General features: G+C 50.8%; 2 protein-coding genes and 1 non-coding gene across 4 annotated transcripts in view; all 3 read right to left on the bottom strand.

Moving 5' to 3' along the window:
* The window catches only part of AP5Z1 (adaptor related protein complex 5 subunit zeta 1), a 15,775-nt gene extending 2,638 nt beyond the window's left edge, over positions 1-13,137 (bottom strand). For both annotated transcript variants that reach the window (XM_003277932.4, XM_030796694.1), the window contains exons 1-13: positions 13,012-13,137; positions 7,726-7,863; positions 7,284-7,470; positions 5,619-5,763; positions 5,281-5,390; positions 4,669-4,837; positions 4,017-4,160; positions 3,612-3,649; positions 3,380-3,542; positions 2,626-2,804; positions 1,289-1,431; positions 775-915; positions 104-215 (exon numbers count right to left, since the gene is read on the bottom strand). In XM_003277932.4, coding sequence (XP_003277980.1) covers positions 104-215; positions 775-915; positions 1,289-1,431; positions 2,626-2,804; positions 3,380-3,542; positions 3,612-3,649; positions 4,017-4,160; positions 4,669-4,837; positions 5,281-5,390; positions 5,619-5,763; positions 7,284-7,470; positions 7,726-7,863; positions 13,012-13,052 — 1,710 coding nt within the window. In that variant the 5' untranslated portion in view covers positions 13,053-13,137. The remainder of the gene's footprint in view (positions 1-103; positions 216-774; positions 916-1,288; positions 1,432-2,625; positions 2,805-3,379; positions 3,543-3,611; positions 3,650-4,016; positions 4,161-4,668; positions 4,838-5,280; positions 5,391-5,618; positions 5,764-7,283; positions 7,471-7,725; positions 7,864-13,011) is intronic.
* Positions 13,138-20,954: 7,817 nt separating this feature from the next.
* FOXK1 (forkhead box K1) lies at positions 20,955-103,309 on the bottom strand. Its single transcript, XM_030796130.1, has 9 exons — positions 102,765-103,309; positions 47,477-47,662; positions 33,859-34,015; positions 33,089-33,235; positions 31,299-31,492; positions 29,267-29,433; positions 28,894-29,178; positions 27,211-27,435; positions 20,955-26,334 (listed from the first exon to the last, which is right to left on the bottom strand). Exons 1-9 carry the CDS (start codon positions 103,307-103,309, stop codon positions 26,054-26,056), a joined length of 2,187 nt encoding a protein of 728 aa, XP_030651990.1. The 3' UTR covers positions 20,955-26,053.
* Positions 96,068-96,171, bottom strand: LOC115831072. The gene has a single exon (XR_004026619.1). It is a non-coding gene; the product is annotated as a small nucleolar RNA U13 (small nucleolar RNA).
* Positions 103,310-142,588: the final 39,279 nt, after the last annotated feature.

Below are 142,588 nucleotides of genomic sequence, written 5' to 3'. Positions count from 1 at the left end.
ACGAGCGTTCTGCAGAGCTTGGGGGGACCCCACAGTGCTGGCTCTGGCCTGCCCCTTGGTTGTGAGGCCCGTGGGAATCGGGGGGCCCAGGCGGCGAGCTCACCTGGGTCACTGCTGAGAAAAATGCCTGCAGCAGCGTGGGCACGGCCTCGGCACACTGGGCCACGCGGGCACAGCTGGCCATGGGCTGCAGCAGCTGGTGGAGCAGCGCCAACCTGAGGACACAGCATGGCTGTAAGTGCCGCCCACTCCCCTACCTATTGACTGCAGGCCAGGGCCAGACACTAGGGCCACTGCTCCCTCCTGCACAGCTGAGCCCACTCCCATCCTCGTTCATCGCCTCTCAGGACCTCCTGCTCCCTTGGGTTTGGGGAGACCCCTGGCGTCAGCGCACCTGGGACAGTAGAGCCGTCGGGACAAAGGCTGGCATGGGCCGAGGGCAGGAGGCCTGTGGGCCGGTCCCAGGCCTCCTGCTTCCTGGGCTCAGGCTCAGTTTGTCCATCTGCAAAATGGAGCACCCCCAGGGCCGACCCCCAGGCTTATCAGGGTTGATGTGGGCAGCAGAGAGAGCTGAGACCAGGCCCTGCACCCGGCAGACCCATGTTGCAGAAGCAGGGCCTCTATAATGGTGATGACGGTTGCCCCCCAGGGTGGGGATGCAGCCTTGTCTGGGGCACAAAGCCTCAGTCCAGGGCCCAGCAGCGAGCCCCATCCCAGTGGCTGTGGCCTGGCTCTCTCAGCCCCTGGTGGCCCCCTGGCCCGAGGGCCCCCTACCTCTCAGTGGCGCCGCTGGCCTTGGGGCGCAGCAGGTATTGGAAAAGACCCTGGAACTGCGGGTCCCGGAAGGCCTCCAGGCAGCTGGGGGCCCTGAGAGAGGTGTCCCAGAGCGGCCTCTCGGATGGAGCTGGTGATGACCTGCGTGGACAGACGCCCAAGGCCGGGTTGGGATGCGGCCCATGCCCTCAAGGGCACCCCCGTCAGGGAGACACATGGCAGATGTCCCTAACATCACAGCACCTCGGGTGCCGGGAAGGGCTTGGCATGGGAGGCTCCAGGCCTGGGCGTGAAGGCAGGTGAGGAACTCCAGGGCGCACGGGCTGCCCTTGGCGAGTGGCCAAGGGTGACAGACACGCCCTGTCCCAGAAGTGGCTTTACAGGGGAGGACTGGTCAGGTGTTGGGGAGGAAGGAGGGTCCCCAGTGTAGGGGTCAGGAGAAGTGAGGAGGGGGCCCAGTGTGTGGAACCAGCTGGCTGGGAGAGGCAGCGCCGGCAGAGGGTGAGGGGCCCACCTGAGCTGCAGGTCCAGCACTGCCGTCAAGCAGGGCAGGTCCAGCAGCGCATGCAGCATCTCCAGGGCTGTGCCAGCGTCCACCAGGGCCGGGAGGAGCGCCACAAACTCGGAGGTGAGGGGTGGGCTGTTCCAGGCCAGGAACTGTGGGCACAGCACAGCGGTTCAGACAGGGCTCAGAACTGTGGAGCAGGCGGCAGAGGGAGCAGCCGGCTAGGGCCCTACAGCTGTCCCAGACCTGCAGTCCCCAGGAGGGCTTCTACATTTGCCTCCTCCTGCTTTTTGTTTTTTTTTGAGACAGGATCTTGCTCTGTTGCCCAGGCTGGAGTGCAGTGGTGCAATCATAGCTCACTGCAGCCACAACCTCCCAGGCTCAAGTGATCCTCCCACCTCAGCCTCCTGAGCAGCTGAGACTACAGGCACACACCACCATGTGAGGCTGTTTATTTTTTGTAGAGAAGAGGTCTCCCTGTGTTGCCCAGGCTGATCTTGAACTCCTGGCCTCAAGATCCTCCTGCCTTGGCCTCCCAAGGTGCTGGGATTACAGGCGTGAGCCACCGCCCCCAGCCTTTATCTACTTTCGTACCAACAGGTCAATAATTTTCCACTGTCCTGGTTTTTCTCTAGGAAGAGGATTCCCCACCTCGGTTGAAAAGACCTTACAGCGAGGCGAGGCTGCAAAAGACACTTCAAAAGCAAATGACACCAGGCCGGGTACGGTGGCTCATGCCTGTAATCCTGGCACTTTGGGAGGCCAAGGCGGGAGGATCATCTGAGGTCAGGAGTTCGAGACCAGCCTGGCCAACATGGTGAAACCCCATCTCTACTAAAAATACCAAAAATTAGCTGGACGTGGTGATGGACACCTGTAATCTCAACTACTCAGGAGGCTGAGGCAGGAGAATCGCTTGAACCCAGGAGGCGGGAGTTGCAGTGAGCTGAGACTGCGCCACTGCACTCCAGCCTAGGTGACGGGAGACTCCATCTCGAAAAAAAAAGGCAAATGGCACCCAAGTGCCCAAGGCACCAGGCAGGGCTCCTGGGGGAGGGATCCTACCAGCTGGCAGTCCTGCCCCAGTGCTGTGAAAACAAACTCGCCACCTTGTGTCACTCCCCCCTCCCCAAAACACCCACAAGGGAGTTCGTGGATGGCACCGTTGATCACGTGACGCTGCAGGGGCACCCCGGATCCCCACCTCACCCTGCACCCCGCATTCTAGGCCTGAGACTCTCAGGGCTCTATGCTCAGCCAGGACTCGCCCTGAACCTGCTGGAAAGAGGGGAGGAGCCCCAGGGATTTATGCCCCTACCCTGGCACCCAGGGATGCCCAAATATACCTTAAAGAGGTTGGGGAAGCACAATCTGAGAGTGCCGAGGTGCCTGCCGAACAGGTGGAGGTTGTCCCTGCAGAATTGGATGAACTCAAAGGCCAGCATGGGGCTGTGGAACTGCTCCGACGGGATCCTAGTGAACAGGTGCTGGTAGACGGCTTCTGAGTCCACTGCAGCCGCCTCCCCTGCAAGACCAGGGCCCGTCAGGGCACACGTCCGCCGGACGCACGCGTCTTGACCTCGTCCTGGCTGTGCTTCTGTGGCTGGTTAGGGGCCCTGAGTCTCAGGCCTGCTCTCCAGGACACCAAGGGCTCCGAGGCGTCCTACACTGGGACGCTGGGGAAGCGGCACTCAGTCTCCCTCGCCCGGGGACACGGCCAGCTTGTGAGTCACACAAACTATGGCACATTCTTTGGAAGGTGCTGGTTCCTAGACTTTCAGGTTTCCTGGGCTAGGGACACAGCAAAAAGAGTTTCTATTTCTCCATTTAAAAGTTTAAAAATTACCAACATCTAGCACAGCGATCCATCAAAAAGAAATATCAGCTGGGCACGGTGGCTCATGCCCGTAATCCCAGCACTTTGGGAGGCCAAGGCAGGAGGATCGCTTGAGGCCACGAGTTCCAGACCAGCCTGGGCAACACAGCAAGACCCCTGTCTCTATTCAATCAAAAAAAAAAAAGGGGGGAAGAAGAAATTCCATCCTAAAACTAAAGGCAGGGGCAGAGCCCCGAGTCAGCGTCACCCCACCCTGGGCTCACCGTGGCTCAGGAAGAAGTGGGCGAGGGGCAGCAGCACCCTCACAGAGGTCGGGTCCCCACACACCCGCCCGTGCAGGGCCTTCAGGCAGGAGAGACTTCGGTACAGGAAGGACGGGTCCTGCCGGCACAGCACATCCAGCACCAGCACAGCCTCCACCAGGCACTGTGGGACACGGACCACGTCAAATGGGCCGAGTCACCGCCTCCCGTCCCCAGGTTCCCAGCCACTTACAGCTTTCTGCAGGTCGGAGTCCCCCTTCCTCAGGGCTCCTGGAAGGAGGGGAAAAAGTCAGCCGGCTCTGTCTCAGCCTCCGAGCGGCCCAATGAGGGTGCAGCTTGTGCTCTGGAAGCTCCAGGCCAGGACCGGGAGCAGGGGAGTGGGACAGGCCCCCAGGAGGACATGAGTGGGACTGAGGTGAGGGGCCCATGCGGGACAGGGCCGGGCTGGGGGCTGGGGTGGAGCCTGAAGAACACTTGGGGCTGACCCCAGAAGCAAAAATGCCCCTGCTCCAAACCGGCTACCCAGGGACCCCCTCTGTAGAGCAGCAGCTCAGGGAAGCTGTGCTGGCCTCAGGTCGCCTTTCGGAGCAGGTGGGTCGAGCCCAGGGGAGGCCAGTGCCCTGGGTGGGGGGCTCACGTCGGTTACTCTGCTCAATGAGACGCTGGCAGTACTCGAAGGCCACCTCCCGAAGCCGCTCCCGGGGCGGCAGCAGGCGGCCGGCAGAGGAGGAGGTGGCAGAGATCACCGACAGCGTGGAGCCCTCCTGCTCTGACCTGTCATCTGCGGGAGGTGGGAACGCTCAGCAGGCTGACGTGTGGCTCCCGGGCTGGGACATGCCCGCTGCCCTGCTTGGAAGGGCAGGAGGAGAGCACAGGCTGCAGCCCCTCCCAGGGGGCGTGAGACGTCACTGTCTCGGGACATGCACCCACCCGGCAGCTGCCCCATCACGGCCGCCCTTCAGGGTGGCTGAGACTTCTTCCCCAACAAGTCCACAGAGCAGCTGGGAGGAGCTCAGTGGCGTCACTCCAACAACCTGAAGGGCGCCTGCCTTAAATGGCAACTGTCACTTCTGCACAGTGCGTGAGGGTCACGAGGTGTCCAGAGGATCCCTGGTGCTGACCCTGGACCTCGATACTGGCTGGGGGTGCTCTCAGCCTAGCTCCAGGTCAGCAGCGTCTTGCCCAGCCCCGACCTCTGCTGCGTCCTGGGCACACCTGAGTCCCCCCTGCGACCAACCCATAGTGCGCCCACCTCCCACCCGTCTGACATCGTCCCATCCCCTGCACACCTGTGTCCAGGGTGCCTGGGCCCTCGGGGCCGCTGTGCAGCAGCCACGCCCGCAGCATGGAGAAGGCCTGCACGTTCAGCCACTGGTCTTCTGTGAAGCGGTGGCCGGTGGAGAGCACCGTGAAGAAGTCTGTGGCTACCGCCCCGTCCACCTCGGTGATGGGGCCCGGCTGTGGGAAGGACAGGCAGGAGTGGACGGAGGGGGCCAGGGCTGGGAAAAACGCCAACCTTTAGCACAAGCTCCTCAGGAGGTGGAGGGGAAGCTGCCCGAACATGAGCCTGGGCAGCGGCCCGCCCTGTGTGATGCAAAAACACCATCCCCACCGGACCCCCAGGCAGACGCGCATCGCACATCCTGCTCCGCAGGTCCCGGGAGTGAACCCACGCACAGACCCCCTACACACAGACCCCCAGAGCCACACGGGTCAGGGGGCTGTGGCCTGCCTGACCCAAGCCCCGCAGCAGAGGCAGGCTCATCCTGGACCCCGCGGAATGACAGCAGGCGCCAACGGGGACCTGTTAGGCAGGGCTGGCCGCTGTGGGCACAGGAGCTCCCGGGGAGGGGTTGTCTGTGACTCTGTTCCCCACAATTCCAGAACAGTCCCAGCCTCACCTGCCGGGCCCTGGGCGTGGAGAAGAAGCTGCCGGAGTGCGGGAGCCCTTGCTGGAGGCTGGCGTAGCGTAGCCAGTCGACCAGCCGCTTGCTGAGCAGGGTGGCCTGGTCTGCAGCGGGTGGGGTGGCATGGGGAGGTGAGGTTAAATCCTACGGATGCCCGGGTCGTTGGGATGCTGGCTGGTTTTTCTCAGAAAACAGAATCCTGCAGCGTCCCAAGCCCTCGGGCCTCCCCATGCCCCCCACCCCCCCCCACACTCCCAACCCACCATGGGCCCTCAGGGAAGGACCTGGGAAGGCAGACCCCCCAAGAGCCTCTTGGGAGGGGCCCCACGTACCCTCCTGGAGGGTGCCCGGGCTGAGGACCACGACCTTGGCCATGACGGGGAGCAGGTGTCTGAGGCTGGGTCCCTCAGGCTGCCGGCTCTCCAGCGCTCGCAGCACGCCCTGACCCACGGCTCTGACCTCCTCGTTTCTGTCACCCTTCAAATCAAACAGGGCAAACGCTGGGGTACTGGCCTGTGCCAGAGACCAGCTCCCCCATTTTGGAAGTCCGTGTGACACTCCTGAGAAGCGTCAGTCTCTGAGACCCCAGCCCAGCAGGTGGCAGGGAAGATGTCGCGCCCAGGCCCACCCCGGGCCACAAGGTGCCTGCTCCGCCTCCAGCCTCTTTCCCTGGGAGCTGCATTGCTGAGGCTGGAGGGGGCCTGGGTGGGGGCCTGGCTGATTCAATGCTAAAAACACTGGCGGCCACCATGGGCCTGGTCGCAGCCACAGGACACCCCGTCCTGTCTGGCCTCCAGTGCGGATCCCAGTCTTTAAACCACACACCTCACTCCGCACACCCAGCACAGGGGCAGGGCCGTCAGGGGAGGGAGGAGGGCGGCTGGGTGGCTGGGAGGCCACGTGCCTGGCGGGGGGTGCACCGCTGGCACCTGGCAGCAGTTCTCCAAGATCATCTTCCACTGAAAAAAAAAATGAGTTGCTTGAGGAAAAGGGCTGGTGAAATGGACAAGAAGAGCCGGAGTCATCTTGTTCCAAAGACGAGGAGCCGCCACAGGATTACCGGGGTCATCTCGGAGGCCTGGAGGTGGCCTACAGGGGGTCTGTGAGGTGAGGGGGCTGGGCACCAACCAGGATGACCCCAGTGATGAAGTACAACGCCCTGAGTATGCCAGGGCCCACAAGCTCTCGCCCACACAGAACTAAAGCAACCGCAGGCTGCACCCCAGCGCAGGAGGCAGCTCATGACATGGCAGGCTGGGAACGGAGGGAAAACCCCAGCTCCATCGCAACCTTCCTGCAGACTCTGCACCCCTGGGCAACCCATGAGCAGAGACAGCAGCTTCTCTCAAAGGCAGCCTGTGAACCCCCAGATCCCCACACTGAGCGCCCAGGCCTGCTCCCGACACACAGGGAGGGAGGACATGGACTTAGCAGAAACTCCTGGCCAAGGAGGGTGGATTGCTTGAGCCCAGAAGTTTGAGACCAGCCTGGGCAACATAGTGAGACCCCAGGTCCCTACAAAAAAATACAAACATTAACTGGGTGTGGTGATGCATGCCTGTAATCCCAGCTACTCAGAAGGCTGAGGCAGGAGGACTGCTTGAACCAGGGAGGTTGAGGCTGCAGTGAGCTTTGATCACTCTATGGCACCCTAGACTGGGCAGCAGAGTGAGACCCTGTTTCTAAAAAACAAAACAAAAACCCCAAAAAGAAGGTCTGGAGGCCCAGCCTCCACTGACCCGCTGTCTCAAGGCTGCGTCTGAGAAACCGAACTCCACCACCTCCTGAGCACCAACACGCCACGTGGGCCTGCTGGCCATGGGACCCCGTTCCAGTCAACAGGGCATGCCCCAGCCTCAACTGTGCCAGGCACTCAGCACCAAGATTCATCTAGAACAAGCAGCCACCTGCCGGCTCCAGTGCCCCTGCTTCCTGTCTCCCCTGTTCCTTGGGAAGCAGCCATCCGGTGCCAACTGGGGCGGTGACTGCTGCGCTACCTGGGCCAAGAGCACGGAGGCCACCAGGCTCAGCTGCCGGCTGTTCTGCGTGTGGTCCCAGGCCAGGCTGAGGCTGTCAGAGGGGGACATCTCTCGCAGGATGGCAGCGCAAAGCACCTGGAGCTGCTCAGGGCAGGCAGGCAGGCCGAGGGTAGCCTGCAGCAGGTCTACGCATGTCTTCTCCAGCCTGGAAGGTGAGATGCCCGTCGGGGGCGGTGACATGTCACGACCATGGCAGGAGCACCCGGTGCCCCAGAGCACCTGGCCAGGCACCCTTGGGCCAGTGGACAGAGCGTTTTACGTGAGGACGGACCTTCAGCACTGGTTTAAGTGGACAAATGACTCAGCCCCCAAGGGGCATCTGCAGTGATCTGCTGGGCATGGGCTGGGTTCTCCTGGGGCCGCTGTGTGAGGAGTCAGCCTGAGCCGTGGCCACACTCACCTCCGGCTGTACTTCGTGGCTGAGATGATGAGGAAGAGCCTCTGCAGGGAGTCGAGGGTGTCCGGCCCCAAGTCCTCCGCCTGCAGCAGTTTACTGATCCGGGAACAGAACTTCTTCAGCTCCTCGTCTTGGATCTCCCTAAACAAAGAAGACATCAGGACCCAGAAGCACTCGCTGCTCAGAACCAAAAAAAGGGTAACTCTTGGAGGAGGGAAAATCCCTCTTCAGAAAAGAGAAGCCGAGTGGGTGGGAGGAACACGGTTCCACCGCTCATGGCTTTCGAGATAAATTCGCTGATTCCGAGCTGGTTCCTCTCACCCTGGGATTTTGCGATCCATCGCTGCAGTGCACTGTGACGAATCTCACTCACAGAGGCCCACACACTTAGATTTTGTTATTCCCGGAGCAGAAGGACTAAAATTGATTCTTTTTAGGGGTCTCATTCAAGAGTAAGAAATTTACTCTAGAATAAGGTGCTTTTTAAAAGACGTCTTCAATGAGCCTTTCACTTATGGGAACAAGAATAATTTTTTTTTCCCCCCGAGATGGAGTCTTGCTCTGTCACCCAGGCTGGAGTATAATGTCATGATCTCGGCTCACTGCAACCTTCGCCTCTGGGGTTCAAGCAATTCTCCGGCCTCAGTCTTCCAAGTAGCTGGGATTACAGGCACCCACCACCACGCCCGGCTAATTTTTTGCATTTTTAGTAAAGACAGGGTTTCACCATGTTAGCCAGGATGGTCTTGACCACCTGACCTTGTGATCCGCCCACCTTGGCCTCCCAGAGTGCTGGGATTACAGGCATGAGCCACTGCGCCTGGCCTACACCCCACTAATTTTTGCATTTTTAGTAGAGATGGGGTTTCACCATGTTGGCCAGGCTGGTCTCAAACTCCTGACCTCATGATCCGCCCACCTCGGCCTCCCAAAGATTACAGGCGTGAGCCACCGCACCTGACCTGAGAATAAAATCTTATATATTAAAGAACAAATGTCATGACATATTGTAAGGTAAGCCCATTATATATTTTTTACTCGAATAACTAATTGGCTTAATTTTAATATCTCCCTAGTAAGCCACAGGTAAGATACTGAATAAAGTCTCAAATGGAAGCCTGTTTTTAGGTTTCTATCCCAGTCTAAAAGAAACCAATAATGCCAAAGGGGCTGCTGTGCCAGGGGACTCTGGGGACTCCCTGAGAAGGGCCCCCTACGTGGCTGTGCCCTCTCCAAGCCACCTGTAATCCCAGCACTTTGGGATGCTGAGGTGGGAAGATCACTTGAGCCCAGATGTCTGAGACCATCCTGGGCAAAACAGTGAGACCCCATCTCTACAAAAGAATAAAAAAAATTCGGCCATGCACGGTGGCTCACACCTGTAATCCTAGCATTTTGGGAGGCCAAGGCAGGCGGATCACCTGAGGTCAGGAGTTCAAGACCAGCTGGCTAACATGGAGAAACCCCGTTTCTACTAAAAATACAAAAAAATAGCTGGGCATGGTGGCACAAGCCTGTAATCCCAGCTACTCAGGAGGCTGAGGCAGGAGAATTGCTTGAACTCGGGAGGTAGAGGTTGCAGTGAGCTGAGATCACGCCATTGTACCTCAGCTTGGGCAACAAGAGCAAAACTCCATCTCAAAAACAAACAAACAAAAAAGAATAAAAAAAATTCACTGGGCATGGTGTAGTCCCAGCTACTTGAAAGGCTGAGGTGGGAGAACCGCTTGAGCTAGAAGATCAGGCTGCAGTGAGCTGAGATTGTGCCACTGCACTCCAGGCTGGGTGACAGAGTAAGACTCTATCTAAAAAAAAAAAAAAAAAAAATATATATATATATATATATATATATACACACACACACAAACAAAATATAATATATTATATATAAAACATATATTATATATAATATACTCTATCTCAAAAATGTGTACATTATATTTTATATATTATGTATTATATATATGTTATATATTACATATAAAAATATATATTTTATATATATATATATTTTTTTTTGTTTTTTGAGATAGAGTCTTACTCTGTCACCCAGCCTGGAGTGCAGTGGCACAATCTCAGCTCACTGCAGCCTGATCTTCTAGCTCAAGCGGTTCTCCCACCTCAGCCTTTCAAGTAGCTGGAACTACACCATGCCCAGTGAATTTTTTTAATTTTTTTTGTTTATTATTATATATAGTAATATATATAATATATATAATGTATGTAATAAATATATATGTAATATATAAAATATGTTATATATAATATATAAATTATATACACACACATATACATATATACACACAACAGAAAATCTTTTCAGAAAGGTGGAACCCCTCATCCCGATTTAATTCCCTTCAGCATATTCTCCAAGTCTCAAGCTTCTATCTAAAATCCAACCCACCCAAACCCTTCAATAGCTCCCCACTGCTTTCAAATCCAAACTCCTACGGACCCTAACGCTGCCTACAAGACCCCGGCCCTGCCTTCCTTCTCCAGCCTCTACGTCCTGTTTCTCTTGCTTCTGTCCCTTCGCACAGACCCTCTGCCTGAAACATGCCCCACTAGCTCCCGAGCTAGTGGGCTGAGGCTCTTCCTCCTGGAAATCCCCGACCTTGCTGGGCACCCCTCCATGCCCCCATCCTTTACTCGCTTCCCGCTCTCTCCATTTATCTTTCAGCTTACGGAGCTATCTTTGATCACTTTTTCCACTCTTGCTTTCCATATCTCTGACACGTTTAGAGAGAAACTAAAGTTCACTCCAAATCTTTTTGGCTTTCTTTGGAGACAGGGTCTCCCTCTGTCACCCGAGCTGGAGTTGCAGCGGCACGATCATAGCTCACTGCAGCCTCAACCTCCTTGGCTCAAGTGATCCTCCTGCCTCAGCCTCCTGAGTAGCTGTGACTACGGGTGTGTGCCACTACACCTGGCTAAGTTTTTAAAAAATTCTGTTTTGTAGAGATGGGTCTCACTATGTTGTCCAGGCTGGTCTCGAAGTCCTAGCCTCAAGCGATCCTCCTAACTCAGCCTCCCAAAGTGTTCGGATTACAGGCGTGGGCCAGTCACTGCGCCTGGACCACTCCAAACCTTAACCCTCAAACTATAGTCATTTATTTTAAAACATCACCAGAAATCACAGGCTTAAGTATATTGTGAAAACTGGTAAGCCCTGACAGATCATTAGCCTTCTTGAAACCCTAACAGAGGGCAACTGTAGAACTCACGTATGTTACATAGGGAAATCCAACCACACTCTATCCTCAAAAATGCCTGCCTACCCAAGCCAAGGAGGCAGAGAAACAGGTATTTAAATAGTGAAGGCTCAGCCGGGTATGGTGGCTCATGCCTGTAATCCCAACACTTTGAGAGGCCGAGTCGGGCGGATCACCTACGGTCAGGAATTCGAGACCAGCCTGGACAATGTGGTGAAACCCCATCTCTACTAAAAATACAAAAAATCAGCCGGGTGTGGTGGCGGGCGCCTGTAATCCCAGCTACTTGGGAGGCTGAGGCAGGACAATTGCTTGAACCCGGGAGGCGGAGGTTGCAGTGAACTGAGATTGCGCCACTGCACTCCAGCCTGGGTGACAGAGGGAGACTCTGTCTCAAAAAATAAAAATAAATAAATAAATAGTGAGGGCTATTCCTTTTGTCTTTCATGTCACAAGTATATGACCTTGAGCAGAATGTGACTGGGAATGAAGTTCTCAGTGGGTGTTTTTCCTTGTTTCTTGGCAAGGACCTTGGGATTAACGTTACATGCTGAGATGCCAGTATTTTTTCATTTTCACACAGTCCCCACATTCGCATAAATGACATAACTGTCCAGGATTGAAGGGAAGGTTGCCTATTTTGAGCTGCCAGGAGATGGTGCTGCATATTCACCAAGCCTCTTCCTAATGAGTGGAATCTTAAGGGTTATTTTAATCACAGATTTTTGTCCTGTTTGGACTTTAGAACTTAACCTGCCTTCAAGACCTCACTCACTATAATCACAGCAATTTCAACCATCCGAATCTTTCCCACCAATTGGTCTAGCTCTGAATCCAGGTTTGCTTGTTTGTTTTGACATGGAGTCTTGCTCTGTCACCCAGACTGGAGTGCAGTGGCGCGATCTTGGCTCACTGCAGCCTCCGCCTCCGGGGTTCATGCACTTCTCCTGCTTCGGCCTCCCACCTCACCAAGTTTGTTTACGTTTACCAAAGGGCTGTAGTTCTGGCTGTATTTTCTTCTTTTTTTTTTTCTTTTTGAGACGGGGTTTCGCTCTGTCCCCCAGGCTGGAGTGCAGTGGCGCCATCTCAGCCCACTGTAACCTCCACCTCCCAGGTTCAAGCAATCCTCCTGCCTCAGCCTCCCAAGTAGCTGGGATTACAGGCACCCACCACCACGCCAGCCTAATTTTTTTTTTTTTTTTTTTGTATTTTCAGTAGAGACGTGGTTTCCTCATGTTGGACAGGCTGGTCTCGAACTCCTGACCTCAGGTGATCCGCCTGCCTTGGCCTCCCAAAGTGCTGGGATTACAGGCGTGAGCCACCGCGCGCGGTCAGCATTTTCTTCTTTTAAACATGTAGCATGAAGTCTTTGCCTGTTTGGTGGACCGTGAGTCTGTTCAGTCCTGGCTTACACTGTTTTCCCCCATGACTGGTTTGTTGGTGAGGAAGGGGCTACCCACTCGTTAATGGGAGTCCAGACACAGCCTGGAACCAGCCTGGTGGGTGATTTCTCAGCCTAGCTAATACATCCGCGCAAGGGCAATCTTTTTAAGTCACAAAACCCTCCCACGGTTCCCCCAAAGATGGCCTACAGCGATCTTTCTAAGTCACAAAACCCTCCCACGGTCCCCAAAGCCCCCGGATGGCCTCCAGCTCCCCAGCCTGGCACACAGCCTTACTCCTAAGCAGCCCTCCGGGCTCTCTGTGACTATGCGTTCTTGACTGTGAGGCAATGAAAGCTCCTGGATGCCCGATTTCCTGCCAGACGCGGAGTTCTCACCGCCAAGCCTTTGACTAAACTGTCGACTGGGTCCCACCCCACTTGCTTTCACTCAGCTTTCACTCACGAAGACTCTGCTCAGGTGTCACCTCCTCCGGGGACCCACCGTGACCCTCCCCGACCTCCTCACCCCACGTCTGGCCGCCGTGTTGCCTTCCCCGATCCCCAAGTCTCGAGGGCGGGTCCAGTCGGGTTCCTGCAAGGCTGGCGTCCGAGCCCCTGCCCTGTGAGACCCACGCCCGTGTGCCCCTAGGGAGAAGTGCAGGAAGGAGGGCCGGGGCCGCAGCTGCCCTGTACCTGGCCTGGTGGAGCAAACTCTCCGCTCCTGCCGAGAACATAGCGCCGCCGCCGCCGTCGCCGCCACCAGACGTGCACGAACCACGGAAACTCCCGCAGCTCCGCAGCCCAGCAGGCAACTTCCGGGACCGCATCACGTGAGCGCAACAGTCTTATGGGGCTGCATCACGTGCCACATCACGTGTGCAGGAGGGACAGGTTGCCAACCAATGGGCTTTGGCGTGGAGCGACTGGGGCGGGGCGTAGGTGCCCCGGCCGGGGGTCCGGGTCGGCGCCTAGGAGCTGCGGAATCGCGCGACCCCGGAACCTCGGCACTCTGGATGCCCGGCGCCCTTCGACCCCGGAAAAGCATTCCGGCGGAAATTGGGTGCCTGGGGCCATGGGAGAGGGCATCGCTGGCCCCAAAGTGTCACTGCCACAGTTCTGGTTTCTGTTTCGTAAACAGCTTTGTCGTGCGGGAGTCCCTATGCTAAGTACGACCTGAAAATCTGATACGAACTCCGCCGCTTGGGGGCTGAGCCCAGGTGAGCCCAGCAGCGTCCAGCAGTTTGCAAGGAATAGCCACGGCCCTGGGCAGTTTTGGGGATTTTTTGAGCTCCCATTTATTGCGCACCCATCCCGCGCTGTTCCTGCTGCTTAAAACAAAAAAATCCCTTATTCAATCCCCACGGTATTCATGGGATCTCGCGATCTGTTTTACAGATGAGGCCACGGGCTCAGAGAGGGGAAGTTTCTGTTCATTCTTTTTTTTTTTTTTTTTTTTTTTGGAGACGGAGTCTCGCTCTGTCGCCCAGGCTGGAGTGCAGTGGCGCGATCTCGGCTCACTGCAAACTACGCCTCCTCCCGGGTTCACGCCATTCTCCTGCCTCAGCCTCCCGAGTAGCTGGGACTACAGGCGCCGGCCACCACGCCCGGCTAACTTTTGTATTTTTAGTAGAGACGGGGTTTCACTATGTTGGCCAGGCTGGTCTTGAACTCCCGACCTCGTAATCCGCCCTCCTCGGCCTCCCAAAGTGCTGGGATTACAGGCGTGAGCCACTACACCCGGCAGTTTCTGTTCATTCTAATGGATGTGTTGGGTGCCCAGGGTGTGCTGGGCCCTGGCGATAAGTCTGCCATCCTGCAGACGGCAGAGGGACACAGGGCGACATGCCAGCGTCATGATAAACGCTGTCACAGCCTGACCTGGGCGGGGGTCCAACCGGAGGAGGAAGGCTTTGGGGACTGCGGCCTAAGATGAGCCCAGAGGGTGTCCAGACCAAGGGGTGGGGAGGGGCGGGCCTAGGACAGTGATCTGCTTCCTGTGGCTTAAATGCACCCCAGGGGGAAACTGACCTCTGGCCACAGGGGAGAGAATGGATTGGGAAGCTCCCGAGGGAGAAAGGAGGTTGGTGCAGTTGTGGTCCAGGGAAGCGAGGTTGCACTGAAAGTAGGCAGATTCAGTAACCATTTAGAGGTAGGATTTGCAAGACCTGTGATTGATGAATTTGCAGGCAGGAGAAAGAAAGTGGAAAAATCAAGGGTAACTTCATGTTTGTGGGGTGTCTGTCTGGGGCAGAAAAGGACGAGGAAATTTGTGCCAAGAGTCATTCATTCAGTGGACAAGCGATGACTGAGTCGTAGCTGCGCTAGGCACTGCTGAAGGTTCTGGGGAATAGGGTAGGGGGTGGGAATCAATGTTGCGTAGATAGGGTGGGTCAAGGTTAGGCCTTGAAGGGATAAGCCCCGAGAAGACCCCTGGATGGATGGAAGGAAGGAGGAGGGAGGGCGGGCTTCCTGCAGGAGTTCCAAACATGGCTTTGAGATGCCCTAGGGCGCCCAGTGGTCTGAGGGCACCTGGTGCAGAGGATGAAGAGATGGGAATCGGTGGATGGTGAGCGGTGGATGGGAGTCGGTGGAGTGCGGTGGGTGCCCCTGGAGCCGCAGGTTGAAGACTGGCAAAGGAAAGCTGGTGACAGGTAGTCTATAGAAAGCCTACTGCCAGTGTGTAACGTTTACTAGGGTAAAACGTCCACACCAAAGCGCACAAATTTTCAATGAACTCGACTTTTTACATTCCTAGAAATCAGTGGTAAATTGGCAAATGTCTTAAGCCTCGGCTCCATTGGCAGCGGTGGGAAGTCGGGGGGTGATTCGTGTTTGACAATTTCTGTGGTGTAAATGTTCCTGCCATGGTTTGAGTTCAAGACCTAGACCATTTCCAGCTCCCCAGAGGTTCCTCGCTGTGGCCCCCTCCCAGTCAACGCCCACTCCCCTCCCCCAGAAGTAACTGCTAGTCTCTCTTCTCACCAGAGATTAGTTTTGCCTGTTTTTATACTTCATGCAAATGGAATCATACCGTACTTAGCTTTTCTTGTTCGTCCATGAATATTTGGTTGGTTTCCAGATTTTGACAATAACAAATAGAGCTGCAGTGCACAATTGTATGTCTTCTGGGGTTCTGAGAGATGCACCCCTCTTTGTTGTATAGATACCCAGGTTCACAGGGCAGATAACTTTAACTGAGATTCCAACTGTGCCAGGAATCTCAATCTCTCTCTCTCTCTCTCCACGCAGACACGACCTTAAGCAATTTTACCAGGGGTAATATTTGACTTGTTTCTTACAAAATATTTACATTAGTGTAAAATATTATTTTAAGGTCTCACTAGTGAAAAATGGTTGTCCTAATCAAAAGCAAAAAAGGCCAGGCACGGTGGCTCACGCCTGTAATCCAAACACTGGGAGGTCGAGGCAGGAGGATCGCTTGAACCCAGTTCAAGACCAGCCTGGGCAACATGGCAAGACCCTGTCTCTAAACAAGCAAGCAAACAAACACAGCGACAACACCTTAAAAAGGAAAGATGCGATTAATAATTAGTCAACGCAGCTCCCTGGAGGAAGCTTGCGTACGCTTCTCACCCGTGCTTGCTATTCGGCTGAAATGTTTTTCTTTTTCTTTTTTTTTTTTTTTGAGACTGAGTCTTGCTCTGTCCCCCAGGCTGGAGTGCAGTGGCGTGATCTCAGCTAACTGCAACGTCCACCTCCTGGGTTCAAGCGATTCTCCTGCCTCAGCCTCCCAGGTAACTGGGATTACAGGTGCACGCCACCATGCCTGGTTAATTTTTTGTATTTTTTTTTTAGTAGAGACGGGGTTTTACCATGTTGTCCAGGCTGGTCTTGAACTGCTGACCTCAAATGATCCACCTGCCTTGGCCTCCCAAAGTGCTGGGATTACAGGCGTGAGCCAACGCGCCCAGCCTGGGCTGACATCTTAAACTAGAACTAATCTGTTAAAGTTATGTTAGACTCTTACAATGGAAATGGAGTAACTTGAAGGAAAACAGAGAAGCAGTCAAACTTTAGCTGCAACTGTGGGCAACTGTGCAATCGGAAAAATGCAGGTTATTGAGCTGAGTGAGTCACATGCAAACACTACAGAACCTTGACAGAAGATAGACATGTGACAAGCATGCACCGCCATCAAGTCTCCTGTCGGAGGTAGTCACACAGACACACCCAAGGGTCTCATAAGTCTGGGGGATTCTCAGAAGAGACAGTGGCTGATTGCATCGCAACTGAGCTTCGGGGTGCCAGGCCTGTGGGGTGGGGGTGCCTGTGCTGCACATGAAGAAGTGGAGCGCATTGCAAGCTGAAGTCCCACAGCTGGTAAGGACACAGTGGGAACTTGAACCCAGGTCTGTGTAGTTCCAAAGTCAATGTCATCCCCACCCCCCAGGCCCCACACCTACAATAAGCAAGGCCTGAGAATTTCTACCCACGTACATTTCTACCCATCTTGGACATGGGTAGAAATTCTCATCTAGCCAAGGGCCAGCAGGAAGGACCCACAGTTGCCCAGGAGCCACTGGGGCAGCAACGAGTACCTGCAAGTACCCCCCAGCCAGGCTGTGGGCGTGTACCAGGAGCAGGGGGTTGGCTCGGCTGGTTTCTGCCTTTGCCATGTCTGAGGGGAGACACATGTTGTCTTCACATTTCTGGAGCTGCAAACATCCTCGCTCAGAGCACTCTCAGTGGGTGGGGGGTCACTGAGTCCAGGAGCCACAGGCACCTGCAGAAGCGTCTCTTGTGTGAGCCAGGAACGGGATCCCCAGGACCTATGGGCGATTTCCCTTAGCAGCAGCCACCCTTCAGCCTCCAGAGCAGGGGGCCAGGTGCCTGTGTGTCCAGGGGGCCAGAAGCCTGTATGTCTGGGGGGTCAGGAGCCTGTATGTCTAGGGGGCCAGGAGCCTGTATGTCTAGGGGCCAGGTGTTTGTGTATCCAGGGGCCAGGTGTTTGTGTGTCCAGGGGCCAGGTGTTTGTGTGTCCAGGGGGCCTGGTGTCTGTGTGTTCAGGGGGCCTGGTGTCTGTGTGTCCACGGGGTCCGGTGCCTGTGTGTCCAGGGGACCAGGAGCCTGTGTGTCCAGGCCGTCTGTCCGTCCGCCGCCTTCAGCAGCCGCCTGCGAGCAAGGACCACGCCGGAGCCTCAGGGTCATTTCTTTAATATAGAATTTTATTTCTGGTTATAGAAACAAATGCTAAGAGGAGAAACAAAACTTCCCCATCCACATACAACAATTTAATAGATAAAAGAACAGTTAAAATAAATGAAAAACAAAAAGTAGAAATTTTAAACTTTGTTATAGCTTTAAAACATTAACGTCTGATACAATTAGAAATCACATTCAGATCTCAAACTCTTAAAAAAACGTATGGCTCCTTATTAAAAAAATACTGTATCCCATTTGAAATGAAAACACAGGCCGCTTGCTGTTGACATGGGTGGGGCTGTCCCTTCCTCTGCTGTCATGCGTGCCCCCTCCCGGTGCTGGGGTGCAGCCACACTCCCCACCCCGGGCGCCCACCTTCACTCCTCCAGGGTGAGACACGCAAGGTGACGTGACCAGAACTTCACATCCAATGCTCTAGAACTGACATTTCTACTTTATAGGATACTGCTGCTTTTTAAAGCACTGATTATCAAACATGTTGTGAAAAATACTTTAGACAGGCAGCCACTGTAAAAAAAAAAAAACAAAACACTCACATACACACACACACACACACACACACACACACCGAACAACACCCGCCCCTCCCAAATTATTTTTACAGGAGAATAATCGTTCAGATTAAAACAACAAGAACAAAAACTCAGTATTGGCTTTAACCCCTCCCGCACGTGTGCTGAGCTGCTGGCCTTTGTCATCTGCAGGGCACATGCAGCCCAAGTGTCTAGACTCAGCGACATCTCAGGACAGACTGTGGAACACGGCTGTTGTCTCTCCTCCTGCCCCCCTTTTCCTGAAACAGAAATCAAGCCGCATACATGAAGGTATTCTAGGTATCCAAAAAGCCTTTCTTGAAAGAAAGAAGGGCCAAACTTAAAATACTTCATTTGATTTTTATTTTTGAGGCAGAGTCTCCCTCTCTTGCCCAGGCTGCAGTGCAGTGGCGTGATCTCCGCTCACTGCAACCTCCATCTCCCAGGTTCAAGCGATTCTCGTGCCTCAGCCTCCCTGGTAGCTGGGATTACAGGCACACGCCACCATGCCCGGCTAATTTTTTTTATTTTTAGTAGAGACAGGATTTCACCATGTTGGTCAGGCTGGTCTCAAACTCCTCAGGTGATGCGCCCGCCTCGGCCTCCCAAAGTGCTGGGATTACAGGCATGAGCCACTGCACCTGGCCAAATATTTGATTTTAAATCCCCATTGTTACTGATTAAAAAAAAAATCTGGACCAGTTAACCTGGAGATTGAGAGGCTACAGACACAATTTAACATCCATACAGGCCTGTGAACTTCATGCAGAGAAAAAACAAACAAACAAAACCTCTAATTCAGAGTCACAGATCTCATTTCAGCTTAGCCAACACATTTGGAAACTTAGGGGCCAGTTCTAGAAGCTGCTTTTAACTCTGGACTCGGAGGGGCAGGTCCTGTCACCGAAGGGAGGAAAACGCTTCTTGGCTGTCAGCCCGGATTGAAGCCGCTTCACTTCCCCTGGCCCCAGCCGTCCTGCACTCTTTTTGCCGTGTCTGACACAGGGCAAACCACCAAATGAGCAAACGATTCCAGAAAAAAGAATCCAAGATAAGGAATAACCAACTAGAAGTCTTCCCACTGTAGTCTCACTCTCAAAAAAAAAAAAAAAAAAAAACCGGGTAAGGAACAAAAAAAGTGACAGAGGCCAGGCGCGGTGGCTCACGCCTATAATCCCAGCACTTTGGGAGGTTGAGGTGGGCAGATCACCTGAGGTCAGGAGTTCGAGACCAGCCTGGCCAACGTGGTGAAACTCTCATCTCTATTAGAAATACAAAAATTAGCCGGGTGTGGTGGCAGGTGCCTGTAATCCCAGCTACTTGGGAGGCTGAAGCAGGAGAATCGCTTGAACCTGGGAGGCAGAGGCTGCAGTGAGCCGAGATTGGGCCACTGCACTCCAGCCTGGGCGATACAGCAAGACTCCATCTCAAAAAAAAAAAAGGTGACAGAGTGACTTGGAGACCTCTTTAGTTACTTTTGGCAGCCTCTGGTTGACTGAAATCTGGAGGATGGAACCTAAGACGCAACTGGGTCACTGGGGCCTGGAGCGGGATGGGGGTGGGGGGTCCTCTGCAGCCAGTGTTCAGCAGCTTCACCAAAGCAAATAAATACATTCACGGCTTCTCCCTGGCCCCGGTATTTTTCTTTTCAACGCATTTTCCCCATGGCAAGAATGACAAGGTGCAAAGAGTGACTAAGATTCTTCTTAGGGGTTTCTCCCTGGACAGAAAGAAAGATGCCTAAAAATAAACTGACTGCCCTCTTAGTAATATTCTCTGATACTCTGAGCAGCCCAAACCAGCCATTAGGATGAGTAAAAGAAACAAAAAAATCCCAAAGGCTCACCAATTCAGAGGAGGAATGCTCACTTCAGCCCTGCACAAAAATACAAAGAAAATGCCAGTCTTGGTGACCCGCAGAGCTTCCGGGTCACACTCAGGCCTCCCGGGAATGGCTGGCCCCGAGGGAAGGCCTCCACTCGCTGACCCTCAGGGTTTCATTCTCCAAGGACTGGGCTGTTTCTCAGGGCAGGAGTCCGACCTCCCAGCAGCTGGCACAGACTTGGATGTGACAGACAGGCATGGAGAGGTTCATCAGTCAGAGACGAATCCTCCTCACCACTCTCCCCGCTCCCCTCTCTCTCGTGGCCTTCTGATTCTGTTTTGCCCAGACAGCCTTCTCACCCACCTCCAGGAAAAGCCAGCCCAGCTTCACACCCCCAGGTAGCACCCCTGGTCATGGCGCATGGCAGGCCTAGCCCTGGGCCCTCCACCCTGTCTACCTTCCAGGAGGGGGCTGAAATGTTCCATCCAGCAGCAGAGCTGAGGGCTGCAGCCTCTGCCTGAGGAGGAGCTGGGACGGGGCTGGAAAAGCCCAGCAGAGACAGGGTCCCATGCCCATGGGCTCACAAGACAACCCAAGACTGAAACGATTTTCCCTAAAGGAAGTGAGTGAAATGGGTCTATTTTTAAAATTTCAGTTCAGAGGGAAATGTGTGTGGTTGTATCCCCAATATCCCACTCTTCCAAGCAGCTGTGACTTCGGGGTTTGGGTGACAGGGAGGACAGAGGAAAGGACGCAGCAACTCTAATGGGACAATCCTTTCCACAGATTCAACTCCGACAGAATTTAAGCCGCACGGTGTGGGAAAGGACCCCTTCTCGAGGCAAGGACCCAGCTCGCCACCCTGCAAGGGGCCGCGTTATCCACCGAGATCCCCTCCAAAGCACAGATTCCAAACCCTTCCTCTGGTCACTAAATGTAGCAGCTTTTCGTATCAAAACCCAACAGAAAAACAGTAAGTATGTGATGAAAACCGTGTCCTGAGCACTGAAAAACAGGCCTGGAGAAAGGAACTTTGAAAAGAAAAGGAAATTGTAACATGCAGGAAAACAATCTAAAAATAAGGGACAGAACCGGGCGAGAGACTATTTGTTATATTCTAAATTCTACCCTTATTTCCAAGAGCCAAAATACATTACCCAGGAACCTCCGGAGCTGAGTCCCGTCTACAGATTAATCCTGTCTTCATAGCAGCACATGTGAGCAATGTAAAGTATTCTCGTTAAATAATATTGCTTCGAGGCAGCGGTATTGTCAAGGAGGCTCGAGGCGAGGCTGTGGGTAAACACGTTTTCATCAGGAGTGTGATGCAGTCCCCGGGGTCACCCCTTACAGCAGACCTACTGCAGCCAGGCCACCCGCAGGGCCGAGGAGGCCTCCATCCAGCATTCTGGGGCTCTGCACTTGCAAAGAACCTTACAATCATGTTTTGTAACTTATTCCAGCGTGAGGAGCACGCGATTCCGTCCTGAAACATGAGGCGGCACGCTGGTGATTCTAAAGCCTTTTTTAGGGGGACTCTCTCAGAGGGGTGAGGAGGAGCCCAGGATGGACTTGGGGTGTCCTCTCTAGAGAGGTCAACAGTTCCTCATCCCGCATGAAGTCACTCAAGGGCAAAGCAGAATGTGAGGCTTCTGAAGCAAAACAGCCTGCACTCCCGCCAGCTCTGAAAGCGAAGGGGAAAATTCTTTCTTCTCCGACGCCTCCCCGTGTTCCATGACGTTTTCATTTTTCCCAATGAGGTCTGTTCTTTGTCTCTATAAAAACACTGATTTCAAAGCCAAGGAAAAGCTTCCTCCGCCTCCTGAACTCGCCCAAGGAAGGGCTTTCTCTCTCTCAAGATGGAGCCCTCACCCGGGGCTTTCTGGAGCGTCCCAGCTCCCTGGAGGTGTTCCAGGGAAGGCCCTCTTTATGTAGAGGACATAAGAGCATTAGCTGAATGATGCCTGTGATCTCAAACCAGTACAGAAAACGGACCCAGGAGTTGGGGAGGCGAGGCCCAGCTGGGCTCAAAACTTCTTGGGGCTCCGGCAGTCTGGAGGGGGCAGGGTGAAGACCCCGTCCTGGCCCAGCTCCACCAAATCCATCTCCTCCCTGATCGAGAAGCACAGAGCATGGTACCTAGGAGCAGGGAACACTCAGCAACTCAGAAATTCATTCCCACCTTTTTCACTTAGCATGATTCTTAAAGAAAAGGGAAATACAAATAAACAGCAAATCCCAAAGAGGACCCAGCAGACCTTGGGAAGGAAACTGAGGGGCGGCAGGTGTGAGACACACATGGGTGTCTTCCCAGCACTGCCTCGAGGGTCTCTGGATAGGGACCCGAGGGTATCTGCATGGGGACCCCACACCAGGGTCTCATTTCACCCAGAGTACATGGCGCCCCCTAGCGTGAAGCCAGTAGGAGAAGACCAGGGCGCTGCAGAACCATGAGGCCGTATTCGGTCCGATTGGTGAGGGATTAACGTTGAGGTTTTTAGGAATGTAGAAAGAAAGCAGAAGAGGGATGGTCCATCTGGGTCCCTCAAAGGCATAAGTGACAGATTCCACCCTCAACGGAGGGCAGGTGTCACCGGGAGAACTTCCACATGGAAAGAAAGACACAAGTGGCTGAGGATGGGCACACACCGGGATGCCGGGCACCATGCCCTAGACAGCCAGGTCTCCCTGAGCTCCTCTGGCCCCGCTGCTCCATGGACACTGGGCTGGTGGCAGAAGCTGGCACGAGAGAGTGTGCCTGAGCCAGCTGCTGCCCTAGCAGCCTGGGGACGCTCAAGCCCTGCTTCCCCACTTCCCAAGGGCCACCAAATGGCCTCGGTGGATGCCTGTGCTCTACTTAAGACATTCTTTTTGGGACTTACCTCCTAGCCAAAGCGGGTGTTTTCTTGTATTTGATAAACCTGGCAATTTGTCCACCAGGCATCAGGAGAGAGAAGCGGGTTACTGGGCCCAGGGGCTCTGAGGGAGCCCCTTTCCGAACAGGGCAAAGCAGGAGGGGCCCTTCCCAAAACCACCACTGTGACCTGCTGTTCTCTCCGCTGTGGACCGTGCCCCCAGCCCCTGGTGACCTGCCTCTGCAGTGACCCCAGAATGGGGCTGGAATCAAGCTACTTTTGCTCTCCACATTCCTGCACATTGCTCAGGTCAGCTCACCCTTGAGAACCTAGAGAAGATTCTTGGGTCCTGGCTCCACACGGCTCAGGGTCACAGGCCGCCCAGGCTGGGGGCTGAGGCTCTCCCGGTCCCCCTGGCCTGTGCTCTTCTGCGAAAGCGCCTGGCTGGGAGGCGCTTGCTGGGCTGGCTCAGGGCACACCGGGAGGGCTTTGTGGCCAGGACATGCAACCCTTTTGGGCCCTGTCCCTTCCTGGGCCTCTGGCTACCGGTTCCAAGACAAGTTCCGGCATGAGCCAGGCATGGTACCTGCTCAGATGACCAAAAACTCTTTCAAAATCTCATGGTTATGAGCCCAGAGCAGTGGATCCAGGACCCAGGCCTCCTCTCCTTGCCCTCCTCTGCCTGCCCTGCTCCGAGTCTGAGCCGACCCCTAGGACCACGTCCCTCCGTCCCTCTTTGCAGTCCCCACAGAAGCTAGACAGTGCGGAACCCCACGTGGCAGAATGCAGCCCAAGGGTCCTGTGCTCACCCCCCCCCCCCCCGGCTCCATCCACCACCCCCTTTCCACGCCCTTGGCAATGAAGCAGTGAAATCAGAGAACACTACCGCTAAGAAGAATGTGCTCCGTCTCAAAATCTAGGAAAGCAAGTGGGTCAGGGCCAGCCTGAGCAGACCAGGCCAAAAGGTGACCTCGCTTTGTGACCAACACGTGGTGCAATCCCAGCACGCGGCGCTCCCTGCAGACATCATCTTGTATGAGAAGGCCAACCTGCAGTGGCCCAGAAGCAAACAGAGGTCCCCCATCAGGGTGGCCGCAGGCAGCCGTGGGGACATACAGTCACCACGGGGGAGAGAGTAGCAGCAGGTAATCACAGAGGCCCCCCGTGACGGGCGCTCCTGGGAGGGTGCCGGCTCAGGCCACACAGGCACCGGTGTCAGGGAGCCATCTCCAACCACCACACCCCATTCTCTCGTGCCATGCACGCACACACCAGGCACCATGGAAAGAAAAGGCCCACAGACAACAGCAGGCGCCACAAGTGTGGAACGGGGCGCAATCTCTCACCCTCCACGGACGGAACTGCACCCAGGACGGCCGGCTGTGTTCAACCTGCCCCCATTTCTCTGAAACCTCACCCAGGGCAACAGGTACGGACTTCCACAAAGAGCTTATTTCCCACGGAAAGGTTAGTGCCATAGAAACGACTCAATGTGGGGGGCTTACAAAAACAACGGAACAGGGGAAGGAAACCAAACGGGTTTTCTCTATCTAGGTGGAATGAGGGGGCCCACAGAGATTCTGCACTTGTCCTGGGGGACGGGGACTCTGATGGCGGCCACGGGCGACCCCACTCCACTGCACAGCACGTGTGTCCTCCCGCACTGCCTCGGAATCACTTTGAAAAGTGTTCTCCCTTCTTCTTCAGGGAGACACCTGCCCAGCCACCTCCCTCAAATGCCTTCCAGGCACCTGGGTCCCTCTGCGGCTGTCCCGCCAGGGCCCGGGCGGAGGCTGCTTTGCTGGTGAGAGGCTGTGACGCAGAGGACGGGCGATTTCCAAGAACCACTGCTCCTCAGGCACTTCCGGAGCTCTGCGTCGAAGCTGTCGCTGTTTCTCGTTGTGGTCCTGGACAGGAGAGCCAGCGCCGGAGCGGCCAGCAAAACTGACAGCTGACCTTTACGAGGACGCACTGCGCATCTCCAAGACACACTGAAGGACTCCTCTCTCCTTCCTGAGCTGGGCTTAGCATTAGACAGCTCTGGCTCAACGCTGCTCGTTGACAAAGATCCAGGCACCACTGGCCATCTTAATGGAAGTGCAGGAGGGGCTTCCTCAGGGACCCCAGAGCCACCCAACTGGCTGGAGCATCCCGTCCTCCGGTTCTCACCGTGTGGCAAACAAAACCAGTCGCATTGGCGGGGGCTGGGCGTGGAGGCACAGGCCTGCTCGCCACTGCTGCTGGGGTGGGGTCTCCTTCTGCTCATGGAAGGCCCAGGGAGGGGCCCTGGAGTTTCAGGCAGAAGAAATGGTTCCAATTTAAAACAGCAGATCAATGTGGGAGTGGTGAGGACTCTGTAACTGGGTGAAAAAGCAGCTGGAGCAGATGTCGTTTGGCACTGTTAGGTCCCCGTGTGGCCGTCAGCACCGGGACATTGGAGCCACGGGAGAATTCGGAAAGGTCTGGTCTGCAGAGCAGCGGCCCCGACTGTCCCCGGGAGTGCGATGTCTGCGGCCGGCGGATCCAGGGCCATCTTTCATCCTAGGAACCTTCCACCGCGAACGCCAACCCAGGAAGCCGCTGCTGTTACTTGAAGTTATCAGACAGAGCGGCAGGTTTACTCTTCGAGGGGATTAAACCCAGCGGGAACCCCAGACCTACGGCCAGTCATCAGACCGTCAACAGGTGAAATCCTCAAAAATACATGATCCCTTTTGTGTTTGCCTCAGGTGTACAATGAAGTCTGAACTTCATGTTTAAACAAAGAAAAACTTGGGGTCTGAAGTGAAATCGGACACCCCCCGCGTTAATGCCAACACTCTCTATGTCACATTCTGGGCGGAGAGGCTGTTAGGCAGTCCGTGGCTCGGCAGTTCCTGGCTTCCCCAACAGGCATCCGTCAGGTGCCCGGGCTTCCCCGGCAGCCTTGGTGTGTGCCTTGCTGCGTTTCTGTCTGTCCTCCCAAAGGCAGCTGGCCGTGCAGCGCGGAGCGGAGGGGCTGTCTTGACACATTCCTCGAGATGCTGAGCTCCAACCTCCTACCCATGCCCGACAGGGAGGCCTGGGGAGAGGAGGTGGTGCCGAGGGAGAAGGAAATGAAAGCAAAGAATTCCCAGAATCATACAATCAGTTGTCTGAACTTGTTTATGTGTTTTTGTTTTAAACCACGGGAAGGCAGGCGATAAAATAGAAAGGGCTGGGTGTGTCCAGGTGCCGCTGATGCCCGCAAGCCGCCGCGGGCTGTTCTCCTCCGTCTGTGGGTGTGGCCGCCTGAGCTGCCGGGTCCAGCTTCGGGGTCGCCGCTGGGTGAGTCCCACTCCCCCGCGTTGCAGGTGATCTCACTCCCCGGTGCCTGGCCCCTGGGGGCCGGTGGCTGCGATCACTCCGGCTGGTGTGGTCACAGCCCCACTGGGCTCCTCCACCCGGGACCTTTTGACCTCGGGCTCTCCAGTGGAAGAGGCGGAGGCAGAGGCGGTGGTGGCAGTGGCTGGGGTGGTGGTGGCTGTGGCCGCGACGGCCGCTGCTGGCTCCTTGGGCCCCACCTCGCACACCCGGGTGACCACCACTGGCGCGGACGAACTCGCTTGGGTTGCAAGGAGCTGCAAAGGGCTGGTGAGGGCTGGAATGGAGGAAGAAGAGGGTTACTCTGGGGTCTGGTTAGGACCCAGCTGTTTTTTTCAAGTCCCCTACACAGGGGCTAAGCTGCCAAGCAGGAACCGGAGGTCAGTGCACCCCTGCCAGGCAGGCCGGCTCCCCTCACTCTGCTCCATGCGGGCCTCCCCTCCCCACCTCATCTGCCCTGTCTCTGCTGGCTCCAGCCTGTCGGGTGGAGGCCCCTCTCGTTGCTGTCTGGATCCTGCTGGACATCAATGGCTTGCCCCACTCCTTTACACAGATGCACCGCCCTGAGCCACCCAACTGACACCCCGCCCGGTGCCCTGGCACCCCAGCACCCCAACTGTCCTCCTTCCTTCGACCTCCTGCCTCACCCCATGGAATGTGAGCTCCAGACAGTGGGCAGATCTGGGTTTTCCTTCCACCCTCTTTTATTTCCCACCCCCTTTTTTTTTAAGGGATAGAGTCTCGCTCAGTCACCCAGGCTGGCAGGTAGCAGAGCAATCACAGCTGACTACAGCCTCACTCTCCCGAGCAGCTGGGACCACGAGCGTGCAACACCACACCTGGCTAAGTTTTTGAATCTTATGTAGAGATGGGGTCTTGCTATGTTGCCCGGGCTGGTCTCAAACTCCTGAGCTCAAGCTATCTGCCTGCCTTGGCCTCCCAAGGTGCTGGGATGATAAGTGTGAGCCACAGAGCCCGGCCCCTTCCAGCCTCTTTTCTTAGCATTATCCCAGTGCCTGGAGTATAGCAGGTGCTCAATAAATTGAACAGAGTGGAGGATCGGGTGATACCGGGAGAACATTCTCGTGCTGCACTGACTCCCGGGAGCCACAGAGCTTAGGATGTGGCATGGAGAACAGAGCCAGGGCCTCACCGTAAGCGCTGCCGGCTAAACTGTTCGTGGGAACCGCATGCTTTCCGTTCTGAGTCACGGCCCGGACTGGAAGGTGGTGCTGCCCGAGGGTCACGGGTGTGGCGGGCTGCAGGATGGTGACCGTGTGTCCGGGGACCCCGGGGGCCATCTGGCTGGCCACCGTCTGGATGACTCCGCCAGCTGCGGGGATTGTGGCAAATGCAATGGTGGGTTTCTCCTCCAGGCCTGTGGGACAGGAACCAAGTCAGCACCACACTTGGCCAACGAGACAATCGATTTCCTCGACGCCTGGGCAGCAGGTTGGCCAAGTGGGGAAAGTGAGGTCGGCACTGGGAAAAAATTGGTTTGCTAGAGAAAAATCCCATGGGTGAAATAGGTTTGGGAAGAAAATTGTTAGGGTTTTAGAACAGTATTTTACTTACTTATTTTTTGAGACAGGGTTTTGTTGCTCTGTCACCCAGGCTGGAGTGCAGTGGTACGATCTCAGCTCACTGCAACCTCGCCTCCCGGGTTCAAGCGATTCTTCTGCCTCAGCCTCCTGAGTAGCTGGGACTAGAGGCGCCTGCCACCATACCCGGCTAATTTTTGTATTTTCAGTAGAGATAGGGTTTCACCATGTTGGCCAGGCTGGTCTCGAACTCCTGACCTCAAGTGATCTGCCTGCCTCAGCCTCCCAAAGTGCTAGGATTACAGGTGTGAGCCACCACGCCCAGCCTAGAACAGTATTTTAAATACCTTAGCTTTAACCAACCCAAATTTAGTCTGAGAAAGAAAATGTATTACTTGGAATGAAATGATCCTGATTAGAGCTGTAACTTGGCCTTCCCTCACCAAACTGCAGTTTCATTATGGCAGCATTGAAATAAACACCACCGCGGAGACGAAGTCGAGGGTGGAGAGTGGCGTAGGAGGGCGCTGCCTAACAGAAGGGGTTCCGGAGAGGAGCTTCTGGGGTCAGCTGCGTGTTCAGTGTCTACCCCGTCAAGCCCTAGGATCTGATTCCTTTTAGCAATTCAGAACTACTTTTTCCCTAAGTGACTTCTAAAGTCTCCGTATGAGGGAGTCGAAAAGAACAGCCTTCCCAGGCTCATTCTTTTTCTTGCAGAAAATACTAAATTCCAAATGCATGCAAGGCCGCAACACAACTGAATTTAACGTTACCTTAGGGCAAGGATGCAGCTATGTGCATCCAAGGGCCCTATTCAGCAAGGAAGGACGCATCTGCGGAGATTCATGGTTTTTTTTTTTTTGAGACGGGTTTTGGTCTATCGCCCAGGCTGGAGTGCAGTGGCGCAATCTAGCTCACTGCAACCTCCGCCTCCAGGCTTCAAGCGATTCTCCTCCCTCAGCCTCCTGACTAGCTGGGACTACAGGGGTGCACCATCATGCCTGGCTAATTTTTGTATTTTCAGTAGAGATGAGATTTCAGTATGTTGGCCAGGGTGACCTCGAACTCCAGACCTCAAGTAACCCACCCGCTTTGGCCTCCCAAAGCACTGGGATTATAAGCATGAGCCACCTGCCCAGCTCATGCTGATTTAAAAGGACAAGGCAGTGAGAGACAGAAGCAGAGAATCATCCTCCTCAAGCCCCAGGCCCAGGCTGATTGCGCTGCCTTGGGGACTTGCCGGCCGGGACCACCACGACGGGTCCTGCGAAGGCTGCCAGCCGCGGCTGCATTACCTCTGGCCTCGCTGCCCAGGTCCAGCACAGCTGCGCCTGCCGCATCATGGGAGCCCCCCGCCGAGCCCTGGCTGGTGAGGATGTATCCGTTGGCTGAGTTGGCAGATGTGGTGACCACCCTGACCATGGTGACGGTGGGGGCCTGCTGCACGACGTGGATGGCGTGGCCCGCGGGCTGCTGTGAAGTTACGATGGAGGCGGGCATGTAGGCCACGGGCTTGGCCACGAGGCTGGACGGTCGGGGAGGCACGGCCATGATCACTGGCTGGGCGCTGACGGGGGAGCCTGCACGGAGGGCGGAGAGCAGACAGTGACCCCTCCCGCACCTCCACGAGTCCCGCCCCACCCCGCAAGAGGGCCGCCCGCTCCTTACCGGGTGCGCTTTGGGAATACCGGTACTCTGGGACGGAAGCTAACTTGGACCCAAACTCAGGGTCGTGTGGAATGGGGGAGCCCTCCCGAGACAGGCACTCTGGGGTCTGCAGGCCGCTGGAGCGAGGGGACATCAGCCCGGGGTGTGTGGGTGAAGCTGGAGCGCTCCTGGAAGAGAGGGAAGGGCCGCGGCAGTCAGCGCCTGCGCTGAGGGATGGGAGGACGTTTCTGAGACATCACGCATCTCAGCGCCGTCACCCGCCCACGCTCCCTGGAGCTCGTCTCTGTCCTCCCCATTCAGACAGTGAGAAACGCCCCCGTAACCTGAACCCAGCCTTTAAAACTCCATTTGAGTGGGGGCTGCGTCGGGGGAGGCTCCGTTCCGTGGGAGGGGACGGTATCACGTGAGGTGTTGCAGTAAACGCAACAACCTACCGAGTTCACTTCCACCGAGGTCCAGCCAGGTGTCCATGAAAATGGCCCAGGCCTTCTGTGCCGAAAACATAAGCTTCTGTTTGGTGGGCGGAACCGTTCCACCATGAAAACTCTACCCCTGAGAGGGGTGTTTGAACATCATTTGGAGCTCAGTTGAAATGCTCCAAATGACGTTCGAACACTTTTTTGAAGTCCTACCTTAACCATACGCCCAGTTCACCTGAGAATCACAGTGCCAGACCCTATGCTCGAAATGAATTTTCAGATATTTCAATTTTTCATCAAATCGTGTTGGAAACAGAATTTTGAAATGGGAAGCACGCGAGGCTAACGTGTGCTTCCACGGGGAAGGATTTTCGAGAGTACCGCTCAGGAGATCTCCTGGGCACCTGGGACGGGCTCATCTGATGGGCAACCTGGGAAGAGCCGCCCAGGCCGCTCACAGGCGGTGCACGCTCCTCCAGACTGGGCGTGGCCGAGACCGAGCTGGGCAGGGGAGGCCCTGACCCAGCAGGTGGGCAGCGATGGCTGGGGGAGGGTCTGTCCACCCCACCTGCAGCAGAGCTGCGTTCCCAGCATCTGCGAAAACCAAAGGCGGTTGTGGGCTCCCTAAGTCATACCCCTCGTCTGTCCCTTCAAAGATCTGGCTCTCCCTAGGTCCTCTCACACACTGCAACAGAAAGCTCAGTGCTACCAAAAGCCCCGCAAGCCGCAATCCATTTATTCTTGGCCTTAGGAACCGTTCCCATTGCTACACACATTTCCACTTCTAAGAACTAAAATGTTATTTTTAATACAACAGTCAGTGGCTTACTTAGTAACCTTACTATTTTAGGAGTTCTTGGTCCTGAGATATTCTCCCAAAACAAAAACAAAAAAACAGAAAGTGGTGCAGTCTTTAAGTGCCGAAACCAGCAGTCACCCCTCAGTACTTGAGGGGAGGAGGTTGCAGGTACCAAATCTGCAGATGCTTACCCAAGTTCCTCATAGAAATGGTGTTGCATTTGCATACAACCTGTGCACATCCTCCTGTAAGCTTTAAATCATCGCCAGGTTACTTATAATCCCTAACACAATGTACGTGCTATATAAATAGCCGTTGTAGTGTGTATTGTTTCATTTGTATTACTTTTTGTTTTTTTTTGAGAAGGAGTTTTGCTCTTGTCGCCCAGGCTGGAGTGCAGTGATACATACAATCTCCGCATAATGCAACTTCCGCCTCCGAGGTTCAAGCGACTCTCCTACCTCAGCCTCCCGAGTAGCTGGAATTACAGGCACCTGCTACCATGCCTGGCTAATTTTGTATTTTTTTAGTAGAGGCAGGGGTTTCACCATGTTGGCTAGGCTGGTCTCAAACCCCTGACCTCAGGTGATCCACTTGCCTCGGCCTCCCAGAGTGCTGGGATTACAGGCACGAGCCACCGCGCCGGCCTTTTTTTTTGGAGTATTTTTGACCTGTGATCAGTTGCATGCCCGCACGCTGAGCCTGCAGCTATGGAGCCCATGGATCCAGAGGGCTGACTGCGCCACGTATCTCTAAACTCCAGGGCAGCTCAGCTTTCCTAACGGCTAGAGGACGGGCGTGCAGAGAGCTTTACCTTGAGGACAGAGGCCCGAAGGGGGTGCGGAAGCAGGAGACGCCCCTCTGCCTCCGTTTCCGGAATGCCTGTTCCACGAGCTTGGCTTCAGAAGCAGGGTCTATTCGCCAAAAAGACCCCTTCCCAGGCTCCTCCTGGGAACGTGGGACTTTAATAAAGTAACGGTTCAAAGAGAGGTTGTGCCGGATAGAATTCTGCAGGGAAGCAGAGATATTCACCCATCACTAGCAAATCAGAAAACGAGTCCCACCCGCCTCAAATCTGCAACAGATGCGGGGCCAGGGTGAGGCGAGGCCGTCCCGCTGTGCAGAGCCCTTGGTGCTGCGCTGGCTGGGCGACACGGGAGCAGCACCGAGGCACAGGGCAGGTCATTCCTATCAAAATTTGACACAGCATCATTACCATTCTACCTTTTTTTGTTTTTTGACAAGAGTCTCACTCTGTTGCCCAGACTGGAGTGCAGTGGCACGATCTCGGCTCACTGCAAGTTCTGCCTCCCGGGTTCCAGGGATTCTCCTGCCTCAGCATCCCGAGTAGCTGGGACTATGGGCGTGGGCCACCATGCTGGGTTGATTTTTTTGTATTTTTAGTTGAGATGGGGTCTCACACTCTTGGGCTTAAGCAATCCTCCCACCTCGGCCTCCCAAAGTGCTGGGATTATAGGCATGAGCTACTGTGCCTGGCTGCCATTACCATTCTTTACAGAAAAAGTGAAACAGAAAGACAGATCCTGATCTAGGAGCACGTCTAGGACAAAGAAAACACTGGGTCTTGGCCGGACACAGTGGCTCACGCCTGTAATCCCAGCACTTTGGGAGGCCGAGGCGGGCAAGATTACCTGAGGTCAGGAGTTTGAGACCAGCCTGGGCAACATGGTGAAACCCCATCTCTACTAAAAATACAAAAAATAGCCAGGCGTGGTGGTGGGCGCCTGTAGTCCCAGCTACTTGGGAGGCTGAGGCAGAAGAATCGCTTGAACCTGGGAGGCGAAGGTTGCAGTGAGCTGAGATTGCGCCACTGCACTCCAGCCGGGACAGCAGAGTGAGATCCTGTCTCAAAAAACAAACAAACAAAAAAACAAAGCTACTGGATGGGCTACACTGACTTTGGAGAAAATAAAGACAAATGCAACATGCATCAGTCATGGCTGGTGTGGACAAAGCTCTTACAATCCCATCCATAATTCAGACATGTGGATTGTTTTATTAACAGTATATGGTACATTTTTCCAACTTAACATGGGATTGTAAGGCACAGCAAGCACAAAATCTAACAAGGTATAGACCCATCTTCTCAGTTCTGGGACTCAGAAGAAGGAAACAAATAAAAAAGAATATTTAGACACAATGGTATCACAGTGCTAATGCCTTTCAGTTATACCATATGCCATCCATGAAAACATCCCTCTTTTATATTTATCTTCTCAGTTAAAAAAATATTTTTTTTTCTTTGTAGACACAGGGTCTTTCTCTGTCTCCCAGGCTGGAGTGCAGTAGTGTGATCATAGCTCACTGCAGCCTCCACCTCCTGGGCTCAAGTGATCCTCCCACCTCAGCCTCCGAGTAGCTGGGACCACAGGCATGCAGCACCACACTCAGCTAATTTTTAGTAAAAAAGAGGTTCTCTCTATGTTGCCCAGGCTGGTCTTGATCCTCCTCCTGCCTCGGCCTCGCAAAATGCTAGGGTTCCAGGCGTAAGCCCCTTTTCTGTTTTAAGGGAAGCGATGCGCCTGTTAGTTTCATATTCTAAGGGCCTTCAGAGGCGGTCTGGCCCCGGAGACTCGGCTTCACCTGCCAGCCTTTGTCCGCCGTCCGGTAGTAGGGGTAATGCTTGGTGATGTGGGCATAGATCCCGCTCAGGGTCAGCTGCCGGTCCTGGGCAGAGGAGATTGCCTGCACGATCAGCTGCGCGTAGGAGAACGGCGGCTTTGACTCATCCTGCGGAGAGACACAGCTCACGGGATGAGCTCCAGCAAGGTCCCCGAGTCCACCCCACCCACCCGTTACAGCTGATGGGGAGGAACCTTCACAGGAGAGCGTGCGCGTCTCGATGGCACCCATCCCAGTGCCCGCCAACTATCCCATTAATGTGCTTGCATTCAACTAGGAACAGCCGTTTTTGCCTCATGGGAAGGAAAACTTCGGTTTTATTATAATTTAATTCTGAAATTTCTCACCTCTTCCACAAATCAATTTGAAAACAGCTGTTGGACAGACACGAACTAAGACACAAAGTTATAAGGAGAACGCCATCCTTCTCAAGGGCTGTATGAAGGCTTTGACGCCGGGCTGCCAGCAGCAGATGAACAAGGAGTGTGGTGGGAGGGGCCCTCGGTGATGGCACCACCCCTGTCACCAGCAAATGACCAACGGGGATGATTTGGGCACGAAAAGGAGAAAGGGCCGATGGCTCTACCGCCAGCTGCGGCTCCATTCCCTGTGGGCTGAGACCACCTCAAGCACACGCCCATGGGCCCTGGGCTGTCTGTGCTGCCTGCACCGGGTCACTATGGCCCAATCCTGGGTCACCAGGTGCATCACGGCGCCGGGTGGGCTCAGACCTTGGGGCTGTCTCCTCCAGACGTGTCTGCCTGCTGCTCCGATGCGGCCTTTGCTGCAAACTCTGCTGCCAGCTGCAGGTCCGAGGTCACGTTCTGCACAAAGCGGTAACTGGAGGAGCCGGCACCACGTGGACTGGCTGGGCAGGAGTTTGGGACGCTGAGGAGAGAGGACACTGTCAGTTCATGGCTCTGAAAAGGGGGCCCCTGTGGGGCACAGGGCTTCAGGACCTACCCGGAGGGTGGGGCTGTGGGGAAGAAGCTCACACTTTCCAATTTTAAGTGCCATTGCGCTGCCCGGCCAAGGGACAAGACGCCGGAAACAGCAGGCAAGTTTCCTTCCAGTGGTGACTTCTGCTGGGGGTCTGAGAGCACCGCGGGCCCTCCTCCTGTCATTATGCAGGGCCCAGGGCAGCACCTGGTCAGGCAGCTGTGGGGCCCCTCCTCAGGTCCCCCCCCACCACACCCCTACAGGACATGCACCCTACAGGATGTGCACCCCGGGCAGGTAGCCTCCGTGGGCTGCTGGCTCCTGCACAGGTGTCCACAAGGCGGCGCTGTGGGAAAAGGCTCGGGCCCAAGACAACGCCGTGCGGTCACAGAGGCAGATGCTCGAAAGAGGCTGTGGAGGTGCCATAGCCCTGCAGGATGAAGGCGTGGCAGGTGGCTCTCCTGGAGACACTGCCCTCGGGAAGAGACGACCCCTGTGGTTTTGCCCTGAGCCGCTGAGATGCCCCTGCCCTCATCCCCTCTCCCTCCCAGGCTGGAGCAACCACAGATGGCTGGGAGTGACCGACACCCCCGGGCTGCAGGTGAGGCTCCAGGTTGAGGCCGGGACCATGGGCAGGAGGCTGAGTCCGTCCGGCTGAGGGGTGTGCCCTGGCCTGCTTCCCTAACTCACTCAGGCAGGCTTCAGTTAGCAAACCACGGCGATGTTTTGCTTCTGAAAATGATCTCTATTAGAGGTATTCAGAGAAAGCCAATGAGGACACGAAGAGTGGGTGCAGAACCTCCCGAGAGAAAGAGATCCCACTGTCCTGAGCTCATGGGCACCCACCTGGCCCCGTCCTGAGATGGACCCTGCCCACCTGTGATGCTGACATCCCCCCCTCAGCCGACTTAGAGCCCCCGTGGCGGGCAGGACGCTCCCTGCTGCACTGCCCTGCAGGCCACCCAGAATCATCCAGAAGGTCCATTCTCCTCCTCCCACCTTGCTGCCCCTTCCCCTGCCTGGAACATCCTTCCCCAACTGTCCAGGCACAAGACTCCCAGATCTCCAAAACTTAGGTTAAGTAGGAGCCCCCTTGGGTGCAGGTGGAGCTCAAGAAACATTTTTTGGATGGAGCAGGGGGATGAATGAAAAAAATCCTGTGGCTGAGAAAAACCTGACAGCTGACATTAATGATCAGTTCAGGTCTGAGACATTTTCAGGAAGGACTCAGTGTCACTCACACGGAACGTTAAGGACTCTGATGTGGAATTCCCGTTCTCTCTTCCAACAGACTCCCCAAATACGGCAGAGATAGGTAAGTTCCGCATGTGTCGAAACTTAAATGAACACCCACAAATGGCTCGATTGAGGTAGGAAACAGTCAAAAGGAAACTTTTTCTGAATTTAGTTCTGAATCCAAAAGACAAAACCCAAGCTTACAAGTAAGATGAGAAGGGGAGAGAAAGGTTTTGACTGATAAGAGCACACAGCCCCCAAAATCGGCTTTGTCAAAGGCCTCTGGGAACCAAACACCTCCCTGCTGAGGCAGGTTGGCCTCGTGGCCGGAGGGGCTGCAGACGACGGGGCCAGCATGCACCTGTGCACTGGGTCCCAGACCCAAAGCCACTGGACGTCCCCCTTGGGCTCAGCAGGAAGAACTGAAATGTCAGGACTTGCTGGGGACCACTGAGCCGAGGTGTCACTCAGATACACTCTGATCTCTGGCCACAGGCTGGAGAATGGCCACTCAGCTCGGAAAATCTTGTCTGAGGCCCATGAGGTGGCAAGCGGGCTCCTGGATCCTTCCTGAGGACCAGTGAGGGGCACCCCCGCCGCCCCGCACTCCACAACAAACAGTGATGGCCCAGCACGTGTGGAAGGGACCTGCTCCTGTTCCCAGCAGTTATTTTGCAAAAGAGCATAGAAAATTCATGTCTGCCAGGTGCAGTGGCTCATGCCTGTAGACCCAGCAATTAGGGAGGCCAAGGTGGGAGGATCGCTTGAGCCCAGATGGTTGAAACTAGCCTGGGCAACATAGTGACACCCCTATCTCTACAAAAAAATTAAAATTAGTCAGGTGTGGTGGTGTGCACCTGTAGTCTCAGCTACTCAGGAGGCTGAGGCAGGAGGATTGCTTGAGCCCAGGAGTTTGAGGCTACAGTGAGCTATAATTGTGCCACTGCACTCTGGCAGAGCAAGACCCTGTCTCTAAAAATAAATAAATAAACAAACAAACAAAGTTTTAACATTTTAAAAATTAGCTGGGCGTGGTAGTGCACACCTGCAGTTCCAGCTATTCAGGAGGCTGAGGCAGGAAGATGGCTTGAGCCTGGGAGGTCGAGGCTGCAGTGAGCTATGATCAAACCATTGCACTCTAGCCTGGGCAACAGAGTGAGACCTTATCTCAAAAAACAAACAAAAAACCTCATGGAGTAAAACCCACAGGAAAGGCTGTCATTCCCCAGAGAATGATTTCAAGTGGAAATAAAAAAGGTTGGCAAAGCCTGGCTCAAACACGGGGGACAGGGGAGGGTGGTTTCTCCACCACTTTCCCCAACACTGGACCTGGCCTGGGCTGCCAGATCCTGGTGTCACTCCAGCTGGGACAGGTACGACGCCACAGCTTCTGAGGTTTTCCAGCCATCTGGGCTGAGGGACCACATGTGTTTGTTCACATGGCTCCTCCAGCCCTTGGAGCAGCCTGTCTCTCAAAAAGCCCCATTCAGCTGTCCCCCGCAGGCGGGCCTCGGCCACGGGGCTGTGCCTGGTACCAGGCTCCTGATACCAAGGTCCCCGATACCAGGCCTACAGCTGAGGGAGGCGGGAAGCAGAGGCTGCAAGAGCCTCACAGCCGCTAAGGGCTGTAAAGTGCTCTGGGGGAAGACAGGTCCGAGGGTGCCTGGCCCAGGTGGGATGGGACACCCAGCTCCAAAGCCAGGGGCCTTGGAGCTGTCTGGAAAACTAATCAAGACATCCCGTGTCTGATGCCGGGAGTCCACGGAAACATTCCCTTAGCAATCTAAAGAAAATGCTGGGCCAGGCACGGTGGCTCACGCTTGTAATCCCAGCACTTTGGGAGGCCAATGAGGATGGATCACGAGGTCAGGAGAGCAAGACCATCCTGGCTAACACAGTGAAACCCCGTGTCTACTAAAATAAAAAATACAAAAAATTAGCCGGGCGTGGTGGCAGGTGCCTGTAGTCCCAGCTACTTGGGAAGCTGAGGCACGAGAATGGCGTGAACCTGGGAGGTGGAGTTTGCAGTGAGTCGTGATTGTGCCACTGCACTGCAGCATGGGTGACAGAGCAAGACTCCGTCTCAAAAAATAAATAAATAAATAAATGCTGAAGGCCAGGCACGGTGGCTCACACCTGTAATCCCAGCACTTTGGGGGCGCCAAGGCGGGCAGATCACCTAAGGTCAGGAGTTCGAGACCAGCCTGGCTGATTTAGAGAAATCCCGTCTCTACTAAAAATGCAAAATCAGCCGGACATGGTGGCGCATGCCTGTAATCCCAGCTACTCGGGAGGCTGAGGAAGGAGAATTGCTTGAACCTGGGAGGCAGAGGTTGCAATGAGCCGAGATTGTGCCATTATACTCCAGCCTGGGCAACAAAGTGAAACTCTGTCTCAAAAAAAAAAAAAAAAAAAAAAAAGATGGGAGGCTGGGGAGGGCGGATCGCGAGGTCAGGAGATTGAGACCATCCTGGCTAACACGGTGAAACCCCGTCTCTACTAAAAAATACAAAAAACAATTAGCTGGGCGTGGTGGCAGGTGCCTGTAGTCCCAGCTACTTGGGAGGCTGAAGCAGGAGAATGGCGTGAACCCAGGAGGCGGAGCTTGCAGTGAGCCGAGATCGTGCCACTGCACTCCAGCCTGGGTGACAGAGCGAGATTCTGTCTCAAAAAAAAAAAAAAAAAAAAATGCTGAAAACGACGGCATACACGTGCACACGTTTCCTCTTGCAGGAATGAGAGAGAGCAGGAAGCTGAGGGGACCCCACTGCTCCCCGACAGGGACCCCCCAGCTCAATTCCAGGAAACAGGGAATCACTCCTTCTGGGGTAAGTACTCCAGGCCTCGGTCAGGCCCCCCCAGTCCCTTGCTGCCTGGATGTGGGACGCAGAGGCTGGACAGCAACAGCCCACAGACGTCACTGGAATCAAACGCCTGTGCCCCCCAATTGGAGGCTGAGAGTGGGAAGAAGCACAGTAAGCAGCTCAATCCTAGGCCCCGATTTTGCTTCCTTTATATGGAGGACAATTCCCAAGTCACATTTCCGCCTCAGGCGAGAGAGATGGAGGATTCTGAGTGAGGGGCTCCCGGAGCTGTGCTCGCAGGGACAACCCCGTGCTGGCCCACCCCGGGCAGCCTCCACCACATCCAGGGTTTGGGCCTAGAAGGTGCCCCTGGGATCACCCAGGACATGCCAGTGCAGGGAGACTGGAGAGGGAAGGATGGGCTGTGGGACACACGGGTCGCTGGGTCGCGTTATGATGAGAAGTCACGCCGAGAAAGGCAAATACAACAACAGACCTAAAGCCACCTCTGGAGCTGCCAGCTGGGCTCTGTCCCCAGAGCCGAAGACGAGCCTTCCCCAGGGCACAGGGCTGCAGTCCTTCCAGTCCACACTCAACGCCCTTGGCTCTGTGCTGAGGCAAAGAAGGCCACCCTGAGAGGCCTGGGGTTGGGACGGTTATCACTTCCGGCAGGCCTAGAGAGGGCAGAGCTCTGTCAGAAGGGACCTGATCCCTCCTGAAGCCCTAGAGACACAGATGGGACCCGCCTGGAGGGGCTGGAGGAAGGGGCTGGGACGCAGCCTTGGGGGCAATGGAGGGGCGAGAAGGCTGTGGGGGTCTGCGATGTCCTTTGTGTCCCAAGGCAGCACCTGAAGCCTCCTGGGGGAACCTCCCTGCAGAGGAGGACACTTGGGGTCCCTGCCCCAGCCCCTCCTCCAACACCAGCTGCTCTAAGAGGGTTTTTAGGACCTTGCTGTTAAACACAACAGCCAAGGCACATCTGTGGTTTGAGTAAGCTTCTACCAGGTGGGACATGGTGCAAAACAGAAGAGAAGAGGGACCCAGGGAAGCCTATGGGAGCCCGGGAGGAGACGAGACATGGTTCCCGTCCCGAGGGAGGTAACGATGCCGTCTCCGTAAGACAGTAAAAACGGCATGCAAAGCACACCTGCCGAGCAAGAACATGCTCTTCAAATTAAAAAATGAGAATTCAAAAGAAGAGAAATACAAATCCAAGAAAGGGTGGAAGGAGAGACTGGAGAAAATCTCTCAGAAAGTAGAGAGAGAAAGGAAAGGAGAGGCATGACAGACTCAGCTCAGAGGCCCGCCAGGCACAGCCAGTCCCAGAAGCGTGGACAGTAACCTGGGGGTCCAGGCGAGGTGGCTCACACCTGTAATCCCAGCGCTTTGGGAGGCTGAGGTGGGCAGATAACTTGAGCACAGGAGTTCAAGACCAGCCTGGGCAACATGGGGAGACCTCACCTCTAAAAAAAATACAAAAATTAGCCGGGCATGGTGGTGCACACCTGTAGTCCCTACTACTCGGGAGGCTGAGGCAGGAGGCTCGCTTGAGCCCAGAAGTACCAGCCTGGGCAACAAAGTGAGACCCTGTCTCTTAAGTAAATAAATGAAAAGTCTCTCTTCTGTGCCCTTTCCCAGGAAGCAACTGGAGGATGGACTCTAGTAAAACAAAAGAACAAATCAGGAAAGAGGAAGACGTGGGAATCAGGAAACAGCCTTCTCTCCACCACCACCTCCTGAGGGAATTCCCAGGATGGTAGAGAAGATGATCCTGTGGTCAGAGGGGCCCCAGAGGAAGGCCTTCACAGTAAAGGGAGAAGAGGCCATTATTAACTCCAAGAGCAGGGGGAATGTGGCGGAAATAAGCCAAAAGTACAAGGAAGGAAATGGCTAAGCGTTACAATCACTACACAGTTCTAATACAGAAAACGCTAATGCAAGGTAAACCAAACATGATGATGTAACTTTACTGGGATGGGGAGGGGGGAAGCTAAATCCTTAATTTCCATATAGGAAGCTCATGTGTAATACCTAAAACGGAAAAACCAAGAGACGGTCACGTACGAATACAACTCAGAGACACAGAGGTGAGAAGGGCTCAGCTCTGGGGAGTGTCGTGTGGGGGGATTTTCACTTTCTGAAATGTTTGCATTTTGTAAGATGCATATAGATAGACAGTCTCTTTGTAATCTGAAAAAGAAAAAATAAACAAATAGGGAAAGAAAATTTTCAGAGGCAAATTTCTTAGAATGATCTTAAAGAATGTTTCCTTTAAGATAAATCCGACATTGTAAAATGCTGGGAAGCTATTTTTAAAAATTAACTAGTGGATCACTGCTGTAGTCACGGCTGAGGTGGGAAGATCACTTGAGTCCAGGTGGTCGAGGCTGCAGCGAGCCGTGACCGCACCACTGCACTCCAGCCTGGGTGTCAGAACAAGACCCTGCTTCAAAACAAAACAAAAACAACGAAGACAACAACAACAACAAAAACAGGCCCATGCTTGTAATCTTGGCACTTTGGGAGGTCAAGGTGGGAAGACTGCTTGAGGCCAAGAGTTCAAGACCAGCCTGGGCAAGACACCATCTCAACAAAAATAAAAAATGAGCTGGGTGTGTGTGGTGGTGGGTGCCTGTAGTCCTACCTACTCAGGAGGCTGAAGTGGGAGGATCGCTTGAGCCCGGGAGGTTGAGGTTGCAGTGAGCTGTGACTGTGCCACTGCACTCTAGCCTGGGCAATAGAGTGAGACCCTGTCTCAAAAAAACAAACAAACAAAAACAAAATCAACCCCCCAAACCCAAATTGGAACCACCATTAAAAATAATAATTTAAAAAATAAAATTAACTTGTTTCTGAAGTGCACTTTGCCCTGGTGAGAATAACCAGCACGGTGGCCTGAACAGGAGCTGCTCTCATGTGAGGCATAGACCTCACAGAGCTGAGTGGGTGCTGGAGCGGAGAAGCGGCCCCGCAGCTAGGCAGGTTCCGGGGTCAGCTCTGTGTCTGCAGGCGCCTCCTACTTCCCCTGAGGCTCGTGGAACCTGGGAAGGGCTGTCCTCGTGCGCCACGTGCCTGCACAGAAGCCGTGCAATAGGCCTACTCCACACAAGCCGCTCGTCACCGGAGGTCAGGTTGACCTGAGAAGTGGGGCGCTAGGGTCCTCCCTGAGATTACAGGAAAGGCAGGGGTGGGGACGTCCTTTCAACAGATTCAGACAAACACAAGGACTTCCCTACCAAGCTTCATTCCGAACTCCCAACACTTGAGCGCCAAAGTCGCCCCTCGAAGGGATCTAGGCAGGAGGGAAAAATAAAAGGAAGACAGAAAGTCCCAACCTTCCCATGTGGAGGAAGCAATAGTTACTTCCCCAGAGTTCTCAGCTGGGAAAAGATGTAAGAGGGTGTGGTGGGGTGGGGAGGGGCAGCAAGGCCTACAGGGACAGGGAGACAAGGGATGAGACACCCTCATTGGATTTGCAAATGCTGGCACAGCCAGCCCGGATCAGCCAGGCAGGATTCCCGCTAGGGGTGACTCGCACATTCGCGCCACAATCCTCCTGCAGCCCTGCTGAAAACACAGGGAAGGCTGCAGCCACAAACTTGTGTTTTTTAATTATTATTTTTCTGAGACAGGGTCTTGCTCTGTTGCCCAGGTTGGAGTGCAGTGGTGACATCATAGCTCGCTGCAGCCTCCAACTGCTGGGCTCAAGCGATCCTCCTGCCTCAGCCTCCTGAGTAGCTGGGCCTACAGGCGTGAGCCACTGCACCTGGCTAATTAAAAAAAAATTTTTTTTTTTAGAGATGGGGTCTCACTATGTTGCCCAGGCTTGTCTGGAACTCCTGGCCTCAAGCAATCCTCCTGCCTCAGCTTCCCAAAGTGCTGGGATTCCAGGCATGAGCCACCACGCCCAGCCAACCAGAAACTTTGAAACAGATGAATCACCCTATAGGAAGGAACCAAAGCTTGGCAGAAAAAGCAGAGTATTTCTAATGTAGATCCAATAACCTCCTAACTCAAAAGACCTCTAACTTTACAAAACAACATAAACCAAGTTAGGACTGAATGTTATCTAGCAATGAGACAGAACTGTGTTTAAAGATCATGATCACAAGGGAAAGATTTTGAAGTCAGTTGCTGCATTTTTACTGTATATTTACACACTGCTGACCTTCGCTGAATTGTACGAGTTACTTTCATTTTTGATCTCCACGTTGGAGAAATCAGGAGAAGCCTTAAGAGGAACAGCTCCTGAAGTCTTGCCCTCATGGGCAAAAACAGTCACTCTCTGTGCAATGCCCTTTCACTGAATTTCAGCAGTTTTCTTAAAACTCTACCTCTAAGGAACACTTTTTAGACTGGTGTCTGTTTGGTGGAACCTAGAAAATGATTAACTACTTTAATTTTCATTAAATACTTTAATTCCTTCCTAAAAACACCTTTTTTTTTTTTTGAGATGGAGTCTTGCTCTGCCGCCCAGTCTGGAGCGCAGTGGTGCAATCTTGGTTCACTGCAACCTCTGCCTCCTAGGTTCAAGCAATTCTCCTGCCTCAGCCTCCCAAGTAGCTTGGATTACACGCCTGGCTAATTTTTGTATTTTTAGTAGAGACGGGGTTTCACAATGTCGACCAGGCTGGTCTCAAACTCCTGACCTCAGGTGATCCTGCCTCAGCCTCCCAAAGTGCTGGGATTACAGGCCTGAGCCACCGCATGCCTGGCCTGTAAAAACCCTTTTTTGCAAAAAGGAGAGAAAAGGTCAAACTGCTGCTAAAGATAGCAGAATTTATTTCAAAGAGAGTTCATTCATTTTCTGGGTGGAGTACTTTAGGGCAGAAAAAAATAAATCAGAAAAACACACACACACACACACACACACACACACACACACACACACAAAACCACACACCCACACCCATACCCACCCACCCTGGGAAAAGGAGCGAGGGCCTGCGAGAGCAAAGCAAGAGAAACGGAAAGGAAGGACGGAGGGTGGGGCGGCGGGCGGGGGCAGGGGCAGCTGATCAGGGAGGCTCCCCCAGGAAAAAGCCGCTCCCAAGCCACTCCCGACTCCTGGGAATGAGGGGCTCTGGGCGAGCCCGGCCTACACCAAGGCAGCCACTCCACGGCCAATGAGGACTGGCGAGGCGAATGCACACCAAATTAGGAAGGCAGGCACCGCGGGGGCGGGGCGGCACCGGGAGGGGACAGCCTTGCAGGCAGCCAGCTCTTCTGGCCTGGCCCCGCTCCCACCTCCCGATCTGTTAGGGAGCACAGCCAGAGAGGAGGAGAGTGGGGAGGTGGCAGGGAAGGGCAGGGAGTGTTTGTAAACACGCCGGCTCCACCCTACAGCAGAAACTCAAACTGAGAAGTATCTTGGCAGGCAAAACCTCAAGGGCCTCTGAGGTTTCTAAACACTCAATTGAATTCCACGGTGCTAAGATAAACGGATGTAAACAGAGAGGCTTTTATTGTAACAATGGAAGGCCAAAAAGCCAGACAGCCAGTCCCTAACTTACTACTTTCTCCGCACAGAATTCTCCCTAACAAGAATCCGGTCTTTGCACAGGGCGGTTTCAAAGAACAGGATTGGGCGGAAGGAGGGGAACGGGGTGGCCCTCCACCTTCCCGGCTCCCGCAGCAACAGCAGCAACAGCAGGGCGGGTGCAGGCCCAGGGAGCTGCTCGCACCCTCTGACGGGGACTCGTGGTCACAGGAGGCTGCCACCCAGCTTCTCAGAACAGCTCCAGCCGCAAGAGCTTCAGGTGCTCAGTACACAATTTCTTTACTCCCAGCTATAAAAAAGAATGAAATCTTGGCCTGGGCAGCAACGCGATGGAGCTGGAGGCCCTTGTCCCAAGTGAACTAACTCAGAAACAATAGCGCACAGCACCTGCTCTTGCTTACGAGCAGTGGCTGAACTGTGGGTACCCAGAACAGGAAGATCGAAACAACAAGAAACTGGGACTCCAAAGCGGGGAGGCGGGAGAGGGCGAGGGGTGAAAGATGACCTACGGGGTACACGGTTCACCCTTTGGGTAATGGGAACCCTAGAAGCGCAATCCCCACCATTATGTAATATTCCTATGTCACAAACATGCACGTGTACCCCCGAAGCTAAGATAAAATAAAAATAAACAGTATTTTCCCTGCCGTAATTTAAAACACAGGTGTCACTTATCAACTCCTTCGCAAACCATGACCTCTCTTGTAATACAAAAGCGACTTTACTATGCAAATTTGGATTAACACTGGGAAATCGTTTTATTTTTTTAAGCTCCCTCCCGAAGCAAACCAAAACATTTTTCTTTCAATACGGTGAAACCCCATCTCTACTAAAAATACACAAAAATTAGCCAGGCGTGGTGGCGTGTGCCTGTAATCCCACCTCCTCTCGAGGCTGAGACGGGAATTGCTTGAACCAGGGAGGTGGAGGTTGTAGTGAGCCGAGATCACAAGATCACGCCACTGCACTCCAGCCTGGGCAACAGAGCGAGACTCTGTCTCAAAAAAAAAAAGCTTCTGTTTAGCTGGATTACAACCTGCTGATTAATAACCCACTGCCAGGCTAAGGTGGGGGCGCCGGCCTAACCTTTCCTCAGGAGCCCCGGATCGCTGCCTGGTCTGCTTCTCTCTGGACCTGAGGCCTTTGCTGCCCACTCCAAAAGCAGCAGGACCAGCCTCTTCTGGTGTGAGCTTCCACTAGCACGTGAGCTGGTCCTGGCCACCGTTTCTACAGCGCCTTTAAAGTGGTACTAGGTAAAGACTTAAATACATATACTGTGCTCCACTGCTGTCTTCAGATGCAATTCCCATAACATACAATTCACCATTTATTTATTTACTTAGAAATGGAGTCTCGCTCTGTCACCCAGGCTGGAGTGCAGTCACGTGATCTCAGCTCAATGCAACCTTCACCTCCTGGGTTCAAGCCAGTCTCCTGCCTCAGCCTCCTGAGTAGCTGGGATTACAGGCATGTGGCACCATGCCTGGCTGATTTTTGTATTTTTAGTAGAGATGGGGTTTCACCATGTTGCCTAGGCTGATCTCGAACTCCTGGCTTCAAGTGATCCACCTGCTTTGGCCTCCCACAGCGCTGGGATTACCGGTGTGAGTCACCATGCCCAGCCAGTTCACTCTTTAAAGTGACTTTTAGGATATTCACAAAATTGAATAACCATCACCACTATCTACTTCTAGAACATTCTCCATAAAGCTGTATGGACTAAATAAAATACTGCATGTGCACTGCTCAGCACAGGGCCAGGCCGGCACACACCAGGCTTTCAGTCACTTAGGATTCACCATCATCATCATCTCAGAGGGTCATGACGTCACAGCACTGGCTCCACAGGTGGGAACCGGGCCCGGGAAGGTGGGGGGCTGAAGTGACTGCACAGAGTCACACAAGCGACCATGCCATAGCCTGAGCCTGGGGCCTCGCCTTTCCGCAGCAACACTGTCCCTGAACTTCTCTTTCCACGAGAGACACTCCCACCCACTGGCTCTGGAAAAAGGAGGCCGACTCCAAGCAACTCAAATGGAGATGATTCCCACCTTGTAAATTGTGGGAGGCCACTGGTAACTTGTTGGCAAAGCAGGGTAGAGGAGCCGTGCCCCTGATGGCTGCGTTCCAAGAGAAGCCAGTGTGTAATTCTAACCGTGGACCCTGAAAAGGTGCAGGTCACGTACGGGCTGGATGTGTTGGCGCACACCTGTAACCCCAGCACTTTGGGAGGTGGAGGAGGGAGGATCTCTTGAGCCCAGGGGTTCCAGACCAGCCTGGGCAACATAGCAAGACCCTGTCTCTACAAAAGGTAAGAAAATTAACTGGGTGTGGTGGTGCATGCCTGTGGTCCCAGCAACTTGGGAGGCTGAGGTGGGGAGACCGCTTGAGCCCAGGAGTTGGAGGCTGCAGCAAGCTATGACTGCACCACTGCACTCTAGCCTGGACGACAGAGTGAGATGCTGTCTCTGAAAAACAAAAGCCCTTTTTACTCCTACAGCTGCAAGAGGAAAAAAAGAAAGAAGCAAGGCAAGGTGCAGCCGGGGTTCAGCAGAGTGCGCAGATCAGCAGGGAGGAACTGACGTGACCGGCCTGGGATTGCCACGGCGCTTGCTCCAACAGACCAGCGTGCCCAGAATGGGCTTCACAGATGTCCCCGAGGGCCCCTGAGCCCCTTTCAGGGTGTATGTGAGGTCAACACCATGTTCACAACAGCCCTAAGATGTGATCTGCTTTTTCCACTGGGGTGACCTTTGCTGGTGACGCACAAACGACGCAGAAACTGCTGGTGCGGAGGAGCCACAGCACCAGCACCAAACCACGCGCAGCCACGCATCTTCAGGGCCACAGACGCGCAGTTGGGAGAGAAAAGCCAGCCACGTTTAGAAATGTCCACAATGAAGAGGTAAATCATTAAAGAATGTATGAACCCTCCAGCCTCAAGTACACATCTGTTTTTGCATCCCTGTATGACAGGACCAGGGCCAGGGCTGTGTGCCATGCATCCAGGCTGTCGCCTGAGGTTCGTGTGTGACTCAGTCCAGGGCTCACCGGCACTCCCTACACAGAGCTCTGTTTATACTTTTCACTCTGCAACCCCTACTCAGGGGCTCATCATTGTATAACATGCCAGAGATGAAGAAGTTTGAGGACTTTCTTCAAAATCTAGATTAATTTCTAAAAGGTCATAGAGAATTTTCACAAATGAAGCTTAAAGAAACAAAGTTCACCAAATCCTGGTGGACAAATATTACTTTAAAACATTTTCAGCCGGGCGCAGTGGCTCATGCCTGTAATCCCAGCACTTTGGGAGGCTGAGGCGGGTGGATCATTTGAGGTTGGGAGTTCGAGACCAGCATGGCCAACATGGTGAAACCCCGTCTCTACTAAAAATACAAAAAAATTAGCCAGGCGTGGTAGCAGGCGTCTGTCATCTCAGCTACTCGGGAGGCTGAGGCAGAAGAATCGCTTTAACCCGGGAGGTGGAGGTTGCAGTGAGCCGAGATTGCACCACTGCACTCTAGCCTGGGTAACAGAGTGAAACTCCGTCTCAAAACAAACAAAACCATTTTCAGTATCCTTTAAAAAAACAAACAAATAAAAAACAACAAAAAAACCTGTGCTTACTTTAACAAGCCCTAATACGTAAAACTTCCAGTGGGAAAAGTGATGGTCAGGCAGTGATTCTTCCCTTTGTAAGAGAATTCACAGAGATTTCAGCCGGGTCCGGGATGCACGTACAACACTTTCTGTATTTCCATGCACGTGCAATTTTCCAGAGATTTGGAACCCGGTGCTGCGTACAGCAGGCACGCTCACATCATCTCCCTCTCTCCTGGGGGCCCAAGCGCAGGCTGAGGGGCTGCTCACCTGATGGTGCCAGTCGGGGAGGGGACGGGGCTGACCATGCTCCGGAGGTCCGGCTCCGGGATGTGGATCTTCAGAGGGGAGATCTGTGGGTACAGCGGCCGAAGCGGGGAGGCCGGGGCCTCTTCTTTGTGGTAGAGCGACGTGAACTGGATCTTGATGGCCGTGCTGGGAAACCGGAAGGTACACCTGCAACGGGAGGAGGAGCGGGTGTGAGGTGCAGGAGGAGACTCGAGAAGACGCCAACACCCAGGGAAGGTGCGTGTTCGTGTGTCTAAGTAACCGGACCGTAAACTCGCAAACCTGGGCCCCAGAGAGCAGTTTCGATGCTTTTATCAGGACACTTGGGAACCGAGACTTACGCTTATTTGGACGTCACTTGTCTTTCCATTTTTTTATTTTATTTTTTGAGAGGGAGTCTCGCTCTGTCACCCAGGCTGGAGTGCAATGGTGCAATCTCAGCTTCCTGGGTTCAAGCAATTCTCCTGTCTCAGCCGCCTGAGTAGCTGGGATTACGAGCGCCCGCCACCATGCCCGGCTAATTTTTTGCATTTTTTTTTTTTTTTTTTTTTTGAGACGGAGTCTCGCTCTGTCACCCAGGCTGCAGTGCAGTGGCGCAATCTCAGCTCACTGCAAGCTCCGCCTCCCGGGTTCACACCATTCTCCTGCCTCAGCCTCCGGAGTAGCTGGGACTACAGGCGCCTGCCACCACACCCGGCTAATTTTTTGTATGTTTAGTAGAGACGGGGTTTCACCGTGTTAGCCAGGATGGTCTCGATCTCCTGACCTCGTGATCTGCCCACCTCAGCCTCCCAAAGTGCTGGGATTACAGGCGTGAGCCACCGCGCCTGGCCATTTTTTTGCATTTTTAGTAGAGACGGGGTTTCACCACGTTGGCCAGCCTGGTCTCGAACTCCTGACCTCAGGTGATCCGCCTGCCTCAGCCTCCCAAAGTGCTGGGATGACAGGCGAGAGCCACTGTGCCCAGCCGTCAGTTGTCTTTCTACCGTGCGTGAGAACAGAAGAGATATAAATATCCCCAGACAAGTGCCGCTGATGCCATCTCCCACGCAGGCTCCAGACAGACACGGCTACTTCCTGTCTGCTAGGGCAACTGCTGTGGCACCCAAGTGGGATCTGCCGCCTCTCAAAGGACACACTGGAAGACTGAAATAGCACGGCAGCCACCTATGCGGACGTTTTCAAGATGATTCCCTGCCACTGCCTAGAAGATCTGACAGAAGGAGCAATTCCACCCCTGCTCGGGCAGGCGGCAGTCGCAGAGAACGTGCATTATCCACCCAGAGCTTAATGGACCGGCTTCACGATCACTTCTGGGCTTAAAACCATGAGCCTCAGTTTTTCTACTAGAGACGACCAAGTGCAAACAAGGCCAGCCGCAAGCGTCAGAGTCAACACCAGTGTGCTGTGAACAGTATCCAAGGTTCATCTGGCTTGAAGAAACTGCCACCTTTTACAAAGCTGAGCATTACTTAAACAGCTCACCTTTCAATTTCTAAACTGACGAGGCGGCAACTATCAAGTTGCTAACTGTAGGACTCAGTTAAAAACAAAACAAAACAAAACAAAACAAAAACAAAAACAAAAAACAATGTAAAGCAGCAGCCTGCCCACACGGAGATAAGCAACGCTGGCTGCCTTGCGCAGCTGTTTGGAAAAGGCTCTTGTTTAAAATTGTGGGAGGGGGGTAAGAAAGAATGTACATAAGCCACCGGTGGTAATGCGCTTTTCAGAGTTCCAGAAGGCATTCCGAACAGACAAGGTGACTCAACACTTGAGAGACGCTACGGTCTCTTGTAGTGGAACCTGCATGAAGCACCAGGCTGCTGGGTCTATGCCTGTGTTTTTAAATCTGCGGCAATGTTTAAATAGTAAATCTACCTAAAATCCTGCATGGACGTGCGCAAACACCCCTCTTTCATTTGAAAGCCCTTTTGCTCTTCGTCAAAGCGTTTTTGAAAGATGGGACTGAGGAGCAGGTCAGAGGGTGATGAAGGGTGCCTGGCTGTCGGCAGGGGGTCCTATTGCGTCTTCTTCCCAGGGACCCGCTTCAAAGGAAGTGACTCAGCATTACAAATGTGCGGCTCCTCCCATAGCTCCGCTAGCCAGGCTGCCACATGGAAGAGAGAAAACCAGGCACTTAAGCTGGCTCAACTGGGCCAGTCCTGATTCTCCCTGAGATACTGGGCAGAGGAGGCTGGGCCTCCCCAAGGAGGCCGGGCCGCATTGTTCAGCGCCAGGTGCTGTCCGGCCTGTGGGCACCAGGTGTCTATTTCCAAACACAAAAGGGACTCTGAGACTGTTTCCAGGATGAGAAGCTGTCTGCGAGGCACGGCCCAGCAAGTGAATCTTGGGAGATAAGGGTGGGTGGTCGGTCACCCCCGAGGTTCAGAAGGGCAGCCCAAGGCTATTTGAAAATACTCCACAATTTTGTCCTCTTAAGTCACATTGAGAGGAACGTCTGACGTCCTTTACACTTCCTTCAGTCCAGCCCAATGGAGATTTCCTGCATCGGTATTTTGACTAGAAAGCTCCATCACCCATTTTCTTTTTTCTTTTTTTTTTTTTTTTTTTTTTTTTTTTGAGATGGAGTTGGAGTCTTGCTGTATTCCAGCCGGGCTGGAATACAATGGCGCAATCTTGGCTCACTGCAACCTCCGCCTCCTGGGTTCAAGCGATTCTCCTGTCTCAGCCTCCCAAGTAGCTGGGATTACAGGCACGCGCCACCATGCCCGGCTAATTTTTGTATTTTTAGTAGAGATGGGGTTTCACCATGTTGGCCAGGCTGGTCTTGAACTCCTGACCTCAGGTGACCCAACAACCTCGGCTTCCCAAAGTGCTGGGTTTATAGGCATGAGCCACCGTGCCTGGCCACATCACCCATTTTTTTTTTTCTCTTTTTGAGGCAGAGTTTGGCTCTTATTGCCCAGGGTGGAGTACAATGGTGCAATCTTGGCTCACCGCAACCTCTGCCTCCTGGATTCAAGCAATTCTCCTGCCTCAGCCTCCCGAGTAGCTGGGACTACAGGCATGTGCCACCATGCCCGGCTGATTTTGTATTTTTAGTAGAGACAGGGTTTCTCCATGTTGGTCAGGCTGTTCTGGAACTCCCAACCTCAGGTGATCCTCCTGCCCTGGCCTCCTAAAGTGCTGGGACTCTACAGGCATGAGCCACCACACCCGGCCTTGCATCATCCATTTTCTAAGATGCTCTATGAAGCCCAAGGGCTCTTCAGTCCTGGGGGCTGTTAGCTTTCGTGGGTCCCAGAGCCGACATCCACCCAAGCTGGTGTCTGAGGATGGGCCTGGTGTCCCTGACCTAGGGAAGCAAGGAAAGAGGCTTGGGTCCAGCATCTGGCTGAGGGTCCAGGCAGGGGACCTAAGGTGAACTCCACCTCTGAACGATGGTACTGAATGAACACAGTGTCCATGTCTGTATCAACACATGCACGCACACGCACACACACGCATGCACGCACACACGCGCGCCATGTACACACACACGCCATGTACACACACACATGCACATGAACGCACACATGCATGCATGCACACACGCACATGCACGCACACCCACGCACGCACACGCACACCCACGCACGCACACGCACACACACACACACACACACACGTACCTGTTCCACCAGCGCTGGACACGATGGCAGTCATGATGACAAATGTTTAAAGATAGCTTCTATGGCCCTTGCCATTTGTCTCTTTTCTCCAGTTCCCTCAACCACTGCAAATCAACGAAACAAACCATGTTCTCCTATTTGTCAGAAGGGCACAGTTGAGACCTCTGACTTTCTGTGTCATGAAAGTCCCTATGTTAATGTGGGATTGGATCACGCTGGAGCCACCAAGGCCAAGTAGAAAGAAGATGTGGCTTCTGGCCCATGACTGAGGTGACAAGAAGAAGGGGATCCTGGAGATCGGGGTTTGGATATTAAGACATGAAGAGGTGCTTTTTGGTAAGACATTTGCACAGGCACATGCGCAAACGCACCATACAAGCACGCACGCACGCACAGAAGAGGAGCATGGTCCCCCTCTGGACTGGCATCTGAAAGCCAGGTACAAGCCAGAGCCCATTTGACCTTGGGCTAAATCACTCCCCAACTCCAGCGGGGTGGAAAGGCCTTTCCAGGCTTGACTTCTCCCCTTCAAAGAGCAAATTGTGACAGGAATGAGAGCTGTAAGGTGTGAGGATTTGCAACAAAGGTGAACATCACCAAAAGAGAAAATTGGTTTAGAACCACTCGACCTAACCTCTCTGCGCTTCCGTGATCTTTGCTAATAAAATAGAATGGTTGGAATAGAAGACACCATCTCAAAGGTGCTTTCCAGTTCAAAACCTGATTATAGGCTGGGCACGGAGGCTCATGCCTGTAATCCCAGCACTCTGAGTGGCCAACGTGGGCGGATCACCTGAGGTCAGGAGTTCGAGACCAGCCTGGCCAAAAGGTAAAATCCCCCTCTCTACTAAAAATACAAAAAATTAACCAGGCATGGTGGTACACACATGTAATCCCAGCTACTCAGGAGGCTGAGGCAGGAGAATTGCTTGAACCCAGGAGGCGGCCATGTCAGTGAGCTGAGAACGTGCCATTGCACTCCGGCCTGGGCAATAGAGCAAGACTCTGTCTTAAAAAAAAAAAACAAAACAAAAAAAAACTGATTCTAGATGATATGTACATATATATTGAATTTTCAGTAAAACAAAACGATGTTTTATAGGACAGGCAGGGATCTAGGGATCTAATACCATCTATAGATGACAGACAATTTCCTGTTGTAATAGTAGTTTTCCAATTAAAGTTTAACAATAAATATTTTCATAGTATCTGCTGTAACAGCGATTGTCCTGAGGCAGGCGGCCTCGTTACTAGGAGGAGGAAAACATGCTAGGAAGCATGCTACTTGATTTTATTGTATTTATTTTTTGAAACGGAGTCTCACTCTGTCGCTCAGGCTGGAGTGCAGTGGTGCGATCTCGGCTCACTGCAACCTCCACCTCCCGAGTTCAAGGGATTCTCCTGCCTCAGCCTCCTGAGTAGCTGGGATTACAGGAACATTCCACAACGCCCAGCTAAGTTTTGTATTTTTAGTAGAGACGGGGTTTCGTCATGTTGGCCGGGCTGGTCTTGAACTCCTGACCTCAAGTGATCCACCCGCTTCAGCCTCTCAAAGTGCCTGGGATAACAGGTGTGAGCTGCCGCACCCAGCTTGATTTTTAAATAGATGTTTCCCCAGTGTGCTCACGGAGTTTGCCAGTTACATCTCTCCCTGTAATACCTTGATGGAGGTGCAGGGCTCTAGGTGGAGTTTGAACGAGCATGTTTTGCATCATAAAGGTGCTGCACGGTGGTTTAAACCCAGCCACACACTGCCGGTCTTGATCGGTGGAGATTCTGCTAAGGTTAAGTGTGTCCACAGGGTAGCAATCTCCATCCACCAGCCCAGCGGTGAGGTTCCTATATGAGCAAGTGCCCATCTTTGGAGGAAATCTCTCCAGAACATTCTTGCCTGACTTAGAAAGGAGCTTAGTGGTTGCCTAGGGCTGGAGTGATGGGTGGGACAGGCAGGGGGGATGGAAAATGACTAAGGGCTGCGGGGCTTCTTCCTAGAGTCAGGACAATGTTCCGAGGTTGACTTGGTGGCTGCGCAACTCTGCGAATGCGCTGAAAATCACGGACTGGAACAACGGAAAGGGTTAGTTGTAGGGTATGTGCAGTCGATCTCAGGCAAGCTGTTTTTGGGGAAAATTCTTGCCTGAAAGCTCCCACACTGAGGGTCTACTCCAGCCCTGGGTTTTTCCCAGGTCCACCCAGAAGCTGATGGCTCCTGGAAGTTGGGCCAAACTGGTGACTTGGTTGGAGATGACACTGCCTGGCTCAGCCTCAGACCACAGAGCCCTCTCTACACAGCGAGGTGACACTGGCCACCGCTCCACCAGTGCTGAGCCCAAGTGACTTGGGACATGTCACCTGCCTTCATTCCCATCCCCTCCTTAGGCCATGAATCCTACCACCTGCCCGGCCAAACAGAAAGCTGTCAGGAAAATAAAAATAGCTCACTTAATTCTCGATGATATAAATATAAATACAATTGTCATCATTTCAGACACAGAGAAATAATCAGAGAGGGAAGGAAGAACCCGTGAAAGCTTCCGGAGGCGATTTTTAAAATGAATGTGACAGATCGCTCCTGTCCACCGCTGTCCCCTCGCCCCGTCCCTCCCAGCAGGAGGATGGGTTTACTTTCTGGAGGGGGTGAACCCGAGGCCTGGACACAGCTCTGAGCCTGCCCATCACTCCCCCTGGCCAACTGTACTCGGCTCTGGGCCCTCCGTTCTCACAGTGACAATGTGGGGGTGTGCGTGGGGTGTGTGAATTCAAACACGGTAGCAGTTTTAGTGTTTATAAGTTCTTATGTGTTCATAGGGCCTAATTTTTTTTAAATAGGGAGAATGCATTTATTTTTGTAATCAGGCAAATAAGCACATCCTATTTGGAAAAAGAAAAGACAGCGAGATACTCAAGCCATATGCTGAGTCGGTGACAGGCAATGAAAACCGCAGACAACGGTTTGACCGAAGCCGGGCTTTCTTTTTCCTTTTCTTTTATTTAAATTTTTTCGACACAGTCTTGCTCTGTTACTCAGGCTGGAGGGCAGTGGCTGGATCTCAGCTCACTGCAAACTCTGCCTTCCGGATTCAAGCGATTCTCCTGCCTCGGCCTCCCGAGTAGCTGGGATTACTGGCCACTACCAGCTGGGATTATTACTCACTACCAGGCCTGGCTAGTTTTTGTATTTTTAGTAGAGACGGGGTTTCACCATGTTGGCCAGGCTGGTCTCAAACTCCTGAGCTCAAGTGATCCACCTGCCTTGGCCTCCCAAAGTGCTGGGATTACAGGCGTGAGCTGCTGCGCCCGGCCAGGGTTTCTTTTTGAAGCTGAAGTCTCAGCCTCTGTCTCAGGAAGACCCTGGAGGAAGGTGGCGAGAGACCTCACTGAATTAGGATGGAGCCCCACAGAGGCCCACAGAGGCAGCCAAGCAGAGCCATGGCCACCCACCCTCCCTGGGGCTCAGGTGTGTGTCCTGCCAGGTGGGGGTCCCGGGACCCGGCAGTCCTGAGCACCCCACGGCAGCACGGGCGAGGACGGCACCCTCGGTGTTCACAGCTCCTTCAAAATCCCCCCACCTTCCCTTCGTGGAAGGAACGCTCATCTGGTAGGTGACTGCTTCCCAATCCCGCCATGGGGACCCGCGGTGACTCCCACAGCTTTACTCTGAGGAGGCTAAGGGACCCCCAGATGACTGACACGGCCAAACGGCGGTGGCCCCAGCGATCTGCATTTCTAGCAGACATTCCACTCCCCAGACAACTCTGCCTGGCCCAGGAGAAAGCCACTGCCCGCTGCTCCCGGAGAGGATCCTGAGGATTGGAGAGTAGGCTGCAAAACGACCCCCGCTCCCCACCATGCTGTGTGGCTTAAACAGAAATAAAAAGACCACATAAAGATGGACTGGACTCTTTAAGACAGCGGACACAGACACAGCGTTCTGCAACCCTCTGGGGCTGACCTGGGCAGAGCTTGCCCGCAACAAGCAGTTCAAGTTATCTTCCATCTTCTCTCTCTACACTGATTTAAGAAAATGCTTCTGCGAAGTCAAAATGGCTTAATCTGCAGATCTCAAAATGCTGTCCACAGTAATTCCACGTCGTCATTATTCACTGGCCACTTGATTGATACTAAGTACAAGACGCTGGTTTATCTGCACAGACTTTGCGTCCTCTTAAGACTGTTCCCCAGGGTCCCCTTCTCCACCTAGGCAGCCTTCCTTGACTCCCTGGCTCACTCTCATGCCCGACTTAGGGGGATTATGTTTTCTTTTCTTTTCTTTTTTTTTCCAAAAAGAGATGTGTTCTCACTATGTTGCCCAGGCTGGCCTCAAATTCCTGGCCTCAAGTGATCCTCCTGCCACAGCCTCCCAAAGTGCTAGGAGTATAGGCTTGCACCACCATGCCTAGCTGGGAGCAGGTTCCTGGAGGAGGAGTCCCATCTGCTGCTGGTCTGTTCTCCCCACAGCACCTGGCTCCCACAGGGCAGAGGGTCAGTACACACACAGCACATGCACTTTAGTGCGCACGAGTAAGAGTTCATAACCGTGCAGTTCTTTCAGGAATGTGGAGTCTCCCAGAAGGTAAATGCATAGAAACAAGTTTATATGTGAGGTGGAATGAGCTTAATGCTCAACCGCGGCACAGCCGCAGCCAGACAACCCCGAGGACTGAGGGTTAAAATCTGGGTGCTCTTTGGAAATTCCAAAAACCACAGAGAAATGATTAGACTTTTCTGATCCTGGATTAACCTTGAAAGGACAGCAACAATACCGCCTTTGCTGTGTTAGGATCGATGATCCAAAGAATCAGAGAACGTCTGGCAGGCAAGAAAGAGCCGTGTCACATCTCCACTGGAGGCGGGGGGCTGCCAATAGAACTGCGCCAAACAGAAGCTTCTGAACCGGTCCCGGCTGCCATCCAGTGCCAGGGCAATCCCCTGGTTGCTGTCCCGGGGGCCCAGCTGCCCGAGGTCAGTGCCACTAAACATGGCTGGGGGAGGGCCCCTGGAACTATCTGTCCAGTGATCAATATCTGTCTCTACCAATGCCAGTCCAATCGGCAAACACACACCACCAACTGTCTCCATTTTACAGGCCACTTTTCCTCCCCTCCCAAAGGACAGGTGTCCAAGCACCAATGTGAAGACCACAGACAGACCCAGGAGAGGCTCAGGCGTGGCTACAGGAGAGGCTCTCTAGCAAATAAGTTATAATCTCGTTTACTCTGGTAAAGTGTTTCCTCCATGCGCTGGTTCCCACCCAGGAGCGAGCACTCTGATGTGACCTCGAGGAGTGATGGTGGGGCAGGGCCCAGTCTGCCGCAGGGACGGACAGCAGGCCGCCCTCAGCACTGAAGCCTGAAAGGAAAAACACCGCACTTTAGAACAACCTGCAAAATCAGGCTGGGCGCCGTGGCTCATGCCTGTAATCCCAGCACTTTGGGAGGCCAAAGCAGGAGGATCACCTGAGGTCAGGAGTTTGAGACCAGCCTGGCCAACATGGTGAAATCGGTCTCTACTAAAAATATAAAAATTAGCTGGGTGTGGTGCTGCACACCTGTAATCCCAGCTACTCCAGAGGCTGAGGCACAAGAATCACTTGAACCCGAGAGGCAAAGGTTGCAGTGAGCTAAGATCACACCATCACACTCCAGCCTGGGTAACAGAGTAAGACGCCCTTGCCAAAAAAATAAATAAATAAATAAAATTAAAAAATAAAGTAAAAGAATAACTTGCAAACCTTAACATGAAATTCTATAATAATAATAGGCTGGGAGCAGTGGCTCACGCCTGTAATCCCAACACTTTGGGAGGATCACTTGAGGCCAGGAGTGCAAAACCAGCCTGGGCAACAGGGCGAGGCCCCGTCTCCACAAAAAAATAAAAATAAAAAAATTAGCTTGGCATGGTGGTGCATGCCTGTAGTCCCAGCTACTCCAGGAGACTGAGGCAGGAGGATCACTTGAGCCCAGGAATTCAAGGCTGCAATGAGTTATGATTGTGCCACTGCACTCCAACCTGGGTGACAGAGCAAGACCCCGTTTGTAAAAAAAAAAAAAAAAAAAAAAAAAAATTAAAATTATTAGTTGATAACTAATATCTGCTATTATTATATATACCAGGTACTGTGTGCTAAGCACATTAAGTAAATTAACTCATCAAAATATCCCACTTCTTTGAACACTCTGGTGATGTATGAATACACGGAGTTTGAGGGAAAGCACCTGTGTTATCATTTCCCCCACGAATAGAGTGAGTGAAAAGAGAGGACTTGAGGGCAAAGCAGTTGCCGCCCTGCAGAGGGGAGAAGAAACAAGAGCGACGTGGCAGGACTGAACTCCCGCTGTCTGTCTTCTGGACTCAGGCACCTCAAGGCCCAGGCCTGGTTTTTTTTTTTGAGACAGAGTCTCACTCTGTCGTCCAGGCTGGAGTGCAATGTCACAGTCTTGGCTCCCTGCAACCTCCGCCTCTCGGGTTCAAGCGATTCTCCTGCCTCAGCCTCCTGAGTAGCTGAGACTACAGGCACGTGCCACTGTGGCCGGCTAACTTTTTTGTATTTTTAATAGAGACAGGGTTTCACCATGTTGGTCAGGCTGGTCTTGAACTCCTGACTTCAAATGATCTGCCAGGCCCAGTTTTGCTAAAGTTGGTGGAGGAAACGCTTTCAGAAGCAGAGGGCAGAGCCCAGGAGGGGCCTGCCAGGAAGGTGATCGCCGTCCTGCTGCGGCCAGCTCCAACAGACGGTCTGCAGCACGGGTCTCGTCCTTCCTAAGTAAAAGCATTCGTTGGCCAAGAACGAGAACGTTCTAGTGAAACACATGGAAGCCTCCTGTCCCTCACCGCACAGACATTCCTATCCAAATTCAAAGTTATTTAAGACTTTGCCTTTAGATACCATCCTTGAAGACAGCGGCAAAGCTCAAGAGAGCCCCCAAATGCAAACCCCCAATCACACCCCAACAGAGAGCAAAAGGTCTTCGCTGCTTAAAAAAAAGTTGTTTGTTGAAAGAAAACAGGGACAGTGTCTAAATGGCTCAACAAATCACTTCCTTGCTTCAGCCACCGCAGCCGAGCTCAGCTCACCTTCCTAATATGGGGAATCCCACCAGGCCCAAACACACGCCCCCGCCAGCCGGAGGCCCCAGCCCACGCCGAGCACATGTGCCCCTGGCTCCCTACCCCACTGAGCGCGGGCACCTCGCCTGGCTCCCAGCCTGTTTCCCTGAAGAACTGAAACCTACAGGGCAGCCCAGCCCGGGCAGCCACGGCAGTTGACGGAGATTGAGAAATCACATGTAAGTGGCATCGCCACCCACTGGGCCGGTCGGCAGCCTGGGTGTGTCCACTGCCAAGCGGTAGAGCTCCCGTCCTCCCAACACAGCCACACGGCCGGAGCATGGGCGAGACCCGGCGAGTCCGTTCACACAGACCGGCCAGAGGGGCCCGGCCGCGCGGAGGCAGCGAGGTCCTTGCTCCTCACTCCTGTGGAGCGAAAGAGAAAGCGGACATCTGGCCCCGGGCCTCTGCCTGCGGGCAGGAGGCTGTGTCCCCCTGGCTGGCTGGACTCCTGAGACAACAACTAAGCCCGGTTTCACTTTGGGCAACAGCAGTGAAAAAACATCCGATGACATCACCCCCACTGCTTTCTGAACAAAAGCAGCGCCCCCGGTCAGACCAAGGGACTGGGCTCTGTGCTCGCTGCATTTCCCGGAGCCGATGGGGTCGGCGCTCCAAGGGGCGTTCTGGCCGCTTGGGCCAAAGCCTGGGCACTGCTGTTCTCAAGAGGCAGCTCCGATCTACCCCCGCGACCCCAATTTTCAGTGCAATGAAACCAATTCAGAGAGAGAACGCGCGCCTGCAGGAACTGCGAGCGAGCACAGCACAGTGGGGTTTAGGGCAAGGTGGGTGCGGAGGGCGTTGGGGGTGGTGGGTGCACCGCGCATGGATGGGCTTGAGGGAGCTCCTGCTGGGGACAGAGGGCAGCAGGCAGGGTTAGGAGGGCGGAGCGCCCCCCAAACCCACTTCTCCTCTCCCTGTCCCCACTGTTTTTCTGTGTGGCCACGCACTCAGCTAAAAGATGACACTTCCTGCTCCCCTTGCAGCTGGGGGCCAGAAATGTAAAGTGGGTGTGGCTTTCGGCAGAGCCCTCGTGGGAGTCTCTGAAGAGGTGGGCAGAGAGCTACCCAGAGGATCACCACCCACCATCCCTCCCTCCTTTCTCTTGCCTGGAATGGAAACACATTGACTGGGGCACCGGCAACCATGCTGAACACTGAGGCCACCTTGAGACTTGAGACAGAAACTTCACAGATCAGTGGAAGCAGCCTGGCTGTCTGCTGAGCCCAGAGACCCGGCCTGGACCACAGTCTAGGATGGGGGCCGTGGAGCCACGCAGCGCACACACACACAACAAGGCACAGACCTCTGATTGACACATTTGGACAAAATAGAAATGCTTGGCTTTAGAGAGGAAAATAGGTCAGAACTCCCCAACCAAAGAAAAAGCAAACTCTGGGCCAGGCACAGTGGCTCACGCCTGTAATCCCAGCAATTTGGGGGCCAAGGCAGGTGGATCACTTGAGAACAGGAGTTCGAGACCACCCTGGCCAACATGGTGAAATCCATCTCTACAAAAAATACATAAATTAGCCAGGCGTGGTGGTGGGTGCCCGTAATACCTGCAACTCAAGAGGCTGAGGCAGGAGAATCGCCGGAACCCGGGAGGCGGAGGTTGCAGTGAGCCGAGACTTTACCACTGCACTCCAGCCTGGGCGACAGAGCGAGACTCCGTCTCAAAAAGAAAAAAAAAACAACCGCCAAAACACACACTCTGGATGTGCACAGAATCCCAGCTGGGAGCAGAGAGGTCTCGGGCACTGCCTGGTGCCCAGCCATTCAGAGCACCAAGAGCTGCTATGGCAAGGTCATTACCATGTTCACTCACACAACTTAACAATCCAAAGTTCCAAAAGCCCTTGAAAAAGTAGGCAGCAGAAGACGCAGGGTCATTTAAGGTTTTAAAAATCGAATAGGCTGAGCACAGAGGCTCACGCCTATAATCCCAGCACTTTGGGAAGCTGAGGTAGGAGGATCGCTTGAGCCTAGGAGCTCGAGACCGGCCTGGGCAACATAGTGAGACCCCATCTTTACCAAAAATACAAAGAAGTCAGCCAGGTGTGGTGGTGCACACTGGTAGTCTCAGCTATTTGGGAGGCTGAGGCAGGAGGATTGCTTGAGCCCAGAAGGTTGAGGCTGCAGTGAGCTATGACTGCACCACTGCACTCCAGCCTGGGAGACAGAGCAAGACCCTATCTCAAATAAACAAACAAACAAACATTGGTAGTAACTGTTTTGAGAGAAAGGAAAAGCTTCCTGCACTGCTGCAAGTCTCCACGCTCTGTCCTGTGCCGTGGTGATTGTACCACGGCAAGGAGGGACCTGTGTTTGTAGAGGCGCCGTGGGCTGACGGGATGGACAGACCTGAGAGGCGACAGGAAGGCACTGGGCTGCATTTGCTATTTTTAGTCTGCAACATTATTCAGCTGAGCAAGATTATTCCAAGATGGTCCTTGAAGGAAGAATGCAAATTTAGTCAGCTGGAAACGTCCAAAAAAAAACCCCACAGAAAACAAAAACAGCTTTGAGAAGACAAATTAAGCCAATGTTTTCAGGCAGTATTTACCAACAAGCTCTTTTCCTATATTTGTCACTCTGGAGTCGGGCGGCGGCCACATCCTTCAGGGTCCAGGCCCACTTGCTCGGTGCTGAGCCGGGGGGCGTGCAACGTGCAAGCCGCCCTGGGTGTCCACCCACCCCACGGGTGACCGCGAGCAGGTGCCCTGCACCCAGTGCTTTGTAGCTTGCTCCGCTCACAGCCACGGCGTTGGAGCGAGCATGGTGCCGTTACCATCATCATCAACAGGCTTGGGAAGACCGGTTTTTGTTCAGGACCACAAGCTGATACAGGTGGTGTGGGGATCTGAACCCAGTGCTGCCTCTTGTCTGGATCTCAGATCTGAGCGTGCCTGCGTCGGCCACCTGCTCCTGGGGGTTCTTCCTACAATGACTGCCCTGCCTCTGACCACACCATCTCCCATAGACAGCTCTGCCCACAGGCACCTCACCTGGATGCCAATTCTGCGGGAACCGGAGCCCAAACGAGAGAGGGATGGAGAAGGAGCAGAGACGCAGCAGAGGGCTGTGGAGGCCTGTGGCCAAGGGGGCAGCAAAGGAACGGAATTCCCCAAAGCCAAAAGCCATGCTGGACGGTTGACTCTCCCCAGATGTGCACCCGAGTATCTGAGATGGGTCTCCTACGACTTCCTCGTTTCACCCAAGGAAAATCCCGTTTCTCAGAAAACACTGGAGACAGCACATGAACATGCACGAGTGTGCGGCTGACGTGCATGTGTGCCCGTTGTGTACGAGTGTGCCCGTGCTGCACGCAGGTGTGCGATTAACAGGCACGAGTGTACCCTTCCCAGCACGCTGGCACCGGGCTGAGGCCGCTGGTACTGGGCAGCGCACTGCCCTGCCGTGTATGTCCGGCACCACCGCCACTTGGCCACGGGACCTCCTCTGGCCAGGATCTTAGGGAAGGCCTCTTCACAGGAGAACAGTTTTTAAGCCTAGGAAATACAGACGGCCAAAGTATGTAAGAGGTAACAAAGTACGTAAGAGGGAATCTGGGTAAAACCTTAGAGAGTTTCTAGAACAGATTTTGGAATCTGAGGCAGGGACGCTCAGGAATGGCAGAGAATGCAAAGCCAGCTTGCACAGTGCTAGCATTTATTTCCAGGCAGCTGTGGACGTGAAATCCAGCATCTGCGGAGACACAGACAGCTCCTGCCCCGCCATCTTCTGAATCAGGGCAGGATGTGACCAAGAGCCCAAGGCCCCACCAAAGTCCCCTCGTCAAGCACGTCCCGCCCACAGGCAGGAGGCTGCTGGGATGGGTGGAGGGTATGGGATGCAGCGGGGTCACCAGTCTCACCCCGGCCACCTCCTCTGGGAGAAAGTAACGTGGCTGTGCGTGTCCCTGTTACTCCTGCATGAGAAAGGGATGCATTACATTTGAGAAATCTAATTTGGAAAAACAAAACTCAAATATTAAAATGAAAACAGGCCGGGCGTGGTGGCTCACGCCTGTAATCTCAGCACTTTGGGAGGCCGAGGCGGGAGGATCACGTGAGGTCAGGAGTTCGAGACCAGCCTGGTCGATACAGTGAAACTCCGTCTATACTAAAAATGCAAGAATTAGCTTGGCGTGGTGTCTCACGCCTGTAATCCCAGCTGCTTGGGAGGCTGAGGCAGGAGAACTGCTTGAATCCAGGAGGCAGAGGTTGCAGTGAGCCAAGATCGCGCCATTGCACCAAGATCGCGCCATTGCACTCCACCGTGGGCAACAGAGACTCTGTCTCAAAAAAAAAAAAAAAAAAGTAAAAAGCTAGGCACGCAGCATACAAAGCCAGTTTCCAACAGGTCTGCCTAATTCTCAGGAAGCATCTGCCTGCTGGGGAGAGACAGGGCTGAGGCTGGACCCTCCCCGGCCTGGCTCTGCCAGCATCGAAGTTGGCCACAGGCCCCTGCAACACAGGCTGCCCATCCCCGCCGAGGCACGGGGGAAATTTTAGATCTAAAAAATACAGCAGCTGAAATGAAACCTCAATGAATGGGCTCACACAGAATGAAAAAGCCAGAGGAAAGAAATCAGCGAGCTTGAAGCTGAAACAGTAAAAATTACCCAACCTGAACAACAGAGAAAAAGAGGCTGAAAATCAAGTCTTCAGAGTCTCAGGGACACACTAGACCATACATAACAAAAGCTCTCCCATGCATGTCACTGAATCCCAGAAGAAGAACAGAAAGCGGATGAGGCGAAAAACACTCAAAGAAATAATGGCTGAAAAACGTCCAGATTTGGCCAGAATGATAAACCTACAGACTGAAGATGAGTGAGCCCCATCCAGGATGAACCCGAAGAAACTCAACCAGGCTTCTGAAAACCAGAAACAAGGCAGCCAGGGAAAAACCAATGAGGGAAAAACTATCCAAATTTCAAAAAATCTGGCCGGGCGCAGTGGCTCACACTTGTAACCCCAACACTTTGGAAGGCCGAGGCGGGCAGATCACAAGGTCAGGAGATCGAGACCATGGTGAAACCCCATCTCTACTAAAAATACAAAAAAAAAAATTAGCCGGGCGTAGTGGCGGGCGCCTGTAGTCCCAGCTACCTGGGAGGCTGAGGCAGGAGAATGGTGTGAACCCGGGAGGCGGAGCTTGCAGTGAGCTGAGATTGCGCCACTGCACTCCAGCCTGGGCGACAGAGCGAGACTCCATCTCAAAAAAAAAAAAAATTTTTTTTCAAAAAATCCTTCAGGACCTGGGGCTTGGTGAAGAGTTCTCAGCCATGACACCAAAAACAGGATCTATAAAATAAAATAAAAAAAAAAAAAACTCAACACATCAGACGTCATCAAAATGTAAAGCTCTGGATGGGCGCAGGCGTCCAATGAGAGGATAAAGAGGTCACAAGCTGGGAGAAGAGACTCCTATCTAGAATACAGGAAAAACTCAAAATTCAGTATAAAAACCAAACAATTCAGTTAGAATGAGGATAAAACACACGAGGAGGTATTTCACTGAAGAAGCTCTGCAGATGGTAAATAAGCACATGAAGAGATGTTCAATGCAGGCCGGGCACGGTGGCTCAAACCTGTAATCCCAGCACCTTGGGAGGCCAAAGCGGGCGGATCACCTGAGGTCAGGAGTTTGAGACCAGCCTGGCCAATGTGGTGAAACCCCATCTCTACTAAAAATACAAAAATTAGATGGGCATGGTGGCGCGTGCCTGTAGTCCCAGCTACTCAGGAAGCTGAGGCAGGAGAATTGCTTGAACCCAGGAGGCAGAGGCTGCAGTGAGCCAAGATCTCGCCACTGCACTCCAGCCTGGGTGATGGAGTGAGAGTCTGTTAAAAAAAAAAAAAAAGTGCAGTGTAGTTAGCTATTAGGGAAACACAAAGCTAAGACAGCTACATACTCCCCAGGCACAGTGGCTCACACCTGTAATCCCAGCACGTTGGGAGGCACAGGCAGGAGGATCGTTTGAGGCTGACAACACAGCAAGACCTCATCTCTATTAAAAGAATCTTTTTTTAAAATTAGCCAGGCATAGTGGTGCATGCTTGTAGTCCCAGCTACTCGGGAGGCTGAGGCAGGAGGAACACTTGAGCCCAGGAGTTCAAGGCTGCAGTGAGCCATGATTGTGCCATCACACTCCAGCCTGGGCAACAGAGTGAGACCCTGTCTCAAAAACAAACAAACAAAAAAACAACAAAAAAAAACAAGGCCGGGTGTGGTGGCTCATGCCTGTAATCCCAGCACTTTGGGAGGCCAAGGTGGGTGGATCACCTGAGGTTGGGAGTTCGAGATCAGCCTTACCAACATGGTGAAACCCCGTCTCTATTAAAAGTACAAAATTAGCTGGGCATGGTGGCACATGCCTGTAATCCTAACTACTCGGGAGGCTGAGGCAGGAGAATCGCTTGAACCCCAGAGGCGGAAGTTGCAGGGAGCCGAGATTGTACCATTGCACTCCAGCTTGGGTGACAAGAGTGAAACGCCGTCTCAAACAAACAAAAAAACAAAAGCTACATACCTATCAGAATGGCTAAAATTAAAACAAATACAGCAAATGCTGGTGAGGCTGCAGAGACACTGGGCTTCTCATACATGGGTGGAAGGAAGATAAAATGTGGCAGCCACTCTGAAAGTGAGGTCCACAGTTTCTTTAAAAACAAAACCTATGCCGAGGACAGGCCTTAGCCACTGCACTCCTGGGTACTGACCCTGACAAGCGAAACCTAGGTCCGCTCAAAACCTAAACATGGTTGCTCATAGCAGCTATTGTATTTGTAGTAGGCCAAAAAATGGAAAAACTAATGTCCTTCAGTAGACAAGGGGGTTAAACAAACAGGGGAACCTCCACCCAGTGGCATCTCAGCAATAAAAAAGAATCCACTCCTGAGGCCCACAACTCAGAAAGACGGCCCTGAGCTGCGGACGAGCCCGCTTCCGAAACCTTCTCAGAACAACAGGCCTGCAGCCATGGAGACGCATTTACTGGTTGCCAGGGTTACAGTGGCTGCGTGACCGCTGCGGTGGGGATGGCTCTGTGTGGTGACCGAGGTGGCGGTCACACAGAGCCACACGGGATGAGATGATGGAACCACACACACTGCACCGATGCCAACTTCCCGGCTGTGATGCTGATGGAAGCATCGGAGGCGGCTGGTGGGCTGTGCAGGGACCTCTCTGCGACATCTGCTGCTCCTTGTGAATCTGTAATTGTTTCCAAATGGAAAGTGTGTCCATGGAGCTGGTGGGAACACAGGCAACAGGGCCCCCAGGGGCAGCGACCCCCACTTTCCTTTCCTTCAACACTGAAATGGCACACAGCGGGAGTGAAAAACATAAACCAGGGTCTGTGGACATCTATCAGGAAGAAAACGTGACGAGGCAAAGATGTTTAATATTCTCCCACTTTTACAATAGAAAACCATCACCCAAGCTGAGCCCAGAGCGCAAAGACGCGGGCAACACACGGCGGCGGTAGGTCTTCACCTGGAGCATGGACTGGTGTGTTTGTAACTAAACATACACGGTGCAGCAAAGCTTCAGAATAAACAGCATTTAGAGGCAGGGTTCAAGCACCTCCTCGCGCAGATGAAGCTGCAATGCTTGGAGAGACAAGGAGGCCACCAGGACCAGGCAGCAGTGAGGTCAGGTGCAGGGAAGGGCCCTGCCTCTGGGGCTAGGGTGGAGTACCTCCCGTCACACACTTCACAGACACTTGCCTTACAGCTACGCACCCCAGACACTTGCTTCCCAGCCATGAACCTCCCGCCACCGCCTCCCAGCCACATGCCTCCAGCCACACACCTCCCAGTCATGCACCTCCCACCACCACCTTCCATCCACACACCTCCTGCTACCACCTTCCAGCCATATGCCTCCCGCCATCTTCCAGCCACATGCCTCCCAGCCATGCACCTCCCGCCGCCACCTTCCAGCCACACGCCTCCCGTTACCACCTTCCAGCCATATGCCTTCCCAGCCACGCACCTCTCAATCACGTGCCTCCCGCCACCACCTTCCAGCCACATGCATCCCAGCCACATGCCTCCCAGCCACGCACCTCCCAGCCGCCTCCCAGCCACGTGCCTCCCAGCCACATGCCTCCCACCACTACCTTCCAGCCACGTGCCTCCCACCACTACCTTCCAGCCACGTGCCTCCCAGCCACACGCCTCCCACCACTACCTTCCAGCCACCGCCTCCCAGCCACACGCCTCCCACCACTACCTTCCAGCCACCGCCTCCCAGACACACGCCTCCCAGCCATGCGCCTCCGACCACATACAACTTGCCTTTCACCTGGGGATGTGCTGCACATACAAGCCAGACACAAACCAACCAATTTTAATCTCTATTAACATAAAGAAAAATCAAGCAATCAGCTTAAAATAGTTCGCAAAATGAAAACTTGTAGACATCTGTTTTGCAATGCCTAGGTAAGCCAGCTCCAAACCAGTAAAACCAAGATACCCACAGCCCCTCTCACTCAGCTTCCAAGGAGCACATCCACCCGGCACCTGCTGTGCCCTCACTGGCCTCTGTACTTACCCGCTTCCAAGATCAGCACTGGGTCTTGACGAGGACCCAGGCTCAGGCTCCGGCCCTGCCCGTGGCCATGGCGGGCCACAGTGACACTCTGGGGCCCCTCCCACTGTACTGGCTTTTTGGAGGTGGCCCATTCTGCTGGTTTGTATTTCTTTTCTCGCTTTTTTTTTTTGGACACAGGGCCTTGCTGTGTCATGCAGGCTGCATTGCAGTGGTGCCATCATAGCTTACTGCAGCCCTGAACTCCCAGGCTCAAGTGATCCTCCTGCCTTAGCCTCCCAAGTAGTTGGGGCTATGGGTGCGTGCCACCACATCCAGCAGACCACAAAAAAATTTTTTTTTGTAGAAACAGGGTCTTGCTATGTTACCCAGGCTGGTCTTGAACTCCTGGCTTCAAGTGATCCTCCCACCTTGAAGTCTGTATTTCTTTCTTTCTTTTTTTTGTAGATTTTGTTGTTGTTGTTGTTCTGTTACACAGGCTGGAGTGCAGAGGCGCAATCTCAACTCACCGCAGCCTCTGCCTTCTGGGTTCAAGCAATTCTCCTGCCTCAACCTCCCAAGTAGCTGGGATTACAGGCACCCACCACCATGCCCGGCTAATTTGTAGAGACAAGGTTTCATCGTGTTGGCCAAAATGGTCTTGAACTCCTTACCTCAAGTGATCCGCCCACCTTGGCCTCCCAAAGTGCTGGGACTATAGGCGTGAACCACTGCGCCTGGCTGAGGTCTGCATTTTTGATCCTTTAAGCACAGACAGCAGATATTGGTGGCCAGTGTTGAAGTTCAGCAACGGCCATCCTGTGACCAGTGGCTGGAAGGATTGTCTTGTGAGTTTTGCTTTTCCTACATTTCTTTAAATATTCAAAGAGCCGGCTGTGGATGGGAGCGCTCTTTGGTGGATTCGCTGTGAGGGAACCTCACGGTGCCTGGAGCTGGCTTGGCCAATGACAACCAATCTAACAGTGTGCACTACAGACTGACTTGGCAAGCCCCGGTTCCTGCCAGTCAGTCACAGCAGGGAACGAAGGGGATGGCCGCAAGAACTCTCAAAGTTCCATATTTCACAACACCAGAGCATTTCAAAATATCCTATTCATTCATTCTAAACTTGGCTCTGCTTAAGTGGAAAGCTGACTGCTGATAGATGAAGAGCTTCTCAGAGCTCGGGCATTCCAGCTCCTGCCGCCAGCCAGCGGGGCCCAAGTTCTAGCCAACCCCCCAGGAGGAGGGAGACAGGGCAGGGATGGGTACACAGATGATCTGGACCACTGTGCGATCTCACTCCTGTCCACGGGCCGCCCACAGCTGAGCCCCCTGAACACTTGGGCTTGATCCTATCGGCTTCACTCTGAGACACACTTTGCCAGCAAACTGAAGCCATGACTTACGATCTCTCCTTGAAACAAAACACCATGCGCCGTATCACAATTCCACCGTGCCCGATATCATCACAATTCCACCATGCCCTGTATCATCACAATTCCACCATGTACCATATCACAGTTCCACCATGCCCGATATCATCACACTTCCACCATGCCCTGTATCATCACAATTCCACCATGCCCTGTATCACAATTCCACCATGCACTGTATCATCACAGTTCACCGTGCACTGTGTCATAATTCCACCATGCCCTGTATCATCACAATTCCACCGTGCGCCGTATCACAATTCCACCGTGCCCTGTATCATCACAGTTCCACTATGCCTTGTATCACAGTTCCACCACGCCTTGTATCATCACAATTCCACCGTGCACTGTATCATCACAGTTCCACTGTGCCCTGTATCATCACAATTCACCGTGCACTGTAGCATCACAATTCCACCATGCCCTGTATCACAATTCCACCGTGCACTGTATCATCACAGTTCCACCGTGCACTGTATCACCACAGTTCCACTGTGCCCTATATCACAGTTCCACCATGCCCTGTATCATCACAGTTCCACCGTGCCCTGTATCACAATTCCACCGTGCACTGTATCATCACAGTTCCACCGTGCACTGTATCATCACAGTTCCACCGTGCCCTATATCACAGTTCCACCGTGCCCTGTATCATCACAATTCCACTGTGCCCTGTATCACAATTCCACCGTGTACCGTATCATCACAGTTCCACCATGCCCTGTATCATCACAGTTCCACCATGCCCTGTATCACAATTCCACCGTGTACCTATCATCACAGTTCCACCATGCCCTGTATCATCACAATTCCACCGTGCACTGTATCATCACAGTTCCACCGTGCCCTGGATCATCACAATTCACCGTGCACTGTAGCATCACAATTCCACCGTGCCCTGTATCACAATTCCACCGTGCACTGTATCATCACAGTTCCACCGTGCACTGTATCATCACAGTTCCACTGTGCCCTATATCACAGTTCCACCATGCCCTGTATCATCACAATTCCACCGTGCCCTGTATCATCACAATTCCACTGTGCCCTGTATCACAATTCCACCGTGTACCGTATCATCACAGTTCCACCATGCCCTGTATCATCACAGTTCCACCGTGCCCTGTATCATCACAGTTCCACCGTGCCCTCTATCACAATCCCACCGTGTACCGTATCATCACAGTTCCACCATGCCCTGTATCATCACAATTCCACCATGCACTGTATCATCACAGTTCCACCGTGCCCTGTATCATCACAATTCACCGTGCCCTGTATCATCACAGTTCCACCGTGCACCATATCACAATTCCACCGTGCCCTGTATCATCACAGTTCCATCATGCCCTGTATCATCCTAATTCCACTGTGCACTGTATCATCACAGTTCCACCGTGCACTGTATCATCACAATTCCACCATGCCCTGTATCATCACAATTCCACCGTGCACTGTATCATCACAGTTCCACCGTGCCCTATATCACAGTTCCACCGTGCCCTGTATCATCACAATTCCACCGTGCCCTGTATCATCACATTTCCACCGTGCCCTGTATCCTCACAGTTCCACCGTGCACTGTATCACAATTACACCACGTATTGAATCATCACAGTTCCACCATGTACCGTATCACAATTCCACTGGGCACTGTATCACAATTCCACCACGCACTTTATCATCACAGTTCCGCCATGTACCGTATCACAATTCCACCACGCACTTTATCATCACAGTTCCACCATGTACCGTATCACAATTCCACCGTGCACTGTATCACAATTCCACCACGCACTTTATCATCACAGTTCCGCCATGTACCGTATCATGATTCCACCATGCACTGTATCACAATTCCACCATGCACTGTATCATCAGTTTTATCACGCACTGTATCATCACAATTCCACCGTGCCCTGTATCGTAACAATTCCACTGTGCACTGTATCACAATTCCACCACGAACTGTATCATCACAGTTCCACCATGTACCATATCACAATTCCACCATGTACTATATCACAATTCCAGCTGCACTTGCTTTGAATATTTTCTGTACTAAAACCGTGAAACTCATCTGATCAGAAAAGCTACGCCCCAAGCCTATGTAACCTCTGATTGTTGCTGGTGTGTGGCTTCTGTTCTGTACCAAGGAAAAGATGCAGAACCACATTACAACAAAACGCTCCCTGAATACACACAACTCCACGTGCACGCAGACTTCCCAAAAGCACATAAAAGCATGATGCTCATCGCAGCTCTCTGGAGAAATCGGACTCAGGTGGACAAAACATCTGGGTTTTATGCCCTTCCTGTACAAGACACTGGGAACTGATTCTCTAAGGAGGGAAACTGAGATGAGAGAGAGAAGAGAAAAAAAAAAACAAAACAAATTTTTTAACTGCATACCTTTTGAGTTTTGAACTGCGGGAATGTAACGCCTACTTAGAAAATATGTAAGCCAAAATCCTTAAGATGTACCTTGAAAAAACAAAGCAAAGCAAGCAGGCACTCCTACTTTCACACACAAAAGTAATGTCTTAAACCTAAACTTTTCCTTTCAAAGTGAAAATAGGGGCCAGGCTGGTGGCTCACGCCCGTAATCCCAACAGTCTGGGAGGCGGAGGTGGGCGGATAGCTTGAGCTCAGGAGTTCGAGACCAGCTTGGGCAACGTGGCGAAACTCTGTCTCTACTAAACAAAAATTAGCTGGGCATGGTGGCACGTGCCTGTAATCCCAGCTACTCGGGAGGCTGAGGCAAGAGAATCACTTGAACCCCAGAAGTGGAGGCTGCAGTGAGCCGAGATCGCGCCATTGCACTCCAGCCTGGGTGACAGAGTGAGACTGTCTCAACATGAGACAAACACACACAGTAAAAATAGGGTCAACATGAAAAGATGATCTCCATTCTCTCCTTGTTCTGCCTTGCAAAGGTGACAAGATTTGGAAGTTACAGGCCAGTTTTCACAGCTCAAGAATAGACGTCTTAAAAAACCATCTTAAAGATGGGTAAGAAATCAAAAGAGGCTGAGCACAGTGGCTCACATCTGTAATCCCAGCACTTTGGGAAGCTGAGGTGGGTGGATCACCTGAGGTCAGGAGTTCAAGACCACCCTGACCAACATAGTGAAACCTCGTCTCTATTAAATACAAAAAAATTAGCCAGACATGGTGGCGCATGCTCGTAATCTCAGCTACTTGGGAGGCTGAGGCAGGAGAAATCGCTTGAACTCGGGAGGTGGAGGTTGCAGTGAGCCAAGACTGCGCCATTGCACTCCAGCCTGGGCAACAAGAGCAAAATTCTGTCTCCAAAAAAAGAAAAGAAAAAAGGAAAAAAGAAATCAAAAGAAAACACGGGGCTGGGTACGGTGGCTCACGCCTGTAATCCCAGCACTTTGGGAGGCCGAGGCGGGCAGATCACGAGGTCAGGAGTCCTGACCAACACAGTGAAACCCTGTCTCTACTAAAATTACAAAAATTAGCTAGGCGTGGTGGCACGTGCTTGTAATCCCAGCAACTCGGGAGGCTAAGGCAGAATCACTTGAACCCGGGAAGCGGAGGTTGCAGTGAGCTGAGATCGCGCCACTGCACTCCAGCCTGGCGACAGAGCAAGACTCCGTCTCAAAAAAAAAAAAACAAAACACGGTGGTTATGCAAATTATCTTGTTTAGGGAGCTGACCTTGCAAGGCTTTCCTGGCCCAGAAGCTGCGGTGGCTGCACTGTGGTCTAATTCTTTCTCTACCTTCGTTTTTTCCGCGACACCAAGCCCAGTACAGCAGGAATCCCAGCCCGCCCCAACCCCAGAGCCTAGCTTGGGGCCTGGCACAGAGCACTGTTACGATCAGTACAGAAAAGAAATAATTTTCAACGACTTTAAATTACACAATGGGCTGTGGCTATGAACTTTGTTGACTATTTCAAAATGTAAGTAACTAGCAAATTAATAGGGCAGGAAAAGAATTCTTTTTTCAAGCCACAAATGTACTTGGATTAAATGACCTGAACCAAAGTTATCTATGAGCTCCAGATGTGGAGTTATCGGCCTAAGGGGGCCAGGAAGAAGGCATGCCCCCTTTGCCGGTATTGGTCATTATCCCCACTCTTACTGTATTTTAAAAATGAAATCTCGTTTGGAGTTCTGCAGAAGTCACAGAGCTCTGAGCACGATTTAAAAATAAATGTCACCTCTTGTCAACTGGAAATAAACAGAACAGAGAGCAATGATTCATCCCCTACCACTCGGTCCTCATCACACCGCTGTGTGTCAATAAACCCTGCCCCGGCTGTTTGAGCAGTGTTTAATCATAAACAGATTTGAACGCACTCTGCAGCATAAACAGAACCAAGTGTCTCCTATCTGAGAGAGCAACAGATGAACGAGGTAAGAGGATCGGAAACCTTGAGGTGTAAGATGAGAGCCTGATCGCTGGTACACTTAAAGACAAACATGACCAGTCTTTTCGAGACTGCAATAATACACCCAGAATCCAGAGAGCGGCGGTTTGATTCTAACAACTCTCCGTGTTTCTTCTCAATTAAGCACGCAGGGCAGGACAAATGGGTTCAGCTGCCTCTGAGAAGTGTTTATGCCTTGATGGTAAATAATCAAACTGAAAGTAACACGTCTCCTTTCCCTTCTCAATTACGATGATGTAAGGCGAAAGGTGTCTGAATGCGGAGCCTTCACTCCAAGGAACAGTCAGTCCTCGGTTCAGGTTCTTCAAGACCACCGGCAATCGATACCAATTTACAGCCCTTTTTACATTCCCTTTAAAGCAGCCGTATTTATGGAGACAGGAACCAAGTGCTGGAGTAAATCGTTTCCAAGTCCATTACTGCACCAAGGCGGGAGATGCTCTTGGTGAAGTCTGACACATCGAACGTCTCACCCCAGGGAAGGAAAACGTCTCACCATCAGGGAAGGGAAACAATGCTTGGATTTCATCTCGACCCTCCCCCCCATCTTATGGTATAAAGGCAAATAAACTGTCGCAATTAGATGATGGATAAAAAGTGAGAGACTGATAAAAAAAATTAGCACAGATGATCCACCTCTGAATATCAAAGAATCTGAACTTCCAGCTTCGGACTTGGTGGGCTCTGCGACCTGCCGTGTCCTCCCTCCTGCTCGGCGGCACCTGCCCTCCGCCCCTCCCCCAGAGTCCCTGCCCCATCCCACCCTTGAGTCATAGTCCATTAAGTTCAGCCTCAGCTCCAGGCCCAGCTCACGGGTCCCCCACCTTGACACCGGCTGGCCGCAATCTTTTCTCTCTGACTTTGCATTGCTTCTCCATGGTCTGTGGCGTCTGCCCTGGAGGCACTACGTTGCCGACTTGTGGCTGAGCCCAGCCTGGTGGGTGACACAGAGCTGGCCTCCTGACAAGACACGGCAGCACCACTGCCCGCCCCTTATGGGTGATGCAGATACGAGAAGGTATGACGTCCTTAGCAATTATTCTCACCACCGCCCATCCACACAATGCCGAGGACTTGCACTCCTGAGACTCGCTCTGATCTCCCCATCCAACTGCTCTAGGAGCTTCTGCCAGTTCTCCAGTGGCCATGGGATGGGGCACACCTCTTCACATGCTTCACTTGCCAAGACATCTGAGGGCCACTGAGAAGGTCACATCTTCCTTAACTCCAGATCTCTCCCTCCTCAACATCCAGGAATCACTCCAAGGAGAGCTGGCGGCTGGCTGGGACCCACCCCCGAACTGCCACACCCTCTTACAGGAAGCGCTTCCACGCTGGGCGTGTTTGTTACTGCGGCCGGTCTCCCTGACTGATACATCCCACAGATGCTTCCCAGGACACTCAGCCTTCCCACCCTGTGCAAACACCCCCAGGTGTCAGGACCCAGGAGGGCACACCAGCACAACACTTCCTGAACAGGGCTGAGGACACGCTGCCCGGGGCAAGGCACCAGGAACGGACATCCTGCTTGAGTATAAGAAGTCAGGGAGACTAAGTAGGATCCAGGCCCAGCTTGGCCCTGCACAGCTGATGGACAGCCGTCTCCATCAATCTCCGTCTTCTCTAAGCATTCTCTAAAGCCAGGCTGCTCTGCAACTCCGAGAAGCTCAGGCACCATGATGGGGCTTCCCAGTACTCAGTGGCTAGGATGGTGTCGACAGGTAATGCTGACAGACACATCTCTACCCAGAAGCAACTACACAGACGAGGAGAAGGAACAAGAGTCACAACGAGCTGAAAACAAATGGGAAAAATCCATGACGTGGAATGGCTGTAATTCCCAGTGGTGGGAACTGGTGGCTCCAACTGAGCTCAGCTTCTATGAACAGCATTGTGGCCATGCAGACCAGCCCAGAACAGGCACCGCTGGGGCTGCAGAGCCACCATCACACCCTCGCCCTGAATGTGACCCTCCCTTCCAAAGCAAGAACATGCCCTCGTGGTCCCACGAGGGGCAGAAGGCCATACACCCGGCTGCACCCATTTCTCCAAACTACACAGCTACTTTTTATTATTATTAATTTATTTATTTATTTTTGAGATGGAGTCTCACTCTGTCGCCCAGGCTGGAGTGCAGTGGCGCGACTGTGGCTCACTGCAACCTCCACGTCCTGGGTTCAAGCGATTCTCCTGCCTCGGCCTCCAGAGGACCTGGGATTACAGGTGCCCGTCACTACGCCCGGCTAATTTTTGTATTTTTAGTAGAGGCAAGGTTTCACCATGTTGGCCAGGCTGGTCTCAGACTCCTGACCTCAGGTGATCGGCCTGCAAACTCCTGGGCTCAAGCAATCCTCCTGTCTCAGCCTCCCAAGGCGCTGGGATTACAGGCGTGAGCCAGTACACTGGCCTATCCTGTACTTTGAGACCTCCGTTATCTTAGAAAGGAAGCAGGCATTTGTGTTGTTTGCGACTGAGGAAACTGAGGCTTAGAGCAGATGAGCTACTCGTCCAAAGTCATCAAAACAGTTAAGTCACAGATTCTATTTAAGTGCCAACCTTCTCATTCAGATGAGGAAACCAAGAAACTGAATTTTTGAACTTTTTTGACAATACAATTAAAACCGTAAGAAGAAGTGGTGCTGAACTGACTGCCACACAATTTAATGTTTAAAAATCATGGATTTTGCCTGTTCTTCTACCCCTTCACACAGGAACAATGTTAACGCCTAACACACAGGCTTCCGTGTTCAAATGTGACACGTGTTGTTCTAAGTGAACTCACTGGATCCTCTCTCCCTCCTCGGAGGTGGGGATGGCTTTTTGACCTATTTTACAGACAGTGAATTGCTGGCTGAACAGCGAGAAGACGGACAGCACATCGTGAGGTCACTCAATGCCAAGCATTATCATTACACTGTGGAACTTCACTGCTCCAGTGTTCAAACCAATGGCGTAAAACGCAATTTGACGTTTTGTTATCATGTGAATTACACTTTACTGTGGCAAAATCAGTTCATGACTTTAACAAAGTTAAAATCTTCTGCAACCTCCCCTTTTCTGGCAGACCACACGGGCCTGCTGCAAAACCAACTGTGCACAGGGCTCCCGGATAAGGTCCGCCTGCCCAGGTCATGGGCCAGCCTCGATCTGCCAGCAGTGGTCATGGGCCAGCAGTGGTGGGCCAGCCTCGATCTGCTTGGAGACATCGAGTCCAAATGAGCAGCCTATGTGGACTGTGCGCTTGGGAAGAGCCTGGCCCTGTCCAGACCCTGAGAATGGAAGCAGAAGCCAGGCTCGTGGACACAGCAACGTGACCCTGGGAAGGGGGCACAGTAGGCGGCCTCACGCTGACCTGGCCGAACAAGGAGGGATCCTGGACAGATCCAAAACGTGCAGTGGGGATTCTCGGGGTGACAGGGTGGGGATGCCAGGCAGCAAATAGTGTGGATAAGGCACGGGGGGATCCTGGGGCCTCGGGCCCTCAGTGTGCACAGCAACAGCCATGCGAGGCTTCCAGGAACTACATTTTCCCACCAGCCTCTTTTCTTTTTTCTTGTTTTTCTTTTTCTTATTGAGACAAAGTCTTGCTCGTTGCCCAGGCTGGAGTGCAGTGGGGCGATCTTGGCTCACTGCAACCTCCACCTCTCGGATTCAGGCAATTCTTCTGCCTCAGCCTCCTGAGTAAGCTGAGACCACAGGCACATGCCACCACGCCCAGCTAATTTCTGTATTTTTAGTAGAGATGGGGTTTCACCGTGTTAGCCAGGATGGTCTTAAACTCCTGACCTCAGGTGATCTGCCCACCTCAGCATCCCAAAGTGCTGGAATTACAGGCTTGAGCCACCAAGCCCAGCCTTACCAGCCTCTTTTCTAAAAGCAGCATTTGACGGCCACCGATATCCACCCAGACTCCGAGAAGCTGGCAGGAATGAAGTTCACCCCAGGCTGGGAGCCCCGGGAAGGGAACAGCCTCCCGCCCACTGCAGCCACAAAAACACCAGGGAGAACTCTCCTTACCAGGCCACACACAAGTTTATACCATTGGGGGCAAATTGCTATACTTTTATGATATCAATTTCTTAAACTCGGTCATCTTTAGTTCTTGTTCTGCTGTATAAAATTCCACCCTAACCCTGGAGAGAGACTTTGGATAACTGAAGGTCAAGTTAGAGTTTAACCTAATCAACCTTTCCCAAGGAAGTGGTCTATTCCCAAGATCCACTCTGATTTACCTTCGGGTGAACGTCCCCCAGACCAGCAGCCCTGGACGAAGGAGGCCGGATCCCGGATCCACAGGTGCTTCCAGTTTTCCTAAGGGCAGCTGGGGTCACTGCGGCAACTAGGTCATGTTTACAAAGCAACGGGGACTCATTTTTAGAGACCTCTCTGCCAGCCAGGATAAAAACTGAACCCAAACAAAGGCACACAGCATCAGCACCAAAATCAGCATCTGAAAAAGCCTTTATTCAGTGGAAGACTCGGGTCCTTCAAAGAGCACATTCCAAGCACTCCTGGAGGGCGGGGTGGGTTCCAGGCTGGGAAAAGGAACTGGTCTCATCCTTCCAGTTCATTCCCCCACCAGCTACTAGGCGGTACCCCAGCGCCAGGGCACTCCCTCCCTCCACATTTACTCAGATTTCAGAAAACAGGTGAAAACAGGCTGAGCGCAGTGGCTCATGGGTGTAATCCCAGCACTTTGGGAGGCCGAGGAGGGTGGATCACTTGGGGTCAGGAGTTCGGGACCAGCCTGGCCAACATGGTGAAACCCCATCTCTACTAAAAATACAAAAATTAGCCGGACATGGTGGCGAGCCCCTGTCATCCCAGGTACTTGGGGGGCTGAGGCAGGAGAATTGCTTGAACCCAGGAGGCACAGGTTGCAGAGAGCCATGATCGCGCCACTACACTCCAGCCTGGGCAATGGAGAGAGAGTACATCTCAAAAAAAAAAAAAAAAAAGGTGAAAATGGAGTACTGGTCGCACACGCATGAATCAGATACGAATGGCACTGGGGAACACGCCAACTGCAAAGACCCAGTGAGGCAGCCTTCTCCACGCACACCCGGAGAGGAAGGCGTAAGAGACAATTCACCAACTCCCACACCCACCCTCTCGCTGCTGCAGATACCCAAGTCACTAAATACATCTTAACACTACCAAGACGAAATTATCCATTTGGGGAAACTGGGTCATAAAGTAGATTAATAACACGGAAAGCCCGCCCAGGGAGAGGCCTGGTTCCAGCAGCATTGCAGGATGTACTAAACTAGCTTAATTGTTATGTAAATTGTACTCTCAGTCCCATCTGTTTATCCCGGATGGCCCATTCATCACAAGAGTTTTCCCTGAAATAAGCACTGAGCCAGACCTGCTCTTTACCAGCGTCCCCCCCACCAGAACACCACCCCGAACGCCCTGAGCTCCCCGCGCCTCTTCCCTCTCCATTAGCGTTTGGGCAATGTCTGTGTCCACGGCACCAGGGGTAACAAAGCAGGCAACGTGACATCATGGGAAACCCGGAGCGGAGACATCGCTGCTTCTCTAAGATTGGAAGGTGGCCGTCATGGACAAAGGCAGGAAGCAACCGTTAGTTTTTAGTCTTTTATTTTAAGAAGAAAAAATGCAATGGAATTCAATTAGGGCATGAAGTAGCTAAGTTATTTCCTGGAGAAGGGTAGAGGGAAGTGGCCCGGAAGTCTAGGGCACAGCCCTCCTTGGAGAAGGAACTCAGAACTCCCGGCAGGGTGAGAGGGAGAAGGCACAGGCACACCCAGCAGTTCCAGGCTACAGGGGCATCAGGCGTCGGCATCTGGGTGGCCAAGGAAGGTCAGCCCAACTCTGGGGTCAGCGATGACTTGGCTGATACTGACAAAGGAAATCGTGCCTCATTCACATAGCTTTTGAACGTTTCACCCTGTGATGTGTCTTTCATGAGGATGATGAAGATCTCCTTTACATTTCTGCACTCCAAAAACAATTCAGACAGAACTGTAAATCACATTTTGCTTTTTGGTGACTGTCGGCATTACCTCATCCAGCTGGTGGGGTGGGTGTCAGGATTCTGCCCACTTTGAAGAAGGGTGGAGAGGTTCCTTCTTGATAGGAGGGAACCACAGACACCCAGCCATGCTGCTTGGGACTGTCCCCGCTGGGCCCCCAACTGTCAGCATCCACGGCCCCTCCCCCACTCTGGGGCCAGAGGCCTGCATTCCTGGAACTTCCCTGACCACCTCCCTTTGCTGTTTCGCTGGAGGGAAGGAGTGTCACAGATATAAACTCCTAACTTAGGGTGGCAGAGCACTTTACCCACTTAAACAGATCATTCACAGAAAAGGGGTATTTTTTTTTAAGTATTTAAGCCCGTAACCAGTTGTGATTCTGATCACCAGCAGTTGTGAATATGCAAATACAAGGTTTCAGCCAAGTCCCTGCTATAGATTTTTATTAAAAGAAAACAGGAGGAAAACGCACTGAAATGACATTCACTGTCACCTTTGTGGAGAGTTCTATGTGGCTTTTCTCCTTCTCACATTTCTATATTTTTGTATTTTTCAATTTTCTATAAGCATAGATTGCATATATATATAATTTTGAAAGTCTGAAATGATATAGTTTATATAGATATAAAACCTAAAAGCTGAGCTCTTAAATTGGCTTTCTTTTAAAATTGGTTCCTATAAAAAGAAATGACACGTGAGGGCCGGGGCGGTGGCTCACACACATAATCCCACTTTAAGAGGCTGAGGCGGGGGGGTCATGAGGTCAGGAGATCGGACCATCCTGGCCAATGTGGTGAAACCCCATCTCTACTAAAAATACAAAAATTAGCCAGACGTGGTGGCACAAGCCTGTATAGTCCTGCTTGGGAGGCTAAGGCAGGAGAATCGCTTCAATCTGGGAAGCAGAGGTTGCCGTGAACAGACATTGTGCCAGTGTACTCCAGCCTGGCGACGAGAGAGAGAGAGAGAGAGAGAGAAAAGAAAAGAAAAGGACACATAAGAATTCTCACTTAAGGCCAGGCATGATTGCTCATGCCTGTAATCCCAGCACTGCGGGAGGCCAAGGTGGGAGGATCGCTTGAGCCAGGAGTTCAAGACCAGCCTGGTCAACATACCAAGACCCTGTCTTTACAAAAAAAAAATTGGCCAGGGTGATGGCATGCGCCTGTAGTCCCAGCTACTGGAGAGGCTGAGGTGGGAAGATGGCTTGAGCCCGGGAGTTTGAGGCTGCAGTGAGCTGTGACTATGCCACTGCCCCTCAGCCCGGGTGACAGAGCGAGATCTTGTCTCTAATAACAGCAACAAAACAATAAAATTCTGACTTTAAAAAATTGGAGAATGCAGACTGATGGAAAATAAACTTTTAGGCCAGGTGCAGTGGCTCATGCCTGTAATCCCAGTACTTTGGGAGGCTGATGTGGGCAGATTGCCTGAGGTCAGGAGTTCGAGACCAGCCCGGCCAACATGGTGAAACCCCATCTCTACTAAAAATACAAAAATTAGCCCGGCGTGGTGGCATGTGCCTGTAGTCCCAGCTACTCGGGAGGCTGAGGCAGGAGAATCACTTGAACCAGGGAGGTGGAGGTTGCAGTGAGCTGAGTTCGTGCCACTGCACTCCAGCCTGGGTGACAGAGCCAGACTTTGTCTCAAAAAAAAAAAAAAAAAAAAGAATAAAACATAGATTGGTTTGGGAGGCCAAATCAAGGCAAGGAGTTTGAGACCAGCCTGGGCAACACAGTGAGATTCTATCTCTACAAAAACAAAAAAAGAAAAAAAATTTAAAAAGTATAACTACAGATGGGCCCGTGATCCGAGCACAGCCTGATGCTGCTGTCACTGATGCCAGCCTTGCCTAGGACACAGGGCAATCCCTCCTGCTGCGTGGATCCCAGCTTAGCTTATCCAAGTCTGTAGGGAAAACATTTATTCACAAAGTACCCGGTAATCCTCTGAGCATTTTTTTTAATTTTTGAAAAACATTTATTTCTTATTTGATAAAAGGAATGTTTCCTTTCTTTTCTTTTCTTTTCTTTTTTTGAGACAGAGTCTTACTCTGTTGCCCAGGCTGGAGTGCAGTGGTGTGATCTCAGCTCACTACAATCTCCACCTTCTGAGTTCAAGTGATTCTCCTGCCTCAGCCACCCGAGGAGCTGGGATTACAGGCATGAGCCACTACGCCTGGCTAATTTTTGTGTTTTCAGTAGAAACGAGGTTTTACTACATTGGCCAGGCTGGTCTCAAACTCCTGACCTCAAGTGATCCACCTGCCTCGGCCTCCCAAAGTGCTGGAATTACAGGTGTGTGCCACCACGCCCAGCCAGGGATGTTTCTTAGCAATGCATTTTTAAAAATCTTTCACCTTTAAATGAAAAATGTCCATAGTGTACCCTTGGTAGACCCTTTCAGTGCAGCTACTGGCAGACGCTACCAGGGTTAGACACTGATCGGAAGCCTCACCATGAGTAATTCATTCCCAAGTTATTTTGTTAAGTATGTGGTAGCCAGTTTTCCACACGTAGGGGTACGTATACACACATTTTTTCCTGCCATGTTTGGTTTTCTGTATTTATAGTGACTAGGAGTATTTAAGCCTTCATGGTCGTAATGTAATGTGACTGCCGCGTGTTACTTTTCTCCCTTCCCCAGATTAAATCATGGTTAGGGGAGTCTCTCTAAAGCTCTCGGCAGGCTGTGATTCCCTTTCCACCTACTTTTATCTAGTCACAATGCTCTGAAGGATGAGGCTAAAAGTGCCTCCTGAGCACTGAAGGTCCTCCTGGTCGCCCGAACAGTGCTATGTGAATTGCATGGCGCACCAGTCCCCCGCTGCAGCTCTCCCCGGGATCATTTGGTTTTATTATTCAAGCTTTTAGTTTTGCCAGATATAAAAACAATTCTTAATGATGTTCTGTCCCCAACCCTAAGATGAGCAAAACGTACCCAAGTCTCCTGGGCACCTTCAACTTTCTGTGGCTCTTTCCCTCCTGTGCAGAAGGGTCGGGCCACCCTGGGGGAGCCTTGCGGGGCGAGGACACTAGCACGCTGCCCTGTGCTGGACGCCACCAGCCCTGCAGACGTGGGTTCTCTGCATGGCTTGGGGCCACTAACTTCAGCGAGTTGTCCTCCCGTGCCCTGAGAGCCAGGCTGTCACCACGCCCTACCCATTCAATGTCCTAAATGCTCTGCTCCTTGGGGTCCTCCCCCTCCCTCCCCTCACCCCAGAGCTGAGAGGCCCAATGGCTGGGGATCTGTCTCCCTGACTCCTCATTGCCAGCTCCTGCCTGTAACTTAGACCTCGGCTAAAACAGCGCTTCCTCAGAAACACCCTCCCAGCCACCTGTCCTGGAATCCCCTGAGAAAGCCAGTCTTCCCAGCCCAGCCCAGCCCCCGACACAGAGGCGCTCTCACCCAGCACTGCAAGCAACCAGGGGTCTCAGTCCCCAACTGGACCTGGCAGGGGGAGTTGAGGACGGCCTTTCAGGTGGAGACACAGCCCAGGAGCTCAGGAGGATAAGCAGGACATGCAACCCTGGGGACGGGGACAAAGGAACCCAGAACCCGAGCTGGGTAGGGCGGGCAGGCTGGCTCTGTCACCCAGAGGGACACAAGCTTCCATCCCCTCTGGTCAGAGCTGAGAAGAGGAAGACAGAGGAGGAGGCCAGAGGCCCCATCAAGGCCCCGTCCAGGATGGGGGGGTTATACCCACTAGGGTTACGCATGTCTGATGGCACCAACCTATGAAGTGGTCTTTCCAGAGAAGTGGAAAACGCAAATAGGATCATGAAGAAGATGTCACAACACCACTAACGAAACCTGAAAACTCGCACGAACTAAACAATGAATGCTGGCTGGGTGCGGTGGCTCACGCCTGTAATCCCAGCACTTTGGGAGGCCAAGGCCGGTGGAATCACCTGAGGTCAGGAGTTTGAGACCAGCCTGGCCAACATGGTGAAACCCTGTCTCTACTAAAAATACAAAAAAAATTAGCCAGGCATGGTGGCACGCACCTGTAATCCCAGCTACTCGGGAGGCTGAGGCAGGAGAATCACTTGAACCAGGGAGGTAGAGGTTGCAGTGAGCCAAGATTGCACCATTGCACTCCAGCCTGGGTGACAGAGTGAGACTCTATCTCAAAAAAATAAAATAAAATAAAACACAAACAACAAATGCCTCTTAGATATCCATGTGTATATGTGACATATGCAGGAGGTCTAGGGTTAAATTCCTCCAGGAGCTGCCTCTGGAGAAGGGACAGAAACGGGAGGGGAAGGCGGAAGACAGGGGACCTCAATTTTATCTGTCATGTGTCTCTTTAAAAAGGGCTTGAAAAAATATGACAAAATGTGAAAAAGCACTGATTCTTAGTGGGTACAATATGACTTGGCTTTTTTGTTGTTGCTTTTTGGGGTTTTTTCTGAGACAGGGTCTTGCTCTGTTGCCCAGGCTGGAGTGCAGTGGTGCAGTCACAGCTCACTGTAGCCTCAACCTCCCAGTCTCAGGCGATCTTCCCACCTCGGCCTCCCGAGTAGCTGCAAATACAGGCAAGCACCACTATGCCCAGATAATTTTTTACTTTTTATTTTTTGCAGGGACAGCATCTTGCTACATTGCCCAGGCTGGTCCTGAGCTCAAGGGATCCTCCCACCTCAGTCTCCCAAAGTGTTGGGATTACCGGTGTGAGCCACCGCGCCCGGTCAATAGTACTTGCTACATATCCTTTGTATTTTCCACGTTTAAAAAATACCTTAAAATACATATGAATTGGCTGGGCACGGAGGCTAAAACGGGAACTGTTTTGAGATCAAACCTTCTTATCTCAGTGTCCTCCCTAAGTTTTGGCCAGTCTCTGTACCCGACAAATGTAACTCAAACGAATTCAAGGTAAAACCTGAGTTTGTCTCTTCCAGTCCCCCGTCCTTTGAGCTCCCATTCTCTAGATAAGCAGCTCGGAAAAACATAAGAAAACAAACCCCTACTGTTTAGCTCTGATTGTGCAGCCTTCAGAGCCGCAGGGAGCCCATTCTCCAGCCAGTGCAAGATGCTGCCTAGAAATGACAGCCTTGCTGGTGAGCAGCCGCCCCTGCTGGAACAGGCTGGGGCAGGGAGCTCAGCAGCTCCACTGTGAGCAGCTCAAAGCACTGCAGCCATTTCCCACTGCCCTGCAACAAACCCCGCTTCTGACATCACAGGATGAATAATACATCCTTGACAGTAACAACAGCGATGATGGCAGCACAGACGCATGTATGTGGGATGTTTATCTATCAGCACTGTCTATGTGCCAGGCACTGAGGTAAGTACCTGTTTGTTTGTTTGTTTGTTTGTTTTTTGAGACAGGGTCTTGCTCTGTTGCCCAGGCTGCAGTGTAGTAGTGCGATTATAGCTCACTGCAGCCTTGACCTTCCGGGGATCAAGGGATCCTTCTCCCTCAGCCTCCCGAGTAGCTCATACCACAGATGCATGATACCACGCCTGGCTAATTTGTGTATTTTTTGTAGAGACAGGGTTTCACCATGTTGCCCAGGCTGGTCTTCAACACCTGGCTTCAAGCGATCTTCTCACCTTGGCCTCCCAAAGTGCTGGGAGGGGATTACAGGTGTAATCCCACTGAGCCACCACACCCGGCCCAGTAAATACTTCTAATGTATCTCTAGTAATTCTCACAATTACCTATGAAAAAGGAAGTGTGCCCACTTTACAGATGGGAAAACAGGAGCTCGGGGTCAATCCACTTGCCCAAGGGCACTCAGCAAAAGCCAGACCTTTAGAAGCTAAGCTAATGGAACTTCTAATCACTTTCTTAGACCAGGTTATTTTTGCATTCAGACCTCTCCTATTTGTTTATTCATTTTGCCAACAATTATTTACAAAGTGCCAACTACGTGCCAAGTATACTGGTATGTACTGAGGTTATGCAATAAACAAGAAAAACGTGGTCCTGCCCCCACAAAACTCAGGGTGTCTCACATAAATATAACCACAGACAACGACAGGTCACACAGGGTGCCGTGGGGTGCTGCAGTGCACGCCAGTGGGACCTAAGCTCAGCCGGGCACTGGGAAGGCCCCCGACTGGAAATGGCTCTCAGGCAGGCAGAGCAATATTTACTCTGAAATGCTTCACAGGCGTTTCTTTCCAAGCTAGAAACAAGAAGGAACCCATTATCATGGTACTCGGTCAATGTTATTTGGAGGTCCTAGCCCATTCAACCAGACGACACAAAGAAATGAGATCTAAGATACTGGAACAAAGAGAAGAAGTATTATTTGCACGTGAGGATTATGACCCAGGAAATGCAAGCATATGAATTAAAAAACTGTTACCAGAAATGTAAATGTGACTAAATAGAAAATTAATATTTTACACTTGTACTGAATCTCAAAATTACTTAATTACAAAAGAAAAAAACCAGTAACTCTTTGGTGGAAAAGCCAGCCAGACAACACCTAAACCAAGTGATGAAAACTAACCCTGTGAGGCCAGGTGCGGTGGCACATGCCTGTAATCCCAGCACTGTGGAAGGCTGAGGTGGGTGGATCACTTGAGGCCAGGAGTTCGAGACCAGCCTGGCCAACATGGTGAAACCCTGTCTCTACTAAAAATACAAAAATTAGCCCAGCATGGTGGCGGGCACCTGTAATCCCAGTTAATCGGGAGGCTGATACAGGACAACCGCTTGACCCAGGAGGCAGATGCTGTAGTGAGCCGAGATCGTGTCACTGCACTCCAGCCTGGGTGACAGAGTGAGACTGTCTCAAAAAAAAAAAAAAAACTAACCCTGTGGATAAGGACCCCACAAGTCCCATGGCCAAAGATGCTTGACCTGAGTGAAGTCGGGATTTTGTCAAATCAGACAAATGTACGTGGAGAGCCAGCCCATAACATAACTGGCCTGTTTTTAAAAATGTCAAGGTCAATAATGACAAAGAAGGGCTGATGAACTGTCCCAGATTAAGATGACTAAAAACGCAGGACAACAGCACGCCAAACTCCATCCTGAGCTGGTGCCCAAGCTGGAGACAAAGCACTGCACTGGGCGATACTGGGACAAATGGCAAAAATGGTATGTGGGCTGGGCACGGTGGTGCACGCCTGTAACACCAGCACTTTGGGAGGCCGAGGTGTGTGGATCGTTTGAGCCTAGGTGTTTGAGACCAGCCTGGGCAACACAGCAAGACCCCATCTACATAAAAAATAAAAAGTTAGCTGAGTGTGGTAACGCGGGCCTATGGTTCCAGTTACTTGGAAGACTAAGGTGGGAGGATCACCTGAGCTCAGGAGTTTGAGACCAGCCTGGGCAACATGGTGAAACCCCATTTCTAGAAACACACAAAAAATTAGCAGGGCGTGGTGGCACGTGCCTGTAGTCCCAGCCACTCAGGAGGCTGAGGTGGGAGGATCAGTTGAGCCTGGGAGATCGAGACTGCAGTGAGCTATGATCGTGCCACTGTACTCCAGCCTGGGTGACACAGGGAGTCCCTGTCTCAAACAACAACAACAACAACAACAAAGAGGTACGTGGACTGCACATGAGCTAATCATATGGGATCATCGCTAATGTTCCTAAATTTAATAACAGACTGTGATTATGTAAAATATCCTCCACCTCATTTTTGGGTGTCCTGGGGTGGGCATGAATAAAGTATCTTTATTCTTGCATATGATGAAGCGAGAAGAAACAAAAAAATCCTTATTCTTAGGAAATGCATCTTGTGGTATTAAGAAAAAGGGCACGATATATATATACACACATACAGATATAAAATCTCACTCTCAGATAACATACATATATAGAGAAAATGCCGAACATGGCAGAGCACTAAAAATGAACAAATCTGGGCAGAGGACATGCAGGAGTTATTTGGACTCATCCTGCAACATTTTTGGAGGCATGCAACTTTTTCAAAACGTAAAATTTTAATAACAAATTAGGGCTGGGCGCAGTGGCTCTCGCCTGTAGTCCCAGCACTTTGGGAGGCCAAGGCAGGAGGATCACTTGAGGTCAGGAGTTCAAGGCCAGCCTGGCCAACATGGTGAAACCCCATCTCTACTAAAAATACAAAAATTAGCCAGGCATGATAGCGCACCCTTGTAATCCCAGCTACTCGGGAGGCTGAGGCAAGAGAAGCGCTTGAACCCAGGAAGTGGAGGTTACAATGAGCCGAGATCACACCACTGCACTCCAGTCTGGATGACAGAGCGAGACTCCATCTCAAAACAAAAAAAGAAAAAAAAATTAGTTATTATAAAACTCATACCAATAACACACACACACACACACACACACACACACACACACAGCCTACCTTTCCTGTATGTAAACACTAACCTTTAGAAAATAATAAGAAAAACAGATCCTGTTCATATTCCCAAAACCCAGGATTCAACATGACAAGAAACACAGGCGGTTCGATGTGGAGAGAAATTGGTAATAAAAGGTGCTGATGAACCCGGGTGAAACGCACTCATGTGGAAGAGTAGAAGTCTGTGGCCTAGGGCAGGGGTGTGCAGACGGGCCACCGGGCATGGCCAGAAGGAAATAACACAGGCTCCGGGGTCCACACGGTCTCCGGCTCAGCTCAGCAGCCACAGACAGCACTTAACAAATGTGCGTGGTGTGTTCCAATAAAACTTTATTTACAAACACAGGCAGCTGGCAGGGCCTGGCCCACAGGCTGCAGCTGGCTACCTTGATCTGAAAAGTTGGCCATGAATACCGGCTAGCTATTCAGCGGGCCACTGTCATCATTTTCCTGAGCATGCTGCCTTCCCTTGGGGTGGCCGGAGACTGAGCGCTGGTCACTGGCTTGAGTGGAAGTGAGATCTGCTGCTTCTGGGCCTGGCCTCCCCTGAGCCTCCCTCTCTTCCTCCAGATGCAGACAGCACTGCAGCAGGCGCAGCCGTGCCCAGGCCGCCGGACTCCAGACGGTGTCAGCCTGGGTCCCTCAATCACACCTTAAGGGAGGCATTTTCTTTTTTTTGTTTATTGAGACAGAATCTCGCTCTGTCGCCCAGGCTGGAGTGTGGTGGCGGGATGATCTCGGCTCACTGCAACTTCCACCTCCCGGGTTCAAGGGATTCTCCTGCCTCAGCCTCCCGTGTAGCTGGGACTACAGGAGCACACCACCATGCCTGGCTAATTTTTGTATTTTTAGTAGAGATGGGGGTTTCACCATGTTGGCCAGGCTGGTCTCGAACTCCTGGCCTCAAGTGATCCACCCACCTCAGCCTCCCAAAGTGCTGGGATTACAGGCGTGAGCCGCCATGCCTAGCCTGAAGGAGGCATTTTCTGCCCACCATTCAGAAACATCTACTGTGGACTTTCCATGGGCAAGGTTTTGGAGTTTACCTATTAGAAGGGCTAGCAGGTTATAGCAGATGACACCTTGAAGTGTGTCTTCACTGGCACTGGGCAAAGCACTGAGAATGAAATGCCTCCCGAAAGAAGCAGCCCCTGCCCTCAAGGGACTCGCAGCTTCTGGGAGACAGAGACACCTGGTATTCACACAAACGCTTAATGACAAGTCCCATCAGCTCAAAGCACGAGTACTCCGAGGGCTTATTAAGCAAAGGCTACCTGGTACAACCGTGTGACGGGTAGATGACAGACACATGTCACGCACACAAACCTGCTTATCAAGGAATTTACAAATCTGCAAGGACATGAGCAAACTATTAATATTTATGAGCTCACATGTAATCCACCCACAGCCAGTACACACAGTAAATCCAAGCTAGACAAAGCCTCTACGATTTATTTCCCCCTACATCAGCAAGCTTGTCCCTCTTCTTTATTATCCATCAGAATCTCCTCTCAGATGATTTGCTTCTTTCCTTTGGCTTCAAGAAGTAGGGTTAAGACAGGGACAAATGGACGTCTCCCCTCCTAACGTATGTCAGGGGTCAGAGTCAGCACAAGACTCTTTTTTTTTTTGAGACAGAGTCTTGCTCTGTCGCCCAGGCTGGAGTGCAGTGGTGCATCCTTAGCTCACTACAGCCTCCACCTCCTGGGTTCAAGAGATTCTCCTGCCTCAGGCTCCTAAGTAGCTAGGATTGCAGGTGCACGCCACCACAACCAGCTAATTTTTATGGGTTGTTTTTTTGTTTGTTTGTTTGTTTTTTTGAGACGGAGTTTCGCTCGTTGGCCAGGCTGGAGTGCAATGGCGCCATCTTGGCTCACTGCAATCTCTGCCTCCTGGATTCAAGCAATTGTCCTACCTCAGCCTCCGGAGTAGCTGGGATTACAGGCATGTGCCACCACGCCCAGCTAATTTTGTATTTTTAGTAGAGACGGGGTTTCTCCATGTTGGTCAGGCTGGTCTCGAACTCCTGACCTCAGGTGATCTTCCCACCTTGGCCTCCCAAAGTGCTGGGATTACAGGCGTGAGCCACCACGCCTGGCTAATTTTTGTATTTTTAGTAGAGGCAGGGTTTCGCTATGTTAGTCAGGTTGGTCTTGAACTCCTGACTCAGGTGACCCACCCGCCTCAGCCTCCCAAAGTGCTGGGATTACAGGTGGGAGCCACCATACCATGCCACAAGACATTTCATAAAGAGCCTTTTAACAGGGGTCTGGTGGGCAGGCTCCCTGCCTTAGGACACCTTGTGACCACAGACAACTTCAGTGGGTCTGCAAAGTCCCATAGCCTTGACCAGACCTTCCGATCATTTCCACATCCAAAGCCAACTGCACAAAATCATACTTGTACCACTGAGGTCAATGGGATAAACTGAGGCAGCGGCCACGACCAGTCACCAGGGAACTCGCAGACCTGTAACTCTTCAAGGGCACTGCTGAGTAGCAGCGTGTATGGCCACTTCAATTTAACTTAAAAACTAACGCCAGGGCCAGACACAGTGGCTCATGCATATAATCTTAGCACTTTGGAAGGCTGTAGTGGGTGGATAGCTTGAACCCAGGAGTTCAAGACCAGCCTGGACAACATGGTAAAACCCCATCTCTATAAAAAATACAAAAACTAGCAGGGTGTAATGGCACACACCTGTAGTCCCAGCTGCCCAGGAGGATGAGAGGATCATCTGAGCCCTGGGAGCTAGAGGCTGCAGTGAGCCATGATTGCACCACTGCACTCTAGCATGGGCAACACAGTGAGACCCTGTCTCGAAAAAAAAAAAAAACGAAAGCCAAATGAAAAATTCAGTTCTGTAGTGACATGAGCCACATTTCATTTTATTTTTATTATCATTATTATTTTTGAGACAGAGTCTCGCTCTGTTGCCCAAGCTGGAATGCAGTGATGCGATCTCGGCCCACTGCAACCTCCACCTCCCAGGTTCAAGTGATTCTCCTGCCTCAGCCTCTTGAGTAGCTGGGACTACAGGTGCGCGCCACCACGCCAAGCTAATTTTTGTATTTTTAGTAGAGATGGGATTTCGCCATGTTGGCCAGGGTGGTCTCGAACTCCTGACCTGTGATCCTCTCACCTTGGCCTCCCAAAGTGCTGGGATTACAGGCATGAGCCACCGCGTCCCGCCTTGAGCCACATTTCAAACACTCAACAGCCACACATGCCTAGTGGCAGCCATGTTGGACAGCACAGATATAAAACATTTCTACCACCATAGAAAGTTCTAGACTCGCCATGACATCCCTGATTGGCCAATCCAAAGGTAGGCAGGCCTGTAAAATCTGTCCACACCACAATTTACGGAGAAAAAGAGAATTGCAAAGGAAGCTGGATATTCTAGCAGAATCTTCTTGCAGGTTAGGAACCAAATTAGGGCTGCAAGTGTTCCCTGGTTAATATGGACTCCAACCCGAGGGAGGTGGATGTTCTTAAGGGAAAGATGTTTTCATCAAGAGGCGATGAATCACTGTTCCCAATGCCAGGGCTGTACGGCCAAGCAGACAGAATGGCTCCATCCCAAGGGCAGAGGTAGCGGACACAAACTTTGCCGTTCTCCTTCTTCTGGAGCCTCATGGCTAAGGCCGGCCTGTTCTGCCTGTTCTGTTGTCTGGCAGTATCAGCGATCATTATAAACATTCTTTCAAAGCCAGCTCCAAAGAGTTACTAAGTTTCCAAATCATTTTTCATTGACTAAGTTCCAGCCACAGCTTCTTGGTAAGGCGCAGGAAGTTCCCTAATTTCATCAGTAAACGGTATCCAAGTCACAGGATGGGAGGGTGTATTTCTGGGAAGGTTTTCTATAGACGGCTAATCCCACCCGGGGCGGCTTGTGCATTTATCTGGGCATCAGTCCCTCTGGCTCCTGGGTTTGGGGAATGAGACAGTCTCTGCTGACAGGCGCCCTGCAGCTCCCTGCTGCTAACTGACCCCTGTGGACTCCCAGTCACCAGGTGAGACCCACACGGGTCATCCTACAGACAAGGCTGGCACAAAGCTCCAAATCTAGGCTATGATATTATTTTTGGGTTCCATATGCTGCCCCCAACAAAAACAAAAATAAAGACCAAGCCCCAGAATGCATTTGTGAAACAGGGCCCTGTTGGGGTCTGTGGGCGGGGCTGGGAGGAGCCTCTATCACAACTGTAGGTCTGGAAAAACAGTAAGGACCTTTCACCCTCGTGATACAAATCACAAAAAGCAAAGCTTTTTCAGAACAGGCAGAAGATTGCTTTTATTCTCTGTGTACTGCTGATTTGCTGTGATTTATAGTGAGAAGGGAAAGAGAGAGAGAAATTTCCTCCAAGAGTTCCTATCAGACTGGGGAGGGAGAAAATGAATTTTTATGTTTATCCAAAGTGGCATAGTTTTTCAGAAAGTCTGCTTATTTTGATGTAAATGTTCCAAAGTAAAAAACAAAACAAAACAAAAAAAACCTAGAAAAGTTTCATGAAAAATCGCACACAACAATGTCTCCAGACAAACACACTCTGGCTGGGCGCGTGACTTAGGCCTATAATCCCAACATTTTGGGGAGCCCAGGTGGGAGGATCATGTGAGCCCAGGAGTTCAAGACCAGCCTGGGCAACATAGTGAGACACTGGTCTCTATAAAAAATAATAAAAAGAAAATTAGCCAGGCATGGTGGTAGGCACCTGTAGTATCAGCTACTCAGAAGGCTGAGGCAGGAGGATCGCTTGAGCCCAGGAATTAGAGGCTACAGTGAGCTGTGATCATGCCACTGTGGTCCAGCCTGGACAACAACACCTTGTCTCTACAAAAAAAAAAAAAAACAAAAAAAAACTTTTGTTATTTTTTTAAAGAGAGTATTTGCAGCCAGATGAGGTGGCTCACACCTGAGCACATTGGGAGGCAGAGGCTAGAGGATCACTTGAGCGTAGGAGTTCAAGGCCAGCCTGGGCGACAGAACAAGACCATCTCAAAATCAACCAACCAACCAAACAAACAAACAAAAAACAAGACAAATTCTGTTACTGACTTTACTCCAGGACTCACCTGGGACACACCAACCCTGTCCCACCTCCCCTGTCACTCTGCTGTTCTCCAGGGGAGGGGACACCCACATCCATGGCTGAAAGGCCAGGGGCACCATCAGAGAGCGGCTTGGGCGACAGAGGCCCCCAGGGAAAATAATGGCAGTAACTAACAGGATGAATTGTGCCACCCTAAATCATCAAAAAATTACTGTACATTTAAAAAAATACACTAAATGTAGTCAAGTCATATCACAAGATGCTAATAAGGCCAATGACTAAATTATGTAACTTTATTTCTATAAAAATATGCTTTTGCTGTGAACCTAAAACTGCTCTATAAAAAGTCTATTTAAAATACGCTGTGTCACTCAACTTTTAAAACAGCTTTAAAAATTAACTGGCTACAAAAAGCCTGTTCTTATAAAAGATTTCTGTTTTTAAAAACAGAGTTTATTGGGTTCGAAGGGATCAAGTTTAACTATCAGCTGAACCTCAGGATAAAAGAGACTTTGTTTTGTGTAATTAACATTAGAAGATCTGCATAACTCAATCAATATTCTTCCCAATGGCCAATGTATGATGTTACAAAATCACAAAGGGGTGGCAAAAGACTCATTCAAAATGAAAGAGCAATAGGTTTTAACGTAACACAGTATAAAACATCTATGGATATTATAGCAGAGGATGACTTAAGGCCAGGAGTTTGAGACCAGCCAGGGAAACGTGGTAAGACCCCATCTCAACCAAAAATAAATAAATAAAAGAAATTAGCTGGTCTGGTGGTGCTCACCTGTGGTCCCAGCTACTTGGGAGGCTGAGGGAGGAGGATTGCTTGAGCCCAGGAGGTCAAGGCTGCAGTGAGCTATGATTGCACCACTGCACTCTAGCCTGGGCGACAGAGCAAGACGCTGTCTCAAAAAAATAAATAAATAAAAAGAAACTACCCAGCCGGGCACGGTGGCTCACGCCTGTAATCCCAGCACTTTGGGAGGCTGAGGCAGGCGGATCACCTGAGGTCAGGAGTTCCAGACCAGCTGGCTTACATGATGAAACCCTGTCTCTACTAAAAATACAAAATTAGCTGGGCATGGTGGCACATGCCTATAATCCCAGCTACTCGGGAGGCTGAGGCAGGAGAACTGCTGGAACCCAGGAGGCGGCTGTTGCAGTGAGCTGAGATCGTGCCACTGCCGTCCAGCCTGGGCAACAGAGCGAAACAACAAAAAAAGAAACTACCCCTTGTCAGGTTTTAGTGAGGTATCAAGGAACATCCATAATATCTGAAAAGGCCACAAAATACTCCCTTTTCCAACTACGTATCTGCAGGAGGCTGGCTTTTCTCCATGTACTTCAGCCTAAACACGCATCACAGCCATCTAAAAGCGGAAGCAGCCATGGATTCCAGCTGTCTTCTATTAAGTCAGACATTACAGAGTTCTACCAAAAAACCTCTTATTCTTTTCTTGGCGGGGGGGAGTATAGTTTTTTTTCATAAAAATATTTTTGACAGAGTTATTATTGCTATTTTTGAGTAGATAAATAAATATGTACATTTTAATTTCTAATACGGTCAGCGCCAACAGATATAGCCCACATAAACCAAAGCTCTTTGGGGTCCCCAGTAAGGTGTAGGAGTATAAGCGTATAAAAGGGCCCTGAGACTAAAACAAATCTGGGAATTGCTAGTATAAGCAGAGAATGTCCAGCAGCTATTCTGCCCAAAGAGAACCATGCCCTTCGTCACTTAGGGGAACAGGTTAGGGGAGCAGCTTCATAATACCAGGGTCTCTGCTGAGGGGCAGGGCGTCTCCCCATGGGTACACGGGAGCCACTGAGGTTTCTGGGCAGAGTGGCAACATGATCAGAGCTCAGCGTCCTCTGAGGAAACAGATGGAAGACAGTTCACACCTTTCCCAGCAAGGTTAAATGCAGTACTGAGAGTAGACGAAATTCTTCTTAATCAAATCTTGTATAAAATCCCCACCCGGGCCAGGCGTGGTGGCTCACGCCTGTAATCCCAGTGCTTTGGGAGGCCGAGGTGGGTGGATCATTTGAAGTCAAGAGTTCAAGACCAGCCTGGCCAACATAGTAAAACCCCGTCTCTACTAAAAATACAAAAATTAGCTGGGCGTGGTGGCAGGCACCTGTAACCCCAGCTACTCGGGAGGCTGGGGCAGGAGAATCGCTTGAACCCAGGAGGCGGAGGCTGCAGTGAGCCGAGATTGCACCACTGCCACTCCAGCCTGGGAGACAGAGGGAGGCTCTCTGTATGTCTATTGATCAGTTTGTCTACTTCCTGAAAAGTATTCTTAGGAGAGAAAAGCTACGCCTTGCAAGCAGTTCATGATTTAATGATGGAACAGTTATGTTTAAGCAAAGCAAAACATGCCCAAACTCATCTTCACAGCATCCAAGGAAAACATACATCGTCAACACTGTAGAAATGGGTCAGGTGAGGCGAGTTCTTGAACCCTGGTTCCTCCGATTCCTGGCAGCATGCCGCACACCTTCTTGGTTTCGCTTTATAAAATCACCAACTACACTCACAAGCACATTCTGTTTTTTATCCTTTTTAATTACCCGGCGACATTTTACCAGGAAACTAGAAACTCGTGAAAAGTAATAGTCGCAATGAAAATTAAGTACAAGATCGCCCGACAAGTCACGATGCAGGGGCCTATTTCCAGGAAATCAAACTAAAAGCATTTTATATAATCCTCTCATTTTAATATGAAATGCTTTAAATGTAGGGTAATTATGGAAATGAGGCATTGCTGCAATTGGGTTGTCATTAATTTAGCAAGTTTATCCTCTGACATTCACAAGATGCAAAAACAGCAAATCGTAAATTACTCTATCTCCAAATCAAATGCTTTAGTCTCATTTCAGCACATAATTTTAAACATAGCTGCGTCTTTTTCAAAAGTACTAAATATGAACACCACTACATCCTACACTTTTAGCACCCACAAACCCTATTTCTCCGTCAGTATGACAAAGGCTTTCATGCGAATATTCTAAATTCAGTTCAATAATACTACACGACAACACCCTCCTCATAGACTGACTTTTAAAATTCTATGTAAGTTTTCTTAAATGGGCAGCAAGCCCAAAAAATTCAGCATACACCAAATACTAGAAAGTGGCTCGTATTTTTAACATCGACCCAATGTACTTGCTACTTGCCCACAAAGCTTTTTAAAGTAACTTTTAACAAGTTGACAGTCTAACTTGGAACAAATATATGTGATACACAATAACTGCCAACTAGCAAAACACCAAGAATAAAGCCTTTATTTGGAGATGCCGCATTTCATTTCTTGGCTATCAAGATACGACCGGACTGAAGCTAAAGCTTCACCCCGTTCCGCGAAGCGGCTCCCCTCCAACCTCTGCAGCAGTGATTTTTCTCCCCAGCTCCGGTTCCAAACCATCACCCAATGGGAACGTTCCTTCCTTTGGCAGATCCTCCACCTGGATCTGCTCCTCTCCAGTCCTGGGGCCACCAGCTCTCAGGAGTCGGGCCTGATGCCCGTCTTTGTCTCCTCTGTGGCTTCCTTCACTAAGAGACCAACCCTCCCTAATCACAGCTCTTCCCTTCGCCTTTGGCACCGCAGGCTGATCCCTCACGTGGAGAAGCGAGACAGCACCACCTGAGTTTTCACGTCTACCCGCTGGAAAGAGACTGATCTGACACCCTCTCTTGTCCCAAGCACAAAGCCCAGCTCAGCACATACGCCCACTCCTGTACCAGCCAAGCGTGACCCACCCAGGCGCTGGGTCACCTAAAGGGACTGGGTAAGGGCAGTGACAAGGGTGGGAAAATCCCAGGAGAAGAGGAATGCCGTGACCCTCCTTGATACCACGTAGTGGGGCATTCGACTTCCCCAGGTCTGGGACACTTTTCCCATTAATTTCAAGATAATGTCATGTCAATCTGTAACTAATTTTATGATGGTTATACAATGTATAACTAATTGTATAACTAATTCCATATTCTTCAAGTGACCAGTTGGAAATAGCCATGAGAAACTGGCTTCCGTATGTTTTATTTATTAATTATTTTTCAGGTCAGACAGGTAACGTGCGACGTCGTAACAAGGTTCCAGGGTGGCACATCTCACACGCTGCGTGAAAACACCCAATTGTCATGCTCATGAACAACAAAAGGATCTCCGGATGTTTTTATAGGGGCTAAAACATTTATGTAGTAAAATGCTTTGGTGGTTACAATTACTTTTTCTGCTGGCACATATGCAGAGGCTGTGATCCGTAACACCTGCCACTCACAATATGCCTCTCAGCAGGTGGAGCATGGCAACCCAGCCACGTATCCGACACTGACAGCCAAAATGAACTACAAAAAAGTACAGGTGGCCGGGTGCAGTGGCTCACATCTGCAATCCTGGCACTCTGGGAGGCTGAGGTGGGCGGATCACCTGAGGTCAGGAGTTCAAGACTGGCCTGGGCAACATGGTGAAACCCCCTCTCTACCAAAAATACAAAAATTAGCCAGGCGTGGTGGTGGATGCCTATAATCCCAGCTACTCGGGAGGCTGAGGCAGGAGAATTGCTTGAACCTGGGAGGTGGGGGTTGCAATGAGCCAAGATGGTGCCACTGCACTCCAGCCTGGGTGACAAGAGTGAAACTCCATCTCAAAAAGAAAAAAAAAGTACAGGTGAGAACAAATTAAGGGATCCAGGCAATGACCACCAAAAGCTGCTAATGTTACAAATTGGGGGGGACACCCAGATATTTTCACCTCTGAGTGCACCACCACCTAGAAGGCAGTTCTGGCAAAAAAGCAAAACAAAACACTTGAGTCTGATGGAATCCCTGGGTCTAGTAACCAGTTTACAGGAATGACAAGGGGGAGGGACACAATGAATGGATGCTGGCAGAATCCAATCTGTAAAGGCAGGTGTGGGGAACTACACAGGACAAATGACTTCCTTAGAAAAAAGCGGGGGGATGGGTGCCGGGCATGGGGGCTCACGCCTGTAATCTCAACACTTTGAGAGGCTGAGGCAGGCGGATCACCGGAGGTCAGGAGTTTGAGACCAGCCTGGCCAACATGGTGAAACCCTGTCTCTACTAAAAACACAAAAATTAGCCGGGTGTGGTGGCGAGCGCCTGTAATCCCAGCTACTTGGGAGGCTGAGGCAGGAGAATTGCTTGAACCTGGGAGGTTGCAGTAAGCCAAGACAGTGCCGCTGCACTGCAGCCTGGGTGACAGAGCAAGACTCCGTCTCAAAAAAAACAAAACAAAACAACCATGCTGACGGTAAGAGAAACCTACGCACTGATTATTTGAGGACAGTAAGAAATTATTATTCATTTTTTAGGTGTGATAATGACACTGTGGTTTTTTTTTAAAAAAAAGAATTCTTATCTTCTAGAAATTTTGGTTGAAATATTTATAGACAAAGTAAGATGACATCTGTGATTCGCTTCTAAGTAACTGGGGCGAGGGGGAAAGATGAATGGGGGTGAAGATAAAACAAGCCCGGCCACAAGATGATAGCTGCTAAAGCCGGCCACAGCCATGTGGAAGCTTGTTACTCTATGTCTATGTTTGAAATTGTCCATGATAAAAAGCGTGTTTTTAAAAAAGCAGCTGGGCATGGTGGCTCATGCCTGTAATCCCAACACTTTAGGAGGCCAAGGTGGGAGGATCGTTTGAGGCCAGGAGTTCGAGACTAACCTGGGCAACGAGGTGAGGCCCCATCTCTACAAAATTAAAAAATAATTTAAAAAAGTAACCACGTTCACTTCAGAAAACATGGAAAACACAGAAAAGTATTAAAAAAAAAAAAGACACCCATATGAATCTTACCACTCGAAGTTACCACAAACAGAAGTCTTGTTCTTATTGCAATTATTCAAGCCATCCACATTTACTATATAAAAATACTGGGAGAAAAGGCTTTAGAGAAAGAGGGAAGAGCAACTATGGGATACGCACAGGGTCTCAGGTTCATGAGGAAAACAAATTTTTTGAATTTTGAATGGGGTAATTGAAATTCAAAATTAAGTGGCATCAAGAATTCAGTTGGGGCCGGGTGTAGTAGCTCATGCCTGTCATCCTAGCACTTTTGAGAGGCCAAGGCGGGTGGATCACCTGAGATCAGGAGTTCCAGACCAACTTGGCCAACGTGGTGAAACCCCATGTCTACTAAAAATACAAAAATTAGCCGGGCGTGGTGACATGAGCCTGTAATCCCGGCTACTCAGGTGACTGAGGCAGGAGAATCGCTTGAACCTGGGAGGCGAAGGTTTCAGTGAGCTGAGATCACACCCCTGCACTCCAGCCCGGGCGACAGAGTAAGACTCTGTCGCAAAAAAAACAAAACAAAAACAAACAAACCAACCAAGAATTCAGTTGGACACATTAACTATGTAAAAAGGAAAAAAAAGGCCGGGCGCGCTGGCTCACGCCTGTAATCCCAGTACTTTGGAAGGCCGAGGCGGGTGGATCATGAGGTCAGGAGATCGAGACCATCCTGGCTGACATGGCGAAGCCCTGTCTCTACTAAAAATATAAAAAATTAGCCGGGTGTGGTGGCAGGTGCCTACAGTCCCAGCTACTCGGGAGGCTGAGGCAGGAGAATGGCGTGGACCCGGGAGGCGGAGCTTGCAGTGAGCCAAGTTTGCACCACTGCACCCCAGCCTGGGTGACAGAGCAAGACTCCGTCTCAAAAAAAAAAAAAAAAAAAAAAAAAACAAAAAAAATTAAGTGGCATCAAGAATGACAGCACATACACACACACGTGCACACACACACCTCACCCCCCACTTCCCCATAACGGAAGAAGGCTGTCTGAATTCCCCCCATGACAGGCTCATGGTCCTTTTAGGACACCAGGCTAAATCGATGATGCTGTTTTTCTCCTGTGGAAGCTGCAAATTCATTTAGTCATTAATTTGTTCATTCAACAAACAGAACTCAGTTGTTGCGTACTTAATACCAGCCAGTGCCTGCACTAGGTCTCTGGTGAAAGATCATAAATTCTCGGCCCCAGCCACAGGGAGCTTATGGTCTAGAAGAAACGCAAAGATTGGAGACCCCGGCAGTTCCTTCAAGTCAATGCCGAGCAAACCTGAATCAGAATCCACGCACACTCTTCCTGTGCCTGGGAGCTCTGGCGAGATGCGTACCCACCACGCGTAGTGTCAGACGCCCAGTGGAGCAAGATCAGCTCTAAACTGGGTCACAAGTCATTTTTTTCCCCCGCCAATAATTAAAAATATTTAAGATTTGGAATTATATACTTCCAGTAACAAAAGGGGTTGAATTCTGGCATCCTTCCTGAGTGGGAGCTCTACTGGAAGTGTGTGTGGCATGCACCTGTCCCAAGGTGAAGAGGGCGGCCCCAGATGACACAGCTTTGGAAAATGGTGTGGGCACCAATACAACATAGACCTCCCACCAAATCCAAGCACGTCCAAGGCAATCACATTCCAACACAGCCAGAGAATTTGTAGTTTACACTAAAGAAATTCACAATTTCCAGTAGCAGTGGCAATACCAGGTACCAAAGCCAGAGAGAAAACAGACACAGTAATTCCTGACATTCGGTGATGAATTTCCCATTCAGGGTGACAAAAACTTATGCATCTAACTTCCTTGCGCTGAAATCCTTAAAATTTCTTGATGACTTTCAACATAATAGGCTTAAGAATCGTTTTTTGGTTTTGTTTTGTTTTGTTTTTTATTGAGATGGAGTCTTGCTCTGTTGCCCAGGCTGGCGTGCAGTGGCGTGATCTCAGCTCACTGCAACCTCCGCCTCCCGGGTTCAAGCGATTCTTCTGTCTCAGCCTCCCAAGTAGCTGGGACTACAGGCGTGAGCCACCACGCCTGGCTAATTTTTGTATTTTTAGTAGAGACAGGGTTTTGCCACATTGGCCAGGGTGGTCTTGAACTCCTGAACTCAAGTGATCCACCTGCCTTGGCCTCCCAAAGTGCTGGGATTACAGGCGTGAGCCTGTAGTCCAGGCTTATGCCCGGCCAGGCTTAAGAATCTTTACCTAACCAAAAAAGTTTATGACAGCGTGTTCTACATATGTGACTACTTAGGTGTAAGTTTTCTAAAATTAAAAAAAAAAAAAAAGTGAGGCCGGGCGCAGTGGCTCACACCTGTAATCCCAGCACTTTGGGAAGCTGAGGCAGGCAGATCACGAGGTCAGGAGATCGAGACCATCCTGGCTACCACGGTGAAACCCCATCTCTACTAAAAATACAAAGAATTAGCCGGGCGTGGTGTTATGCGCCTGTAGTCCCAGCTATTCAGGAGGCTGAGGCAGGAGAATCGCTTGAACCCGGGAGGTGGAGTTTGCAGTGAGCCACTGCACTCCAGTCTGGGCAACAGAGCGAGACTCCATGACCAAAAAAAAAAAAAAAAAAGGCAAATAGCTCTTTTCTAGGAGGGTGGACATGGACATCCACTTAATGTTTTTCCTTCTGCACATTTGCTTTGTTCTTGTAAATTTTACATTGCTGCCTACATAGATAGTGCTCACATGTGCAGGTGAAGTCAAATAAAAACAGACAGGCACAGTGGGCCGAGCACTTCAAGCACATCTAATGCACCAAGTCAGCAGGCGGGCATCTGTGTAGCCTGAGAGCTCCACCACAATGCCTGGTAATGCACCCACTGAGAACACGAGCTCCCTGGAGCATAAATGTGCAAGGACTGTATACACTGATAACCTTTCATAAATAACAGGCTTGCTACTGGCCTATTTGTAGACGATCTGAGGTCGAAATTTTTTCCCCTTGAGTTAGAAAAAAAAAAATACCGTGAAAGCCTCCTTCAACATTCACTAAAGCTGGGTCTGACTTGGGAGTGTACCTGTTTCTACAGCAGGGGCAGGAAGCCTGAAAACAAGACTGTTTAATGGAAGTACTTAGTGAACCTGAGTTATATAAAGGTGCATCTGTAAAGCAGGCCTCTAAGGGGGGCCTGGGGAGCCTACCTGTCATTTTCTTACTGGAGGGGAGAGTGGCCAGGAAATGCATTTAATGGCCCCAAACGGAGAGAGTGTACTGGTTATGGAAGAGAGAGAACATACTAATAACTGAGGCAAAGAACAACTTTGTTATCTCCTGAGTTCTGATTTTACCAAAATGCACACCTTTCGGCACAGTTAGAAAAAGGTATACTTCCCCTCTCAGGCCCCAAGAGGGAGTGAGTCATTGTTGATGTTGCATTTTAAATTATTCAATGCGATATTTGTAACCAAACATGCCAAGACTCTAAAAAAGGGGAGAAGTTTACAGACACAAACTTTGGGCCCTGGGAATTACCCCAGCAAAAATTCCCCCGACGCAAGGCGTTTATAAAAGGGAGTAATTAGACAGACAACCCTGAACAAGAACCACATTGAAGAAATATAAACACTGGTGATGAGTTAGAGGCAATCACTAAGTAGAAAAAGAAAGTGGCTCCAGAGGAAATGAGTAATTAAACAGGCTTTCTCCTGATCAACAGACCTTGAGGTCCAGGGCAGAGCAGAGGGTGCGGAGGGCGGTGGAGCTGGAAAGGAGGGAACCGGAATGGGCGGGAGGTGACCACAGGATGCTACGAAAAGGCACCGACAGGCCTGGGCAGCCGTCCAGGCCCAGCTGGGTCTCTCTGCCCTGGCGACCTCGGGCCTGGAGGAATCTAATTTGACCTTGGGGTCCCGCTACTCCATCCAAGGAGCACTCGTTGGGGAGGTAAACTGAGGCACGGGCTTCCTGTCCTCACCCCTCCCTGCCAGGCCTCTGCTCCTTCAGCACAGCCCACACTCCTAGGGACCTCGCACTTCCCGGAGCAACACCCTCCCACTGTCCTGGGTGAGTGTGTTGGGGTCCCCCAGGACCCAGACTGGATCTGGTAGGGGTGGCCCAAGGGTCCAGACCAGACAGGGTCAGGGGTGGCCACTGGGGTCCAGGACGGGAGGGATCAGGCACTGAGGTGACTTGAGGCCCTGGCTGGTGGGGGTCGGGGATGGTCCTGAGAACCAGGTCAGGCTGGGGTGACCCTGGAGTCCAAGCTGGTGGGGGTCCAGGGTGACCTGGAAGGGTTGAGGGTGATCCCCAGGCCCAGGCAGCAGGTACTGGGGTCAGGGTGACCTCAGTAACCCAGCCGGGTGGAGCTGGGGTGGGAGTGGCCCTGCGAGCCCAGGCTTGTGGGGTTAGTGATCAGGGGTGACTCCCGGGGGGCCTAGGAAGTGGGGGTCGCGGTTGATCTTGCGTGTTTAGGCGGGGTGGGGACGTAGATGACCCCAGGGATCCAGGCCAGTGGGAGTTCAGAATGACCCCGGAGTCCAGGCCGACGGGAGCTGGGGGGCTGCACGGATCTGGGTCAGGGGTCTAAGAGGCCCAGCCAGATGGGCTTGGGGTATGGGTGGCTCCAAGAGCCCAGGCCGGTGGAAGATGAGGTCAGGGGTGACCCCAGGAGCCGCAAAGTGTGGGTCGGGATTTACCCCAGAGTCCAGGCCGGTGAGGGTCGGGAGCGACGGGGTATTCAGGCAGGGGAAAGTGGAGGAGATCCTCAGGCCGGAGCCTCCAGAATCGGGGTCGGGGTGACCCCAGGGACCCAGGAGGCGGGGGTCGGGGTTGACCCCGGAGTCCAGGCCGGTCGGGGGTTACCGGGGGTGGGTCGGGGGGTGGGGGTCGAGGCCGAGGAGGCTGGAGGGGGATCCCCAGGCCTGGGCCTCAGAGATCGAGGTCGGGGGTGAGCCCCGGGTGCGGGCGGCGGGGGTCGTGGGAGGCACTCACTGCTTGGGCAGCTGCAGGGCGGGCGCGCCGCGCCTCTGGAAGGCCCCGTCCACGAAGACGCCGTTCTTGCCGAGGCAGCGCAGGTAGAAGTGCGGCTCCTGGAAGCTGAGCTGCAGGTGGCGCCGCGAGATGAAGCTGGACAGGCCCATGCTCAAGTCCACCGAGCCCTGCGACGAGTTGCGGCCGATGGTGACGCTGGGCTGGCGCATGAGGAACTCGAACTCGCGGCCCTCCAGCCGCGCCAGCGCCGGCCCTGGGCTCTGCCGCACCGAGGCGGCCGCCGCGGCCACCAGGGCCGGCGCCGCGCCCGCGCCCCCGGAGTCCCCGGATACCCCGGAGGAACCCACGATCGCGCCCGGAGGCAGCGGCGGCGGCGGCGGCGGCGGCGGCCCGGGCGGGGGTTGAGGCTGCGCCGGGGCCGGCGGGGGCGCGGCCGCGGGGAAGGCGGCGGCGGCGGCGGCTGCGGCGCACAGGACGGGGCTGCAGGGCGCCGAGCGCAGCGCGAGCAGGGCGCGGGCGCCGCTGTCCTCGCCGACTTCGGCCATGTTCGCGCGGCTCCGAGCGGCCTCCGGCGGCGGCGGCTGCAGCGGCGGCGCGGGGGGCGGGGAGGCCGGGGCGCTGGGCGGGCGCGGAAACCCGGGCCAGATCGCGCCGGCGCGGAGCGGAGCCTCCCAGCCCACCGTGCGCCTCGCCTCGCCCGCCCGCCCGCCCGCCGGTCCCGCCCAGCGCAGCCCACGCGGCGCGCGCCGGCTGGGGGCTGGGGGCTGGGGGCGAGGCCTATGCCGGCAAGGCTGGCGGGCCCCCAGGAGAGCTGGGCCTGGCCCACCTCGCCCCCTGCCCGCGGGGCTGCAGGCGGCAGGCGCCCTTTCCTCCATCGGGGGGAACAGCGGACCCCTGAAATGCCCAGCCGGAAAGTTTTGAGCCTGGGTCATTGGAGAAAGGGACGGATGACCTAAGCAGTCTCCCTGCCCCAGCCACTCCAGGCCCCCAACCCTAAAGTGTAAGATAGATAGAAGATAAAATATATGTGTATTATATATAATACATATGTTTATATTTTAATCTCGCTCTGTCGCCCAGGCTGGAGTGCAGTGGCAAAATCATAGCTCACTGCAACTTCCACCTCCTGTGCTCAAGTGACCCTCCTGCCTCTGCCTCCCAAGTGCCACCACGCCCAGCTAATTTTTTTACTTTTTATAGAGACAGGGTCTATGCTATGTTGGTCAGGCTGGTCTCAAACTCCTGGTCTCAAGCGATCTATCTATCTCGACCTTCCAAGGCACTGGGATTACCCGTGTGAGCCACAGTGCCAGGCCTGATCATTCTTAAGCTCTCAGATTAAAGGTCATCATACTCTACTGTAACTGAAGACCACTTGAGATCCATCCCTGAATCCCTGATCCTTCCTTCCTTCCTTCCTTCTTTCCTTCCCTCTCCTTCCTTCCTTCCCTTCCCCTTCATTCCTTCCCTCCCTCCCTTCCTTCCCTCCCTCCCCTTCCTTCCTTCCCTTCCCTTTCCTTCCTTCCCTTCCATCCCTTCCCTTCCTTCCTTTCCTTGCTTTCCTTTCCTTCCTTCCTTCCTTTCCTTCCTTCTTCCCTTCCCTTCCTTCCCTTCCCCTTCCTTCCTTCCTTTCTTCCTTCCTTTCTTTCTTCCCTTCCTTCCTTCTTTTTTTTTTGAGACAGAGTTTCGCTCTTGTTGCCCAGGCTGGAGTGCAGTGGTGGGATCTCGGCTCACCGCAACCTCCGCCCTCTGGCTTCAAGCAATTCTCCTGCCTCAGCCTCCCAGGTAGCTGGGATTACAGTCATGTACCACCAGGTCCGGCTCATTTTGTATTTTTTTTAGTAGAGATGGGGTTTCTCCATGTTGGTCAGACTAGTCCTGAACACCAGACCTCAGGTGATCCGCCCGCCTCAGCCTCCCAAAGTGCTGGGATTACAGGCAGGAGCCACTGCGCCTGGCCTCCTCCCTACCTGCCTTCCTTCCTTCCTTCCTTCCTTCCTATCTTTTCCTCCCTCCCTTCCTTTCTTCTCTCTCTGTCTTGTCTTTTTCTTTTGAGACAGGGTCTTACTCTGTCACCCAGGCTGGAGTGCAGTGGCACAATCATAGCTCACTGCAGCCTCAACCTCCAGGGCTCAGGTGATTTTCCCACCTCACCCTCCCAAGTAGCTGGGACTATGAGCCACCATGCCCAACTAATTTTTAATTTTTTTTTTTTTTGAGGCAGAGTCTTACTCTGTTGCCCAGGCTGGAGTGTAATGGTGCAGTCTCAGCTCACTGCAACCTCTGCCTCCTGGGTCCGAGCAATTCTTCTGCCTCAGCCTCCCAAGTAGCTGGGATTACAGGCATCTGCCACCACACCCAACTAATTTTTGTATTTTTAGTAGAGATGGGGTTTCAACCATGTTGGTGAAGCTGGTCTGGAACTCCTGAGCTCAGGTGATCCACCCGCCTCGACTTCCTAAAGTGCTGGGATTGCAGGCGTGAGCCGCCTCACCTGGCCTTTTTAAATTTTTTTATAGAGACGGGGTCTCATTATATTGCCCAAGTTGGTCTCCAATTTTGGGGCTCAAGCAGTCTGCCACCTCAGCCTCCCAAAATGCTGGGTTACAGGCGTGAGCCACTGCGCCCAGCCTATCTCTCTTCCTTTTTGGAGCCCTTCACTCATTCAGTACGCTAGATCCAGGCAAGACAGATCTGAGAGAATGCCCCAGAGAGAAATCTTAGCTGAAAACGGGGAGTGGCAAAGTGGGCATCATTGGGATCCCTTTGGGACCTCAGTAGCCTGGTCCTCCATTGCCAATTCAGGTTCCCCTAAAAAGGCGGTGCAGTTTCCACATTTCCCTCATTTACGAATTATTCAGGGTGGGAAAGGAGACACAGTTCCCACCCTGGCGGAGCTTATAGTCAAGGGGGAGATACAGATGTAAATCAAAGACACATCCTAGAAAAAGTAAAATCAAGTCACAGCTGTGATACATCCAGTGAGGGACGGGTGCATGGTGACGTGCAAGTGTAGACAAGAGACTGGGCCTGTCTAAGGCGGGAGCTTCCCTGACCTGCACACCCACGCTCAAATCTGGGGCTGAAATAGGTATTAATCTCATCTCTCAGTCTTGAATATGTGCATGCAGAGATAAGTGTTTGGGAGGCAAGGAAAGCTTTTTTTTTTTGAGACGGAGTCTCGCTCTGTTGCCAGGCTGGAGTGCAGTGGCGCGATCTTGGCTCACTGCAACCTCTGTCTCCGAGGTTGAAGTGATTGTTCTGCCTCAGCCTCCCAAGTAACTGGGACTACAGGTGTGCGCCACCATGCCCAGGTAGTTTTTGTATTTTTAGTAGAGACGGGGTTTTAGCATGTTGGCCAGGGTGGTCTCGATCTCTTGACCTCATGATCCGCCTGCCTCGGACTCCCAAAGTGCTGGGATTACAGGCGTGAGCCCCCGTGGCCGGCCAAGGAACGCATTTTTAGCAGGAGCAGTAACTAGAGTACCTGCTTGATTGAGGTGGGGGGGATGGTAAACAGAGTCAAGCGGCTCCTCCTTGAGGTCTAAGGGATGCCTGATTAGGGAAGTGGCGTGGGACTGTGAGGGTAGTGCCCCTGCCAGGGAACTGTGTGTGATACAGAAGGAAGTATGGGCCGTGGAGGGGTAGGCAGATGGTCACTGTATGTGGAACCGAGTGGCCATGTTTAGCTGAACCAGGAGGGGAGAAGGGCTGAGGTGGGTCCTATAGGATCTGGGGCTGATCCAAGAGCAGTGGGAAGCCACTGAGGGGCTTTAAGTGCAAGACAGCAGGCACACTGACATGCAGTATCTGAAATGCAATCACTCTAGCCGCCATGGGGATCCTGAACTGGAAATAGGTCAGAGTGATGGCGGGGGTTACTCAGGAAGCTGGAGACCAGTGAGAGGCAAAAGGAGAGAGGTGCAGAGAAGCAGAGGGATGCAGGAGATACTGATCTCCTGCAAAGGCATTTACACACACTGTTGGTGGGAATGGAAGACAGGGCAGCCTCTGTGGGAAACAGCATGGAGGGTCCTCAAAAAGTTAAAACTAGGCCGGGCCCAGTGGCTCACAGCTGTAATCCCAGCACTTTGAGAGGCTGAGGTGGGTGATCACCTGAGGTTAGGAGTTTCAGACCAGCCTGGCCAACATGGTGAAACCCTGTCACTACCAAAAATACAAAAAAATTAGCCGGGCATGGTGGTGTGCACCTGTCCCAGCTGCTCGGGAGGCTAAGGCATGAGGATTGCTTGAACCTGGAAGGCAGAGGTTGCAGTGAGCCGAGATCATGCCATTGTGCTCCAGCCCGGGTGATAGAGCGAAGCTCTGTCTCAATAAATAAACAAATAAATAAATAAATAAACTAGAGTTCCCATAAGATGCAATGCAGACTTCCACTTCTGGGTTTATAACCCCAAAGAATTGCAAGCAGGGTCTTGAAGAGATACTTGCATGCTGTGTTCACAGCAGCGTTATTTATTCACGAGATCCAGAAGGTGGAAGCAATCCAAGTGTGCGTTTACCCCTGTGGTACCACATCCAGTGGGGTATGATTCAGACTTGAAAAGGAAGGAAACTGACATACGTGACATGTGAAGTGATGAGCTTTGAGGACATTATACTCAGTGAAATAAGCTGGTCACAGAAAGACAAACGCGATGTGATTCCACTTCTATGGGGTCCCTTGGGCAGTAAGATTCATAGAGACAGAGAGTAGAATGCTGGGTGCCAAGGACTGGGAGAGGGGAGACGGGGAGTTACTGTTGAATAGGGACAGAGTTTCTGTTTGGCAAGATGAGAACATTTTGGAGGTGGATGATGGTGTTGGTTGCACAACACTGTGAATGTGCTTGATGCCACTGATCTATGCACTTAAAAATGGTTCAGATGGCCGGGCGTGGTGGCTTATGCCTGTAATCCCAGCACTTTGAGAGGCCGAGGCAGGCAGATCACTTGAGCTCAAGAGTTCGAGACCAGCCTGACCAACGTGGTGAAACCCCGTCCCTACTAAAATACAAAAATTAGCCGGGCGTAGTGGTGTGCGCCTGTAATCTCAGCTACTCAGGAGGCTGACGCAGGAGAATCACTTGAACCCAGGAAGGAGAGGTTTTAGTAAGCCAAGATTGTGCCACCGCACTCCAGCCTTGGAGACAGAGTGAGACTCCGTCTTAAAAAAAAAAAAATATATTGTTAAGATGTTAAATTTTATGTTATGTGTATTTTACCACAATTGTAAAGAGAGAGATTTACATACAATCTCCTCATACAGTCTCTTCCTTTGGACTCATTGAGATGACTTCTGACTTCTTAATGACAGATTTATTTAATGACAAGAGGCATGTATGTACCTCCAGGCACCACAGGCCTAACAATATTAAATGTAAAGAATTGTAGGCTGGGCGTGGTGGCTCATGCCTGTAATCCCAGCACTTTGAGAGGCCGAGGCGGGTGGATCACCTGAGGTCAGAAATTTGAGACCAGCCTGGCCAACATGGTGAAACCGGGTCTCTACTAAAATACAAAAATTAGCCGGGCATGGTGGTGGGCGCCTGTAATCTCAGCTACTCAGGAGGCTGAGGCAGGAGAATCACTTGAACCTAGGAAGCAGAGGTTGTAGTGAGCTGAGATTGCGCCACTGCACTCCAGCCTAGGCAACAGAGCGAGATTCCGTCTCAAAAAAAAAAAAAAAAAAAAATTGTAGGCTAGGCAAGGTGGCCCATGCTTGTAATCCCAGCACTTTGGGAGGCCGAGGTGGATAGATCATTTGAAGTCGGGAGTTTGACACCAGCCTGAGCAGCACAGTGAAACCCCGTCTCAGAAAAAATGCAAAAAATTAGCCAGGTGTGGTGGCGCATGGCTGTAATCCCAGCTACTTAGGGGACAGAGGCTGGAGGATCACATGAGCTCAGGAGGTCGAGGCTGCGGTGAGCAAGCTCGCCATACCACTGCACTCCAGCCTGGGAGACAGAGTGAGACCCTGTCTCAAAAAAAAAGAAAAAAGAAAAGAAAGAGGCTGGGCAGTGGCTCAGGCCTGTAATCCCAGCACTTTGGGAGGGTGTGGGGGACAGATCACGAGGTCAGGAGATCGAGACCAGCCTGGCCAACATGGTGAAACCCTGTCTCTACTAAAATACAAAAAATTTAGCCAGGCATGGTGCCGTGCACCTGTAGTCCCAGCTACTTGGGAGGCTGAGGCAGGAGAATCGCTTGAACCGGGGAGGCAGAGGTTGCAGTGAGCCAAGATCGCACCACTGTACTCCAGCCTGGCAACAGAGCAAGACTCCATCTCAAAAAAAAAAGGAAAGAAAGAAGGAATTGTGCACAAACTGACAAACCTAGATGATGTTTTCCCCAAGGAGCAAAACACTGTACAATAATACTGCAAGGAGTTCACGAGGCCAACTCCCTGCGACCTTGGCAAGTCCAGACATGGATTTAATCATTTGCCATTCCTTTTTCCTTACACAGTCAGTCATTGGATATATTGGTAGCTTCCACAGGGAAGGTTTAAAAAGGACCAGTAAAAAGGCATTGACCAACCAAGATGTTAGAAACTGAATTCTTCTCTCACTCTCTCCAGGTCCAGAGGGCATGTGAAAGCTGTCTCACAAAGCATGCGCTCAAAAAAAGAAGCATAGCTGGCCCGGTGGCTCACACCAGTACTTTGGGAGGCTGAGGCAGGAGGATTGCTTGAGTCCATGAGTTGGAGACTAGCCTGGGCAACATAGTGAGACCCCCCACCCCGCCCCCATCTCTACAAAAAAATACAAAACTTGGCCAAGCATGGTGATGCACACCTGTAGTCCTAGCTACTCGAGAGGCTGAGCCTGGGAGGTCAAGGCTGTAGTGAACTATGATCATACAACTGCACTCCAGCCTGGGTGACAGAATGAGATTCTGTCTCAAAACAAAAACAAAAACAAAAGAAAAAAGAAAAATAAAAAGGTTGCAGCCTGGTGTGGTGACTCATACCTGTAATCCCAGCACTCTGGGAGACTGAGGAGGGTGGATCACCTGAGGTCAGGAGTTTGAGACCAGCCTGGCCAAAATGGTGAGACCCCATCTCTACTAAAATACAAAATTAGTCAGGCGTGGTGGCATGCGCCTGTAATCCCAGCTACTCAGGAGGCAAGGCTGGAGAATCACTTGAACTCAGGAGGTGGAGGTTGCAGTAAACTGAGATTGTGCCATTTGCAATCCAGCCTGGGTGACAGAGTGAGACTCCATTAAAAAAAAAAAAAAAAAAAAAAAAAAAGGTTGCAAAGGAGGAATGAGTCAACCTTTTCAAGCTCCACCATACCCAGGCTCTTACCTTAGCAGAAGCCCGTGAAGCTGGTAGCAGAAACAAGAAGGAACAAAACTAACTCCAAGGCAGTAAGTCATCCACAAGACCACTACACGAAGTTAAGGCTGTGTGAAAGAGGGAGTTTATTTAGTTTTATTGTTAAAGAGGCAATAAAATATCTAGAGAAACAGTCCATTAAAAAATTGGCAAATGCAGCCTGGCCAACATAGTGAAACCCCATCTCTACAACAATACAAAAATTAGCTGGGTGTGGTGGCGCATGCCTGTAGTCCCAGCTTCTCAGGGGACTGAGGCGGGAGGATTGCTTGAGCCTGGGAGGTCAAGGCTTCAGTCAGCCATGATTGTGCTACTATACTCCAGCCTGAGCAACAAGAGCGAGACCCTGCCTCTAAAAATACATTAATTAATTTAAAAATTAGGCGAAAGATGTGAACAGATACTTCTCCAAAGAAGGTATATGGGGCCAGGCACGGTGGCTCATGCCTGCATTCTGGGAGGCTGAGATGGGCGGATCACCTGAGATCAGGAGTTTGAGACTAGCCTGGCCAACATGGTGAAATCCCATCTCTACTAAAAATACATACACACACACAAATTAGCTGGGCATGGTGGCAGGCTCCTGTAGTCCCAGCTACTCAGGAGGCTGAGGCAGGAGAATTGCTGGAACCCAGGAGGCGGAGGTTGTGGTGAGCCGAGACTGCGCCACTGCACTCCAGCCTGGGCAACAGAGCAAGACTCTGTCTCAAAAAAAGAAAAAAAAAGTATCGGTGACAAGCAAGCATATGAAAAGATGATCAATGTTATTATTAGGGAGCAACCTAAAACCACAACGAGCTATCACTACACACCTATTAACATTCCTTAGAAAACAAAACTGACAATAACAACTGTTGGTGAGAATGTGGAGCAACTGGAACTCTCTTACGTTGCCAATGGCATGCAAAATGGTACAGCTGGAAGGGTGTGGGGGCTTGTGCCTGTCATCCCAGCACTTTGGGAGGCCGAGGCAGGAGGATTGCTTGAGGCCAGGAGTTTGACACCAGCCTGGCCAACAGTGAGACCCCCATCCCTATAAAAAATGAAAAATTATCAGAATGTGGTGGAACATGCCTGTAGTCCCAGCAATGTGGGAGATTGAGGCAGGAGGACCCCTTGAGCCCAGGAGGTAGAAGCTGCAATGAGCTATATCTTGCCACTGTACTCCCGCCTGGGCAACAGAGCAAGACCCTGCCTGAAAATAAATAAATAAATATTTTTTAAAAGATTTAAAAAAATGGTACAGCAGCTTTGAAAAACAGCTTGGCAGTTTCTTATAATGTTAAGCTACACTTACCACAGGATCCCCCAATCTCATTCCTAGCTGTTTACCCAAGTGAACTGAAAACTTTATCTTGATACAAAAACTTGTACAAAAATATTATAGTGGGTTTATTCTTTTTCTTTTCTTTTCTTTTTGAGACAGGTTCTCAGTCTGTCACCCATGCTGGAGTGCAGTAGCGTGATCATAGCTCACTGGAGCTTCAATCTCCCAGGCTCAAGCAATCCTCCCACCTCAGTCTCCTGAGTACCTGGGACCACAGGCACATGCCCGGCTAGTTTCTTTTTCTCTTTTTTTTTTTTCCAAGACGGAGTCTGAGTCATCTCAGCTCACTGCAACCTCTGCCTCCCAGGTTCAAGCAATTCTCCCTCCTCAGCCTCCCACGTAGCTGGTATTACAGGCACTTGCCATCATGCCCAGCTAATTTTTGTATTTTTAGTAGAGACGGGGTTTCAACATGTTGGCCAGGCTGGTCTCAAACTCCTGGCCTCAGGTAATCTGCCTGCCTTGGCCTCCCAAAGTTCTGGGATTACAGGCTTGAGCCACCGCACCCAGCTGCGGCTAGTTTTAAAAACATTTGTTTACTTTTGTAGAGACAGGGTCTCACTATATTATCCAGGCTGGTCTTGAACTCCTGGGCTCAAGCAATCCTCTCACCTCGACATCCCAAAGTACTAAGATTACACTCAGTGAGTCACAGTGCCTGGCCAATTTAAAAGCTTGTTGTTGGCTGGGCACGGTGGCTCACGCTTGTAATCCCAGCACTTTGAGAGGCCGAGGTGGGCGGATCACGAGGTCAGGAGATCGAGACCACGGTGAAACCCCATCTCTACTAAAAATATAAAAAATTAGCCAGGCATGGTGGCAGGCGCCTGTAATCCCAGCTACTCGGAGAGGCTGAGGCAGGAGAATGGCATGAACCCGGGAGACGGAGCTTGCAGTGAGCTGAGATCGCGCCACTGCACTCCAGCCTGGGCGACAGAGCGAGACTCCATCTCAAAAAAAAAAAAAAAAAAGCTTGTTGTTTGAGATGCAGTCTTGCTCTGCTGCCCAGGCTCCAGTGGTGGGATCTTGGCTCACTGCAACCTCCACCTCCTGGGTTCGAGTGATTCTCCTACCTCAGCTTCTCAAGTAGCTGGGATTACAGGCGCCCGCCACCATGCCTGGCTAATTTTTGTATTTTTAGTAGAGACGGGGTTTCACCATGTTGGCCAGGCTGGTCTCGAACTCCTGACCTCAGGTGATCCGCCCACCTTGACCTCCCAAAGTGCTGAGATTACAGGCATGAGCCACCATGCCCTGCCAAAAGTTTTTATAAATCTTTAGAGAGACTGTGTTTATAAACCCAAAGCCAGGCCTAAGAGCTATGTTATGCAATTCAGAAGCCAGTAGCCATATATGACTACCTAAACTTATACTCTAATTAAAATTAGATAAAATTAAACATTCCACTCCCCCATGGCAGTCACCACATTTCAAGTGCTTAGTAGACCCTTGTGGCTTTTCTTTGCTCTCTCATGGAGTCCTAGCTGCAAGGGAAGCTATGCTGTGAGGATGCTTAGGCAGCTCAGTAGAGAGGTCACATGACCTCCTGCCAATAACAGCACCAGGTGTACAAGGGGCCACCTCAGAAGCAGAGCCTCTAGGCTCAGGTGGCTAATGGCTACCGTATTGATCAGTGCAGAGGAAGAACACTTCCATCACTGCAGAAAGTTCTATTGGACGGTGCTGCTCTAGAAAATGAGGTATAGCTGGGCTATTCCTCCATCTTGTCTTTCCTTTTTCTTCCAAAATCTAGGAATCACGCCATGCACCATGTGCCGGGCACACAGTAGCTGTACAAGACCCATGAAGAAGCGATGATGGGGTCGTTCTTCTGCCTTAAGCCCAAAGGGTCCTTGGTTTGACCATTGTTCCCAGGTGGACATGTGCAAGGCAGCAGAATACAGCCCCATCACAAGAAAGGGTCCTTATGGAATTCCCTGAACCCCAGCACTGGCTGAGTCTGAAAGCAGGCTGATGAAGCAAAGCAGAAGTCTCAGAATCCGAAATCTTTGAAGACCTGGAGCTCAGTAGCTATTTGGCGAATGATCAGGGAACTCGGGCCATTCTTCTGTCTTCTCATCCTCTTCCTTTTCCTGTCCACTGAATGTCACCTCCTACGGCTTCTGTATCCTCCAAGGATCCTTCCTGTGTACCCAGTCTTGCTTCCTGCCTGTTCGCTGAGTCTCTAGGATTTCTCATCACACAGTGATGAAAACTCTGACCATTCCTGAAAAGTACTGCACTTTGGTATCATTGCAAAAGACAAGGAGACCAAAAGTGTGTGTGTGTGTGTGCATATGCACGTGCGCACGCACGCATGTGTATGCATATGTGCATGTGTGCATGTGCATGCATGAGTGTGCACATGTGTATGTGTGTGTGTATGCACGCATGTGTGTGCCTGTGTGTAAGACACAGAATTTTCTTCTGTGGAAACACTTCCTTACCCATTCAAGACCATAGCCTAAAAATCTAAGAGAGATGAGCCCTGTTTCCTCAGCTTGCTTCCAACAGGCAAACTTGCTTTTCTTTTACAGCCACCCTGTCATTTAGAACTCATACATATTTCTTAAACACCAATTCAGGAAAATATACATCTGAATCTGACACCACAGGAAACATGTTCAAACCAAAGCATGGGGAAAAATATTCCTGATGAAATACACTGGCGTTGGGACTTGGAAAAAAGATAGAAGGGCTGTATGTTACTCATTTATTGCTTCGTGGCAAATGACTCCTCACCTAGTGGCTTAAAATGGTAAACATTTATCATCTTACAGTTTCTGTGGCTCAGAAATTTGGGAATAACTCAGCCGGGTGGATCTGGCTCAGGGGTCTCTTATAAGGTTGCATCAAGATGTTAGCTGGAGCTGAAATTTACCTGAGCCTGGAAGTTCCACTTCCGAGGTGGCCCCTTATACACCTGGGAAGTTAGTGCTGTTATTGGCAGGAGGTCATGTGACCTTTCCACTGGGCTGCTTGAGCATCCTCACAACATGGCTTCCCTTGCACCAAGGACTTCGTGAAAGAGCAAAGAGAAGCCACAGGGTCTTTTATGATCTGGCCCCGGAAGTCTAGTTCTGCCTAGTGGTTACACAAGTCAGCCTAATTCAGTATGGGAGGGGACTACACAGGGGTGTGGATACCAGCAGGGGAGTTAATGAGGGTAGTTGATGTTCCATACATTTATTCAACAGCCATACAAAATACTAGTGATAACAATAGAAGCAATTTGAGTCAGTCCATCCCTAACCTGGATGGAGAGGTTAAGCAAAACAGACTGAGATGCATGCATCGCTATGTTAAATCAAAGCAGCATGATGGTGCCATGGGAGGGGTATAAATTTTGGAGGCAGCTTCATGATTAACAAGCTGTGTGACCTCAGACAAGTTATTGGCCTCTCTGGGCTTCAGTTTCCCTTACTATAAAATGAGGATTAAAATGGATGATGTTGGCTGGGTGCAGTGGCTCATGCCTGTAATCCCAGCACTTTGGGAGGCTGTGGCAGGGGGATTGTTTGAACCTAGGAGTTTGAGACCAGCCTGGGCAACATAGGGAGATCTCGTCTCTACAGATAATTTTTTTTTTTTTTGAGACGGAGTTTCGCTCTTGTTGCCCAGGATGGAGTGCAATGGTGCAATCTCGGCTCACCGAAACCTCTGCCTCCTGGGTTCAAGCAATTCTCCTGCCTCAGCCTCCCGAGTAGCTGGGATCACAGGCATGCACCACCACGCCCAGCTAATTTTGTATTTTTAGTAGAGACGAGGTTTCTCCATGTTGAGGCTGGTCTCGAACTCCGGTGATCACTCAGGTGATCCGTCCGCCTCGGCCTCCCAAAGTGCTGGGATTACAGGCGTGAGCCACCGCGCCCAGCTCTACAAATAATTTTTAAAATTGGCCGGGTGTGGTGGTGCATGCCTGTGGGCCCAGGTACTCTGGAGGCTGACGCAGGAGGATCAGTTGAGCCCAGGCAGTCAAGGCTGCCATGAGTTGTGACAGCGCCACTGCACTCCAGCCTGGATGACAGAGACAAATGCTGTCTCAGAGAGAGGGGAGGGAGAGAGAGAGAGAGAGGATGTCAAACGAGGGTGTGAGACACTCAGAAACTCACTCATGTTACTTCAAGACACGAAGCTTATTTGGCAAGAATAGATTTGGAAATGAGAAAAGCAAGAATCATCGTAGCCCAAACACCAGATCCACAGAAGCTCCCAAAAGTTGCTCAACTGGGAACCCTAGGACTGGACCAAGTTTGAGGACTGTACGTTCATCGGGATCCAGAGATGCTTCGATGTCCACATCTCTGCCCCATCTGGAGGCAGGGGATGATGATAATAATGATGATGGCAGACACACGTATATCAAGCAGGTGCTGTGTACCAAGGCACTGCTCAGAGCATTTTGCAAGCATTCATCATTTCATCCTCAAACACCGTTATGAGGTTATAGCTATTACCCCAGTTTTATAAATGAGGACAATAAGGCAAATTCAAGATAAATAATTGGCTAGTCTCTGGTACGCCCCCAGTCCATCCATCTGGCTCTGGTAAGATAGTTTCCCTTGAGGGCAGGCCTTGGAAAGAATAGCAGAGCACTCTGGTGTATTTCAAAATGTCTGTGTTCCGCTTCCCTCTGCTGAAGCATGAGGGTTTGGCTTTGTTTTTCTCTGATCTTTACTGTGAAAATCTGGTAGGGCTTCAAGAGCAAAACACAAAAGTATGAGAGCCCTCTAGGGCTGGGTCCCCTTGGAGATTTTAACACTCAGACTTGTCCATCCAGAGCCTCCAGGAATTCATTCGTTACTGCTTACATTTTCCTACCCTGCTACTGGTTCCCATGGAATTTTTTTTTTGTTTTTTTTTCCACAGTCTTGGTCTGTCACACAAGCTGGAGTACAGTGGCGAGATCTCGGCTCACTGCAACCTCCCGCTCCCAGGTTCAAGCGATTCTCCTGCCTCAGCCTCCCGAGCAGCTGGGATTACAGGCACCTGCCTCCACACTCAGCCAATTTTTTTTTTTTTTTTTTTGAGATGAAATCTCACTCTGTCACCCAGGCTGGAGTGCAGTGGCGCGATCTTGGCTCACTGCAACCTCTGCCTTCCGGGTTCAAGCGATTCTCCTGCCTCAGCCTCCTGGGTAGATGGGACTACAGGCATGCGCCACTGCGCCCGGCTAATTTTTGTATTTTTAGTAGAGATGGGGTTTCACCATGTTGGTCAGGCTGGTCTCAAACTCTTCACCTTGTAATCCGCCTGCCTCAGCCTCCCAAAGTGCTGGAATTACAGGCGTGCGCCACCCCACCTGGCCTAACTTTTGTAGTTTTAGTAAAGACAGAGTTTCCCCGTGTTAGCCAGGCTGGCCTTGAACTCCTGACCACAAATAATCCACCCATCCACCCACCTTGGCCTCCCAAAGTCCTGGGATTATAGGCGTGAGCCACTGCGCCCGGCTGAATTTTTTTTTTTTTTTTTGAGACAGGGTCTTGCTCTGTCGCCCAGGTTGTAGTGCAGTGGTGCAATGATAACTCACTGCAGCCTCCACCTCCTGGGCCCAAAGCATCCTCCCATCTCAGCCTCCTGAGTAGATGGGACCACAGGCTCACTCCACCATGCCCTGATCACAGCTTGCGTATAAGTCTTAATGTCCAAGGGGTTCTGGGCATGTAGCTGTATCAGCCCAAGACAGTCCAGGAAAAGAAGCACACAGAATAGCTGACGATCCGCAGAGGCTCTGCCATGGGGTGCTATGGTTTTGAGCCACAGAAACCAACCCCAGCCAACTTAAACAAAAAGGGAATGTATTAGCCTGTAGTTCACATAACAGAAGAATGCCAAGATTCAGGCTTCAGAAAAGACAGGAGTCAGGGCTGCTGTGGGATTCAGCAGCAAAAACTCAAGGCTGGCGTCTCAGGATGCCCCACGGGAATCAATCCACTCTGAGCTCTTCCCTTCTTGCATCATTCTATATGAGACTGGAGTCTGGAATCCCCAAGGGATCCCAAGCAGCGATCGGCTTAGCAGAGGTTCTGTGCCCAGGCCTGGGCTAAGGGTGGACCGGTGTATATTACCTTGAGGGGCAGACTCTGGAAGGCTGCATGTGAAGGGCTGGCCACTCCTTAAAGCAAAGCCTGACTCCTGTTAGCAGAAGGGGAAATGAATGCTGAGCAGGCGAAAACTAGATGTTCACTGCCTCATTCCAGCCAGATGTCATCAGTGACCTGTGCTCCGGAGCTTTATTTTTGTTTTTTAAAAGACTCTTTAGTTTATCTTTATTTATTTATTTATTTATTTATTTTAGAGATGGGGTCCCGCTCTCTCACTCAGGCTGGAGCGCAGTGCTGCGATCATAGCTCACTGCAGCCTTGAACTCCTGGGTTCTAGTGGTCCTCCCAATTACAGGCATTTGCCACCAGGCCCGCTAATTTGTTTTATTTTGTTTCGTTTTTTGAGACGGAGTCCCACTCTGTTGCCCAGGCTGGAGTGCAGTGGCACGATCTCGGCTCACTGCAACCTGTGCCTGCTGAGTTCAAGTGATTCTCCTGCCTCATCCTCCCGAGTAGCTGGAATTATAGGCATGCACCACCAAGTCCGGCTAATTTTTTTGTATTTTTAGTAGAGACGAGGTTTCACCATGTTGGCCAAGCTGGTCTCGAACTCCTGACCTCAGGTGACCTGCCCGCCTCGGCCTTCCCAAAGTTCTGGGATTAACAGGTGTGAGCCACCGTGCCTGGCCTAATTTTTGTGTTTTTTGTAGAGATAGGGGGTCTCCCTATGTTGCCCAGGCTAGTCTCGAACCCCTGGCCTCAAGCAATCAATCCTTCCTTGGCCTCCCCAAATGGTGAGATTATAGGTGTGAGCCATCATGTCTGGCAGTTTGTCTTTTAAAACTTTTTTTTTTTTTTTGAGACAGAGTGTTACTCTGTTGCCCAGGCTGGAGTGCAGTGGTGCAATCTCTGCTCACTGCAACCTCTGCCTCTCTACAAAAAATAAAAAAATTAAGCTGGGTGTGGTGGCTCATGCCTATAATCCCAGAACTTTGAGAGGCTAAGGTGGGGGGCAGATCACCTGAAGTTAGGAATTCGAGACCATCCTGGCCAACATGGTGAAACCCTGTCTCTACTAAAAATACAAAAATTAGCAGGGGGTGGTGTCAAGTGCCTATAATCTCAGCTGCTGGGGAGGCTGAGGCAGGAGAATGGCTTGAACCTGGGAGGCGGAGGCTGCAATGAGCCAGGATTGTGCCACGGCACTCCAGCCTGGGGAACAGAGTGAGACTCCAGCTCAAAATAAATAAGTAAATAAAATTTAAAAAAATTAGTTGGGTCTGGTGGTGTGTGCCTGTAGTCCCAGCTACTTGGGAGGCTGAGGTGGGAGGGTCGGTGGAGCCCTGGAGTTCAAGGCTGCAGTGAGTTATGATTGTGCCACTGCACTCCAGCCTGGGTGGAGACCCTGTCTCACCAAAAAAAAAAAAAGAAAGAAAGAAAAAAGAAAAGAAAAAAAGAATACCTCCATCATCCTAAAAATTTTCTTCAATTGCAGTCAATCCTCACTCCAGCATCTACTTTCTCCTTGACTATTTCTACGTTTTTCTTTTTTGAAATGGAATCTCACTCTGTCACCCAGGCTAGAGTGCAAAGGCTGGATCTCAGCTCACTGCAACCTCCATCTTCCAGGTTCAAGCCATTCTCCAGCCTCCCGAGTAGCTGAGATTACAGGCATCCACCATCACGCCCGGCTAATTTTGGTAGAATTGGTGGAAATTTTGGTAAATTGATAGAAAAGTAGAAATGGGCCAGGCTCATGCCTGTAATCCCAGCACTTCATGTGTCTCATGCCTGTAATCCCAGCACTTCAGGAGGCCAAGATAGGTGGATTGCTTGAGGTCAGGAGTTCAAGACTAGCCTGACCAACATGGTGAAACCCCATCTCTACTAAAAATACAAAAATTAGCTGCGTGTGGTAGCACATGCCTGTAATCCCAGCTATTCGGGAGGCCGAGGCAGGAGAATCGCTTGAACCTGGGAGGCGGAGGTTGCAGTGAGCTGAGATCATGCCATTGCACTCCAGCCTGGGCAACAGAGTGAGAATCTGTCTCAAAAAAAAAGAAAAAATTTAAAATAGTAAAAAATAAAAAAAAGAATAAATCCACGACTCGATGGACACATGGATTGCTTCCAGTTTTTGGCCCTATGAATAATGCAGTCGCTATGAACATTCATAGACTAGTCTTTGACGTGTGTTTTCATTTCTCTCCAGTTATACTCCTAGGGATGGAATTGCTGGGTTACATACTAAGTATATGTTTACCTTTTGAAGAAATTACCAGACTGCTTTCCCAAGCGGCTGCGGAATTTGACATTCCCAAGAACAACGTATGAGGGTTCTTGTAATTGCTTTTAGTCTAGGCTTCCCTATCCATTTCCTTTTCTTCCCCTTTCAAGAAACTGGGTCATTTGCTCATTAGAGTTTCCCACAGTCTGACTTTTGCTGATTGCATCATGGTGGTTAAGTTCATCTGAACTCAAATTTTAAAAAATGCATTTCTGATTGCTTACTCAGATATATACATACAATATAAAAGTAGATCAGTAAATGAGAAAACTGAAAAACAGAGAAATACTGACCAAAAACATAAGATTAAGCCATGTATATAGTGAGTACATAAAATACAAACCGTAAAGGTTAATGTAGTTGGGAGAGATGGATTCCAATTTTGGTTCTGAGCTAACTAGTAGCCCAAACAAGGAAGGAAACATGTTCACTTATGAGGTTAACTCTCCGTAAGATAAAAACAAGCTGATTGCTAAGTGGAAGCTACTTTTTTTCCTGGCAGAGACCAAATAAAAATTTCTTTGTTTTTCGTTTTTTAATGTAATTTAATTAATTAATTAAAAAAAATTTTTTTTTTTTTGAGGTGGAAGTCTCACTCTGTTGCCTAGGCTGGAGTACAGTGGAGCGATCTCGGCTCACCGCAACTTCCACCTCCCAGGTTCAAGCGATTCTCCTGCGTCAGCCTCTCGAGTAGCTGGGATTACCGGCATGCACCACCACGCCCAGCTAATTTTTGTATTTTTAGTAGAGATGGGGTTTCACTATGTTGGCCAGGCTGGTCTCAAACTCCTGACTTTGTGATCCACCCAACTTGGCCTTCCAAAGTGCTGGGATTACAGGCGTGAGCCATCTCGCCCGGCCTAATGTAATTTTTAATAATAGAGGCAGGGTCTTGCTATGTTGCCCATGCTGGTCTTGAACTCCTTGGCTCAAGCAATTTGCCCATCTGAACCTCCCAAAGTGCTGGGATTACAGGGATGAGCCACCATGCCTGGCCAAAAGAAAAAATTCAATAATTATTCCTGCTTCTTTATTGAGGATGTGGGAGGAACTCGTGGGAAAGACACCCCCATTGGTGACTAGACCAATGCACAATGATGTTTGTTGAGAGGCTTCAGCAGTGGAAATGGCAGTTGGTTTCTTTGGGATCTGATGAAAGAACCTAAAAAGTCAGGCTTCCGATTCCAAGTCAAAGAAGGCAATTTTATTTATTGTATTTTATTTATTTTTTGAGATGGAGTCTTGCTCTTGCCCAGGCTGGAGTGCAGTGGCACGATCTTGGCTCACTGCAACCCCTGCCTCCTGGATTCAAGTGATTCTCCTGCCTCACCTCCCAAGTAGCTGGGATTACAGGCACCTGCCTCCACACTTGGCCAATTTTTGTATTTTTAGTAGAGACAAAGTTTCACCATGTTGGCCAGGCTGGTCTCGGACTCCTAACCTTAAGGGATCCACCTGCCTCAGCCTCTCAAAGTGCTGGGATTACAGGCATGAGCCACTGCATCTGGCTACAGTGGCATATTATTTGGCAATAAGCAGGATTGAAGTTCTGATGCATGCTACAGTACGAATGAACCTTGAAAATATTATGCTAAGTGAAGTAAGCCAATCACAAAGGACCACCTAGAGTGTGGTTCCATTTATGTGAAATGTCCAGAACAGGCAAATCCATAGAGACAGCAGGTCAGTGGTTTCTTAGGGCTGGCTGGGATGGGGATGTGGGAGACGAAGGTGATAGCTAAAGAGCAAGGAATTTCCTTTTGGTATAATGAAAATGTTGTAAGGCTAGGCATGGTGGCTCACGCCTGTAATCCAGCACTTTACGGGGCTGAGGCAGGCAGATTGCTTGAGTCGAGGAGTTTGAGATCAGCCTGGGTGACATGGCGAGACCTTCATCTCTAGAAAAATTAGCCGGGCCTGGTGGTGCTCACCTGTAGTCCTGTTTACTTGCGACACTGAAGCGGGAGGATTGCTTCAGCCCAGGAAGCGGAGGTTGCAGTGAGCCATGATCATACCACTGCACTCCAGCTTGGGCGACAGGGTGGGACTCTGTCTCAACAACAACAAAAAAGAAAACGTTCTAAAATAAACTGTGTTGATGGATGCGCAGATCTGTGAATATACCAAAAGCCATTGCATTGTATATTTAAAATGGGTAATTTATATGATATGCACATTTTGTCTCAGCTGTTAAAAGTTAGCAAAAATTTTGTAGGAACTAAATTCAGTGAAGCGTAAGTTAAACCAACTTATTGGAATCATCTTTCTAGGTAAAGTCTGATTCATACGTTGTTTTTTCCCCCACAAATCTCACAAAATTTCGCAGAATTAAAACATTTTGGTTTCCATTTTAAGTGGATTCATGGTAAGCAGCTTTTTAATGTAGATCATAAGATCCTGCCATATGTCACATCCTCTTACCCTGAAGTGACAAATAGCCACCTGTTTGAGAGGTGTGAGAACAGCGATAAGGAAGTCAGACCCTTCTCCAAAGAAACCAGTTTCCACGCATGGTGGCTCACGCCTGTAATCCCAGCACTTTGGGTGGCCGAAGCCGTAGGATTGCCTGAGGCCAGGAGTTCAAGATCAGCCTGGGCAACATAGGGAGACTTCCATCTCTTTTGTTTTGTTTTTTTTTTTTTGGAGACAGAGTCTCACTCTGTCACCCAGGCTGAAGTGCAGTGGTGCGATCTCAGCTCACTGCAACCTCTGCCTCCTGGGTTCAAATGATTCTTGTGCCTCAGCCTCCTGAGTAGCTGGGATTACAGGTGCATGCCACCCCTCCCAGCTAATTTTTGTGTTTTTAGTAGATATGGGGTTTTGCCATGTTGGCAAGGCTGGTCTCATACTCCTGACCTCAAGTGATTTGCCTGCCTTGGCCTCCCAAAGTGCTGGGATACAGGTGTGAGCCACCGTACCTGGCCAGACCCCTAAGTTTTAACTGCAGTTCCAACACTTATTAACTGCACAACCCTGGTCAAATCACTTAATCTCCATGCGTGCCTCAGTTTCCCCACTTTATGTGACTCTGCAGTCTAACTGGGGGTTATATGTGTAAAAACTTGGTGCAGTGCTGTGAATATAAGCACAATCTCAATGTATGCAGCTTATAATTAGGTTGAATCAGGTACAACTGCCATCAAATACGGTCAAATATGAGGGCCGGGCGTGGTGGCTCACACCTGTAATCTCAGCACTTTGGGAGGTTGAGGCCGGTGGATCACCTGAGGTCAGGAGACGGAGACTAGACTAGCCAACATGGTGAAACCTTGTCTCTACTAAAATTACAAAAAAATTAGCCGGGTATGGTGGCGGGTGCCTGTAATCGCAGCTACTCGGTAGGCTGAGGCAGGAGAATTGCTTGAACCGGGAGGTGGAGGTTGCAGTGAGCCGAGATCGAGCCACTGCACTCCAGCCTGGGCGACAGAGCGAGACTCCATCTAAAAAAAAAAAAAGGTCACATATGGTTAATTGTCATTACTTTCATATGGCTCAACCTAAAATTATAATCAAAGCTGAAGTAAAAAAAATACCAAGTGTGGGAGTTTAATTACAAATCTTCAGAGCTCTGAACAGGAAAGAAGGAATTACATGGAGGCAATGAGAGAAAATGAAATTGGACATTAGTGAATTACATGCAAGATGTAGGAACTGCTTGTTTCTCATGCTATTTTAAATATATATTCACATGTTCACTGTTTTGAAGTGAGAGGAAAGGAAAGAGGAAACGTAGCTTCCTACATCTACAGGAAATTCGTATCCTAGAGAAGGAAATGGAATTTGAGAAGCTCTGGCTTCCAGCCCCGTTGTTCGGCCGTTTATAAGAAGTGTGGTTGTACCAAACATACACGGTGCTGTGGTGATAGAAAGCAGATGAGATGCAGCCTATTTTGTGTGTACCTCGCAGATATGCAGGCTCCAATGATGATGTGTCATGGGGAGGCCACAAAATATACATGAAATGTACAAGGCCCAGCATCCCTTGGCTGATACCTATTGATCATATTTTTCCCTCTGCAGTTTATCGTATTCATGATTCAAAGGAACAAACCAAGCTGGCCAAGAGAGTCTTCCAAAGTTAGTAAAAAAGATTCAATCTATGAGACGTAAGTTTGCCTCCCTCTTTTTATGTATATTAATGCCATACAGCCAAAGCATCTGGCTGTTGAAATGAAAGTGAGCTGGCATATGGATTTCACGGATTTGGAATCCTCCCAAACAAGCATTTCCTTACCAAGTCAATAAGAGTAAATGTAGGCACCAAAGGGAACCTAGAATAAAGACATCTAGGACAAAACAATACTTAATGTTTGAGAAAAAAAACCAGATAAACACCAAATAAAAAGAGAGTACAGGACACAGGATTCTTGAACCCATCACAAAACTAAAACAATTTTTAAAAATTGCAATGGGGTCTTGCTGTTTCCCAGGCTGGTCTTGTTTTGTTTTTTAAATTGAGATGGGGTCTTGCTATGTTGTCCAGGCTGGTCTCAAACTCCTGAGCTCAAGTAATCTGCCCACCGTGGCCTCTCAAAGTGATGGGATTACAGGTGTGAGCCACCACGCCTGGCCAAAACTAAAATCTGTGCTAAAGTGTGTGTGTGTGTGTGTGTCTGTGAGACAGAGTCTCACTCTGTTACCCAGGATGGAGTTCAGTGACACGATCTCGGCTCACTGCAACCTCTGCCTCCTGGGCTCAAGCAGGTGGGACTACAGGCACATTCCACCATGCTCTGCCAATGTTTGTATTGGTTTTAGAGGCAGGGTTTTGCTATGTTGCCCAGGCTGGTCTCAAACTCCTGAGCTCAAGCAATCTACCCACCCTGGCCTCCCAAAATGCTGGGATTTCAGGTGTGAGCCACCGCCCCCAGCCCAAAACTAAAATCTTAAAACCAGAATTCCCATTGAGAAAGAGCCAAGCATGACTGCAAACACAGAAAGAAAAATGGTGTGTATGTAAAATAGCCATGGTTCCATTTGGTGACCATTTTCACCGGGTAACTGGCCAAGACATAGTGGGAAGGTTTCCTGCTTAAACCTCTCACCTTTGGAATATAATTAGTCATTGAAGATTGAAAATACTAACACATGGAAATGGTTTTCTTTCTTGGCTGCCAGAAATGAGTAATTGTTTGAAAGAGAGAAACAGGCAGTGTATCCTATGGGGGCCACCAGCAGAAGACTTGGCTTCTTGTCACATCTCTAATGATAGCCATGTGCTCTCAGGCAATGTTGTGGGGTGGTTAATGATTGCTATCTGGAGTTAAAGGGCAGGACCACCAGCTGCCTTTCCAATATCCATTCTGCCCTTCCTTCTAATTAACAGGACTCTGTTTTTGACTGGGGTGATAATGAGCACTGCTAAAAACCTACATATCCCAGCCTTCCTTGAAGCCAGAGGTGAGCAAAGTGACCATAGAAATAGCTACAGTCAATGTGTTTAAGCAGAAGTCACAGAGTTTAGGGTGACCAACTCATCCCTGTTTGCCCAGACTTTCTTGGTTTCAGCCACAAAAGTCCTGCATCCTGGGGAACTCTTCAGTCCTGCACAATCAGGGACAACTGGTCATCCCAGCGGAAAGCTCTTTGAAAGGGGCAGATGTGGCTCTCAAACACCACTTCCCTCTCTCACTGCATGGGATGTCAGCTCAATGCTAGAGGTGACTATGAAGCAACAAGCACGAACTCAAGAGCCACCAAGTTATTTTAACAGAAAGAACTTGATCTAAAGAACCATTAGCTAGGTATAAAATTGTGACCTCTGTAACTGACACAGTAAAAACAGAATTCTAAGTGTATCTTGGAGGTAGCAATCGGATGAAGTAGCTATTACCCAGTAGGGATGAGTGGAGGGAAGGCACCAGAATTATTGAAATTTAGGAACTTACGGGAGCTGAAACTCTGATTTCTGAAGAGTGGGCTGGCAGGAGCTGGTGATGGTGAAGCGTCACAATGAGGCTATTTTTGTGAAGTGTTGGAAAAATGGCAGGCAGAATTTAGCTGCTGCTGCACAAAGGAACTGATGGTGCAAGGGTAAAGACGTTTTGCTGGGAACCTTAAAAAGGGACAGGAAACAGCTGGAGACCCAAAGGGGAGAAACGGGAAGGAGGAAATTCTTCCTTCCTATTCCAGCCTTGAAGTCTTTCTCTGGCGCCACCTATGGCAAGAGCCTGAGAAGGAGCCCACTGGGTGAAGGGAAAAGGGTGCTGCAGATCCCAGCCCCAACATCACAAAGCCTGTCCCCAGAAGGGTCACAACTTAATAACTGGCACGTGTTCTCTCCCTTTTCCCTGAGAGGAAAATGCTATGCCAATGACTTTGATCATCATCTCCTTGCCTTTCCTTAAAGTTTTATCACACATGCATGCAACCCTAAATAATGTGGTTTGATTTGAGCTCTTTTTATTTTTATGTATTATTATTTTGAGACATGTTCTCGCTCTGTTGCCCAGGCTGGAGTGCAGTGGCACAATCTTAGCTCACTGCAACCTCCATCTTTCAGGTTCAAGTGATTCTCCTGCCTCAGCCTCCTGAGTAGCTAGGATTACAGGCACATGCCACCATGCCCAGCTAATTTTTGTATTTTTAGTAGAGATAGGGTTTCACCATGTTGGTCAGGGCTGGTCTCGAACTCCTGACCTCATGATCCACTGCCTCGGCCTCCCAAAGTGCTGGGATTACAGGCATGAGCTACTGTGCCCGGCCAGCTCTTTTTATTTTTATGATTGGGTTTCTACTGTGTATGGTCTTTTATCTTTGGGCTTTGGGAATTGTTTGGAGATGCATCTATATTTTGATCCTAGCTACAGTCCATTCATTTCCAATGCTTTGCAGTACTCCGTTACAGAAATATCCCATTCTTCAGGGGTCCCCAATCCCCAGGCCCCAGACCGGGAATCAGGCCACACAGCAGGAGATGAGAGGCAGACTAGCTAGTGAAGCTTCATCTGTATTTACAGCCACTCCCCCTCGCTCACATTACTACCTGAGCTCCGCCTCCTGTCAGATCAGCGGCAGTATCAGATTCTCATAGGAGGGTGAACCCTATTGCAAACTGCACATTCGAGGGATCCAGGTTGTGCAACTCCTCAAGAGAATCTAATGCCTGATGATCTCCCATCACCCCCAGATGGGACTGTCTGGTTGCAGGAAAACAAGTGCCTACTGATTCTGCATTATGATGATATATAATTATTTCATTCTATATTACGACGTAATAATAATAGAAGGTGCACAATAAATGGAATGTGCTTGAATCATCCTGAAACCACCGCCCCCACTCTGGTCTGTGGAAAAATTGTCTTCCATGAAACTGGTCCCTGATACCAAAAAGGTTGGGGACCACTGCCATACTTTATTTATTCGACTGGTGTTGGACATTTTCAGTTGTTACTCTATTAGCAGGTCTTGTGTGTATATCTGGGTGGTGTGCATGTTTCTCAAAGTGTGATCCTCAGACCAGCAGCATCAGCATCACCTAGGAACTCGTTAGAAATACACATTCTCAGGTCCCACCCCGATCTACTGCTTCAAACTCTGGGAGGGGAGCTCAAAAGCCTTCCATGAGATTCTGATGCAGGCTAAGGTTTGAGAACGATTGTTCTAGGTTATGAGTCTAGAAGCAGATTTGCTGAGTCATAGGATATGCAAAGTTCAAATTTTTTAGGTAATGCCAAGCTATTTTCCAAAGCGATTGCACCAATCTACACTCCCACCTGTAGTGTCTAAGAGTTCCCATTGCTTTACATTTTTGTTATCACTTGGCTTTAAAATTTCTGCCAGCCTAAAGAGTATAAACGTATCTCACTACTGTTTTAATAGGCACTTGAATGATGTCTAATGAGATTGAGTGCCTTTTCAAATGTTTATTGGCCATTTGGACTGCCCCCCTTTGTGAATACAAGGAACTTAAATGGACCACAAAAGTCAGTCATCAAGAAAGCATATGGGAGAAAAGGAATATTAGAGCACTGTTCCCGTTTCTGTCACATCTCATTTAAGAAATGATATTTCTATTTTGTGAAGTGCCTATTCCAGTCTTTTGCCCATTTTTTTTTATAGGGTCTTCTCTTTTGTCCTTATTGGTTTGAAGTTCTTTGAACAGTAGGAAAATTACTAGTCCTGGTTGGCTATATGTGTTGCAGGTATCTCCTACTACTCTCTGTGACTGGTCTTTTGATTTTCATTTTCTTTTTGTGGCTGCACATTGATGAACATCTTCTTAATTTTAATTCAGTCAAATATATCACTATTTTCCTTTGAGATTAATGTTTTTAATAACTTGTTTAATGGATGGGCATGGTGGCTCATGCCTGTCATCTTGAAACTTTGGGAGACCAAGGCAAGAGGATCACTTGAGCCCAGGAGTTTGAGACCAAACTGAGCAACATAGTGGGACCCCATCTCTTAAAAAAAAAATGAAAAAAATTAGCCGGGCTTGGTGGCACCCACCTGTAGCCTCAGCTACTCAGAGAGGCTGAGTTTGGAGGATTGCTTGAGCCTGAGAGATTGAGGCTCACTGCAACCTCTACCTCCCAGGCTCAAGCAATGCTCCCACCTCAGCCTCCTAAGTAGGTGGGACTACAGGTGTGCACCACCACGCCTGGCTAATTTTTTTTGGATTTTTTTTGTAGAGATGGGGGTTTTGCCATGTTGCCCAGGCTGGTCTTGAACTCCTGGGCTCAAGCAATCCACCCACCTTGGCCTCTCAAAGTGCTGGGATTACAAGCATGAGCCCAAATTCTCTTTTTTTTTTTTTTTGAGACGGGAGTCTTGCTCTGTCACCAGGCTGGAGTGCAGTGGCGTGATCTTGGCCCACTGCAACTTCTGCCTCCCAGGTTCAAGCGATCCTCCTGCCTCAGCGTCCTGAGTAGCTCGGACTACAGGTGCACGCCACCACACCCAGCTAATTTTTTGTGTTTTTAGTAGAGACAGGGTTTCACCATATTGGCCAGGATGGTGTATTGACCATCCTCTTGACCTCATGATCTGCCTGCCTCGGCCTCCCAAAGTGCTGCGATTACAGGTGGGAGCCACTGCACCCGGCCAAGGACTCCCTTTCTTTCTGTCATTCATCCCCTCTGTCCTGGTATGTTGGCTCTGATTATTTCAAGATGGCTGCAGGGACTGTAGGCCTTCCATCCACAATGCAGGATCCAGATACCATTTTTGCTTTATTCATCTCTTTTTAGGAACAAGGACCCTTTTTTTTAGGTGCTCCCCTCCCCTAGCATGTTTCCCCTCTTGTCTCACTCACCACAATGACATCATGTGTCCATGCTTGGACCCAATTCCTGGAGAGGTGTCTGGGATCACCTTGCTTTTCTTGGCTCTGCCATGATTCTCTCCTAGGAACTGGGGTCCACCTCCCCTGAAGCTGATGGAAAATGAGTATCTGGACAAAATCTGGGTTCTCTGGATAGGAAAAGGGGGAAGGGGCTGATAGGTAGGCAACCAAAAGGTATGTGCTACAACAGGACAGAGACAGAAGTCTGGGGAACAGCAGCGTGCAAGGGACAGATAGAAGGAGAGATTTGCACACCTACAAGTTGAAGCAAAAACAGGGAACCATGAATCTTGAAGGTGTTACTCTTTCCAGTACATTTGTTCAACGTAATGTTTTGGGAAATTGCCAATGGTACCAACGTCCACTCGGTAATTCAGAAGACCAGGTAGTTTCATTGTGGCCCTGGCCTGAAATCATTTCACACCAGATTGCTCTGCAGCTCAGCCCTGCTGAAGGGGACCAGTGAGAAAAAGGCCTCATTAGAAATGACTGTTACCAAGCAACAAGCTAGCATCTCAAGAATTGCATACAAGGAACTTAAATGGACTACAAAAGTCAATCATCAGAAAAAGGTAGCATCTGGGAGAAAAGGAATATTAGAGCGTTGTTCCCGTTTCAGTTATATCTCGCTTAAAAAATGATATTTCTCTCAATTAGAACTGCAGCATGCATTCATTGTAGGGAATTAGGAAATATATACATAAAAGAAACAAATCTTATGCCTAACCTTACAGCTGGCTATTTTCAGCTTCTTTTCTTCCTTTTTTTTTTTTTTTTTCACTTTATGTGGTATTCCCCATGTTCTTAAAAATTCTTAGTTGACATAATTAAAAATTTTTTTAATAGACAAGGGCTTTCTCTGTCACCTTGTCTGGCATGATCATGGCTCACTTGCAGCCTCGATTTCATGGGCTCAAGTGATCCTCTGGCCTCAGCCTCCTGAGGAATTGGGACACAGGCGTGCATCACCATGCCTGGTTAATTTTTTTATTCTTTGTAGGGACAGGGCCTTGCTATCTTGCCCAGACTTGTTTCAAACTCCTGGCCTCAAATGATCCTCCTGCTTTGCCCCCCCACCGCAAAGTGTTGGGATTACAGGCATGAGTCACTGCACCTGGCCAACACCATTTTAAATAACTGTATAGTACAAGCATTAATCAGGTACTCTTTGCAAAACACTACGAATTTGTGCTTTGGGAGGAATACTGAAGGGGAAAAGAGAACAAAGCCTCCCAAAGTGCTGGGATTGCAGGTGTGAGCCACTGTACCCAGCCCTCAGCTGATCTTTAAAAAAAAATGCCAGTAATGATTGGAAAGTTTCATATTTTGCTTTATGGTTTGCAGCACAAATCAATGAACAGGATCTTACAAAAAAAAAAAAAAATTCAGATAGGCCGGGTGCGATGGCTCACGCCTGTAATCCCAGCACTTTGGGAAGCCAAGGCTGGCAGATCACCTGAGGTTGGGAGTTCGAGACCAGCCTGACCAACATGGAGAAACCCCTCTCTACTAAAAATACCAAATTAGCCGGGTGTGGTGGTGCATGCCTGTAATCCCAGCTACTCAGGAGGCTGAGGTGGGAAAATCGCTTGAACCCAGGAAGCGAAGGTTGCGGTGAGCCGAGATCGCACCATTGCACTCCAGTCTGGGCGACAAGAACAAAACTCCGTCTCAAAAAAAAAAAAAAAAAAATTCAGAGATGTTTCTCTTGCTCCATCCTCCACACAGGCTTTTGTTTTCCCCAGAGTGAAGAAGACATTAGAAAAATGCTAAACCTTTGCCTCACTATTCTTATTTGTTGAACTTTGAAGTTAGGCAAAGGTTTAGCATTTTTCTAATGTCTTCTTCACTCTGGGGAAAACAAAAGCCTGTGTGGAGGATGGAGCAAGAGAAACATCTCCGAATTTTTTTTTCTTGAGACGGGGTTTTGCTCTTGTCGCCCAGGCTGGAGTGCAATAGTGCAATCTCAGCTCACCGCAACCTCTGCCTCCCAGGTTCAAGCGATTCTCCCGCCTCAGCCTCCCGAGTAGCTGGGATTACAGGCATGCACCACCATGCCCGGCTACTTTTGTATTTTTAGTAGAGACGGGGTTTCTCCACGTTGGTCAGGCTGGTCTCGAACTCCCGACCTCAGGTGATCCGCCTGCCTCAGCCTCCCAAAGTGCTGGGATTACAGGCATGAGCCACCATGACCAGCCTATCTGAATTTTTCTTTTGTAAAATCCTGTGCATTGATTTGTGCTGCAAACCACAAAGCAAAATATGAAACTTTCCAATCATTACTGGCATTAAAAAAAAAAATCGGCTGAGGGCTGGGTACAGTGGCTCACACCTGCAATCCCAGCACTTTGGAAGGCCAAGGCTGGAGGATCAATTGAGGCCAGGAGTTTGGGACCAGCCTGTGAAACATAGTAAGACCCCATCTCTACAAAAAAATTAAAAACTTAGCCGAGCATGATAGTATGCACCTGTGGTCCCAGCTACTTGGGAAGCTGAGGTGGGAGGATCGCTCGAGCCCTGGAGTTCCAGGTTGCAGTGAGCTACGATCGTGCCACCACACTCCAGCCTGGGCAACAGGGCAACAGAGCAAGACTCTGTCTAAAACAAACAAAAACAAACCAGAAAGATCAGCTGAGAGTTCTTTGAACTCTTCCTGGCAAATAACAATGAGTAAACCCTCAGCTATACTGTAAATTTTTTATTTTTATAGGTCTAATCCTTAGGCAGCACCGTAAAGGCATTATTATAATCATCTCTCTAATTAGTGTCTTTTTTTTTTTTTTAGTTAAAAAAAAATCTCACAATAGTAGAAGTAGTTTTTTTTATTTTTTGAGACCTTGTCTCGCTCTGTCGCCCAGGCTGGAGTGCAGTGGCGCAATCTCGGCTCACTGCAAGCTCCGCCTCCTGGGTTCACACCATTCTCCTGCCTCAGCCTCTCCGAGTAGCTGGGACTACAGGCGCCTGCCACCACACCCGGCTAATTTTTTGTATTTTTAGTAGAGACGGGGTTTCACCGCGGTCTTGATCTCCTGACCTCGTGATCCGCCCGCCTTGGCCTCCCAAAGTGCTGGGATTACAAGCGTGAGCTACCACGCCCGGCCTAGTAGAAGTGGTTTTGACGACCATGGTAAGATTTCCCTCTGTGATTTGATCACAGCACATGGTGGGCTAGACTATCCATGCACCTGTGATGGTTAATTTCATATATTAACTTGACTGAGCTAAGGGCTACTCAGGTACCTAGTAAAACATTATTTCTGGGTGTGTCTGTGACGGTGTTTTCAAGAGTGATTAGCATTTGAATCAGTAGATCTGATTAAAGAAGACCCATCCTCCCGAGGGCGCAGTGGCTCACGCCTGTAATCCCAGCACTTTGGGAGGCCGAGGTGGGCAGATCACGAGGTCAAGAGATCGAGACCATCCTGGCCAACATGGTGAAACCCCGTCTTTACTAAAAATTCAAAAATTAGCTAGGTGTGGTGGCACGCACCTGTAGTCCCAGCTACTCGGGAGGCTGAGGCAGGAGAATCGCTTGATCCCGGGACGCAGAGGTTGTGGTGAGCCGAGATGGCTCCACTGCACTCCAGCATGGTGACAGAGCGAGACTCCGTCTCAAAAAAAAAAAAAAAAAAGAAGATCTGTCCTCACCAGTGTGGATGGGCATTGTTCAATCCTTGAGGGCCCAGATAGAGCAAACAGGTGGAGGACCAGCAAACTTGGCACTCTCTGGGCAGAGACATCCATCTTTTCTGGCCCTTGGACATTGATGCTCCTGGTTCTCAGGCCTTCTGACTCAGACTGGGATTTGCATCACTGCTTTCCTGGGGCTCCACCTTGCAGATGGGCGACTGCAGGTCTTCACAACCTCCACAATCATGGGAGCCAATCTCGCATGATAAATCCTTTTCCCACTGAGCACTGTGGCTCATGCCTTGTAATTCCAGCACTTTTGGGAGGCTGAGGGGGGAGGACCTCTTGAGCCAGGGAGTTCGCGGCCAGCCTGGGGCAACATAACAAGACCACCATCTCTACAATAAAGTTAAAAAAAAAATTAGCCAGGCGTGGTGGTGCACACCTGTAGTCCCAGCTACTAAGGGGGCTGAGGTGGGAGGATTGCTTAAGCCCAGGAGTTCGAGGCTGCTGTGAGCTGTGATTCCACCACTGCCCTCCAGCCTGGGCAACAGAGTGAGTCCCTGTCACTAAAAATAAATAAATAAAAATACAAAGGAAATTTGGACGCAGAAACAGATACACATAGAGAGAAGATGACATGAAAAGACAGGGAGAAGATGGCCTTGTAAAGGTAGAGAACGGAGGGATCCAAGGATTGAAGAAATGATGCATCTATGGGCCAAGAAACGCCCATGGCTGCCAGGAGCTGGGACAGAGGCCTGAAACAGATTCCTCCCAAGGGCCCTGCTAACACCGTGATTTCAGAATTCAGGCCTGAAAAACTGTGAGAGAACAAACTTTTGTTGTTTTAAGCCAAAAATGAAACAAAAGCAGAACATAGAATGAGAAGGAAGGGAGGAAAGGAGTGTGCAAGAGGGAGGGAAGGAGACAGCAACGTGTCATCAAGTAAGTTATGAAATAAAACTTGGTTGCAGCCAGGTGTGGTGGCTCACGCCTGTAATCACAGTACTTTGGGAGGCTGAGGTGGGAGGATTACTTGAGGCCAAGAGTTTGACACCAGCTTGGGCAACATAGCGAGACCCTGTCTCTATCTATTAACAAAACAAAACAAAACAAAACAAAACAAAACAAAACAAAACAAAACAAATAAATAAAAAAACTTTAGGCTGGGTCCAGTGGCTCATGCCTATAATCCCAACACTTTGGGAGGCTGAGGTGGGGGGATCACTTGAGGTCAGGAGTTCAAGTCCAGCCTGGCTAACATGGTGAAACCCCATTTCTACTAAAAATACAAAAAATTAGCTGGGTGTGGTGGCCCATGCCTGTAATCCCAGCTACCCAGGAGGCTGAGGCTGGAGAATCACTTAAACCCGGGAGGCGGAGGTTGTAGTGAGCTGAGATCATGCCATTGCACTCTAGCCTGGGCAACAGAGCAAGACTCCATCTCAAGAAAAAAAAAAAGGAAAATTAGTTGGGCATGGTGGCATGCACCCGTTGTCCCAATTACTTGGGAGGCTGAGGCGGGAGAATTGCTTGAGCCTAGTAGTTTGAGCTGTGATCATGCCAGTGATCATGCTCTCCAGTCTGGGCAACGGAGTGAGACTGTCTCAAAAAAAAAAGAAAAAAAAAAAATTAGGGAGCTGTTTCTCAATAACAGACAAACGCACACCCAGGAGCAGCAGGCCTGGTCCCGGGGGGCTGTGAGGCCTTATCAGGGGAAAAGATTGCTTGGTGTTTTAGTCTGTTTAAAAATAGAGGCCAAACTTCATATTTATAGGTTAATGAATAATGCAGTATCAGTTATTGGTTAATGCAAAACAGCAACATCAGGTTAAAAAAAAGAGAAACAAAGAAGTTGTGATTCAAGGTTATGTCTAAGGAGGAAAGAAAATGGGAGTTTTGTTTTTTTTTCTACCCTGCTCCTAGTAAATGTGTACTAAAAAAAAAAATCATTTGATTGGGTCTTTGCAGTTTCTAAAATAAAACAAGGGAGGGGCTGCAGGAAGGCGAGACCTCTTGCTCACCCACCCTGCTGCCTGCATGGAGCTCTCTGGGGTCCCCAGTGGAATTGGTCACGTTCCAACCTCCCCTCCTCAATGCACCCAGGCAGGCTTTTCTTGTGTGTTAAGTTGGTGAGAGGGGCCGGGGAATCTTTCTGCTCAGGCCTCTGCAAACCTCATCCTGCTTAGAAAAGAGGTTTTGTTTGACTCCTTTTTGGGCCTCTGAGGCGCCAGGGGGAGTGATTAATAGAGAACCACCTCGAGATTTCAATAGAGCAGCAGCATCAGCTCCCAGGGCCAGCCGGCCCTTTGTTCTGCAGAAAACAGCGATAAAGCCCCACGGGCTGCCTGCTGCAATCCAGTCTTCATCCGGCCCCATTTCATCCCTGCCAGGCCAACCTCACGACCTAAGCCGGCCTGGGAAGATCCGTCTGCCTGCACACGGGGCAGCATGAACAGCAGGGGCCTCCCTCCTTGGCAGAGCGCTTGGAGCTGGAATGGGGGCTCAGAGGCCCTTGGTTTCTTTTGTGAAATTCTGCAGATGAGAGCAAATGTGCAATGGCAGGGCCGTGATGTTTTGGCTTCCAGGGAAGGGGGACAGGAGACTCTGAGGCTGGGGTGGTGGAGAGAAGATGTGGGTTTGTGAACGGGAAGATGGCTTTTGGTTAGCCTTGGCTGAGCTTTGAGCAGGCTCTGTGGGCCTCTTAATATCACAGCAGAAGCGAGGGGGAGCTCTGGAAGCGAGAGGAGGGTGACAAGGTACAGCAGAGTTAAAGAGGGAGGAAGGCAGCAGTCAGCAGGCCCAGGCCGGGAAACCCTCGCTGGTGTGGCTCTCGTGCTGGCTTGGTGCTTCCTTGGCTTGCGTTTGTCCCGGAGGTTGGATGGCAGGAATGATCATGTTGTTTTGGTCGCATTAGAGTGAGGATCAAATGGGGGTGCTTCTGTTTCTCAGAGCCCAGGTGCCTTTCCTTCATTCATTTAACAATTGCTGGAGGCCAGGCACAATGGCTCATGCCTGTAATCCCACTGCTTTAGGAGGCTGAGGCAGGAGGATCACTTGAGGCCAGGAGTTCAAGACCAGCCTGGGCAACATAGGGAGACCCCCTCCCCCATCCCTACAAAAATTTTTAAAAAAATGGCTGGATGTGGTGGCTCACGCCTGTAATCCCAGCACTTCGGGAGACTGAGGTGGATGGATCATGAAGTCAAGAGATCGAGACCATCCTGGCCAACATGGTGAAACCCCATCTCTATTAAAAATATAAAAATTAGCCAGGCATGATGGTGCGTGCCTGTAATCCCAGCTACTTGGGAGGCTGAGGCAGGAGAATTGCTTGCACCCAGGAGGCGGAGGTTGCAGTGAGCCCAGATCGCACCACTGCACTCCAGCCTGGAGACAGAGCAAGACTCTGTCTCCCCAAAAAAATAAAAATAAAATAAAATAAAAAATAAAAATCCCAGCTACACAGGAGGCTGAGGCAGGACAATCGCTTGAAACCAGGAGACAGAGGCGGAGGTGGAGGTTGCAGTGAGCCAAGATTGCACCATTGCACTCCAGCCTGGGCAACAAGAGTGAAATGCCATCTCAAAAATAAAAAAAAAAAAAAAGAAAAAAAATTGTAAAATATATCTGGTGATATGCGCCTGTAGTCTCAGCTACTTGGGAGGCTGAGGTTCAAGGATTGCTTGAACCCAGGAGATCGAGGCTGCAGTGAGCCATGATCATACCACCGCACTCCATTCTGGGCAGCAGAGCAAGACCCTGTCTCTAAAAAAAAAAAATAAGAAGAACAATTGCTTGCTGAGTGCCTGTCTATGACGGTAGCATCTGATGCAAATTCAAAAGTCAGATGCTCAGCAGGACTTATGGAGCCTTTGCTCAGCTCCAAATATATCATTAGTTACAATACGGAGAGCAAGTAATATGGCTAACAGCAATTTCACACCAGCACATAACTGTTTCATGACAAGTTATCAGAGGCAGTAGCATACAGCAGTTGATGTGGAATACTGCCTCTGTTAGCTTGGGCTACTATAACAAAAATACCATAGACTGGACAGCTTAACCATTAAAAAATTTTTTTGAGACATGGTCTCACTCTATCACCCAGGCTGGAGTGCAGTGGCATGATCATAGCTCACTGCAGCCCCCATCTCCCAGGCTCAAGTGATCCTCCTGCCTCAGCCTCCTGAGTAGCTGGGACTATAGGCACAAGCAACCACACCCAGCTAATTTTTTTCTTTCTTTCTTTTTTTTTTTTTTTTTGTAGAGAAGGGGTCTCACTTTTTGCTCAGGCTGGTCTTAAACTCCTGGGCTCAAGTGATCCTCCCACCTTGGTCTCCCAAAGTGCTGGGAATCCAGGCAGGAGCTCAAACATTTTTTTTCTCACGGTTCTGGAGTCAGGAAGTCCAAGATCTGATGTTCAGTGGGCCCCACTTCCTGGTTTGCAGACAGCTCCTTTCTTGCTGGGTCCTTACATGCTGAGAGGGGAGAGTGAGTTCTTTGGTGCTTTGTCTTATCAGGGAACTAATACAATGATCTACTAGTGGGGGGAACTAATGTCATCACGAAGGCAACTGCAGGAGCCCACAGGGAGCCTCCGTGGCATTCGGCTGTGATCAAATGCCAGCTGCTGTGCCACTCTCACCTTGCCCAACTCCAGGGGAACACCAAATCCAATGTCAATCGTCCCTTATCCCGTTCCCACAGTGGAGAGCCCTGGTAGAAGGGATGCAAATTTAGTTCATCAAGTACCAGAAAACCCAAATGAAAATGGTCCAAACAATGCTGAAATGTTTCTGTCTGTATCACTGGGATCTGGATGTCGGAGGAGTTTTGAGGTGAGTTGACCCAGGGCTCCAGCTCCCTCCATGGATGGTGGAGTCTGCGCTGCTCTCCTGCAGAAGCAGGCTCCGCATCACCCCAGGCTGTCCATAGCTCACCCTTTCCCATGGTGTCCAGAGAGGGAAAGGCCATCTCTTCCCACAGATGCCTCTTGGAAGATAGGAACCCTTTTCTGGAATCTCTGACCATAGGCCCCTGCAAATTGGATGCCTGATCCTCCTCAAACGGCTCGAGAATGGCGGATATTAACTGACTTTGACTCTTCTTTTTTGAAGACAGAGTCTTGCTCTGTTGCCCAGGCTGGAGTGCAGTGGCACGACCTAGGCTCACTGCAACCTCTGCCTCCTGAGTTCAGGCAAGTCTCATGCCTCAGCCTCCCAAGTAGCTGGGATTACAGGTGCACGCCACCATGCCCAGCTAATTTTTATATTAATAGAGATGGGGTTTCACCATGTTTGCCAGGCTGGTCTCAAACTTCTGGCCTCGAGTGATCTGCCCGCCTTGGCCTCCCAAAGTGCTGGGATTACAGGCATGAGCCACCACGCCAGGCCTGACTTTGATTCTTGAACCACTCATTGGCAAAGGGATAGGCTCATCACCCATGGTGTAGAAATATCCAGGTCCACCAGAAGCTGGAGTCAGCCCCTGCCCCTGATGGCCCCATAGTGGATGAAGGCTACAGTGAAAATAATTGGCTCACCAAATCGCGACAGCTGTTCCATGAGTCAGGTACTACTGTCATCTCATTTTAAAGATGAGCGGATACAGGCTCGTGGAGATACATAGGTAGCTAGGAAGCGTCGGAGCTGAGGTCAAAACTCAGGCACTAGACTCTAGCTCCCAACTTCACAACCATTTCAGTCCCAAGGCCGTGGAGATGGAGTTGGGACAATAAGCTCTTTAGGGGCAAACAAGCCAACCAAAACCCACCAGTTTTTTCCCCATTGTTAGGCCATCTGAGGGCATTCTTGAAAACATTCTGGTACAGTTCTCTGCCCTTTTTAATGTTTATGTTTTGTCTCTTAACCTTTAAAAATTGGGAAATGGGCTGGGTGCGGTGGCTTATGCCTGTAATCCCAGCACTTTGGGAGGCTGAGGCAGGTGGATTGCTTGAGGTCAGGAGTTCAAGACCAGCCTGACCAACATAAATGAAACCCTGTTTCCACTAAAAATACAAAAATTAGCCAGGTGTGGTGGTGGGCGCCTGTAATCCCAGCTACTCTGGAGGCTGAGGCAGGAGAATCACTTGAACCTGGGAGGCGGAAGTTGCAGTGAGATGAGATCATGCCATTGCACTCCATCCTGGGCGACAGAGTGAGACTCTGTCTCAAAAAAAAAAAAAAAAAAAAGGGAAATGTAACACACACACAGAAAGGTGCATCCATATGTTGAATAATTATGTATTTGTTTGCTATTGCTGTGTAACAAATGACCACAAGTTTAGCAGCTTAAACCAACATCCATTTAGTACCACACGGTCTCCCTGGGGCAGGAATCTGGGCACAGCTCAGCTGGGTCCTCTGCTCAGAGCCTCTCATGGCTGTAATCCAGGTTGAGTTGGGCTGCATTCTCATCCAGAGCCTCAACTGGGCAAGAATCCTCTCCTAAGGTCACTCAGCCTGCTGGCAGCATGCATTTCCTTGTGGCCATATGACCGAGGGCCCCAGCTTCTTTCTGGCCTTCTGCTGGAGGCCGCCCTCAGGTCCTGGAGGCCACTCATAGTCCCCTGCCATGGGGTCCTCTCCAGGGGCTGTTCACAACATGCTGTTTGCTTCTGCAAGGCCAGCAGGAGCATCTCTGTCTCCAGTGGACCAAGTTGGGGTCTCCTATAATGTCATGTGAACATGGGAGCGATGGGAATAGGAGCCCCTTGCCCTTTCCATATAACATAACCAGATCTGAGCAATGGCACCTGCCCCATCTGCCATGTTCCACCAGTTAGAAGCCCATCACAGGCCCTGCACACACTCAAGGGAGGGGGTGAGACAGGGGTGTGGCTCCTTGGGTGGGGTCGCTTTCAGGTGTGTCTAAGGGTAACCCATGCTAAGAAATGGAACTCTGTCTACCATCCCCAAAGCCCATCTCCACTTACAGATAAGACTAATGCTGAGTTGGAGCTGTTCACGAGAGCCAACTGTTGAACTTTCAGGATTTCGGTGAATTGGCTGTTAAACAGTCATTATTAAAAATTAAATTATATTAGGCTGGGCACAGTGGCTCACACTTGTAATAACCCCAGCACTTTGGGAGGCTGAGGCGGGTGGATCACTTGAGCTCAGGAGTTTGGGAGCAGCCTGGGTGACATAGCAAAACCCCGTTTCTACAAAAATACAAAAATTAGCCAGGCACAGTGGTGCATACCTGTACTCCCAGCTACTAGGGAGGCTGAGGCAGGAGAACTGCTTGAACTCAGGAGGTGGAGGTTGCAATAAGCCGAGATCACGCCGCTGCACTCCAGCCTGGGCGACAGAGAGAGATTTCATCTCAAAAAAAAAAAAAAAAAAAAAAAAATTACATTAAACTTGCAGTGACATAAATTCTATTGAAAGGGTCTCAACACTTATCATGTCCTAATTATTTTACTGTAATCTATGCTTTTGAGGTTACTCTACTCCATCTGTATACTGGAAATTATCTTCCCAACTCCAGGTTCAGATACTCTGCATTGGTTCAGATACTCCACTTGGCAGCTTGGATCAACTATTGCAGAGATATTTACACTGTGAAAATCTGAAAATGCTATAATTCAGGGCTTGAAGGCAAAATCTGGCTCTTGCTTGAGCTAAAAAATTTTTTTTTACATTGTTAAAGGGTGGTTAAAACAAAACAAAGCAAAACAAAAGAGACTGCACCAAAGACTGTACGTGTCTGGAAAAGTGGAAAATAATTACCATCTGACTCTGCAGAATCCATTTGCCAAACCCTAGACATAAGAAAGTAATAGAGAAAATTAATAATGTGGTTAAACTTCAAATTCTGTGATGTCTACAGCCATTACATTGTGAATAGCACAAAATGTTGAGGAACTATTCACCCAGTAATAGAAAACCATGCTCCAATACAGCAAAGAAGTTGCTGACATCATTGAGGAACAAACAAAGTTCGGATCTATATGTGTTTTGCTTCATTTCTTACTTGTTAACATAAGTGAAAATATCAACACTCCTGTCAAATATTACATTTATTTTACTTTTTTTTTTTTTTTTTTTGAGACAGGGTCTCACTGTTGCCCAGGATGGAGTGTAGTGGTGTGATAATGGCTTACCACAGCCTCCAACTCCTGGGCTCAAGCAATCCTCCAGCCTCAGCCTCCCAAGTAGCTGAGACCACAGGTGCATGCTACCGCGCTTTGCTAATTGTTTTATTTTTTGTAGAGACAGGATCTTGCTACGTTGCCCAGGCTGGTCTCAAACTCCTGGGCTTGGCTGGGTGTGGTGGCTCACGCCTGTAATCCCAGCACTTTGGGAGGCCAAGGCAGGAGGATCACCTGAGGTCGGGAGTTTGAGACCAGCCTGACCAACATGGAGAAACCCCTTCTCTACTAAAAATACAAAATTACCTGGGCGTGGTGGCGCATGCCTGTAATCCCAGCTACTTGGGAAGCTGAGGCAGGAGAATCGTTTGAATCCAGGAGGCAGAGGTTGCTGTGAGCCGAGATCACATCTGCACTCCAGCCTGGGCAACAAGAGCGAAACTCCGTTTCAAAACAAACAAACAACAACAACAACAAAAACAAGAACAACAAAAACTCCTGGGCTCAAGTGACCCTCCTGCCTTGGCTTCCCATACAATCTCAAAGTGCTGGGATTACAGGCATGAGCCACCCCACCAGACCAAACATTATTTACTGGGAAAATGGTGGGTTGGGTAGCAACTCAACCTTGCAGATTACAATTCAGTTTCAAGCACTGGTTGGCTATGGACACGGGAGTTCAGCAATGCTAAAGGAAAGCATTCTCTGAGAATCAACTGACTATGGAATTTACAAAAAGAGTATTGTGTGTTTTATCATTATTTGTAATTGATATGATACACACGCTTCATACCAGTAACATTTATAATAAATGTGTGTGTATATATGCAGTCCTTCCCCAGCCGATTGTTCAACATGTACCATCAGCCTGACCATTAGGATATGTACTTCCTGGCTTTCCTTTATAATGTAACCACGTTTAGATTTTCCGTTGACCTAAATAGAGGTAACCCAGGCTCCTCAGAGTCCGGAGCTGTATCTGGCACATAGTAGGTATTTACAGTCACGCAATAAGCCAACCATTCACGCCATATATGACAGTGGTCCTCTAAGATTATAACACCGTAAGATTATAATACTATATCTTTATCTTCTCTTTTTTTTTTTTGAGATGGAGTCTCACTCTGTTGCCCAGGCTGGAGTGCAGTGGCACGATCTCAGCTCACTGCAAGCTCCGCCTCCTGGGTTCACGCCCTTCTCCTGCGTCAGCCCCCCGAGTAGCTGGAACTACAGGCGCCCACCACCACGCCCGGCTATTTTTTTTGTATTTTTAGTAGAGACGGGGTTTCACCGTGTTAGCCAGCATGGTCTCGATCACCTGACCTCGTGATCCGCCAGCCTCGACCTCCCAAAGTGCTGGGATTAGAGGCGTGAGCCACCGCGCCCGGCCCACCTTCTCTTTTCTATGTTTAGATACGTAAATACTTACCATTGTGTTACAATTGCTCACAGTATTCAGCACATTAACATGCTGTTAAAGGTTTGTAGCTTAAGAGCAACAGGCTGTACCATCCAGGTTTGTGCAATTACACACTATGATGTTCACATAAGGATGAAATTGCCTCACAATGCATTTCTCAGAAGGTATCCCCTTTCTCAAGCGATGCATGACTGTATTTAAGACGGGCTGGCAGCGGTGGCTCAGACCTGTAATGCCAGCACTTTGGGAGGCTGAGGTGGGAGGACTGTTTGAGGCCAGGAGTTTGAGACCAGCCTGGGCAACACAGTGACTCTTGTTTCTACAAAAATAAAAAATAAAATAATAAAGGATGCTGCTGAGCTGGGCGTGGTGACTCATGCCTGTAAT

The sequence above is a fragment of the Nomascus leucogenys genome, chromosome 17 (assembly GCF_006542625.1).
Source record: "Nomascus leucogenys isolate Asia chromosome 17, Asia_NLE_v1, whole genome shotgun sequence".
Lineage (NCBI taxonomy): Eukaryota > Metazoa > Chordata > Mammalia > Primates > Hylobatidae > Nomascus > Nomascus leucogenys.
The sequence above is the reverse complement of the archived record's forward strand: the minus strand, read 5'-3'. Positions and strand labels throughout refer to the sequence as shown.

Excerpts from the sequence above, each read along its gene's own strand:
- FOXK1 (XM_030796130.1), bottom strand. The coding sequence starts at position 103,309 with ATGGCCGAAGTCGGCGAGGACAGCGGCGCCCGCGCCCTGCTCGCGCTG. Across the intron at positions 47,663-102,764 it reads GCCCTGCAGCTGCCCAAGCA|GTGTACCTTCCGGTTTCCCA; the intron begins GTGAGTGCCTCC and ends CTCCCGTTGCAG. Across the intron at positions 27,436-28,893 it reads CCTGGGCAGCGAGGCCAGAG|GCCTGGAGGAGAAACCCACC; the intron begins GTAATGCAGCCG and ends CCTGTCCCACAG.